General features: G+C 46.4%; 1 protein-coding gene across 4 annotated transcripts; it reads right to left on the bottom strand.

Annotated features, from left to right (window-relative positions):
- Positions 1-34,880: 34,880 nt before the first annotated feature.
- LOC127576525 (zinc finger protein 239-like) lies at positions 34,881-143,057 on the bottom strand. 4 transcript variants are annotated; one of them, XM_052027012.1, is made up of 3 exons: positions 131,822-131,935; positions 61,989-62,083; positions 34,881-37,747 (listed from the first exon to the last, which is right to left on the bottom strand). In XM_052027012.1, exon 3 carries the CDS (start codon positions 37,607-37,609, stop codon positions 36,704-36,706), a length of 906 nt encoding a protein of 301 aa, XP_051882972.1. In that variant the 5' UTR covers positions 37,610-37,747; positions 61,989-62,083; positions 131,822-131,935; the 3' UTR covers positions 34,881-36,703. The 4 variants fall into 4 exon arrangements, with proteins under 4 accessions (XP_051882972.1, XP_051882973.1, XP_051882971.1 ...); XM_052027011.1 differs by lacking the exons at positions 34,881-37,747; positions 61,989-62,083 and adding exons at positions 112,226-116,062; positions 142,843-143,057 and having other exon boundaries at positions 131,822-132,061; XM_052027010.1 differs by lacking the exons at positions 34,881-37,747; positions 61,989-62,083 and adding exons at positions 112,242-116,062; positions 142,844-143,017 and having other exon boundaries at positions 131,822-132,073.
- Positions 143,058-144,179: the final 1,122 nt, after the last annotated feature.

Raw genomic sequence — 144,179 nt, 5'->3', positions numbered from 1 at the left:
ATGAAGGGTTTAGAGGAATATGGGCCAAGTGCAGGCAAATGGGACTAGCTTGGTGGGCACCATGGATGAGTTGGGCTGAAGGGCCTGTTTCCCTATGTTACTTTATGCCATCCTGTGGGTGAATTTTTTTCCCCTTCAGATCCCCTCTAACTCTCTTTCTGCTCACATCAACCTTTGCCCTCCGGTTTTAGACATGTCTCTCTCTCGCGTAAAAGTTTCTTGCGATCGACCCTATTTGCGCCTCTCATTATTTTGTACACCTCTATCAGGTTCCCACCCAGCCTCCTCTGCTCCAAGGAAAACAAACTCTGCCTATCCGGTCTCTCCTCATAACTGAAATGTTCCATCCTGGTGAATCTCCTTTGCACTCTTTCCAGTGCAATTACATCCTTCCTATAGTGTGCCAACTGCATATAATATTTCTGTTTCTCAACATCATTGTGATAATCCACATGGTGTACATAAATGTGTACTTTGGTGAGTAAAGTGGGTGATATATTTATTTATCTGTTTTCATTTAACAATATTATTGGTTTAATTTAGATAAACAGTTAAATTATCTTAACCTAGTATTTCAAACTGAAGTGATAAACAAGTGGTAAACATGTTGCCTCAAAGTCTCCCAGGTAACCAGTTGGAACTGGTTAATTGAACCAGTGACAATAAGGTACCGATCTCTGGGAATATAAATTTGATGGCTCTCAGCTAAAAGCTCAGCATCCTGTTGGCGCAATGTACACTTTGGTAAGTAAGGGTTTGATTTTATTTTCATGTTAAATAATGATTGGTTTAATTGACATGCAAGTTCTCTTAACATTGTGATTATAAGTTACACTGAAAAGGCACGTGGAAAATGAGTGAACATTTAGCTGTATCCTCCCAGGTAATTGGGTGATGAGTCAGAACAGGTTTATTGAACCTGGGTGGCAGAAGGGTGCTAAAGCCTGGAAATGTAAACCTGAGGGCTTCTCACTGAAAGCCTGGGCATGTTTTTCGCAGAGTCCTGTGAGCTGCATGTCTGTAGAGTCTGGACTTTGGTGAGATATGGGTGACAGTGATACATTGATTAGTTGAAAGAAATATTCCTGGCAGGGTAAGTGATGAGCTGCGCTTTTAGTATTTGAGAGCTGGTGGAAACTATTGGGATCCATGACAACCACCTCTACAGTATGTCTGGGTTTTGGGGAATTTCAGCTCAGAGTTGATGAGCTTGGAGTTAAAGATTCAGACATAGAGGTGCATTAGGGAGGGGAAAGGTTATCCAGCCAATCTATTCTGGGATGCAGTCATACCTGCTGGTTTAAGTATGACTGAGTGAGCAGGTATGAGGATTCAGAAAGTAGTGGTAAGGTAGTTTGCACTCGTCCAACAGGAACAAAGTTCTTGTAGCCCGAGTGGTTAAGAGAAAAGACTGCAGGGTGGATGAGCAAATAGACTACAGCCCTGTGGTATTAAAAGGCCTGGGCAGAAAAGGGAATGTTGTGGTAATAGTGGACAGTGTAGGCAGGGAATAGATACTGTTCGGTTCAGCACAGTGGTGCAGCTGAGAACTGCAGCCTCGCAGATCCATTTGTTGTCCCGTAATTCAATTCTCACTGCTGTCCGATGTAAAGTTACACAGTGCCACAAGATTGATTCGATAAAACACGTTTATTTGCAGTGCACCGCTAAGGAGAAGGCTCTTCAGCACTCATCAAGAGTCGCCTCCCGAGTTCTCTCGATACAAAGGGGTAGACAGAGATTTATACAGGTATTGTCATGCACACTTAATGCATACGGCACCGCGAGTTTCGGTCAACCCGAGACAGACATCGCACCTATTGTTTATTATAATTGAGTTATAATCAAGAAATTCAAAGGCAGGTATCACCGCTCATCGTCTTAGACCAAGCTTCCACCTCGATGTTTATTGCGCCCAGTATCGCTACAGTCTAGCAGATTGGGACAGATCAATACCCGGAACAAAATATTTAACACTCTATCTAGTGAGTCAGCGGCTTGCTTGCTCTTGCTGGAGAGGTATTTTTTCTATCAGCTATAGGTATGATCACAATTCTTAACCCCTTTCTTCCTCATTCCCTCCTCTTTATCATTACATGATAAACTAGAGCAGCGCAAAGAAAGAGGCCGAGAGCTTATTAATAAGGACCTTGCAACAAGCATTTAGACAGGCCAGCACCACACAGCATACTATTATAATAAGGATTAGTCCCACCACTCCATGCAGCAGGTATGATGCCCACGATCCTCCTAGTAGCCACCCCAACCAAACTGTCCCTCCTGAAAATCCCTGCCTAAAACTATCTACTTGCCTCTGAATGTCCTGAATGGCATGGGAGATGTTGTAGGACTCGTCTCTCACATTAGTGACACATTTGTCCCCTACTATGGCACATACTCCTCCTTGCTGAGCCAACTGGTAGTCCGCAGCATACTGGGTCTGCTGGGCATAAGGTCGAAGCTCCACCAGTTCCCGGTTCACTGCCTTCAGGCCCTCCATAGTACTGTTTCCCAGTGTGGCCAGTCCACAAATAAGGTAGTTCCGGTTTTTCGCGGCTATAGTTCCTGCCAAACCCCCCAGAGAGAGAGTATTCGGGAATCCATAGCCTAATGACAATAAGGGAGACCCCAATGACATAGGATCCCTCCAATCCTCACAGAACTCCTTACTAACTGACCACACCACAAGTCTTCGTCGGACATGAGCCTTCTGGGGGCAGGGGACTGTGACCGGCCCAATCGTTCCCATTGCAAACCAGGCTGGCAGAGTGGGGGTGGTGGTGGTGTAAGTGCCATTAAAGGGAACATATACCCTTCCTGCACATGATATCGTGTGCTGTACGATCGCTATCCCACAACCCCATCCTCTGCCGGTGAAGCAGCGAGAGAAGGACTGGTGGTGGGTTGTACTACTAGGACCTGTTACTGTTCTTTGCAAGCATTTACCTGGTAGCACCCTCCCATAAGTTCCCGTCTGCTTTGTTTTTGAGTATTCATACTTTAAGAGGGTCCTGGGGCTCCAGCTTGGTGTGGCTACAAAAAGACCTTCCACTGACTCTGCCAAGGGGTAGCAAACAGTGCGATTCCCATGTAGCTGCATATGTACTTTGTAAAACAAATTATCCTCTCACGCCCACACAAGAGTACTGGTAATGGTAAGGAGTCCGAATTTAAGAAATACCATCTTTCTTCTGGCGGCCATCGTTTACAGTCGCTCAGATGAATCCAGCGTTCCTGGCCCTTTACTTTCGCGGCTGTTGGAGTTTGGAGTAGTATCTGGAAGGGGCCCTTCCACCGAGGTCCCAGTTTAGGGTGCTCCCAATCTCGTATCAGTACCGAGTCTCCAATTTCCAGGTCAGGCAGTTCCATGTTCTGTCCTTCTAGTGGTTTAAAGGCGCTCTCCACCTGTTGTGAATGAAGAAACTTTAAAGAGGATGTAAGTTGTCTGAAATACCTTTGTAGTTCATCCCCCATCATATTAAGGTCAACCTGGGTGGGGGGCCAGGTGTCGGCATCCCATGGGGTTCTTCCCGAACGTCCATAGACGATTTCAGCAGCCGATACCCTGGTGGCCGAGTGGGGGGTAATTCTCATGTGGTATAATGCCAAAGGGAGAACCTTCAGCCAGTTTAGACCTGTCCCTGATACTAATTTGGTTAGTTTATTCTTAAGGGTGTCGTTAGCTCGTTCTACTACACCCGCTGCCTGAGGGTGGTAGGTGCAGTGGAACTGCTGTTCAATATGCAGTGCCTCGCACAATTCCTTATTTATTTTCCCTATGAAGTGGGGGCCATTGTCTGAACTTATCTGTCGGGGTACCCCAAACCTTGGTATAACCTCTGTAAGCAATAACTTCACCACCGTTGAGGCCTTATTGTTGGTGGTTGGAAAAGCTTCAATCCATCTACTAAATACATCAACAATAACGAGACAGTACTTGTAACAATGTACACGCGGTAATTCAATAAAGTCGAGTTGTATACATTCAAAAGGACCACCTGGCAAGGGGGTTTTGTCTGGGGTGCACCTCACCCCTTTCCCAGCATTGGTTTGTTGGCATATCAAACACAATCGTACTTTGCCTTGTGCTGCTTCCTCCAATCTGGGGTGCCACCAGGTACGCAGTAAAATGTTACTCATTCCCTCCTTGCCAAGGTTGGTGTCAGAGTGTAGGCAGTCAATAAGCATTGGTAACAAAGAATCAGGTATACATACTTGACCGACTGGAGTGATCCAGAGGTCGTGTGGCGCAGAGTGCGTACACCCGTGCGCCTTCACATTTATTTTTCGGAGTCAGGGGCATCCCCCTGTAAGTGCTGCATAGTGACCTTGTCTGAGGTGCCCTGCGTTGTTATCTTTGGCTTGCAAAGAACTGCCTGTTTTTCCGCAGTCGAAACAATTTTAGACCCATGGTGTGCTGCCAATTTAGCCTCTGCGTCTGCCCTGTTATTGCCCTGTGTTACTGGGGAGGCATCTGAAAGGTGAGCCGTGCATTTAATGATGGCCAATTTGTTAGGGAAGAGGATGGCCTGGAGGAGGTTCTTTACGTAAGCCGCATTCTGTATGGGGCTACCTGTAGAGGTCAAAAATCCTCTGTGCGCCTAGAGTTGGCCAAAATCATGGGCAACTCCAAAAGCATAGCAGGAATCAGTGAAGATGTTAGCTACTTTGTCCTTGGCTAAAATACAAGCTCTGGTCAGGGCAAAGAGTTCTGCTTTTTGGGCAGATAGTGGGGGCTGCAAAGATGCAAACTCCACAACCTGAGAGTCGTTGACTATGGCATAGCCGCAAAGGCGGGTTCCCTGTTCGGAGACGTAGGAACTGCCGTCAACATACAGGTTTAAGTCGGCTGACTGGATGGCCTTATCCAAAAGGTCCGGACGGGGTGCAGTCAAAAAATGGGTACGCATTAAACAGTCATGTGGTGGATCTGCAAGATCCTCAGGTGGGGCCTCTAGGAAGTTGGTAGGATTAATGGTGGTGCAGTATGCAAAAGTGAGGAGTGAATTATTCAGGAGTGCTACCTCGTATCTGTTTAAGCGGGCTTGGGTAAGGTGTTGCGTCTGGTGAGAGGTTAAGAGTGCTGTTACCGTATGGTAGGAATAAATAACTACTGACTGTTGCAGGGTTATATTGGAGGCTGCTGTTACTAGGGAATAGAAGGCTGGAAGGATTTGAGAGCATAGCGGAAGCCTCCTGGCAACTGGGTCCAGCCAGGTGGAGTAGTATGCCACCGGTCTTTTCCTATCCCCATGGGTCTGAGTAAGGACAGCTGTAGCGCAGACCTCTAGGACATTCACGAAAAGCTGAAATGAGCGATCATATCGAGGGCGTCCCAGGGCCGGGGTGCTGACAAGGGCCTGCTTGAGCTTATCAAAGGCCTCCCTTTGTTCTTTCGTAAGTTCAAAAGGTCCCACGGACTGGCTTGAGGCCAAGGGTGTGAGGTGCTTAGTAAGGAGGGCTACGTTAGGTAGCCACTGCCTGCAGAAATTTACTAAACCTAAGAATGCGTGCATACTCTTCGGGGTAGCGGGCGGTGGGGTAGCAATGATGGGAGCAATACGTTCGGGAGTGAGCCACCGCTCAGTAGCACTTAAGAGGGTGCCCAGAAATTTCACCTGATGCTGGGTTCGTTTTACTTTCTGTGGAGGTATTACGTATCCCCAAGAGTGGAGCGCATTAAGTAGTCTATTCGTGTCCACAATGTTGGCGAGCTCCGAGGGGCTTGCCAATAAAAGGTCGTAGATATACTGGACAACGGTGGATTTGTCATAAAGGTGCAACCCTTGGAGTTGTTTATGCAAAACTTGGGAAAAAATAGTCGGGGAGTGTATAAAACCTTGCGGGAGGCATATCCAAGTGTATTGCTGACCTTGGAAGGTGAAAGCAAACAGGTACTGCGAGTCAGGAGATAGGGGAATTGCAAAAAATGCATGCTGCAGGTCCACAATAGTAAAAACACAGGAGTCGGCAGGGATGCTGCTGAGAATGGTGGCTGGATTCGGGACCATGGGATGTAATGGCTCCACTATCTCATTGACCTTACGCAGGTCTTGTACAAGGCACCATTCCGTCCGTCCGGGTTTGGGGACGGGTAAAATGGGGGTGTTGCAAGGTGATTGGCAAGGATCCAGGATGCTCTGTTTGCAGAATGAATCTATTAACTGGGTTATTCCGTCAACTGCCTCTCTCCGAAGGGGATACTGTGGGAGAGTTGTGCCCCACAACTCCACAAGGGATACAGTTGTGCCCCCGGTCTTACATGGATTTGGACTGGGGTCACTGGAGTGTATCCTACCTCAGACTTCGACGTGGCCCATAAGTCGGGGGTTGGCTCATCCGAAGGGAGTCAGTGGGGCTGGTAGAGGCGTAAGCGGCCCATCACCGAGAAGGGGATGAGGTAATAAGTCAGGGTCCCTTCTGGCAGAGTCTGGGGAACCCCGAAAAGGCTTTTGTCTGCCTGTACCTGAAGCCGGTGGGCTAGGAATCCCAGTTCCTTCGGTTTATGACCCTCGTTAACTGACAGGGTAATGTGAGGGGATATCAAGCCTGACTGATTCCACAATTCATTAGGCACTTGGACTAAAAGTGCTGCCCCCTCCTTACCCATTACTTCCCCTAGAATAGTGATAGTCACTGTGCTACCCAGGAGAGGAGCATACAGCCATTCTAGCTCTCTTGAGGCCCCTGTGGGGTCATAAGCTAGCCTCACATGTGGGTCAGGGGTATTCAAGGGTGGGTTAAAATCTCTGTTCGTGAAGTCCACCATCCACCACTGAGGAGGCTGGTGAATCCAGAGGGTCCTATGGGGTTTAGGGCCAGTAATGGTAATTCCTTCATCCAGGCATTGTAGTTTGAGTCAGAGGGAGCAGAGCAGGTCCCTCCCGGCTAAGTTAACCCCTAGGTTTGGAGTTACTGCAAATTGGATCAGGCATTCCGGATCTTCAAATTTCACTTGTAAGGGTTCAGTTAAGGGGTAGGATCTTTCCTGTCCCTCCAGCCCGCTAAGTGGAACTGAAGCAGTGGACAGTTTAATATCATTCTGGGCGATACAAGGAGCTTCGAGGGTCGAGGCCTGTGCTCCCGTGTCTATCATAAAGGGGATTGATTTCCCCTCAACTAAGAAATTGACGATGGGTTCATCATCTGGGTTATCGGTGAGGGCAGGGTACATGGAATGGCTACTGTCAGGCAGAAAACGGGTTGTTAGTTGAGAAAGGTTGTCGTCTACCGGGGGGTTTAGTCTGCTGATGGTAGTAGTGGGGGCAGTCCTGCTGCCAATAGTCAGGTGCCCCACAAAGGTAGCATCCTGTCGACCTGGCGCTTGCCAGTGTGGGTTGTTGGGGTGCCCTGGGTCCTAGGTAATTACGAGAGGGCCGTGTTGGCTAACACAGGGGCCCGTATGCTGGGGCTTTTAAGCCATTGGGATACAATGGATATCCTTTACCGGGCCGGTCAGCTCCTCCTGGAATGCAAAATTGCCGTTCCATTTGATAGCCCGCATTATCGGAGTAGGGAGGTCGGGACCAAGGGGGTCTCTGGACCATTTCCTGTTTTACCCTTGTGGCTTTCAAATCCCGCCCGTTACTCCAGAAGTGGACTAGGACTTGTCGTGTGTGGTCAGGCCAGTTCATGTTATTAGTGCGGATAGCTGACGCCACTCCCTCAGGGATGCATTGTAATAGGAGGGCGTTAAACTGGGGAGATTGCCTCTGTTGTAGGTGTCGACCCAGCATAGGTACCGTAAAGTGAACAGAAGCAGTCCCAAAAATCCGGGTCGTCCTCACCCTGTTTCAGTCGGCATTCTAAAACCTTAGTTATATCAATAGGCTGTTGGAGGGTTTTGCGAAGGGCAGTTCTAATGGTGGTTACCTGGTCCTGAGGTCGGACGGCTGCCTGAAAGGCTGTCCAGTCTGCATGGTTACCCAGGTGTTCTTTCCACCTTTCTGCCTCATTTGTTGTAAGGGCCATGCAACAAAGACTGAAAAGTTCCTGGGGGGGGGGGGGGGGGGGTGGCTTGGTATATCTGAATTGTTCTGATCACATAATCTATGAAATCCACCGAGTTGGTTTTAAGGTTGGGCGCCTGACTCATGATTAGGCACATCTCCTGAGGCTTCCAAGGGGTGTAGATTTGGATTGTAGGATGAGCACTCGCTTGGGTTGGATCGGGATTGGGAACACTCCTGTTGGGGAATTGTTTCTTAACCTTGGCTCCCTTAACCCAGTTCAACATGGGTGGTGGGTTGGGATCTGTAGGGTCGCCATAATCAGCGGCAGAATCGGAGTCATAATCGGTGTCCGTCTGAGAATCTATTGAAGGACTGTCCCCTACCAAAAAGTTCCGTCGCTTGTCTGTGGCCTTAGAGCCGCTTGTACGTGGGCTTTCTCTTCATCTACACTGATTCCTAGTTCAGGACGCAATAGGGCCATGGAATTGTCCTTGGGGCGGGACTTGGCTAGCAGTCGCTGGTGGTGAGGGCGGAACGGCTTGCGGACTAGTCGCATTATATGGGGGCGGCAGTGAAACGGTGGGGTAGGTAGGGGCTGTGGGTCAGACCATCCAATCCTCCTCATTTTCGTCCATATCATTACTTTGAAACAACAGGGGCACGCCAGACATGTCGGGAGGTACCTCCACTTTATCCTTATTTCTTTTACTTTTATTCCTGCATTTCTCCCTATTCTCCTCATCTACCCCTTCTATCTCCCTTCTGTTCCTTTCAGCATCGTGGTCTCCGCACTGAGACCTCAGGACTTCCCAACTCTTAAGATTTCCCTTTTCATCATACACACTAATTCCCCTTCTGCGCACATTATGCTCCCAACTATTCTGTTTAGATTTATTTGTTAGGTCTTCAGCCATTTTTCTCCAAGTAGACATTAATATTTTCCATTTTTCCCCCGTATTCCGCTCCCAAATCGCCTTTTCTGCCTTTAGGCATTTATCTACATTCCAAGTTCCCTCCAATGGCCATATCTCGCTTCCCAATTTTTTTACTGAGGCATGCTGATAATTTACAGAAGGCACTCTCATTCTTCAGATCGTCTTTACATAACTTAGATAGTGGGGTATTGGACCCAGACTTATCAAGAGTTTGTCCCATTTTGTATTCTTCCCGATGGGACGGTACGAATTGCTGCGATTACCTATAAGATCGGTCTCTTTCCTTCACCCACTTCAGGTTCCTGACCTTTCCTTGGGGGACTTCCCCTCTTAAGAACCGGTCTAAGGCAGGGTGGTAGTACCGGAGAACCAATCTCAACACTTAGAGCTCAAAAACCTTTAATTTCACAAATTTAAAACCCGAACCTGGGGACTCGAACCCCAAACCTGAACCTAACTGGGGACTCAAACCCCGAACATGAACTTAACTTAACTGGGGACTCGAACCCCTCTTACCTGTGGCACTCGGACAGGATCGCAAGGAGTCCGTCAGAGGGTTTTCGATAAGCGAAGGGATCGGTCAGGAGTCCGGCTGCCCGAGAGGGATCAAGGTGAATTTTACCTTGTGGGCTCTTCTGTCTCAGGTAGTCGTGGTCCCTGTCGATCGCTCACACCGCTTCCAAAACCTCATGTTGGACTCCTGGCTGGCTCACCAATTGTTGTCCCGTAATTCAATCCTCACTGCTGTCCGATGTAAAGTTACACAGTGCCATGAGGTCGATTCGATAAAACACGTTTATTAGCAGTGCATCGCTAAGGAGAAGGCTCTTCAGCACTCATCAAGAGTCACTTCCCGAGTTCTCTCGGTACAAAGGGGTAGACAGAGATTTATACAGGTGTTGTCACGCACATTTAATGCATACGGCGCTGCGAGTTTCGGTCAACCCAAGACAGACATCGCACCTATTGTTTATTATAATTGAGTTATAATCAAGAAATTCAAAGGCAGGTATCACCGCTCATCGTCTTAGACCAAGCTTCCACCTCGATGTTTATTGCACCCAGTATCACTACAGTCTAGCAGATTGGGACAGATCAATACCCGGAACAAAGTATTTAACACTCCATCTAGTGAGTCAGCGGTTTGCTTGCTCTTGCTGGAGAGGTATTTTTTCTATCAGCTATAGGTATGATCACAATTCTTAACCCTTTTCTTCCTCACATTGACTCAGGTTCAGTCCTAACCTCTCAGTTCCTGTCTGTGTGGAGTTTGCACATTCTCCCTGTGACTGTGTGCGTTTCCTCTGAGTGATTTGGCTTCCTTCCGTATCCCAAAAATGCTCAGGTTGGTTGAGTAATTAGGCCATTGTATATTTCCCTTGTGTGGTAGAATCTTGGGGGGCACTTGATGGGAATGTGTAGAAAGCAGAGGGTTGTGGTGGAGGGAGTGCATTCAGATTGGAGGGCTGTGACTAGCGGTGTCCCACAAGGATCGGTCTGGGACCTCTACTTTTCGTGATTTTTATTAATGACTTGGATAAGGGGGTAGAAGGGTGGGTTGGCAAATTTGCAGATGACACAAAGGTTGGTGGTGTTGTGGACAGTGTGGAGAGCTGTTGAAGATTGCAGGGGGACATTGATAGGATGCAGAGCTGGGCTGAGAAGTGGCAGATAGAGTTCAATCTAGAGAAGTGTGAGGTGGTACACTTTGGAAGGACAAACTCCAAGGTGGAGTACAAGATTAATGGCAGGATTCTGGGTAGTGTGGAGGAGCAGAGGGATCTGGGGGTTCATATCTCCAGATCCCTGAAAGTTGCCTCACAGGTGGATAGGGTAGTTAAGAAAGTTTATGGGATGCTAGCATTCATAAGTCATGGGATCAAGGTTAAGAGCTGCGAGGTAATGATACAGCTGTACAAAACTCTGGTTAGACCACACTTGGAGTACTGTGTCCAGTTCTGGTCGCCTCATTATAGGAAGGATGTTGAAGCTTTGGAAAGAGTGCAGAGGAGATTTACCAGGGTGCTGCTTGGTTCAGAGAGTATGCATTATGAGGAGAGACTAAGGGAGCTAGGACTTTACTCTTTGGAGAGAAAGAGGATGAGAGGAGACATGATAGAGGTATACAAAATATTAAGAGGAATAGATAGAGTAGACAGCCAGCGCCTCTTTCCCAGGACACCAATGCTCAATACAAGAGGGCATGGCTTTAAAGTAATGGTTGGGAAGTTCAAGGGAGATATCAGAGGGAGGTTTTTTACCCAGAGAGTGGTTGAGGCATGGAATGCGCTGCCTGGGGCAGTGGTGGAGGCAGGTACATTGGTCAAATTCAAGAGATTGTTAAATAAGCATATGGAGGAATTTAAAAGAGAGGGATATGTAGGAGGAAGGGGTTAGATAGTCTTAGGCGACGTTTAAAGGTCGGTACAACATTGTGGGCCAAAGGGCCTGTATTGTGCGGTACTTTCTATGATTCTATGAAAATAAAGTGGGATTTGTGTAAGATTGGGGTACTTGATGGTTGGGATGGATTCAGCGGGTCAAAGAGTGTGTGACTGTATGTCCGTTCTCTGCAACCATCAGCATAAATCATGAAGGCTGCAATGCCCTTCTGGGTTAGTGCTCCTTGGGCTGGAGGGAACAATGTTGGTTCCCATGTGGATCACATGACACAGGAAAACTATGATCTAATTGTCAGAAGATGAATTGCAATTCCCAAACTGGCTTGATCATCTCCCAGTCGACACCAAACTGTTTCATTTATCTTCTCCTGGTCACCACCCTATCACAGACACTCCCTTGGTTGTCCCCAACCCTACCCCTTCTCCGTCACTTAAAAGTCCCTGTTTTATAAATGTTCTCTCTACAGTTAAAAGAAGATGGAAATCTGGAGAATTTTAGGGATAGAAGAGGTTGCACAGAGAGGAGAGATTGGGCCACTGAGTGACTAAAAACCAGGGGTGAAAATTTTAAAATCAAAACATCGGTGGTCCAGGAGCCATTGCAGATTAGCAAGAGCAGGGATAATGATGGTTGGGAAGTGAGGCAGGGAACAGTGGGTGTGAGGTTATGGCAGCTGAGTTTTTGATCTTCAGTACATGGATTAGCACAGATGAGAGGCCAGCCTGGAGTGCTGTAGAACAGTTAAATCTGTGGTTGACTAAAGGGTGGCTTGCTACATCCTGAGTTTTAAAAAAAAAACAGAAGCATATGGAAAGTATAGAGCACTGAAACCAAAGGAGACCCTACAGTGTTGAGGGTGCTTTAAGAAAAACAAATCAGGAGGACAACAGAATATCACCAGTAGATAAGATTAAGGAAAATCTTATCAGTTTATTAAGGGAAAGATGGTAATCAGGGAAAGATGCTAATCAGAGCCTAAGGGAACAATCTGTGTGTGGAGCCAGAGGACCTGGGCAAGATCTTAAATGAATACTTTTCATCTCTATTCACCAAGAAAAAAGGCATTACAGCTGGAGATTTCATTTGGGGCAGTAAAATGCTGAAGATTGAAAAGGAAGAGGTATTAGCTGTCTCAGCAGGTATAGAAACCTCCAGGGCCTGATGAGATGTTTCCCTGGCTGCTAAGGGAGGCAAGGTAGGAGACTGCTAGAGCCCTGACAAAGATTTTTAAATCATCACTGGTCACAGAGGAGCTGCCAGATAACTGGAAAACAGCAAATGCTGTATCTCTATTCAAAAAGGGCAGCAGGATTAAGTTAGGTAATTATAGTCCAGTGAGTCTCACATCAGCGGTAGGAAAATGACTGGAAGAAAGTCCTCAGGGGTGGGTTTAATGTACACTTGGAAAGGTAGAGATTGATCAGGGATACTCAGCATGAATTTGCTGGTAGGAGAACCTGTCTCACTAATTGAGTTTTTAATGAGGTAACTAAATATATTGATGAGGCAGTGCAGTTGATGAACTTCAGTGAAGCCTTTGACAAGATCCCACATGGAAGACTGGCCCAGAAGGTGAGAGTCCATGGGATCCCAGGCAAGTTGGCAAATTGGATGCATAATTGGCTTGGCAATTGGAGAGAGTTGGTGATAGTAGAGGGTTGCTTTTGTGATTGTGCCAACTTAGATGTGAACGTAGGAGGTATAATTAGTAAATTGGCAGATGACACAAAAATTGACAGCGCATTTGATAGTAAGGAGGGATGGACTTGGGCTACAGAATGATATTGATCTGCTGTTAAATTAGGCAAGTTGGAAAGTTATGTGCAGATCTGGTTATCATACCATAAAAAGTATGTGAGTGCTCTGGAAAGGATGCAGAGGAGATTTAGCAGGATGTCGCATGGGATAGAAAGTTTCCGTTTGAGGAGATACTGGACTGGCCACATTTGTTTTCTTTGGAATGGCGGAGGCTGAGAGGGTACCTGATAACTGTATACAAAATTATTGGAAGCCCAGATAGGATATATATTAAGAAACCTTTCCCTCATGCACAGGTATATAAAGGACATTGGTTTAAGGTGAGGAGTAAGAGGGAATCTGAGGAAGATTTTTTCACCCAGAGGGTGTTGCGGTTTAGAACAGACTGCCTGACTGGGCCTTTGTTCTGATGAAGGATCTTCAAACTGAAGCATTAGCTCTGTTTCTCTTCCCACAGATGCAGCCTGATGTGCCAAGCATTTCCAGCATTTTCTGTGATTACCCTGACTCTTCATAGTGGCTCTTATTTACAACAATGGCTTCCTTTTGCCGGCAGGATACCTTGTTCTACATTCCCAAGTAGTTCAAATTCTGAGTCAATTGTTGCATTTTCTTGGAGTTGTTGCATGCTGGAGATCACGTCCATTGCTCTTAATGGACACACCACAGTTTGGGCAGCAGGCCTTCAGCCACAGGCAGGAGGCATTTGAGAAGGACTCTTGCAATAACTTCCACCGTGATAGATCTTCTTTTAGTTACTGCTTTCTTGAAGATCGTGGCAATGGCAGTATCTGCCACACTGTCCCGCACAACCTCCCGTGCACCAACCCCGCTCCCTGTTCTAAGACATGGGAGATGAAGCTGTGCATTTAGCTGAAGTTCCGCTCCATCATGCTTTAGAAATTCAGCAAGGCCTGTTATTTTTCAGTTGCTATATGGCCTATTCAAGGTCTTGTTAGACTCCGGTGCTAGTGGCACTGCACTAGATTACCTGCAGTTGGATGGAGTTAAGAATATATGCGTCAGGGACAGATTTCCAGTTGAGGAATTCCTCTATTGCTCCTTGCAGACACTGCTGACTGCCTTTTCATCCTGGTAAGCTTGAAAGTGGAGGGAACAGTTGGAGTTAGCCATTTACCCCTTGAGCCTACTCCGACATTCATCATGATCATGGCTGATCTACCTCCATGGCCTTTTTCTGCATTATCCTTGATTCCCTCAATATCCAGAAATCTATCAATCTCTGCTTTTAATCAACTCAATCACTGAGTCTCCACAGCCTTCCAGAGTAGAAAATTTCAAAAATTAATCTGTGTGAAGAAATTTCTTCTCATCTCAGTCCTAAATGGCCTACAACTTACCATGGAGCCATACAGCACAGAAGCAGGATCTTTGACTCCTCTGTGTCTCAGCCAACCATCAAGTACCTGTCTACACTAATCCAATTAACAGGTATTTGCTCTGTAGCCACCTTTGCCTTTACAATTCAGAAGTACTTAAATGTTGTGAGAGTCTCTGCCTCAACCTCCCTGTCAGACATTGCCTTCCAGATTTCAACCACCTTCTGAGTGGGGGAGAAAATATTCTTCCTCAAATCTCCTGTGACTATTGGTCATAGATATCTCTCTCACTATCTACCCTTGTCATAATCATAGTTTGAAATACATAAATCAGGTCCCCCCCACCACCTCAGCCGCCTCAATTCCAAGGAAAACAAATCCAGTCTCTCCTCATAGTTGAAATGTTTAATCCCAGGCAACATTCTGGTAAATCTGCAATGCACCCCTCCCAGTACAATCACATCCATCCCATAGTGTGGTGACCAGAATGGTGCATGGTACCCCAACTGTGCCCTAAGTAATATTTTCTATTGTTGAACAATAACATTTTACATTCTGGCTAAAGAAGGCAAGGATACCATATGCCTTCTTAGCTACCATATATATGTGCTGCTACTTTCAGGGATCCTTGAACATATACACCAAGGTTCTGCTGTTCTTCGGTATTTCCTAGCACACTACAGTTCATTCTGTATATCCAGGTCTTATTCTCCCAAAATGCATCAGCTCACATTTTGAGTATTAATTTCTACCTGCCATTGCAACTGCCCATTTTACTAACTCAACTGTGGTTGAAAACTCCCTTCCTCACAATCAACACCAATTTTTGTGTCAACTGCAAAGCTTTTGTTCCTCCCACACTCAAATCCAGTTTATTACTGTGTGTGTATATAACAAACAATATTGGTCCCGGCACTGATCCCTTTGGTACCCACTGGTTACCAGCTTCATAATCACATTGTTAACCCCGGCCATCGTCTTCTGCTTCCTATCACCAAGCCAATTCCAGATATAATCTGCCAAATTGCCCTGAGTTCCATGTGGGACCTTGTCAAAGGCTTTACTGAAGTCCATGAAGACTACATCTGCCACACTACCTTTATGGATGTAATTAGTTACTCCTTGAAAACATTCAGTCTATTTATTTAGACTGCATCTCCCTGACATCCTGACTAATCCATGGCTTTGCAAGGGCAGATTAATCCTGTCCCTCAAGTTTTTTGCAGTAATTTCCCCACCAATGATGTTGGACTCACTGGCCCATAATTAATTGGCTTTTCCCTGATGACTATGTTGAATAAAGGCCTCCAGTCATCTAGCGCCACTTCTGATCAAAAGAAAATTTCTGTCAGGGCCCCAGTCGTCTCCTTCCTTACATCCCAGAGCACTGTGGATTACATTTTATCAGGCTCTGGGGATATGTGTACTGTTAATTCCACTAAAAACACCTAATATCTCTTCTGGATAGTAGTTTGTTCTAGCACCCCAATGCCCCCTCCCTGAATCCTCTGACTACAGTATCCTAACCAGCTGTGAATACAGATGAAAGGTATTATTTTAAGAGCTCAATTACACCTTCCAACCCGATGCACAAATTGTCATTTGGTCCCCAGTGGGTCTTAACCTTACACTAGTTACCCTCTGCCCTTAATATACGTACATAATGTACTTCGGGATTTTCCTTAAACTTGCCCAAAGTGCTATTTCATCCTCCCTCTTCACCCTCCTAATTTCTTAGAACATAGAACAGTACAGCACAGGAACAGGACCTTTGGCCCACAATAATGTGCCAAACTAATTAAACTAGTAATTAAATGCCGAACTAAACTAATCCTGGCTACACATTGTCCATATCCCTCCATTCCCTGAACATTCATGTGCCTATCTCTTAAATGCCTCTATCAGGCACCCACCACTCTCTGGGTAAACAAAAACTTACCATGTACATCTCCTTTGAACTTACTCCCACTCACCTTAAATGCATGCCCTCTCATACTAAATATTTTGACCTGAGAAAAAGATACCCACTGTCTACTCTATCTGTGCCTTTCATAATCTTATAAACTTTTGTCAGGTTTCCCCTCATCTCCTCCACTCTGGAGAAAACAGCCTAAGTTTGGCCAACCTCTCTTTGTGGCACATACCCTCTAATCCAGGCACATACCACTCTTCTGCACCCTCTCCAAAGCCTCCACATCCTTCCTAACAATGGGGCAACCCAAATTGAAGTCCCAGTGTGGCCTAACCAGAGTCTGAAAAAGCTGCAACATAACTTCCTCACTCTCAAACTCAATGCTTTGACTAATATAGGCAAGCATACCATATATTTTCCTTTTTAAGAACAACAATCATTGGAGTGGGGGAGGATGAGGGGACATCTGATAGAGGAGCCTGAAGACCCACACTCAACGATTCAGGAACAACAACTTCCCTTCCACCATCAGATTCCTGAACCGTCCATGAAACCCATGAACACTACCTCATTTTTTCTCTTTATTTGCACAATTTATTTATTTTTGTAATTTACAGTAATTTTATATCTTTGCACTGTACTGTGGCTGCAAAACAACAAATTTCGCAACATATGAGGCAGTGATAATAAATCTGATTCTGAGGTGTACAAAAATTATAAGGGGCATAGGCAGGATGAATCGTAAGAAAGCCCTGTGCCTTATACCATAATGGAGATGTCTGAGACCAGAGAGCATAGGTTAAAGGCACAGGAGTAAAGTCACAAAGTAAGGATCTGAGGACTTTTTTTAATACTTTAAATCAAAGGTGAGTGCAATCTGGAATGCACTGCCTGTGGTGGAGGCAGTTCTTTGCAATGTTTACAAAGTACCTGGATGAGCACTTTGAATTGCCAAGGCATAGAGGGCTACAGACCAAGTGCTGGTAAATAGGACTTGTATATGATGGCCAGCATGCGCTTGTTTAATCACCTTAACTCCAGAACCATGGACCGTCCACTCTCCGTCAATGAGCTTCAGTACATAGATAATGCTTGCACAAGCACACGTTCGGAGGCCAAACTCCAATTCATCAACTTATTAACCAAAACATAAGAGGGAAAAGGCCTTTTGCTAAGTATCTGCAAATGAGAAGTCCTCTACTCACCTGCCTGTGCTGAACAAAATTGTCTTCTGACAATAAAGATCCATGAAAAAACCCTTGAAAATGTCGATCACTTTCATTTTAAGATAAAATAAGATATCTTTAGTAGTCACATGTATATTGAAATACACTGAAATGCATCTTTTTGCATAGTGTTCTGGGGGGCAGCCCGCAAGTGTCGCCACACTCCTGGTGCCAACATAGCATGCCTACAACTTCCTAACCCGTATATCTTTGGAATGTGGGAGGAAACCGGAGCACCTGGAGGAAACATACAAACTCCTTACAAACAGTGGCTGGAATTGATCCTGGGTCGCTGGCGCCGTAAAGCGTTATGCTAACTGCTATGCTACCGTGCCTGCCCTACATTACTGTGCCTGCCATGCCACCGTTTCATATATTGGCAGCCACTTCTCAGATGGTGTGAACGTTGATGATGAAATTCAGCACTGCCTGCTATGCTCCACTATAGTCTTTGAAGTATCTGTCTATTTTATCATGAAAATGAGGTAAAAGCATCTCAATGCCGAGAGAATGCAAACCTATGAGATGCCGAGAAATCCGGGTGTTCCAGTCCATGATTCACAAAAGGGTTGTCAGCAGGAGTTGCAAGTAATTAGGAAAGCTAACAGAATGTTATAATTTATTGTGAAGGGAATTGAACACGAACAGTGGAGGTAATGCTTCAGATATGTAAGACATTGGAGAGACTATATCTGGAATACTGTGCATGGTATTGGTTTCCTTATTAAGGAAGATTTCTCATGCATTGGAAGCAGTTTAGTTTACTTGACTAATCCCTGGAATAGACAGGCTGTCTGAGGAAGAGAGGTTGCACAGGTTAGACTTGTAATTGTTGCATCTTTGAAGAGTAAGACATTCAAAGGGCAAGTTTTTCACACACAGGCTGGTGGTTATATGGAAAGGGCTGCTGGAAGAAGTGGTAGAGACTGATACAATAACAATGTTTAAAAGACATTTGGACAGATACTTGGATCGGAAAGGAGTAGAGGGATACGGGCCTAACGCACGCGAATGGGATCAGTGTCGCTACTCACCACAGTCAGCATAGAGGAGCTGGGCAGAAAGGCCCATTTCTGTGCTGTAGGACTCTATGACTCTATGCGAGGGGACTTACTTGAAGCATATAAATTCCTGAGAGGACTTGTGAGGGTGGATGTGAAGAGTATGTTTCTTCTGGAAGAATCTAGAACTAGGGATCACCGTTTGAAATAAAATATCGCCAATTGAGAGCACTGGATCAAGGGTCTTTTGAATTCTCTTCTTCAAAGGGTGGTCGAAGCAGAGTCTTTGTATATTTTTAAGGCAGAGATAGGTAGATATTTAACCAGCAAGGGGGGTGAAAATTTACTGGGATAGACAGGAATATGGAGTTGAGTTTACAATCTCCTTGGCCTGAGGGGACGAGTAACTACACCTCCTAATTCACACGTTCAGTCCTCCACAGAGCCGTTTTGCAGCCACAGGCAACCATTTCGCAGAGCACCTGTGCTCTGTCCGCTACAGCCATCTTGAGCCTTTAGTTGTACGTCATTTCAACTCTCCTTCCCATCTCCACACCGACCTTTCTGTTCTCAGCCTTCTCCACTGCCACGGTGAAGCCAACACAAATGAGAAGAACAACACCTCATATTCTGCATGGGTGCCCTACAACTCAATGGCATGTGGGATGCTACTGTTACCCTTCCACACTTGGTTCCATCTGTGCATCATCGCCAACTGCCCCCCCCCCCACCCCAATTTGGTTCTACCGATCACCTACCAACCTCTGTCTCAACACTCCCCCTTCCCCTCCTGGCTCCATTCATCATTCCCCCACCTCAATCTGGTTACAACTATCACCTACCAGCCCTCTCTCACCCCTCCCTCTCACTCCTACATTCTGGCTAACTTCCTTCTGCACTCGGTCCTGATGCAGGGTCTCGACCTGAAACGTCAATCATCCCTTTGCCTCTGTGGATACTGCTCCACCCACTGAGTTCTTCCAGCAGTTTATTTTATTTTATTTTAGTCCATGTAGCCCCCTGCATTTGCTCTGATGATCAAGATCGTGGCTGGCCTTTTACCTCAACACTGCTTTCCTGCACTAACCCCGTATCTACTCTGTTTCTGAAGAATTTTTGTATGTTTCAATGAAATCACCTCTCATCATTAACTGCAGAGAACATTACAACTGGAAGTGCAGGGAGGCACTCGGGAGGTTCAAGCAGCATTCACAGTGAGAGAAACAAAGTCAATGTTTCAGACCAGTGAGCCTCCTTCAGAACTGGAAGCATCAGTGACCTGAAATGCCAACTTTGCTTATCTCTCTGCAGATGCTGCCTGACTTGCTGAGTGTCCCCAGAAACAACTTGTTTTCTTTCTTCAGATTTCCAGCACCTGTAGTTTTTTTTTATCAGGAATATCTACATCTACATTCCTTAATTTCTCCTCTTACGACAGTCCCCCTTTCTGGGAATAAAATTCAGCTTTTCATTCACCCTTTGGCTCATGTCTGATCAGTTAAAACAGTGGTCTGTCTTGGTTCCTGTTCTCCACACTTTCCTCCCCTTCTGTGCCCCATGACTGCTGTCTTGAATCCTTACAATGAAGCCACCGCCCCGCAGATTAATTCAAAACACAATGTGTTCTTCCTACTAAACCTCTGACACAATGTTAATAGGTAAAGGGGCACCAGCAACCTTCAAAACCCAAACCAAGCAATATAAGCAAAAGTCATTATGCGTTAAATCCTTTGCTCCAAGATAGTGGGACTCCCACAAAGCCTGGCAAATGCAGGGGGACTGGCTGTAGGCTACTAATTGATGGACTGAAATATCAGTGACTGAGCAGCTGCCTCTGCATGGTTTGGATGAAGTGACCTAGTCAAAGTACAATTGGGTTATGACAGTGAAAAGTCCATTTTGCTTGACATCAGTGTGACTCTGTAGTGGTTATGGGGTGAGGAGAAGGAATTTGAATTCACTCCATCCTCAAAATAGGTCCCCAACCCCAAAAGCGCAAAACTCCAGATGGAAGCTGCCATAGAGAACCCGGCTCCGGAACACATCTGTATGACCAACCAATAAAAGTTGACTCTCGTGTGAACATGACCCAACACTGGAACACTGGAAATACTTGTACAGAAGTTATTTAAGCCAGAAGTATCCTATTAAAAAGGAACGTAGTGTAAGTTTGTGTTGTAATTAAGGGAAAATCAATGTACAGGTTTTTTACAATTCAACAAGTAACCCAATTGCAAATGCTGGAAGTCTGAAATAAAAACAGGAAATAGTCAGCAGATCAAGCAGCATTTGAGAGAGAGAAATAGAGTTAATATTTCAGGTCTATGGCCTTTCATCAACAAACAGTTATGGCCTTTGATAATGATTGAAGGGCCAGGGGACAAAGACTTAAAAGACACAAGAGGGTGAAGAGAAGCTCCTTCTTTCAAAGTCGCTAGCTTCTGGAAGGGTGGTGGGAGCAGAATCAATCAATGTCTTCAGTAGGGAATTGAATCGGCTTGTGAGGGATAATGTGCAGGGTTATGAGGATAGAATGAAGGACTGAGATTGAAGGGAAAGCTTTAGTTGTACCTAGTGTTGTCTCCGTTATGCTTCTATAAAGAGATTTTCTCAGCTAAAGTGCCTTATTTGGTTTGTGGATGACATCTTATGAATGCCATAATAATTTTTTCAGGTACCCCTGATATTGTTGGAAACAGAACAGCATAAGACCTAATAAGCTTCACAAATCTTGACTTCCTTGATTATCCATACATCAACAGACAGGGTTCAAGTTACAAAGCTCCTTCCTTCCACCTGCTGTGTCAGCTCTGAGATCATTTGTTGCTCTGGTGTGTAACGGTGCTGTAGGAAGTGCAGAGAACTTTACCACAAAGAGTGGCTCTTTAAAAGTGCTCTTAGAAGTAGATCAAACTCAGGAATGGGATTTCCCTTGTGGTCAAGCAGTCAAAATAAAAGAGACTTTGTCTTGAAACCTAGTCCTAATTATAATGGAGGTGGGGGTGATCCTTACATTTGTTGGTGAGTGCAATATGCCATTTCCACAGATCTTACTCAAATGTTGATCAACTGGACTTCCCAGCATGGATCAATACTTGCCTCAAAGTGAAACAGAATATACTCTCAGTCCCACAGAGATTCAGAACTTTATTCTTAAGCACATAACCAACACAAGTAGGAGGAAGCCAGTCGGTCCCTGCAGCCAGCTCTGCCTTTCAATTAGCTTGGAACTGAACCAACATTGGCCTCAGCATCACTCCCCTGTGGTTCAAATGTCTGTCCATCTCCACCTTGAATGTATACAACGATTCCACCACTTCAGCTTTTTGTGGTACAGAATTCCAAAGATTGACAATCATCAGAGAAGAATTTCCTCATCTACATCATAAATAGGTGAGCACTTTATTCTGAAGCTTTAGTTCCAGATTATCCCCACAAGGGGAAACAGCCTCTCAGCTTTCACCCAGTCAATCCCTTTCAATAAGATCACCTCTTAATCCAACCTGCCCAAACTCTCTTCATACGTCAACCCTTTCATCCCAGGAATCAACCTTCTGTACCATTTTCAGTGGACAGGAGCCAGGACTTGGAACGTGAGGTGGAAGTTTTCAAAAGAGGTGAGTCTCTGTGCTGGGTGTTATTTTTCAGCGAGCAGGACCCTTAAAAAGGCACACTTGCATATTGTTAGTAATAATTGGCTAAATGGCTAATCAGCTAATCGACAGCAGCCAATAAAAAGAAGTTAAACAGAGCAGTCATTGTTGGAATGGTTAAGTGTTAGGGTTGGGGGACTGAGGCTTTGGAGAGAAGAGGCTGAGTAGACCACTATCATCCCCGGACCAAAGAAAAGCAAGGTAACGTGACTTAATGATTACCGACCAGTGGCTCTGACATCCACCATCATGAAGTGGTTTGAGAGGCTGGTCATGGCACGCATCAAATCTAGCCTCCCAGACAACCTTGACCCACTGCAATTCGCTTATCGCCGTAACAGGTCTCAGTCCCAGTGCTTGCTGTCCTGGGAGGACTGCGCTGGGGCGAGGCGGTCCCCCACCTCTTTGTGGGCTGTGGGTTTGTGAGGAAGGTGTGGTGAAAGATGCAAGGGTCCTTGTCACGGTTCATCCCCAGCAGCTGTGTAACAGAGGATTCTCTGATCTACGGGCTGTTCCCGGGGACACACACAGAGATGGACATCAGCTGCTGCTGGAAGGTCATCAACTCAGTGAAAGACACCCTTTGGTCTGCCTGAAACTTGTTGGTCTCCCAGCACTGTGAGATGTCCGGAGGGGAATGCTGCTGACTGGCACATTCCAGGCTGCAGGAGTACATGCTGAGGGACATACTGAAGCTGGGTGCAGCCAATGCAAGGGCTCGGTGGGAAAGGATGACAGTTTAGGGTTCTTCTGCCACAGGAGAGGGAGGTGCGGGGTCAGGCGAGGAAGCCCCTTAAAGACTGTAAATATGGGATTGGGGGATCACCCCAGGGAGCCACATGAGTGGCATCGGTGCTGTGGTTTGTGTAAAAAGTAACACTAATAATTGATCTGTACATGAATGTAAAAGTTTGCACTGTTTTATTATTGTATATAGTTTGGCTTTTATTATGAATTAAGTTTATTTCGGATAAAAAGCAGTGACAGGTCTATAGTGGATGCCATCTCTCTGGCCCTACACTCAGCTCTGGAGCATCTGGACAGTAAAGGCACATACATTAGACCATTGTTTATTGACTACAGCTCCGCCTTCAATACTATAATTCCAAGCAAACTCATCACCAAACTCCGAGACCTGGGACTCATCACCTCCCTCTGCAGTTGGATCCTTGACTTTCTGACCAACAGACCACAATCAGTGAGGATAGGCAGTAATACCTCCAGCACGATTATTCTCAACACTGGTGCCCCACAAGGCTGCGTCCTCAGCCCTCTACTCTATTCCCTCTAACCTCATGACTGCATGGCCAGATTCTGATCTAACTTCATCTACAAGTTTGTAGATGATACCACCGTAGTAGGCAGTGTCTCAAATAACGATGAGTCAGAGTACAGGAAGGAGATAGAGAGCTTAGTGATATGGTGTCATGACAACAACCTTTCCCTCAATGTCAGCAAAACAAAAGAGCTGGTCATTGACTTCAGGAACGGGGACGGTGTACATGCACCTGTCTACATCAATGGTGCTGAGGTTGAGAGGGTTGAGAGCTTCAAGTTCCTAGGAGTGAACATCACCAATAGCCTGTCCTGGTCTAACCACGGCCAAGAAAGCTCACCAGTTTCTCTACTTCCTCAGGAGGCTAAAGAAATTTGGCATGTCCCCTTTGACACTCACCAATTTTTATTGATGCACCATAGAAAACATCCTATCACAATGCACCACTGCTTGGTATGGCAACTGCTCAGCCTGGGACTGCAAGAAACTGCAGAGAGTTGTGGACACAGCCCAGTGCATCACGGAAACCAGCCTCCCCTCCATGGACTCTGTCTATACCTCTCGCTGTCTTGGAGAAGCAGCCAACATAATCAAAGCCCCCACCCACCTGGGTCATTCTCTCTTCTTTTCTCTCCCACCAGGCAGAAGATACCACCAGGCACATGCCACCAGGCTCAAGGACAGCTTCTATCCCACTGTGATAAGACTATTGAATGGTTCCCTTATATGATGAGATGGACTCTTTACCTCACAGTCTACCTTGTCATGATGTTACACCTTATTGTCTACCTGCAATGCACTTCCCTGTAGCTGTGACACTTTACTCTGTACTCTGTTATTGTTTTTACCTGCATTATCTCAATGCACTCTGTACTAACTCAATGTATCTGCACTGTGTAATGAATTGATCTGTACGAACGGTATGCAAAACAAGTTTTTCACTGTACCTCAGTACAAGTGACAATAATATACCAATACCAGTAAAAAGGTTTTAGTAAGAAGGCACAGGTAAGAACAGGTAAGGTCTTTATTTTGTTGTCTGTAAATCCTTAGTCCTTGATTCAGTATAGGCAGGATGGCAGTTAGGACAGTGGAATGCTCCTCCTGTAAGGTGTGGGATGTCAGGGAACCTCTCAGTCTCCCTGATGACTGCATCTGCAGGAAGTGCACCCAGCTGCAGCTCCTGACTGACCAGGTCAAGGAAAGGAAGTTGGAGTTGGATGTACTCAGGACCATCCGGGAAGCTGTAAACCTCATAGATGAGACTTTTACCGAGGTGGTCACACCCAGGGTACAGGCTTCAGATAGATGGGTGACCACCAGAAGAAGTAAGGGGAGTAAGCAGTCAGTGCAGGGATCCCCTGTGGCCGTGCCCCTCAGCAACAAGTATATCCCTTTGGATACTGCTGGAGTGATGACCTATCAGGGCACAGCAGCAGCAGCCAGGTCAGTGGCACTCTGGCCGGCTCTGTGGCTCAGCAGAGAAGGGTAAAGTCAGGCAGAGCAATAGCGATAGGAGACTTAATAGTAGGGGACAGACTGGAAATTTTGTGCCCACGAAAGAGACACCACAATTATGTATTGCCTCCCAGGTGCTTGGGATGAGTATGTCTCAGAGCGGCTGCAAAATATTCTCAAGGGGGAGGGTGAGCAACCAGGGTTCGTGGTGCACATTGGCACCAATGACATATGTAGAAAGGGGGAAGAGGTCCTGCGCAGTGATAATAGGGAGTTAAGAAAGAGGCTGAAGAGCAGGACCTCCAAGGTAGTAATCTCTGGATTACTCCCGGTGCCACATGCTAGTCACTGCAGGAATAGGATGAGGGAACAGATGCTGTAAATTACAACAGGATATTGATAGAATGCAGACATGGGCTGAGAAGTGGCAGATGGAGTTCAGCCTGGAAAAGTGTGAAGTGATACACTTTAGGAGATCGAATTTGAAGGCAGAATAAAAGGTAAATGGCAGGACTCTTAGCAGTGTGGAGGAACAAAGGGATCTTGGGGGCCACATCCATAGATCCCTCAAGTTTGCCGCGCATGTCGATAGGGCTGTAAGAAGGCATATGGTGCGCTGGCCTTCATTAGTCGGGGTATTGATTTCAAGAACCATGAGGTGATGTTGCAGTCCTATAGAACTCTGGTTAGACCACACTTGGAGTATTGTGTTCAGTTTTTTTTACAGCGTGGTAAACAGGCCCTTCCAGCCCAACGAGTCCACACCACCCATTTTTTTTAAACCCAAATTAACCTACCCATATGTCTTTGGTTTGTGGGAGGAAACCAGGGCACCCAGATGAAACCCACGCAGACACAGGAGAATGTACAAACTCTTTACAAATCCCGATCGCTGGCGCTGTAATAGCGTCGTGCTAACTGCTACGCTACCGTGCCGCCCAGTTCTGGTCGCCTCATTATAAGGATGTGGAAGCTTTAGAGAGGGTGCAGAGGAGATTTACCAAGATGTTGCCTGGATGGGAGAACATGTCTTATGAGGATAGGTTGAGTGAGTTAGGATTTTTCTCTTTGAAGAGAAGGAGGATGAGGGTTGACTTGATAGAGGTGTACAAGATGATGAGAGGCATAGATCAAGTGGACAGTCAGAGACTTTTTCCCAGGGAAACAATAGCAAACATGAGGGGACATATTTTTAAGGTGATTGGAGGAAGGTATAAGGGGGATGTCAGGGGTAAGATTTTTACACAGAGAGTGGTGGGTGTGTGGAAGGCACTGCCAGCAGAGGTTGTGGAGGCAGATACATTAGAGACATTTAAGAGACTCTTAGATAGACACATGAATGATAGAGAAATGGGGAGCTATGTGGGAGGGAAGGGTTAGAGAGATCTTAGAGCAGGATACAATGTCAGCACAACTGTGTGAGCCGAAGGGCCTGTATTGTGCGGTAGTGCTTTGTTCTATGAATGAGTGGTTGAGGTACTGGTGCAGGGAGCAAGGTTCCAGGTTCTTGGATCATTGGAACCTCTTCTGAGGCAGGGATGACCTGCACAAGAAGGACAGGTTGCACCTCAACTGGAGGGGAACCAATATGCTGGCTGGGAGGTTCGCTGGTGCTACTCTGGAGGGTTTAAACTAGTTTGGCAGGGGGTTGTGGACAAGACCACCTGGTCAGAAAGTGGAGGGATTGAGAGGAAGGTAGATGTCAGGGTCAGTAAAAGCAGGCAGCAGCAAAGTAATAGACACAATGGGGCAGAGGGTTTGAAGTGTGTGTATTTGAATGCTAGGAGTATGATGGGTAAGGGTGATGAACTTTGAACATGGTGTTGTGGCCATAGCAGAGATTTGGTTGAGAGAGGGGCAGGAATGGGTGTTTAATATTCCAGGGTTTCGATGTTTTAGAAAGGATAGAGGGGGAGGTAAAAGATGGGGGGGGGGGGGCGCGGGGGGGGGGGGGGGTGGGTGGTGGAGTTGCACTCCTATTCAGGGACAATATCACAGCTGCACTCAGGGGACATAATAGAGGGTAGAACTCACAAATAAGAAAGGTGCAATCACTCTGTTGGGGTTATACTACAGACTCCCCCGATAGTTACCGGAACATTGAGGATCAGATATGCAGGAAGATTAGGGAAAGATATAAAAACAACAGGGTTATTGTAGTGGGGGAGCTCAACTTCCCTAACTGGGACCTCCTTAGTGCAAGAGGTTTAGATAGGGCAGAATTTGTTGGGTGCATCCAGGAGGGTTTCTTAAATCAATATGTAGATAGTCCAATGAAAGGAGGGGCCATACTGGACCTGGTGTTGGGTAACGAGCCTGGCCAGGTAACTGACCTTACAGTGGGAGAACAGTTAGGGAACAGTGACCACAACTCCTTAACTTTTAAGATAGCTATAGATAAGAATAAGTATGGACCTTGCGGGAGAGTATTAAATTGGAGCAGGGCAAATTATGGGAGCATCAGGCAGAAATAGGGATAAATAATAGGGAACAGCTGTTTTTGGGCAAGTCCACATCTGACATGTGGAGGGTGTTTAAAGACCAACTGCACAGAGTACAGGATGGGTGTGTTCCAGTAAGAAGAAAGGACAAGGATGGGCAAGGTCAGAGAACCTTGGATGTCGAGAGAGATGGTGAATTTAGTCAAGAAGAAAAAGAAAAGCTTCCTAAACTGTAAAGTTTAGGAAACTAGGATCAAACAGGACTTGAGGATTATAAAGAATCCAGAAAGAAACTCAAGAAGGGAATTATGAAAGCCAGGAGGGGTCATGAAAAGTCCTTGGCAAGTAGGATTAAAGAGAATACCAAGGCATTCAATACAAACATCAAAAGCAAGTGGATAATTAGGGAGAGGGTAGGAACACTCAAGGTTAAAGGAGGGAATGTGCTTGGAAGCAAATGATGTAGGTGAGGTCCTTAATGAGTACTTTGCATCAGTATTTGCAAGAAGAAGGACGTGGAGGATAGGGGGAATCAGTGTGGAGTATGCTAGTACGTGAGGGCATCTTGAGATAAAGGAGGTAGTGTTGGGTCTCTTAAAAAGCATTATGGTGGATAAATCCTCAGGGCCTGATGGGATATACCTCAGGTTATTGAGAGAGGCAAGAGATGAGATTGCTGGGGCCTTGACCAATATCTTCATGTTCTCTCTAGCCACTGAGAGGTCCCAGAGGACTGGCGAGTAGCTAATGTTCCATTATTCAAGAAGGGGAACAGGGATAATCCTGGTAATTATAAACTGGCGAGTCTCATGTCAGTGGTAGGGAAGTTACTGGAGAGGTTTCTTAGGGATAGGATTTATGAGCATTTGGAAAACCATAGCCTAATTAGGGACAGTCAGCATTGTTTTGTGCAGGGCAAGTTAGCCTTACTAACTTGATTAAGTTTTTTGACAAGGGTGATTGATGAAAATAGAACTGTGGATGTTGTCTATATGGATTTTAGTGAGGCGTTTGACAAGGTCCCTCATGGGAGGCTCATCCAGAAGATTAAGGTGCATGGGATCCACGGTGAATTGGTCATTTAGATTCAGAACTGGCTTGCCTGTAGAAGACAGAGGGGACTTATTTTAGCTGGAGATCTGTGACTAGTGGTGTTCCTCAGGGATCCATACTGGGACCTCTGCTGTTTGTGATGTATATAAATGACATAGATGAAAATGTATATGGGTGGGTTAGTAAATTTGCAGATGATATGAAGATTGGTGGTGTTGTGGATAGCATAGAAGACTGGCAAAGGATAAACCGGGATATATAGGAGATCAAATGTAAAGAGACAGTACACTGTTAATGGCAAGACCCTTAACAGTGTTGATGAGCAGAGGGATCTTGGAGTCAAAGTTCGTAGCTCCCTGAAAGTGGCTACACAGGTTGATAGGGTGGTAAAGAAGGCATACAGCATGCTTGTCTTCATTGGTCGAGGCATTGAGTTCAAGAGTCAGGAAGTTATGCTGTAGCTTTATAAAACTTTAGCTGGGCCGCATCTGGGGTATTGCATTCAGTTCTGGTCACCCCATTATAGGAAGGATGTTGAGGCTCTGGAGAGGGTGCAGATTTACCAGGATGCTGCTTGGATTAGAGGGCATGTGCTATGAGGAGAGTTTGGACAAACTTGGGTTGTTCTCTCTGGAGTGGTGGAGGCTGAGGGGAGACCTGATAGAGGTTTATGAGATTATGAGAGGCATAGATAGTACACAGCCAGTATCTTTTCCCCAGAGTTGAAATGTCTAGTACCAGAGGGCATGCATTTAAAGTGATAGGGGGTAAGTTCAAAGGAGATGTGCGGGCCAAGTTTTTTACACAGAGAGTGGTGGGTGCCTGGAATACACTGCCAGTGGTGGTGGTGGAGGCAAATACGATAGAGACGTTCAAGAAGCTTTTAGATAGGCACATAAATGTGAGGGAAATGGTAGGATATGGACATTATGTAGGCAGAAGGGATTAGCTTAGTTGGGCATTTTATTACTAATGAAATTGGTTCGGCACAACATTGTGGGCTGAAGGGCCTGTCCTTGTGCTATACTGTTCTATGTTCTATACCTCTAATGCAGCATATCCTTCCTTAAATAGAACATAGAACAGTACAGTACAGAAACAGGCCTTTCAGCCCACAGTGTTGTGCGAACTAATTAAGCGAATGATACCTAATCCCTTCTGCCTGCACATGGTCCATATCCATCCATTCTCTGCATTTTCTTGTGCCTATCTAAGAGCCTCTTAAACATCTCTATCATATCTGCTTCCACCAGTACCCCTGGCAGCACCTTCCAGGCACCCACCACTCTCTGTGTAAAAACAAAACTTGCCCCACACATTTCCTTTGTACTTTCCCCCTCTCAACTTAAATGCATTTTGTCCCTGGGGAGAAGAGTGAAAGAGAGGCAAGAGTAGACAACAGACAGCTGAAAAATGATGCTGGAGAGGTAGTAATGGGGAACAAAGAAATGATGGACAAACTGAATAAGTATTTTGTGTCAGTCTTCACTGAGGAAGAAACCAGCAACATGCCAGAAATTCATGAGAGTCAGGGGGCAGAAGTGAGTGTAGTCACTATTACTAAGGAAGAAAGTGCTTGGGAAACTGAAAGGTCTGAAGGCAGATAAGTATTGGTGTTGGTATTGGTTTATTATTGTCACGTACCAAGGTACAGTGAAAAACTTGTCTTGCATACCAATCATAGAGGTCAATTCATTGCATGGTGCAGTTACATTGAATTAGTACAGAGTGCATTGATGTAGTGCAGGTAAAAACAATAAAAGTACAGAGTAAAGTGTCACAGCTACAGAGAAAGTGCAGTGCAATAAGGTACAAGGTCACAACAAGGTAGCTCGTGAGTCACCTGGACCGGATGGACGATACCCCAGGTTTCTGAAAGAGGTAGCTGAAGATAATCACTAGAGTCAAGAATGGTTCTGGAGGACTGGAAAATCGCAAATGTAACACAAAGTGAAGGAGGCAAAAGACAGGAAATTATAGGCCAGTTTCCCTGACTTCAGTGGTTGGTAAGATGTTAGAGTCCATTATGAAGAATGAGGTTTTGGGGTACTTGGAAGCTCATGATAAAATAGGCCAAAGTCAGCGTGGTTTCCTTATGGGGAGATCTTACCTGACAAATCTGTTGGAATTTTTTTGAGGAACTAACAGGCAGGATAGACAAAGGCGAGTCAGTGGATGTTGCTTACTTGGATTTTCAGAAGGCCTTTGACAAGGTGCCATACATGAGGATGCTAAACAAGATAGGAGCCCATGGTATTACAGGAAAGATACGAGCATGGATAGAAGACTGGCAGAAAGCAAAGAGTGGGGAAAAAAGGAGGCCTTCTGGTTGGCTGCTGGCGACTAGTGGTGTTCCACAGGGGTCAGTGTTGGGTCCGCTACTTTTCACTTCATATGCTTATGATCTAGATGATGGAATTGAGGGCTTTGTGGCCAAGTTTGCGGATGATACAAAGATAGGTGGAGGGGCAGGTAGTGTTGAGGAAGCAGGGAGTCTGCAGAAGAACTTGGGTAGGTTGGGAAAATAGACAAAGAAGTGGCAGATGGAATATAGTGTAGCGAAGTGTACAGTCATGCACTTTGATAGAAGCAATAAAGGCATAAACTATTTTCTAAATGGGGAGTGAATTCAGAAATCGGAGGTGCAAAGGGACTTGGGAGTTAACATTTCCCTAAATGTTAACTTGCAGGTTGAGTTGATAATAAGTAAAGTAAATGCAATGTAGGCATTCATTTCAAGAGGACAAGAGTATAAAAACAAGAATGTAATGCTGAGGCTTCATAAGGTGTTGGCCAGATCACATTTGGAGTATTGTGAGCAGCTTTGGGCCCCATATCTAAGGAAGGATGTGCTGGCATTGGAGAGGGTCCAGAGGAGGTTTACAAGAATGATCCCAGGAATGAAAGGGTTAGCATTTGAGGAGTGTTCGATGGCTTTGGGCCTGTACTCGCTGGAGTTTAGAAGGATTGTGGGGTGGGGGGTGGGTGGCGGGCAAGAATCTCATTGAAACATACCTAATATTGAAAGGCCTGAATAGTGGATGTAGAGAGTATGTTTCCAGAGTCGAGGACCAAAGGGCACAGCCTCAGAATAGAATGACGTCAATTTAGAACAGATGAGGAGGAATTTCTTTAATCAGACGGTGGTGAATCTTAGAATTCTTTGCCACAGATGGCTGTGGAGCCCAAGTCATGGGGTATATTTAAAGCGAAGGTTGATAGGTTCTTGATTAGTAAGGGTGTCAAAGGTTATGGAGAGAAGGCAGGAGAATGGGGTTGAGAGGAAAAAATAAATTAGCCATGATGGAATGACAAGGCAGATTTGATGGGCTGAATGGCCTGATTCTGCTCCTATGTCTTATAGTCTCATACTGGCTGTCTACTCTGTCTGTGCCTCTCATAATTTTCTACACCTCTATCAGGTCTCCCCTCAGTATCTGTCATGCCCTAGAAAACAACCTGAGTTTGTCCAACCTCTCCTCACAGCACATGCCGTTTAACCAAGGCGGCATCCTGGTAAACCTCTTCTGCACCCTCTCCAAAGCCCGCACATTCTTCCTGAACTGAATGCAATACTCCAGATGCAGCCTAACCAGAGTTTTATAAAGCTGTAACATAACCTCCTGACACTTGAACTCAATGCCTTAACTAATAAAGGCAAGAATGCCATACACCTACTTTACCAACTTATCAACCTGTGCAGCCTCTTTCAGTTAGCTATGGACATGGAGCTAAGATCCCTCTATCGTTTAGTGCTATTAAGGGTCCTGCCATTAACTGTGTACCTTCCCTCTACATTTGATCTCCCAAAGGGCAACACTTCACACTTGCCCAGATTAAACTCCATCTGCCATTTCTCCACCCATATCTACAACTGATCTATATCCCACAGGATCCTTTGGCAATCCTTTACACTATCCACACTGCCACCAGTCTTTATGTCATCTTCAAACTTACCAACCCACCCATCCACATTTTCATCCAAGTCATTTATATCACAAACAGGAAAGGTCCCAATTCGGGTCCCTGAGGAACACCACCAATCACAGACCTCCAGCCAGAGTAAGACTCATCCACCACTAACCTGTGTTCTATGATCAATCCAATTCTGAATCCAAACAGTCAAGTCACCATATATCTGATGCATTTTATTCTTCTGGATGAGCCTACCATGAGGGACCTTGTCAAATGCCTTACTAAAATCCATGTAGACAACATCTGCTCCTCTACCTTCATCAATTACCTTGGCCAGCTGCTTGAAAAACTCATTCAGTTAGTAAGACATGACTTGCCCCACACAAAGCCATGCTGACTATCTCTAATTAGGCCATGGTTTTCCAAATGCTCATAAATCTTATCCCTAACAAGCCCCTCCAAAAGCTTTCATACCCCTGACATGAGAATCACTGTTCTATAGTTTCCAGAATTATCCCTGTTTCCCTTCTTGAATAATGGAACAACATTAGCTACTCGCCAGTCTTCTGGGTTCTTGCCTGTGACTAGAGAGGACACGAAGATCTTGGACAAGGCCCCAGCAGTCTCATCTCTTGCTTCTCTCAACAACCTTGGGTATATCCCATCAGGCCATGAGGACTTATCCACCTTGAAGTTCTTCAAGACACCCAATACTACCTCTTTCTTTATCTCAAAGCGCCCTAGCATATCGACATGCTCCACACTGAACTCACTGTTCTCCACGTCCTTCTCCTTCGTAAATACTGACACAAAGAACTCATTTAGGACCTCACCCACATCCTCCACCTCCAAGCACATATTCCCTCCTTTATTCTTAAGTGGTCCTATTCTCTCCCTAGTAATCATCTTGCTCTTGATGTAGGTATGGAATGCCAGGATTCCCCTTAATCCTTTTTTCCCAGGGGCTTTTCATGGCGCCTCCTGGCTCTCCTAATTTTTTTCTTGAGTTCATTTCTAGCTTCTTTATATTCAAGATCCCTGTCTGTTCCTAAACCTTACCTATGCTTCCTTTTTCTTTTTGACTAAATTTACCACCTCTCTCGACATCCAAGGTTCCCTGACCCTGCATTTCCTTGTCCTTCCTTCTCACTGGAATATACCGGTCATGTACGCTGTGCAATTGGTCTTTAAACAACCTCCACGTCAAATGTAGACTTGCCTAGAAACAACTGCTCCCAATTAACTCTCCCTGGCTCCTGCCTAATACTCTCGTAATTTGCCCTCCCCAAGTTAATACTTTCTCACAAGCTCCATTCTTATTCTTATTCATTGCTATCTTAAAACAGAGTTGTGATCACTGTTTCCTAAACGTTCCCCCACTGAAATGACAGTCCAATACAAGGTTGGACCATCTACATACTGATTTAAGAAACTCCCCTGGTTGCACTTAACAAATTCTATCCCATCTAACCCTCTTGCAATATGGAGGTCCCAGTCAAAATTCAGGAAGTTGAAGTCACCCACTACGATAACCCTGTTATTTTTTGCACCTTTCCCTAATCTACCTGCATATCTGTTCCTCAATAACCTTATGGCTATTGGGGAGGGTCTGTAGTATAATCCCATCAGAGTGATTGCATCTTTCTTATTGTTGAGTTGTACCCATATAGACTCAGCAGATGAGCCCTCCATTTTGCCCCCTTTGAGTTCAGCTGTGATATTGTTCCTGATTAGTAGTGCAACTCCTCCTCCTGTTTTACCTCCCTCTCTATCTCTTCTAAAATATGGAAACTCTAGTTCTTCTAAAATATCAAACACGGAAAACAAAATTATACATAATCCTCCAGGTGCAGTCTTGCCAAATCCTGCAAAGCTGCATCAAACTTTCTCTCTTATATTCATGTTCCTTGTAAAGGCCAAAATTTCACCAGCCTCCCTAATTACTTGCTGTACCTGTATGCTAACCTTTTGTGTTTCATGTACTCAGACCCCCCCAGATTACTTCGTATTGCAACCTTTAGTTGTTTTTCTCAGTTTAAATAATTCACTTTTTCATCTAAAGTGGATAACCTCACATTGTCTCACAGTGTATTTCATCTGCCAATATTTTATCGTGTCCTCCTCACAACTTGTTGAACACTCATCTTTGCATCAGCAGCAAATTTGGCTACAGTACACCCAATCCCTTCTTCCAGGTCTCTAATACAGATTGTAAATTGTAAGACCCCAGCAACGATCCCTGTGGCACCCAACTAGTTACTGGGTACTAATCTGAAAATGACCCATTTGCCCTGACACCCCAGTTTGTTAGCTACTCTATTATTCATGCCAATGTATTGCCTCCAATCCTAGGTGCTCTGATCTTCTGCAGTATTTTATGTGGCATCTTATTGAATGGCCTCTGGAAATCCAAATACATAACGTCTATTGGTTCCCCTTTATGCACCCTGTTACATCCTCAAAGATTTCCAGCAAAGTAGTCAAATATGATTTCCCTTTCATAAAACCATGACAACTGTGCTTCTTCATCCAATAACTTGAAAACAAACTGAGGAATGAACTCTCAAATCTTTATTTGAATTAAGTTTCACATTTAAAATATTAACTCCCATACAGTCATTGATCAGCAGGGATTTTCAGAACCTCTGCTTTCCTTTCTTGAAACCTCATTTTTAATTGTGCAAAGAAGGTTTTATTTTTATAAATGATTTAAATCAAACAGGAAAATAAAATGCCACTGAGCTGCTGGTTGGCTGCTGCCTGTGTGGTCATACCTTTTTAATTTCGCTCCTATTTAAGTTAAAACTATTAATCTTCAAGAAAAAATAGCTAACTGATTTGGAGTTCAAAAATATTTTAAAACCTTGAGGTTCAGGTTCCCAGGATATTAACGAAAGTACCAAAGTAATTCCTAATGGTGAGGATATTCTGAGCAGTATGGGTGTTGCCCTGTAGGAATGATATTGAAGTTTATCAAGATACAACAATTTCAGATACCATATGAAAATACAAATTTGAATGTAATTTTTGTTAGAAATAGGATTGCAGGTCTATTTGTTTTTAAGATTTTGGAATGGGGCAGGGAGACAAAAAGACTACTCAGAAATGGGGGAAAAATACAATGAACACAATATTTTTAACTGCAGCACTGTGGCACAACTAGTAGAGCTGCTGCCTCATAGCTCCAGCAAGTCAGGTTCAATCCTGACCTCTTATATCATCTGGTTGGTGTTTGCATGTGCTTCCTGTGACAGTGTGGGTTTCCTCCAGGTGCTCCAGTTTCCGCCCACATCCCAAAGAACTGCTGGTTGGGAGGTCCCTTGGCCATTGTAAATTGCCCCGAGTGGGAGTTGATGGGAATGTGGAAAGAATCAAATGGGATTGGTATGGATGGGTGCTTGATGGTTGGTGTGGAGTTGATGGGATGAAGGACATGTTTTCCATTCTGTATTACTCTATGACTCTAAGCTTTAAATGTAAAACATAATGAAGTGAGCAGCATTACTTATCGACTGCAACAAGTCAGCAAGACTCTTTTGAGGGCACCACCCAAAACTGCCATCTGAACAACCTGGACAGGACAATGGCAAGTAAGCACATGGCAACAAAGGTTTCCCTCCAAGTACTTGCCATCCTGACACCCGTACCATTACTGGGTGAAGATATGGCAGTCCCAGGGTGGGTGTGCCTTCACCACATGGGCAAGAGGGCGGCGTACCCCTGCTTTCCAAAGCACGGCCACCAGGGATGGGCAATGCACGCTGGCCTTTCCAGTGATGCCTATATCCTGAGGATGCAAATAGTATTCAGAATGCTACGAAACCATGTCAAAGTTCCTGAATGGACCAGTTGAGAACGAATACGGCAGGTGAATCCAGTCAGGACTGCTCATGGCTGATACAGACGTGTGGGCTCAATTCTGCAAATGATGCAATTACGATGCACTTCTCATGTTTAACTGAACTGCTGAGTGTTTATGAGGTAATCTTAGTGGATATTTATATTCAAAGTAGTGGCAAGCGGTAAAACAAACAAAGGACATGCTGAGATGAGGCAGTGGTCAAATGGGATTAGGACAGATGGGCAAAAAAGGTTGGAATGGATGTAGTGGGCCAAAGGACCTGTTTCTGTGCTGTACGATTCTACAACTGAGTAAATCAGAAGGGAAAAGGGAATGATTAGACAGTAGTAATAAATTTAAACTGGTAAGGGAGGGAATGAAATATTCCAGCCAGGGAGTGGTGGTCACGGCAGGAAATAGGCTGCAGGCTGGTGGGATTTGGTCAACCAATGGCAGCATAGTTTGGGAACATGGCTGTCAACAGAAATTGGTTCTCCTATTCACCAGCCCAGAGTTTTCCACAATTCCCATTCCAGTGCTCACAAACATCTAGAGTCTCCTTCCAGTGCTCCTGTATCCTGGGACCATCCCCAATGCTCCCAGATCCAATGGTCTCCCTGCCAATGCGATCCGATCCCAGGGTCACCTTTGGTCCTCTCAGATTCCAAGACACTCTCACCACAGTGCTCCCAGATCCCAGGGCCCCTCTCCCACTCGCTCCAGACACCTGGAGTTGCCATATAACTCTGGGAAACAGGCTCAGTTCCAGTGCTCCCAGACCCAAAGATCCCCCCAGTGCGAGATGTCGAGCATCTAATCGGCTTCTCTTCAGTGTGAATGCGCTGGTGTGTCAGTAAGTGGGAGGACCGAGTAAATCCTTTGCCACACACAGAGCAGGTGAAGGGCCTCTCTCCAGTGTGAGTGCGCTGGTGTCTCAGCAGGGTGGACGACTGAGTGAATCTCTTCCCGCACACAGAGCAGGTGAACGGCCTCTCCCCTGCATGAACTCGCTGGTGCCTCAGCTGGTTGGACATCTGGGTGAATCCCTTGCCACAAACGGAGCATCGAAATGGCCTCTCCCCAGTGTGAATGTGCTGGTGCGTCAGAAGATGGGAGGACTGAGTGAATCCCTTCCCGCACACGGAGCAGGTGAATGGCCTTTCCCCGGTGTGAACAGGCCTATGTGTCAGCAGGTGAGATGACCGGGTGAATCCCTTCCCACACACAGAGCAACTAAAAAGCCTCTCGCCGGTGTGACTGCGCCGGTGGGTTTCCAGCTCTGACGGGTAGTTAAATCCCTTCCCGCAGTCCCCACATTTGTACGGCTGCTGTCCTGTGTGACTGCGCATATGTATTGCCAGGTTGGAAGATCGACTGAAGGCACAGTCACAGATTGAGCATGTATACGGCTTCTCTCCGCTGTGTGCAACAGTTTTATTGGCCATATTCCAAGGTTAATGGAAATCTGATCCTGATGAACGAGGAGACTGTCAGACCTGGCTGTGATGCACATCTGCAAATGTCTTGTAAAAAAAAACTTTCCTTTAATGGAAATCAGAATAAAAACTGCAGATGCTTGAAATCTGAAAAACAAACAAGAGTGCTGGAAAAACTCAGCAGGTCAGGCAGCAACTGTGGAGTAAGAAACAGTGTTAATGTTTCAGGTCCAAAACCCTTTTTTTCCAATTGACAAAGGAAAAGACCTGCATCTGAGCACCAAAATGGTAGAATTTCAAAGTCTGTAGTAAACAGTGAAAATAACACTAATGAAAATAATGATTATGACCATAGATTGTTGTGACAGGTGAAATGTAAGAGAAATGTATTGATTTTGACATGGAGCAGAAGGACTATTATTTAAATTATGTCACTTTAAAGGGTTTCAGGAACTGAGGTACCCGAGGCTCCAGATACACACAAGGTCACAGAACAACTTGAGAGTACCATTCAACAGACTTTGGATAATCCTGGCTTTCAGATGGAGGCATGAAACTAGAAGGTATAGAAATAAGATAACAATTTGCAGAACAGGGGATAGAAGCAAGCTGGAGAACCGTGGAAAAATATTTGCCAAATGTTAGGCAGGTGCTCCAGGCTATGAGGTGGTTTGTCTGATCCATAGGAGTTATTAAACAGGAAGGTCATTGGTAGAAGCAGAAGTGGGCAACTCCTACAAATATAGTGGAAAGCGGGGGAGGTGGTGAGGGGACAGTAGGCAGAAGGCGCAGAGTGAATGGTTAAACAGAGAAAGAACAGACAGGGTACATCAGTGGAAGGAGGGCCAGAGAGGGTATTGGGATTAGTTTATTAATGTCACTTGTACTAAGGTACAGTGAAAAACTTGTCTTGCATACCGTTCATACAGATCAATTCATTACACAGTGCACTGAGGTAGTACAGGGTAGAAACAATAACAGAGTACAGAGTAAAGTGTCAGAGCTACAGAGAAGGTGCAGTGTAGGTACACAATAAGGTGCAAGGTCATAACAAGGTGGATTGTGAGGTCAAGAGTCCATCTCATCAAATAAGGGAACCGTTCAATAGTCTTATCGCCGTGGGATAGAAGCTGTCCTTGAGCCTGGTGGTACGTAACCTCAGGCTCCTGTATCTTCTGCCTGATGGGAGAGGGGAGAAGAGTGAATGACCCAGGTGGGTGGGGTCTTTGATTATGCTGGCTGCTTCACCAAGGCATCGAGAGGTATAGATAGAGTCCATGGAGGGGAGGCTGGTTTCCGTGATGCACTGGGCTGTGTCCGCACTCTCTGCAGTTTCTTACCAAGCTGTGATGCATCCAGATAGGAATCTTTTTGTGGTGCATCGATAGAAGTTGGTGTGTCAAAGGGGACATGCCAAATTTCTTTAGCTTTGAGGCATTGGCGAGCTCTACTTCCTCAGGAGACTAAAGAAATTTGGCACGTCCCCTTTGACACTCACCAACTTTTATCGATGGGAGGTAACAGGAGAAAGATACTGGGAGAGAGGGAACAATAGGAAGAAAGCCCAGAAGAGTGTGAGAGCATCCAGGAGAAAGACAAAGGAAGAGAGATGCTGGGACAGGGGGAGTGAGAGGGAAAGCACAGGATGGCGTAAGCCAGAGTGACCAAAACAGCAAGTACAAGAGAAAACTGAAATAGAGTGACTACAAAGACATCAGAAAGCTACTGAGATCGCGAGATAGCAACTACGAGGAAGTGTGAATGGGATTGAGAGAGAGAGTGAGTACAAGAGAGATAGAGCAGGTGTGAGAAAGCAGGAGAAAGAGGAAAATTACAAGAGAGCGCCAGAGGGAGTGGCAACAAGATAGTGAGAAGAATGAGCGAGTAGGAGAGAGACATTGGGTATGACAGGATGGGAACGAGAGTGGGACAGAAAGCACGAGGGAGAAGAGGCCAGTGAGAGCGGAACAGTTGGCTGAGAGGCAGAGTGAGCATTATAGAGTGCGACCACGAGAGAGAGAGAGAGAGAGAGAGAGAGAAAGAGAAGAACTAGCTGAGTGCTCCAGACTGAGTGTGAGAAAGAGCAAAAGAGCAATTATGGGAGAGTGTGGGAATGAGGAATGTGAATGAGAGACTGTAAGCGAGAGGGAGTAGGACACATTGAGGGAAAGTGGGTGCAAGGGTGAGCATACACGGAAGTGAGGGGACTGAACAAGACAGTGTGGGAATGAGAGATTGAGTGAGAGAGTGCAAGAGACAGCAAGAAGGCAATGTTAGGCACTTGAGACAGTAATCACAAGAAAGCGAAAAACTATTGGAGTGAGAGAGAGTGGGAGCGAGAGGGAGTGGGAAGTGAGAGCACGAGAGAGAATGGGTAACGAGAGTGAGAGATCATGGGAAAGATACCTAGAGAGAGAGAATGGGTCAGAGAGAGCGAATGCAAGAGAGAGTGGGAACGGGAACGAGAGAGCGAGAGAGTGAGAAATGAGTGACCGTGGGAAACGAGTGTGAGAGATCATGGAAAAGAGAGGGAGAGAGAGAATGGGTCCAAGAGAGTGGATCCAAGAGAGCGAGTGGGAACGAAAGAGGGAGAGACAGTGGGTATGAGAGATCGAGCAGAACTGGGAACGAGAGCGAGAGAATAATTGGGAATGAGAGCGAGCGAGCGAGACAGCAATCAGTTAAGCACTCTAAACAGTGAGTATAAACTGTGAAAATTGGAGACCAACTATGAGGCAGCAGCTAAGAGAGTTTGTGAACAAAAGAGAAAGTGGGAACAAGGGAGAGAGAGAGACAGATGAAGATTGGAAATGAGTGAGAGAGAGAGAGTGAGAGAGAGAGAGACAAAGAGGGGGACCAAGAGCCAGACAGTGAGAAAGAGAGAGAGAGAAGGAACGAAAGAGAAAGAGAGTGTGAGTATGGTGGGGGAAGAAAGTGAGCGAGAATGAGAGCATGAGAGAGTGAGAGGGGGTGGGTATAAGAGGGAGTGGTAGTAGGTATGGTAGAGCAAGAGGGAGTGGGAATCGAGTGTGTGGGAAAGAGAGCGAGAGAGAGTGGGAAACGAGAGTGAGAGATAATGGGAATGAGAGAGTGAGAGAGTGGGTCAGGGAGAGGAAGCAGGTACGAGAGAGCAAGAGGATAATGGAATGACAGAGAGAGAGGGAGCAGGAATAAGAAGGCAAGACAGCAACTACTTAAAATCTCAAGACAGTGAGTGCAAAAAGTGTGAAAGTGGGAGAGCAACTATGAGAGTGCGAGAGGGAGCTGGCATAAAAGTTCAAGAGGGCTGTAGCGAGTATGACAGTGGGACTGAGAGAGAGTGGGACCACAGATTGGGACGGAGAATGGGACCGCAGAGTATGAGAGAGAGTGGGACAGAGAATGCAAAAGAGAGTGCAAAATAGAGTGGGACTAAGAGAAAATGAGAAAGGTTGAATGAGAAAGTGAGAGAGCATGAGAGTGAATGTAGGAGTGGCTCAGAGAGAATGAAGAGAGAGCAGGAGAGCGAGTGGGACTGGGAACAAGACAGCAAGTGGGAGCTGGAGAGAAAGTGCAAGGGGGAGAGAGTGTCAGAGGAAAAGGCAATGAGATTGCGAGAGGGAGCAGGAATGAGAGTGTGAGAGAGTAGTTCAGTGGGACAGAGTGTACGAGTGGCACAGAGACTCTAAAAAAAGAGAGATGGAACGAGAAAGCGAAAGACTATGAGAGAGCAAAAGTGAACACAATAGTCTAAGTGTGGCCTAACCAGAGTTATAAAGCTGTAACATAACTTCCTGGCTTTTGAACTCAATGCCTTGACTAATGAAGGCAAGCATGCCATACATCTTCTTTACCGCCCTATCAACTTGTGCGGCCACTTTTAGGGAGCCGTGTACTGGACCCCAAGATCCCTCTGTTCACCAACGCTGTTAAGGATCCTGCCACTCATTATGTACTATCAAGATGTTGGATCTTCCAAAGTGCAGCACCTCACACTTGCCCGGATAAAACTCCATCTGCCACTTCTCCGCCCATATCTGCAACTGATCTATATCCTGTTGTATTCCTTGGCAACCCTCTAAACTATCCACAACACCACCAATCTTTGTGTCGTCTGCAAACTTACTCACCCACGCTACCACATTTTCATCCAAATCATTTATATACATGACAAACAACAGACGTCTTGGTACAGATCCCTGTGGAATACCACGAGTCACAGACCTCCATTCAGAATAAAACCAATTCACCACTGTCTTCTCTGGGCAAGTCACCATGGATCCCATCATCCTAATTTTCTGGATGAGCCTACCATGCGGGACCTTGTCGAATGCCTTACCGAAATCCATATAAACAACATCCACTGTTCTACCTTCATCAATCAGATGAACGATCTTAAGAGATTGAGCAGGACTGGAAACGACAGAGTGAGTGGAGCTGGAGAGAGAGTGAGAGAAGGGAGAGGCAACAAGAGTGCAAGTGGAAGCAGTAATGTTCAAGAGAGTTCAAGAGAGTAGGACAATGGGACCGAGACCGAGTGTGACACAGTGCAAGAGAGAAAAAGAGAGAGGCAGAATGAAAAAGCGAGAGAGGGACTGGGAACAAGGGAACGAGGGAGCGAGTGCGACTGGGAACAAGACAATGTGTGGAGCTGGAGAGAGAGTGTGAGAGGGACAGGCAATGAGAGTGTGAGAGGGAGTGGGACAGGGAGTTCAAGAGTGTCTGAACTAGAGTGGGACAGAGAAAAAAAGAGAGGTGGTACAAGAAAGCAAGAGAGTATGAGGGTGAGAAAACAAGAGTGAGAGTGGAGCTGGAGAGAGTGAGAAGGGAGAGGCCACGAGAGTATAAGAGGTAGCAGGAATTAGAGTGCAAGAGAGTAGGACAGTCAGACTGAGAGAGAGTTTGACAGAGAGTGTAAAAGAGTGGGACACAGGAAAGAAAGAGAGAAGCAGAACAAAAAAGTGAGAGACTATGACTGCATGAAAGAGCAAGAGTGAAAGGCAATGAAAGAAGCAACAAGTGGTCACAAGAGAGTGAGAAGAGAGAGCGTAGGAGACCGAGTGCATCTGGGAATGTGAAAGCAAGAGGGAGCTGCAGTGAGTGTAGGAGAAAGTGGGATAGTGCGACAGGGAGAGTGGGACCACAGATTGGGACAGAGAATGGGATGCACAGGGTACAAGAAAGAGTGGGACAGAGAGAATGAGAGAGAGTGTGAGAAAGAGTACGGAAAATAGTGTGGGACAGAGACCGTGAGAGAAAGTTGTACAGAAAATGCAAGAGAGTGCAAGAGAGCGTGGAACAGAGAGAAAAAGAGAAAGGCGAAACAAGAAAGCGAAACAGTGTGATATTGTATGAGAAAGCAAGAGTGATTGAAAGAGTGACCATGATAGAAATGAGAAGAGACAGTAGGAGAGTGAGTGGGACTGGGAACAAGAGAGTGAGCGGGTCTGGAAATAAGATATCTTTATTAGTCACATGTACATCGAAGTATACAGTGAAATGCATCTTTTGGGTAGAATGCTCTGAGGGCAGCCCGCAAGTGTCACCATGCTTCCAGCGCCAACATAGCATGCCCACAACTTCCTAACCCATACGTGGAATGTGGGAGGAAACCGGAGCACCCGGAGGAAGCCCACGCAGAAACGGGGAGAACGTACAAACTCTTTAGAGACAGCAGCCGGGATTGAACCCGGGTCACTGGTGCTGTAATAGCATTATGCTAATGGCTGCACTACCGTGCCTGCCCACTTGCGAGACGTGCGGAGCTGGAGAGAGAGTTCAAGACGGAGAGGCAACGAGAGCATGAAGGAGCAGGAATGAGAGTGCGAGAGAGTAGCTCAGTGGGACTGAGAGAGTGCGACCACAGATTGGGACAGAGAGTGGGGCAAGGAGTGCGAGAGAGTGTGGGGCAGAAACCAGAGTGGTGGAACAACAGAGCAAGACATTTTGAGTGTGAGAAAGTAAGAGTGGATGGCATTTAAGGAGGGAGATGCAATGAATGTGCGAGAGTGTGCTGAAGGGTGGGACCACAGATTGGGACAGACATTTGGGCAGAGACTGCAAGAGTGAGTGGGACACAGAGAACATGAAAAAGAGTGGGAGAGAGAGAACATGAAAGAGGCAGAATGAGAAAGCAAGAGAGTGTGAGAAGGCATCAGTGAATGCCAGTGAAAGAGTGGTCACGAGGGAATGAGAAAAGTGAGAAGAAGAACGGTTGCATCTGGGAACATGCCATTGGGACTGAGAACGAGAGTGCGAGAGGGAGCTGCAACAAGTGTGGGAGAGAGTAAGATTGTGGAATTGAGCGTGAGACCACAGATTGGGACAGAGGATGGGACCACAGTATGAGAGACAGTGGGACAGAGAGAAAAAGAGAGAGGCAGAACAACAAAGCAAGAGAGTATAAGACTGCATAACAGAGCAAGAATGAATGACAATGACTGAGAGAAAGGGTGGACTTGTGAGAGTGAGATAAGAGAGCACGAGAGCAAGTGGTATCAGGAATGGGAGAGCAAGGGGGACTGGGAATGAGAGAACGTGTGGAACTGGAGAAAGAGTGCGAGAGGGAGAGACAACGAGAGCATGAGAGTGAGTAGGAATGAGAGTACGAGAGGGTAGGACACAGGGCCTAAGAGAGAGTGCGACCACAGGTTGGGAGAGAGAATGGGACCACAGAATACGAGAGAGAGTGGGACTGAGAGAAAAAGAGAGGCGGAACAAGAATGCGAGAGGGCGTGGGGCAGAGAGTGCAAGAGGGAGTGGGAAAGAAATCAAGAGCAAAGTGGAACAACAAAACAAAAGATTATGAGTGTGAGAAAGTAAGAGTGAATGGCATTTAAAGAGGGAGATGCAACGAGAGTGCGAGAGCGAGCGGCTATGAGTGTGCAGAAGAGTGGGACCACAAATTGGGAACGCAAGAGGCAGGACATGAAAACAGGAGAGTGTGCATGTCAGAAAGCAACAGTGAATGGCAATGAAAGACTAGTCACGAGAGAGTGACAACAGAGTAGCAGCGTGGGTGAATCTGGGAACTTGCGATTGGGACTGGGAATGAGAGTGCGAGATGGAGCTGCAATGAGTGTGGGAGCGTAGGACTGTGGAACCAAGAGTGAGTGTGACCACAGACTGGGACAGAGAACACAAGTGTGAGTGAGACACAGAGCACGAGGGAGAGTGGGACAGAGGGAACAACAGAGAGGCATAACAAGAAAGGAAGAGAGTGTGAGAAGGCAACAGTGAATGCCAATGAAAGAGTGGTCACAGGTGAGTGAGAAGACAGAAGGAGAAGGGTTGCACCTGGGAACGTACGATTGGGACTGAGAACGAGAGGGAGCAGCAGCTGGAATGCGGGAGGGAGTGGGACAGAGAGAGCAAGAGTGTCTGAAATTGAGTGGGACAGAGAAAAAAGAGGTAGTATGAGAAAGCAAGAGAGTTCGAGAAAGCAAGAGTGGGAGTGGAGCTGGAGAGATTGAGAAGGCAGAGGCAACGAAAGTATAAGAGGTAGCAGGAATGAGAGTGCAAGAGAGCAGGACAGTGGGACTGTGAGAGAGTTTGACAGGGAGTGTAAGAGAGTAGGACAGAGAAAAGAAAGAGAGAGGCAGAGCAAAAAAGTGAGTGAATATGACTGTATGAAAGTGCAAGAGTGAAGGGCAATGAAAGAAGCTAAGAGTGGCCACGAGAGACTGATTAAAGAGAGTAGAAGAGCGGGACTGGGCACGAGGGAGCGAGCGGAGCTGAGAGAGAGTTCAAGATGGAGAGGCAACCAGAGCATGAGAGGGGGAGCAGGAATGAGAGTGCAACAGAGTCGTTTAGTGGGAACACAGATTGGGACAAAAAATGGGACCATGGAGAACGAGAGTGAGTGGGACTGAGAGAAAATGAGAGAGGCATAATGAGAATATGAGAGAGATTGTGAGAAAGAGTGTGGGACAGAGGGTGAGAGGAAGCAAAAATCAAGGGCGAAGTGGAACAACAAAGCAAGAGATTATGTGTGAGAAAGTAAGAGGGGAGTGGGGAGTGGAAGGGGGAAGGGGGAGTGGAAGGGGGAAGGGGGAGTGGAGGGGAAGGGGAGTGGGGGAAGGGAAGGGGCAAGGGGGAGTGGAGGGGAAGGAGGGTGCATGAGAAGGGGAGTGGAGGGGGAAGGGGAGAGGCAGGAGAAGGGGGAGTGAAGAGGGAGTGGAGGGAGTGGAGGGGAGGAGGAGGGGTAAGAGGTTGGGGTGAAGAAGAGGGGGAGTCGGGGGGGTGTGGAGGCCAGAAGGGGAAGAGGGTGTGTGGGGGTAGGGGAGGGTTGTGGGAGAGAGAAGGAGAGGGAAGAGTGTGGGGGGAAGGGAGTGGGAAATGGGTGGAGGAAGAGGGTGGAGGAAGGGGGAAGTGGAAGAGTGAGGGTATGGAAATGGGGAAGAGAGTGGGTGGGGGAAGAGGAGGGGAAGTGGGTGGGTGGGGGAAGAGGGTGGGTGGGGGAAGATGAGGGGAAGTGGGTGGGTGGGGGAAGAGGGTGGGTGGGGGAAGGGGAGGAGGAAGAGGGTGGGTGGGGAGAGCAGGAAGTGGAAGAGTGAGGGTAGGGGAACGGGGAAGAGAGTGGGTGGGGAAATGGGAAAGGGGTGGGGATGGGTGGTGGATGGGGAAGAGGGTGTATGGGTAAGGGGAAAGGGAAGTGTGGGTGTGGAAAGTGGTGAAGGGGTGGCAGGGTGAAGTGGGTGGGGCAAGGGAAGAAGGAAGTGGGTGGTGGGAGGGGAGGGGAGGGGGAAGAGGTTGGGTGGTTGGAAGGAGAGGGGGGAGTGGAGGGAAGTGGGAGTGGAGGGAAGTGGGAGTGGAGGGGAAGGGGGTGGATGGGAAGAGGGTCTGGAGGAGCAAGGGGGAGTGGAGGGGAGTGGAAGGGGGACTGGTGGGCGAGTGGCGGTGGAGTGAAGTGGGAGTGGGGGAGGGGGTGGGTGGGGGAAGGCGGAGGGTTGTGGGTGGGGGAAGGAGAGGGAAATGGGTAGGTGGGGGAAGGGGAATAGGGAGGGGGAGTGGGAATGGGGAGAGGGGAGTAGGAATGGGGAGGGGGAAGAGGGTGAAGGAAGGGGGAGGTGGGTGGGTGAAGGGGACGGGGAAGACAGTGAGTGGAAGGAGAGGGGTGTGAAGGAGGAAGGGGAGTAGAGGGGAGGGGAAGGGGTAGTGGAGGGTGAGGGGGAGGACGGGGAGTGAAGGGGCAGTGGGAAAGGGCTGTGGAGAGGAAGGGGGAGTGCAGGGGGGCAGTGGAGGGATGGGGAAGGGGAGGGGAAGCGGAGGGGCAGGGTGAGGGGAGGGGCAGGTAGAGTGGAGGGAAAGAGGGTGTATGAGAAGGGGGAGTGAAGGGAACTGGAGGGGGAAGGGGGAGTGGAGGGGAGTGGATGGAAGGGGAGGGGAAGGGGGAGTGGAGGTGGAATGAAGAGCAAGTGGGGGAAGGGGCAGTGGGGAGGATGGGGAAGGGGGAGTTGAGGGAGAGTGAGGGGGAAGAGGTTGGGGGAAGGGGAGATGGAAGGGAGGGGAAGAGGGTGAGAGGAGAAAGAGGGAGTGGAGATGGAGTCGATGGGAGGGAAAGATTGGGTGGGGGAAGGGGAGGGGGAAGAAGGTGGGTGCGGGAAGGGAACAAGGGTTGGGTGTGGGTATGGGAGAAGAGGGTGGGTGGGGTGTAGGGGGAAGAGTGGATGGGGGAAGGGGGAAGGGGTGGGAGCATGGCGGGTGGGGCAAGGGGAAGAGGGTGGGTGCAGGAAGGGGGATGGTTGTGAGTGGGGGAAGGAGAGGGAAATGGGTAGGTGGGGGAAGGGAAGGGGGAAGTGGGTGTAGGAATGGGGAGGGGGAAGAGAGTTGGGGAGGGTAAGAGGGGGAAGTGGGTGGAGGAAGGGGGAATAGGATGTCTGGTGGGCAGGGATGGGTGGGGGAAGGGGAGGGGTAAGGGTGGGTAAGGGAAGGGGGCGGGGGTGGGTGGGGAAATGGGGGGAATCGGGTGTGGAGGAGGGGGAGTGGGGGTATTGGGGAGGGGGAAAGGGGAGTGGAAGGAGAGGTGGGGAATGGGGAAGGGAGGGTTGAGTGGTGGGGGAAGTAGGTGGGAAGGGCGAATGGGAAGGGGGATGGGTGCGGAGGAGGGTTGTGCAGTGGAGGGGGAGTGAGGAGTTGGGGTGGAGTAGAGGGGGAGAGGGAGTGGAGGCAGGGGAGAGAAGGGGGAGTGCGGGTAGGGGGAGCGGAGGGCAAGGAAGAGTGGATGGGGAGAGGGAGTTGGGGTAAGAGGTTGTGACGGGGAAGGGGAGATGGAAAGGAAGGGGGGAGAGGGTGGGAAGAGGAAGAGGGAGTGAAGGGGAGTGCAGTGGGAAGGGGAGGAGGGTGGGTGGGGTAAGAGGGTGGGGAAGGTGGAGGGGGAAGAGGGAAGGGGATGAGATTGGGGGAAGGGGAGCAGTAAGAGGGTAGGGGAAGGGGAGGGGAAATTGGGTGGAGGAAGGGGGAATAAGGTGGGTGATGGAAGGGGGAAGAGAGTGTGTGGGGGAGGGGGGATGGTGCATGGGTGGGGGAGGGGGGTGTGGGTGCGTGGGGGAGGGGTAAGAGGGTGGGTGAGTGGGGTAAGCACTAAGAGGATAGCTGGGAGGGGGAGGGGGAAGGAGGTGGGTAGGGGATGGGTGTGTGGGAAAAGGGGAAGGGGGCAGTCAGGGTGGGGGAAGGGGGAAGAGACCAGCGGTTAGGTGGGGGAATGGGAGGGGAAGAGGGTGGGTTGGTGGGGGGGAGGAGGAACAGTGTGGGTGGGGGGGGGGGAGGGGAATAGGGTGGGTGGGATAAGGGGGAGGGGAAGAGGGAGAGTAGGGGAAGGGGGAAGAGGGTGGGTGGGTGGAAGGGGAGGGGGAAGAGGATTGGTGAGTGGACGGGGAGAGGGGAGTGGAGGGGAGGTGGGAAAGGGGAAGTGGTGGTGTTGGAGGGCAGTGGAGGGTGAGGGGGTGGAGAGAGAAGGGGAGTGGAGGGGGAGTGGAAGGGAAGGGGCAGTTATGGGGAATGGTGAGGGGAGGCGTAGGGGGTTGGATGGGAAGGGGGAGTGGAGGGGGAATGGGGAGTGGAGTTGGAGTGAAGGGGAAGGGGGAGCTGAGTGGGAAGGGGATGGGGGAAGAGGTTGGGGAAGGAAGATGGAAGGAAGGGAAAAAGGGTGGGAAGAGGAAGAGGGAGTGGAGTGTGAGTCGAGGGGAGGGGAAGAGGGTGGGTGGAGGAATGGGAAGGGGAAGATGGGTGCGGGAAGGCGAGGGTTGTTGTTGGGGGAAGGAGAGCAAAAAGAGGGTGGTGGGGCCAGGGGGAGGGGGAAGAGAGTGGAGGAAGGGGATTGGGTGGATGGGGAAGGGAAGGAATAAGTGGGTGAGGGAAGGGGGAAGAGGGTGGGTGGTGGAAGAGGGTGGGTGTGGGAAGGGGAGGAGGAAGTGGGGGGAAGGGGAGTGGAAGAGGGTGGTTGGTAGAAGAGGAGGGGGAAGAGGGTGGAGTGGCTGACAGAGGGTGGGTGGGGAGGAGTGTGGGTGGGGGAAGGGGAAGAGGATGGGTAGGGGAGGTGGGTGGGGTAAGGGGGAGGGAGAAGAGTGAAGGTGGGGGGGAGGGGGAAGAGGATGGGTTGGGGAAGTGGGAAGGGTTGGTGGGGGAAGGGGGCAGGGATTGGGTGGGTGAAAGGGGAGGGGAAGAGGGTGGCTGGGTGGAAGGGGAAGCGGGTGGAGGGGGAAGGGTGTGGAGAGGAGGGGAAGGGGGAGTGTAGGGGGAGAGGAGTGGAAGGGAATGGAGTAGGGCAAAGAGCGAGTGGAGGGGAAGGGGAGTGGAGAGGAAAGGGGAGGTGAGGAAGGGGGCAGTGGGAGTGGAGGGGAAGGCGAAGTGGAGGGGAGGAGAAGGAAGATTGGAGGCAGAGTGGAAGTGGAGTGAAGGGGGTGTGGGGGAAAGGGGAGTGGCGGGCAAGGAGAGTGGGGGGGAAGATGAGAGGAAGAGGGGATGGAAGGGAGGGGGAAGTGGGTAAATGGGCGTGGGAATGGGGAGGGGGAAGAGGGTAGGTAGGGGAAAGGGTGGGTGGGGGAAGCAGAGGAGGAAGTGGGTGGGGGAAGGAGGGGGGAAGGGTGGGTGAGGGTAGTGGGTGGTGGAAGGGGAGTTCGAAGAGGGTGGGTGAGAGGACGGCGAAGAGGGTGGATGGGAGAGGGGGAATGAGGGTGGGCGGGGGAGGAGGGGAGAGGGTGGGTAGGGGAAGGGGGTGGGTGGGAGAATGTGAGAAAAAAGGGTGTGACAGAGGGGGGAGTGGGGGTATTGGGGAGGGGGGAAGGGAGGGTGGAGTTGAGGGGGAAGTGGGAAGGAGGATTGAGGGAGAGGGATGGGAGGGTAGGAGGATTGGGTGGTGGAGGGGGAGCGGAAGGAGGAGTGGAGGGGCAGGGGGAGTGGGAGTTGGGGAAGAGGTTGGGAGAGGGAAGGAAAGGGGAGAGGGAGTGGAGGGGGAAGAAGTTGGGTGGGGGAAATGGGGTTGTGGGAGGTGTAAGAGGGCAGGGAAGAGGGTGGGCGTGCGGGGAGGGGAAAAGGGTGGGTGGGGGAGGAGCAAGGGGGGAGAGGTCTGAAAGAGGGTGGGTGGGGGAACAGTGTGGGTGGGTGAGGGGGAAGAGGGTGGGTGTGGAAATGGGAAGAGGGTGGGTGGGGGAAGGGAAGGGGGATAGTGTGGATGGGAGAAGCGGAGCAGGAAGAGGTGGGAGGGTGAAGTGGGTGGGGCAAGGGAAGAAGGAAATTGGTGGGGAAGGGGAGGGGGAAGAGAGTGGAGGAAGGGGATTGGGTGGGTGAGGGTAGGGGAGGAGGAAGAGGATGTGTGGTGGAAGAGGAGGGAGTTGGAGGAGAGGGAGTTGGGGGAGAGGGGAAGGGAAGGCGAGAGGCAGTGGGAGTGGAGGGGGAAGGGGGAGTGGGGAGAGTGCAGATGGAGTGAAGGGGTGTGGGGGGAAGAGAGATTGGCGGGGAAGGGGATTGCAGGGAAAGAGGTTGGGAGGGAGAAGGGGAGATGGAAGGGAGGGGGAAGTGGGTGGGAGGAGGTAGAGGAAGTGGAGGGGAGTCGAGTGGGTGGAGGGGGAGTGGAAGAGATTGGGTGGGGGAAGGGGGAACGGCGAAGATGGTGGATGGGGGCAGGGGCAGGGTTGTGGGTGGCGGAAGGAGAGGGAAGAGGGTAGGTGGGTGGGGGAGGGGAAGTGGGTGGAGGAAGGGGGATTGGGTGGACAAGGTTAGTGGGAAGAGGGTGGGTGGGGGAAGGGAAGGGGGAAGTGTGGGGGAGCAGGGGGGAAGTGGATGGAGGAAGGGGGATTGACTGGATGAGGGAAGGGGAAGAAGGTGAGTGGGGAAGGAGAGGAGGAAGGGTGGGGGAAGGTGAGGGAAATTGGTGGGTGGGGCAAGGGGAGGGGAAGAGGGTGGGTGGTGGAAGGGGGAGGGGAAGGGGAGGGGAAGGGGAGTGGAGGGGAAGTGGGGGAAGGGGGACCTGAGGGGGAGTGGAGGGGGAGAGTGGGGATGAAGAGCTTGGGAGGGGGTAGTGGAGATGAAAGGGTGGTGAAGAAGGTGGGAGGGGAAGAGGGGGTTGTGGGTGATGGAAGAGGACGGGGAAGTGGAGGGGGAAGTGGGGCAGGGTGGAGGGGGAAGAGGAAGTGGGTGGAGGAAGGAGAATTGGGTGGCTGAGGGAAGGGGCCAGAGGGGGAAGGAGGAGTGGAGGGGAGGGGAAGGGGGAGTGGAGGGGGAGGGGATGGAGAGGGAGTGGAGAGGGAGTGAAGGGGAATAGGGGAAGGGTGAGTGGGGAGGGAGTGAGAGTGGAGAGGAAAGGGGAGTGGGGGGAATGGGAGGGGAAGGGCCAGTGGGAGTGTAGGGGGAATTGGGAGTGGAGGGGGTGTGGAGGAGAGGGGAAGGGGAGTAGGGGGAATAGTTTGGGAGGGAGAAGGGGAGATGGAAGGGGGAAGAGGTAGAGGGAGTGGAGGGGGAGGGGAAGGGTTTGGGTGGGGGAATGGGAAGACGATGGGTGCGGGGGGGTTGTGGGCGGGGAAGGAGAGGGAAATGTGTGGGTGGGGGAAGGGGCGGGGTAAATAAGGGTAGGAATGGGGAGGGTGAAGGTGGATGGGGGAAGGGGAGGGGGAAGAAGGTGGATGGGGGTGGAGCAAGGGAAGAAGGAAGTGGGTGGTGGAAGGGGAGGAGGAAGAGGTTGGGTGGGTGGGGGGGAGGGAGGGGGAAGGGGGAGTGGAGAGAAGAGGAAAGGGGAGTGGAGGGGGAGGTGGGCGAGAGAGGGGGAGTGGAGGGGGAGTGAAGGGGAGTAGGGGAAGGGAAGGAGCAGTGGAGGAGAAGAGGGAGAGGGAGGGGGTGAAGAGGAAGGGGAAGTGGGGTAGAAGGGGGGGAGGGGGGAGAGGAGAGAGGGGGAGTGGAGAGGGAGTCGAGAGAAAAGTGGAGGGGAAGGGTGAGGGGAGAAGGGTTAGGAGAGGGGAAGGGGGAGTAGAGGGGGAATGGGGAGTGGAGGGGAGGGGAAAGGGGAGTGGAGTGGAGTGAAGGGGGAGTGGGGGGGAAGAGGTTGGGGCGGGCAACCTCTTTGGAGGTTCTCAATGAACTCTTCAGTATTCAACAAGGAGAGGGGTCTCGATGACGCTGAGGACAGTGTTGGTAAGGTTAATGTTCTAGAGCACGTAGATATCAAGAGAGAGGATGTGTTGGAGCTGTTAGAAAATATTAGGACAGACAAGAGCCCAGGGCCTGATGGAATATTCCCTAGGTTGCTTCGCGAGGTGAGGGAGGAGATTGCTGAACTGTTGGCTAGGATCTTTGAGTCCTCGTTGTCCACGGGAGTGGTACCGGAGGATTGGAGGGTGGCAAATATTGTCCCCTTATTCAAAAAAGGTAGTAGGGATAGTCCAGGGATTTACAGACTAGTGAGCCTTACGTCCGTGGTGGGCAAGCTGTTCGAAAGGATTCTAAGAGATAGTATCTACGAGCATTTAGAGAATCATGGACTAATTAGGGACAGCCAGCATGGCTTTGTGAAGGGAAGATCTTGTCTCACAAGCCTGATAGGGTTCTTTGAGGTGGTGACCAGGAAGATTGATGAGGGTAGTGTAGTAGATGTGGTCTACATGGATTTTAGTAAGGCGTTTGACAAGGTTCCACATGGTAGGCTTCTTCAGAAGGTCAGAGGGCAAGGATCCGGGGAGTCTTGGCCATGTGGATTCAGAATTGGCTTGCCTGTAGGAAGCAGAGGGTTGTGGTGGAGGGAGTGCATTCAGATGGTAGGGCTGTGACTAGTGGTGTCCCACAGGGATCAGTTCTGGGACCTCTACTTTTCGTGATATTTATTAATGACTTGGATGATGGGGTGGAAGGGTGGGTTAGCAAGTTTGCAGACGACTCAAAGGTCGGTGGTGTTCTGGATGGTGTGGAGGGCTGTCAAAGCTTACAGAGGGATATTGATAGGATGCAGAGCTGGGCTGAGAAGTGGCAGATGGAGTTCAATCCGGAGAAGTGTGAGGTGGTACACTTTGGAAGGGTTAACTCCAAGGCAGAGTACAAGGTTAATGGCAGGATTCTGGGTAGTGTCGAGGAGCAGAGGGATCTGGGGGTTCATATCCATAGATCACTGAAAGTTGCCTCACAGGTGGATAGGGTAGTTAAGAAAGTTTATGGGATGTTTGCTTTCATAAGTTGTGGGATCGAGTTTAAGAGCCACGAGGTAATGATGCAGCTCTACAAAACTCTGGTTAGCCCACACTTGGAGTACTGTGTCTAATTCTGGTTGCCTCATTATAGGAAGGATGTGGAGACGTTGGAAAGGGTGCAGAGGAGATTTACCAGGATGCTGCCTGGATTGGAGAGTATGGATTATGAGGAGAGACTAAAGGAGCTAGAGCTTTATTCATTGGAGAGAAGGAGGATGAGTGGAGAAATGATAGATGTATACAAAATATTAAGAGGAATAGATAGAGTGGACAGCCAGCGTCTCTTTCCCAGGGCACCAATGCTCAATACAAGAGGACAGGGCTTTAAGGTAATGGGTGGGAAGTTCAAGGGAGATGTCAGAGGGAGGTTTTTCACCCAGAGAGTCGTTGTGCATGGAATGCGCTGCCTGTGGTGGTGGTGGAGGGTGATACGTTGGTCAAGTTCAAGAGATTGTTAGATAAGCATATGGAGGAATTTAAAATAGGGGGATATGTGGGATGAAGGGGTTAGATAGTCTTAGGTGTGGTTTAAAGGTCGGCACAACATGGTGGGCTGAAGGGCCTGTATTGCGCTGTATTGTTCTGTGGGTCTATGGGAAGGGGAGATGGAAGAGAGGGGGAAAAGGGTGGGAGGAGGAAGAGGGAGTGGAGTGGGAGTGGAGGGGAAGAGATTGGGTCGTGAAGGGGGACGGGGAAGAAGGTGGGTGGGGCAAGGGCAGGGGGAAGGGGGTGGGTTGGGGAAGTGGGTGGGGGAAGAGGAGGGGGAACAGGGTGGGTGGTGGAAGGGGAGAGGGAAGAGGGTGGGTGGGGGAAGGAGAAGAGTATGGGTGGGGGGACGGGGAAGATGGTGGGTGGGGGGTTGGTGGGGTAAGTGGGAGGGGGAAGAGTGAGTGTGGGGAAAGGTGAAAGAGCATGGTGGGGGAAGGGGGCAGGGTGGGTGGGGGAATAGAAGGGGGAAGAAGGTGGGTGGGGAGGGGTAGTGGGGGATGGGGGAGGGGGGGATGAGGGAGAGTGGGCCGGAAGGAGAGGCAGGGAGTGGGGGAAGGGAGGGTGCAGTTGAGGAGGAAGAGGGTGGGAAGGGGGGATTGGGGGAGGGGGAAGGGGGATGGGTGGGGAGGAAGGTTGGGTGGAGTGGAGGGGGGACGGAGTGGAGGGGGTGGGGGAAGGGGGAAGAGGTTAGGAGGGGGAAGGGGAGATGGAAGTGGGGTGTAAGAGGGTGGAAGGAGAAAGAGAGGGGGTGGAGGGGGAAGAGGTAGGGTGGGGGAAGGGTGAGGGTGACAGGGAAGTGGGTAGATGGAGGAGGGGGAAGATAGTGGGTAAGGGGAGAGGGAATGGGGTGGAAGGGCAAAGTGGGTGGGGGAAGGGAAGGAGGAAGTGGGTGAGGGAACAGGAGGGGAAGAGGGTGAGTGGGTGGGGGGAAGCGGAAGATGGTTGGTGAAGGGGTGGGGTAGAGGATGGGTGGGGAGGGGGAAGCGACTGGGTGGGGAAGTGGGTGGGTGTTGGAAGGGGAAGACGGTGGGTGGGGGGAAGAGGGGGAGAGGCTGAAAGAGGGTAGGTGGGGAGGAGTGTGAGTGGGGTTAAGGGGAGGGGAAGAGTGTGGTTGGGAGGGTGGGTGGGTGGAAGAGGAGGGGTTGGAGGGGGAAGGTGGAGTGGAGGGGAGGGGGGGGAGTGACGGGGGAATAGGGAGTATGGGAAGAGGCAGTGGAGGGGAAAGGCAATTGGGGGGATGGGGAGGTGAGGGGAAGAGGGAGGGGCAGTGGGAGTGAATGGGAGGGTGGTGATTGGGAAGGGGAGTGGAGGGGAGGGGTAGGAGGAGTGGATGGGGAGTGGAGGAGGAGTGAAGGGGAATGGGGGAGGGAGTAAGGGGAAGGGTGAGTTGGGGAGTGGGAGCTGGGGAGAGGGAGTGGGGGAGAAGGGGAGTGGGGGGAAAGGAGGAGTGGGGGGAGGGGAGTGGGGGGGGAAGAGGTTTGAAGGGGGGAGGAGAGATGGTTGGGAGGGGCAAGGGGAGATGGAAGGGAGGGGGAAGAGGGTGGGTGGAGGAATAGTGAGTGAAGGGGGTGGGGAGGGGGTCTGGGGGAGGGGTAGTGCAGGAGGGGGAGTTGGGAGGAAGGGGGAGTTGGGGGAAGAGGTTGGGACGGGGAAAGGGAAATGGAAGGGAAAAGGGTGGGAGGAGGAATAGTGAGTGGAGGGGGAATAGAGGGGGGTGGAAGTGGGAGGGGGATTGGGTGGGGGAAGGGGAAGAGGGTGGGTGGGGGAAGGGGAGGGTTGTGTGGGGGGAAGGGGAGGGGAAGAGGGGGGGAAGGGGAGGGGAAGAGGGAGGGGAAGAGGGGGGGGAAGGGGAGGGGAAGAGGGTGGGCAAGGGGAGGGCGGAGGGGGAAGTGGGTGTGGGGGTGGGGGAAGTGGGTGGAGGAAGGGGTATTGTGTGGGTGAGTGAAGCGGGAAGAGGGTACCCCACACACCCCTCCCCTACCCACCTTCCCCCTCCCTCCACCCACCCTCTTCACCGAGGGTGGGAGAAGGGGAAGAGGGTAGGTGGGGGAAGCAGGTGGGTGGGGGAAGGGAAGGGAGCAGCGGTTGGGTGGGGTAATGGGAGGGGAGGACGGTGGGTGCGTGGGTAGGGGGGAGGGAGAAGAGTGTGGGCGAGGAGAGGGGGAGTGGGAAGGGGGTGGGTGAGGGAGGGGTAAGGGGGTGGGTGAGGGAGGGGTAAGAGGGTGGGTGGGGGAAGGGGGAAGAGGGGGCTGAAAGAGGGTGGATGGGGCAAAAGGGAGGGGGAAGCGTGAGGGTAAGGGAAGGGTAAGAGGGTGGGTGCGGAGAGAGACTGGTAGTGGAGGGGGAGTGAATGTGGAGTGGGAGGAAGAGGATGGGGGAGTGTAGAGGGATGGGGGAGTGGAGGGGGGAGGGGAAGAGATTGGGTGGGGAAGGGGAGGGGCAGGAGGGTTGTGGGTGGGGGAAGGAGAGGGAAGAGGGTAATTGGAGAAGGGGAGGGGTAAGGGGAGAGGGAAGAGGGTAGGTGGGGGGAGGGGGTAGATGCGGGAAGGGGAGGGGGAAGGGGTGGGATGGGGAAGTGAGTTGGGGAAGGAGAGGAGGAAGTGAAGAGAGGAGGAGGGGGATGAGGGTGGGTGAAGGGGAGGGGAGGGTGAGAGTGGGAAGAGGGTGGGGGAGGTGAGAGGGGGAGGTGGAAGAGTGCGGGTGAGGGAGGAGGGCGGGGAGTGGATGGGAGAATGGGAGGGAGAAGGGTGAGTGGGGGAGGGGGGACATTGGGGGAGGGGGAGGTTGAAGCGGAGTGAGAGGCAGTGAGTTGGGGAAGGGAGGGTGCAGTGGAGGGGGAAGGGGTGGGAAGGGGGATTGGGGGAAGGATTGGGGAAGGGGGATGGGTGGGGAGGAGAGATGGGTGGTGGAGGGGGAGTGGGGAGAGGGAGCAAGGGGAAGGGAGAGTGGAGGGGAGGGGGAAGAGGGTGGGAAGGAGTGGAGGGGGAAAAGGTTGGGTGGGGAAGGGGAGGGGGAAGAGAGTGGGTGTGGGGGAAGGGGGGAGTCAGGAGGGTGGAGCGGAGGCAGGAGCAGAGGCGGGAGCGGGAGGGGGAGAGGGAGTGGGTAATGGAGGGGAAGGGGAGTAGGGGGGAAGGGGTCTGGTGTGAGGGGTGGTGGGGGGAAGGGGAAGGGGAAGGGGAGGGGGAGGGGGAGAAGGGGAGTGGGGCGGAAAAGGTTGTTTGGGTGGGGGAAGGGGAAGAGGGCGGGCGCAGGAAGGGGGAGGGTGTGGGTGGGGAAGGAGAGGGGAAGAGGGTGGGGAAAGGGGAGGTGGAGGGGAAGGGGAGGTGGAGGGGAAGGGGTGTGGAGGGGGACGGGGAGGGGAGGGGAAGAGAGAGTGGAGTGGGAGTGGAGGGGTAAGAAGTTGGGGAGGAAGGGGAGATGAAAGGGGGAAAGGGGGGAAGGGGTGGGAGGAGGAAGGAGTGGAGGGCTGTCGAGGGGGAGTGGACGGGGAGGGGGAAGAAGGTGGGTGGCGCAAGGGGAGGGGAAGTGGGTGGGGTAAAGGGAGAGGGTAGAGTGTGAGGGAAGGGGATGGGGAAGAGAGTGGGGGAAGGGGTGGAGGAGAGGGAGGAGTGTGGGTGGGGTCAGGGGGTTGGGTGGGGTAAGGGGAAGGGGTGGGGGGGAAGGAAGGGGATGGGGAAAGGGGAGGGGAAGGGTGTGTGGTGGAAGGGGAGGGTAAGGGGGTGGGGGAGGGGGAAGAGGGTGGGTTGGGGCAGCAGGAAGAGGGTGGGTGTGGGAAGGGGTGGGAGGTCGATGGGGGAATGGGAGAGAAAGGGTGGGGGAGAGGATGGGGGACAGCAGGGGGGAGTGGGGGAGGGTGGAGTGGAGAGGGAGGCAGGGAGTTGGGGAGGCAGGGAGTGGGGGAGAAGGGAGTGGGGAAAGGGAGGGTGGAGTGGAGGGAGGGGATTGGGGGATGGGAGGGGGAGGAGGGTTGGCTGGAGTGGAGGTGGAGAGGGGGAGTGGGGGAGGGTGTAGTCAAGAGGGGAGGAGAGTGGGAAGGAGAGATTTGGAAGGGGGAAGGGAGATGGGGTGGGGGAGGGGGACGTTGGAGTGGAGGGGGAAGGGGGAGGGGGAAGGGGGAGGGGGAAGGGGGAGGGTGAAGTGGAGGAGGGAGGAGGGTGGGAAGGGGGTTTGGGGGAGCGGGAAGGGTGTGGTGTAGGGGATGGGGCTGTGGAGGGGGAAGGGTGGGGGTAGGGAGGGAGATGGTGTGGGGGATGGGGGATTGGGAGGTGAAAAAGGGGAAGGGGAGGGTGGAGGAGTGTGGGGATAGTGGGGATGGTGGAGGGGGTAGGGGAAGAGCGAGGGTGGAGGGGCGAAGGGGAAGTGGGAAGGGGGAAGAGGGGGCAGTGGAGGGAGATAGAGAGGAGTGGGAGAATGGTTGGGTGGGGATGGAGAGAGATAATGGAGAGTGGAGGGGAGGAGACTATGGAGAGGGGTTGTCGATTGGGAGCAATGTTCCAGGGTACTGATGCTACAGATGTAATGGAGGTGGTGGTAAGAGAGGAGGGTCAGTTGCAATATTGCTCAGAGAGAACATCATTTGGCAAGGATATTCCTGGGGCTTTGTCCAGTGTGACTTTACGGGTGGAATTCAGAAATAAGAAGGGGGTGATCACTTTGATGGGATTGCACTGTAGGTCCCTCAGTAGTCAGCCAGAATTTGAGGAGCAAGTATGTCTGATGATCACAGATAGCTAGTGGAATAATAGGGTTGTCATATTAGGTGATTCTGAGTTCCCCAATATGGACTCGACTGCCCTACGGGAAGGGAGGGAGGGCAAAACTTGGCCCCCTCTTGGGAAATGAGGCTGCGCAAGTGGCTGAAGTGTCAGTTGGGTGGAGTGTGGGGGAAGCACTTTGGGACCAGTGACCATAATTCTATTAGTTTTAAAATAGTTACGGAAAGAGACAGGACTGGTCCACGAGTTAAATTCCGAAATTGGGACAAGGCTAATTTTGGTGGCATTGGACAGAAACTAACAAAGGTTGATTGGCAGAGGCTGTTGGCAGGTAAAGAGACGTCTATCAAGTGGGAGGCTTTTAAAAGTGAGTTAGGGAGAGTTCTGGCAGGATAAGGGAAACCCTGGCTGACAAGGGTTATTGAGGCTCTGCTCAGGAAAAGGGAGGCATATATCAGGTATAGGCAGCTGGGATCAAATGAATCCCTTGAGGTGTACATGGGATGTAAGAGTACACAAGAAGGAAATCAGGAGGGCAAAAAGATATCCTTGAGATATCCTTGGCAGATAAGGTAAAGGAGAATCCTAAGAGATTCTACAAGTATACCAAAAGCAAAAGGGTAACTAGGGACAGCATAGGGCCGTCTAATAATAAATGTGGTCATCCATGTGTGGAGCCACAGGAGATGGGCGAGGTTTTAAATGAATACTTCTCATCTGTATTTACTGCAGTGAAAGTCATGGGAATTCAGGGAAGAGAACAGTGATGTCCTGAAACATATTGTTATTATGAAATAGGAGGTGCTGGTGGTGTTGGGAAATTGTGTCTCACAAATTCGATTAAAAATTTTTGAAGAGGTGACCATGAGAATTAAGGAAGAGCAGGGCCATAGACATTGTCTACGTAGACTTTAACAAAGCTTGTGACAACATTCTGTATTGTAGGCTAGTCCAGAAGATTAGATCACATGGGATCCAGGATGAACTAGACAATTGGAGACAGGAAATCTGAGATAAGAGATGTGCCACAGGGATCAGTGCTGGATCCCCTGATATTGGTCATATATGTTAACGATTTGGATGAAAATGTAGGTGGCATGATTAGTAAATTTGCAGAATCTGCAAAACTGGTGACATCCAGTAAGGCTATATGAGTAGAACTTAGAAATAAAATGGGATTGTATTATAGGGCCCACAATAGTCAGTAGGAATCAGAGAAGCAAATATGTAGGAAGATTGTAGATAGCTGTAGGGATAATAGGGTTGTAATAGTGGGTGATTTTAACTTCCCTAATATTGACTGGGACTGCCATTGTGCTAAAGGATTGGATGGAGCAGAATGTGCCCATTCTGGGGGCATAATTTTAAGGTGATTGGAAGAAGGTATAAGGAGGATGTCAGAAGTAAGTTTTTTTACAGAGAGTGGTGGGTGAGTGGAACGCACTGCCAGCAGAGGTTGTGGGGGCAGATGTACAAGGGACATTTAAGAGACTCTTAGATAGGCACATGAATGATAGAGAAATGGAGGGCTATGTGGAAGGGAAGGGTTAGATAGTTATTAGAGCAGGATAAAATGTCAGCACAACATTGTGGGCCAAAGGGCCTGTACTGTGCTGTAATGTTCTCTGTTCTATGAAAGATTTCTCAAGCAGTATATAGATGGCCTTACGAGGAAGAGGACAACATTCAGCATCCTATTGGGAAATGAAGCTGGGCACGTGACTTAAGTGTCAGCGGGGGAACAGTGACCATAATTCAATTTGTTTTAAAATAGTTATGGAAGATGATAGGACTGGTCCATCATTTAAAGTCCTAAATTGGGGCAAGACTAATTTTGATGGCATTTAACAGGAACTAACAAAGGTTGATTGGGAGAGGTAAGCAGAAGGCTTTCAACAGTGAAGGCAGTGACAACAGGATCGAAATCAACTGGGAAAGTGGGCCAAGGAATGGCAAATAGAATTTAACCCAGGCAAGTGCAAAGTGATATATTTTGGGAAGTTCAACCAGCGCAGGACAAACACAGTGAATGACAGGTCCTTGGGGAGTATTGTTGCACAGAGACTTCGGGGTACAAGTACACCGTTCCCTGAAAGTGGCAACACAGGTAGACAAGGCAGTGAAGAAGGCGTATGGCACCCTTGCCTACATCAGATGTGGCACTGAGTACAATAGTTGGCACCTCATGTTATACCTGTACAAGACGTTGGTGAGACTGCACCTGGAATATTGTGTGCTGTTCTGAGCACCTAACCATAAGAAGGATGTGATTAAGCTAGAGAGGATGCAGTAAAGAATCACAAGGATGTTGCCAGGACTTGGGGGGCTTGAGTTATAAGGAGAAGCTGGATAGGCTGGGATTGCTTTCCTGATAGTGAAGCTGAGCGGTGACTTTAGAAGTTTATAAAATCATGAGGCAAAGATAAGGTGGATGGTCACAGTCTTTTTCCCAAGGAAGGGGAATCTAAAACTAAAGGGCATAGGTTTAAGGTGAGAGGGAAAAGATTTAAAGGGGACCGGAAAGGCAAGTTTTTCCACACAGAGGATGGTGGGTCTAAGGAATGAGCTGCCAGAGAAAGTGATGGAGATGGGTATAATTACAAAGTTGAAAAAACATTTGGACAGGTGCATGGGTAGGAAAGGGATATGGGCCACATGTAGGCAAATGGGACTAGCTCATGTAGACAACTTGGTCGGCATGGATGAGGAGGGTTGAAGGGCCTTTTTCTGTGCTGTATAACTCTAACGAGAGGATGTGATTGAGTTGAGGAGGCATGATGAGGGTGCATGATGAGTGTGCATGATGAGTGTGGATTTGAGGGATTGTCAAGGGAAGAGGTCCTGCAATGGTGCAAAGGTGAGAGGATGTGAAGCAGACGGGGAGGAGATAAAGATGTCGGAATGCATGGGTGGAGTTGTAGTGTGGAATGGAGGGGCTGTTGGGGGAGCGCAGTGGCAGTGCGCCAAGAGCTGATGGTGGGGGTGTGCCTGGGGTAAGGGTGATGGGTGTAGCGGGGAGAGGTGATGGGGGTAATCTGGAGGTGTGATGGGTGTGGAGGGGTCGTTGGAATGGGGAGATGGGGGTATCTGGGGGTGTGATTGGTGTGGACGGGGTCATTGGGTGGGGAGATGATGGAGGTATTTGGGGGTTGGGTGTGGAGATTACGATGGGAGTATCTGCGGGTTTGATGGGTGCGGAGGGGTCATTGGGATGGGGAGGTGAAGGGGGTATCTGGGGGTGTGATGGGTGTGGAGGGGTCGTTGGGATAGGGAGATGATGATGGGGATATCTGGGGGTGTGATAGGTGTAGAGGGGTCGTTGGGATGGGGACATGATTGTGGGGATATCTGGGGGTGTGATAGGTGTGGAGGGTCGTTGGCATGGGGAGATGACGGTGAGGGTGCACGGTCTGGGAGTGTCGGGATGTGAAGGGGACGATGCTGGGGCAGTGCACGGGTTGATGTTGGTGGGGTGGGGTGGTGGGGCCGTTGGGAAGCAACCGGGAGGAGGTGATACGGACCTCAACATAAACTCACCTCCTCTCCGCTTCGGCCGGACAATCGGAGGCAGGACATCCGCTTCACAGAGCCGCGCTCCGTGTGGCCCACGTTGGGTCCGCCTCAGTGCATCCCTACCAATCAGATCATAGCACAGGGCGGAATCATCCGTCAATCAGCGGCAGAAAGCATGAGTGAAGGAAAACTCCGGCGCCAGGTGGATTGAAGACGGAGCAGTTGCAGGGAGAGAAAGAGACGAGTGATTGGGGCACTTAGAGGAAAACAGCCCGAAGCTTGGAGGGAGGGAAGGGAAAAGTCAGAAAGAGGAGACTGTGAAGGGGACAGAAAAAAGTGAGTTGGAAAGAGAAGCCGGGTTTGGCAAGGAAAGGAATGTAGCTACAGACAGCAATAATAGAGCCACAGGAAGGCTGGAGGTAGGAGAGAAGTGGGCAGTGGGCGAGAAAGCCGAGAAAGTGACGGAGTGACGCAAAGACAAGGAAAATGAGTGCCACACACAACAGTCAGTGGTCAGTGTGGGGGACGGAAGGGGAACAGGGAGGGGAGGGGGGGAGGGAAAGTGAGACACAGAAAGGATAGAATGGGTGTATAAAAGAGCCAAAGGCAAGATCAAGAGCGGAGAGTGAACGAGACAGAAAGAGTGAAGGTGGAAAAGTATTTAGAGAAGGGGTGAAGGCAAAACAGGAAATTCAAGGAAAGAAGAATGAGAAAACGAATTGCAGGTCAACATCAATGGCTGGAAAAATGATGCTATTCCTTAATAAAGGAAATGGTAGAGCATTTATGAAAGCATAACATAATTTCAGAATCAGATTTATCATCACTGACTTATATGATGTGAACTTTGTTGTTTTGCGGGAGGAAAATTAGGCAATTAGCTTGGTACGGTGGAGAGCATTCTGACTGGTTGCATTACTGCCTGGTATGGAGGCTCCAATGCACAGGATCGAAAGAGGCTGCAGAGGGTTGTAGATCCAGCCAGCTCCGTCACGGGCACAACCCACCCCACCATCAAGGACATCTTCATGAGGCAGTGCCTCAAGGAGGCAGCATCCATCATTAAGGACACGCACCATTAAGGATATGGTCTCTTTTCATTAACACCATCAAGGTGGAGGTACAGGAGCCTGAGTACCTACACTCAACATTTTAGGAACAACTTCCTCCCCTCTGCCATCAGATTTCTGAACAGTCCATGAACACTATCTCGTTATTCCTCTTTTGCACTATTTATTTATTTTTGTAACATAGTAATTTTTATGTCTGCAGCCGCAAAACAACAAATTTCACGACATATGTCAGTGACAATAAATCTGATTCTGGTTCTATGAAAGAGTGTATATTGAGGATGCAACCAGCAGGCCAGATAGAGCAGTGGATTTGGATTACTGAGGACATCTGATAAAGTGCTATGTAAAAGGTTACTGAACAAGGTAGGTGCTCAAAGTAGGCAGTACATTGGCGTGAATAGGAGATCAGTTAAAACATAGAAAACAAGCTGACTAGCTGGAGCATATATCTCAGGCCATTGATGCTTACAATCTATATCAATTATTTTCTTGAAGGGACCAAGTGTAAAAGAATACAGAACAGTACAGCAGAGGAACAGGTCATTTGGCCCACACTTGCTCCATAGATCTCCTTTGAAATGCATGCGCTCTTGAATTAGACATTTTGACACTGGGAAAATGATGCCGGCTGTTTACTCTGTCTATGCCTCTCATAATCTTATAAACTTCTATCAGGTCTCCCCTCAGCCTCCACTGCTCCAGAGAAAACAACCCAAGTTTTTCCAACCTCTCCTTGTAGCATATGCCCTCTAACCCAGGCAGTATCCTGGTAAACCTCTTCTGCATGCTTTCCAAAGCCTCCACATCATTCCTATAATGGGGTGACCCGAATTGAAGACAATACTCCAGTTGTGGCCTAACCAGAGTTTTATAAAGCCACAACATAACTTCCTGAATCTTGAACTCAGTGCCTCAAATAATAAATGCAAGCATGCCTACGCCCTCTTTACCAACCTGTCAACCTGTGCAGCCACTTTCAGGGACCTGTGGACTTGGACCCCAAGATTCCTCTGTACATCAACACAGTTAAGGATCTTGACATTAACTGTGTACTGTCCCCTTACATTTGATCTCCCAAAGTGCAACACCTCACACTTGGCTGGATTAAACTCCATCTGCTATTTCTCCACCTATATCTGCAACTGATCTATATCCCGCTGTATTCTTTGGCCATACTCTACTCTATCCACAATGCCACCAATCTCTGTGTCGTCTGCAAACTTACTAAACCACCCATCCATGTTTTCATCCAAGTCATCTATATCAATGATTTGGTTGAGAATGTACAAGGTATGGTTAGTAATTTTGAAGATGATGCTAAAAGAGGTGGTGTTGCTGACAGTGAAAATGGTTATCAGGATTTACAGAAGGATCTTGATCAGCTGTGAAAGTGGGCCAAGGAATGGCAAATGCAATTAAATTTGGATAGGTGTGAGGTGTTGCATTTTGGGAAGACAAATCAGGTTAGGATTTTAACAGTGAATGGTGGGGCCCTGGGGAGTCTTGTAGAACAGATGGACCTAGGAGTAAAAGTACAAGGTTCCTTGAAAGTGGCGTCACAGGTAGGGTGGTGAAGAAGGCTTTTCTCAAGCTAGCCTTCATCAGTCAGAGCATTGCGTTCAGTGTTTGGGATGTTATGTTGCACTTGTATAAGACGTTGGTGAGGCCAAATTTGGTGTTCAGATTTGGTCACCCTTCTATAGGAAAATGCCATTAAGCTGGAAAGAGTCCAGAGGAGCTTTATGAGGCTGTTGCTGGGACTCAAGGGACTGAGTTAAGGAGAGAAGTTGAGTAGGTTGGGACTTCTTTCATTGGAGCATAGGAGAATGTGGGGTGATTTTGTAGAGGTGTGTAAATTATGAGGGGCATAGATAGGGTGAATGCACACAGTCTTTTTCTGAGGGTTGGGGAATCAAGAACTAGAGGGCATAGCTTTAAAGTGAGAGGGGAGAGATTTAATAGGAACCTGAGGGGCAACTTTTTCACCCAGAGAGTGGTCAGAGGAAGTGGTTGAAGCACGTACATTAACAACATTTACAAGGTACTTGGACAGGTACATGGATAGGAAACGTTTAGAGGGATATGGGACAAATGTGGGCAAATGGGACCAGCTTAGATGGGAAACCGGATTGGCATGGACCATTGGGCTGAAGGGGCTGTTTCCATGCTATATAACTATGACTCATTTATATATATATCACAAAGAACAGAGGTCCCAGTACAGATCCCTGCAGAACACACTAGTCACATACCTCCAGCCAGAATAAGTCCCATCAAGGATAAGGCCCTAGCAATCTCATCTCTTGCCTCTGTCAATAACCTGGGGTATATTCCCCTCAGGCCCTGGGGACATCCACATTAACGTTCTTCAAGAGACCTAACACCAGCTCTTTCTTCATGTCAAAATGTCTTAGCATATTAGCATCCTCCACACTGAACTCACTATCCCCCACACCCTTCTCCTTGGTAAATACCAATGCAAAGTACTCACTTGGGACCTTGCTCACATCCTGCATATCCGAACACAAGTTCCCTCCTTTATCCATCAGTAGTCCTTCCCTCTCCCTAGTTATCCTCTTGCTCTTGATGTACAGTATGTATAGAATGCCTTGGGATTCTCTTTAATCCCACTTGCCAAGGACTTTTCATGGCCCCTCCCGGCTCTCCTAATTCCCTTCCTGAGTTCCTTACTAGCTTCTTTATAATCCTCAAGGGCTGTGTTTGATTTTGGCTTCCTAAACCTTGCATATGCTTTCTTTTCCTTCTTGACTAAATTCACCACTTCTCTGGTAATCCACAGATCCCTTGCCTTGCCATCCTTGTCATTCAGAAGCTCAGAGGCCAAGGGATCCAGGGAGGCTTGGCCGTGTGGATTCAGAATTGGCTTGCCTGTAGAAAGCAGAGGGTTGTGGTGGAGGGAATTGATTCGGATTGGAGGGCTGTGACTAGTGGTGTCCCACAGGGATCAGTTCTGGGACCTCTACTTTTTGTGATACTTATTAATGACTGAGATGAGGGGTGGAAGGGTGGGTTAGCAAGTTTGCAGATGACACAAAGATCGGTGGTGTTGTGGATAGTGTGCAGGGCTGTCGAAGCTTACAAAGGGATGCTGATAGGATGCAGAGCTGGGCTGACAAGTGGCAGATGGAGTGCAATCCGGAGAAGTGTGAGGTGGTACACTTTGGAAGGACTAACTCCAAGACGGAGTACTGGGTAAATGGCAGGATTCTGGGCAGTGTGGAGGAGCAGAGGGCTCTGGGGGTTCATGTCCATGGATCACTGAAAGTTGCCTCACAGGTGGTTAGGGTAGAGAAGTCGTGGGATCGAGTTTAAGAGCCGCGAAGTAATGATGCAGCTTTACAAAACTCTGGTTAGACCACACTTAGAGTACTGTGTCCAGTTCAGGTCTCCTCATTATAGGAAGGATGTGGAGGCATTGAATTATGAGGAGAGACTAAAGGAGCTAGGGCTTTACTCATTGGAGAGAAGGAGGATGAGAGGAGACATGATAGAGGTATACAAAATATTAATAGATAGAGTAGACAGCCAGCGCCTCTTTCCCAGGGCACCAATGCTCAATAAAAGAGGGCATGGCTTTAAAGTAATGGGTGGGAAGTTCAAGGGAGATGTCAGAGGGAAGGTTTTCACCCAGAGAGTGGTTGGTGCATGGAATGCGCTACCTGGGGTGGTGGTGGAGGCTGATACGTTGGTCAAGTTCAAGAGGTTGTTAGATAAGCATATGGAGGAATTTTAAGTTGGAGGGATATGTGGGAGGAAGGGGTTAGATAGTCTTAGGTGTGGTTTGAAGGTCGGCACAACATGGTGGGCCAAAGGGCCTATATTGTGCTGTATTGTTCTATGGTTCTTCCTTCTTACTGGAACATACCTGTCCTGTACTCTGTGCAGTTGGTCTTTAAACACCTTCCACATGTCAGATGTGGACTTACCCAAAAACAGCTGTTCCCAATTAAGTCTTCCTAGTTCCTGCCTAATACTCTTGGAATTTGCCCTGCCCCAATTTAATACCGTCCCGCAAGGTCCATACTTATCTTAAAACTTAAGTTGTGATCACTGTTTCCTAAATGTTCTCCGACTGAAAGGTCAGTCACCTGGCCAGGCTCATTTCCCAATGCCAGGTCCAGTATGGCCCCTCCTCATTGAACTATCTACATACTGATTTAAGAAACCTACATTCTGCCCCAAATAATGTCTCCAAGTATTCTGATGATGAAAGAATAGACAGAGAAATACATAAGGGATGTAGGTTAAGTTATTGGGCAAAAAGATGGCATGTGAATATAATATGGGTAGATATAAGGTTGTCTCCCTTGGTTGTGAATCACAAGCCCACAGACTCTGCCCAACCTCATCCAAGCTTCTAGTAGCAGCACTTGGTCTGTAGCTCATTAGGTCATGGCTGTTCAAGTGCACATCCAAATACTGTTTAACTGTCATGAGGATTTCCTTTACCATTTTTTGGCAACGAGTTCAATTTTTTCCTCTCATACTTCTACCTCATGTCCCTCATTTACTCCTGTACTGAGAGAAATCAGACTTTCCTATTGAGGAAGTGAAGGGTTAAGAATTGCAACCATACCTATAACTGGCAAACAAAAAATATATATATATTTGCATTTATATTTCTTTCGCAAGGACTAGCAAGCTGCTGACCCACTAGTTAGGTTGGAATGTTAAGTATGTTAACTGCCTTTGTTTCGCGTAACGAACCATTCCGATATGTCAGACGGTGGCGATACTAAGTGTAATTAACATCGAGGTAAAGACTTGGTCTGAACAATGAAGGGTGATACCTGCCTTTGAAAGCCTTGACTATAACTCAATTATACTAAGACAAAAGGTGTGATAGCTTTCTCGAGATCTCTATAGCTTGACCAAAACTCGTGGCGCCGTTTGCATGGGATGTGCATGGCAATTCCTGTATAAATCTCTGTCTGCCCTTTGTTCGGGGAGAACTCGGGAAGCGACTCTTAGCGAGTGCTGAAGAGAATTCCCCTAGCAGTGCACTGCTAATAAAGGTATTTGTTCGAATCGACCTCGTGGCACTGTTATTTACAGCGGACGGATAGGGAAATTGATTTCGGGACGACAATTTGGCTAGCCAGCCAGGAGTCCAAGACGAGGTTTCGGAAGCAGCGTAAGCGACCGACAGGGATAACGGCCACCTGAGACGGACGGGCCCACAAGGTACGATTCACCTTGATCCCTCTCAGGCAGTCGGACACCTGATCGATCCCTTCGCTTACCGACAATCCTCTGACAGACTCCTCGCGAACCTGTCCGAGTGCCACAGGTAAGAAGGGGTTCGAGTCCCCAGTTAAGTTAAGTTCTGTTCGGGGTTCGAGTCCCCAGTTTTGGGTTTGGGATTCTAAGTTGTGAATTTCAAGGTTTTGAACTCTAAGTTCTGAGATCGGTTCTCCAGTACTACCACCCTGCCTTAGACCGGTTCTTAAAAGGGGAAATCCCCCAAGGAAAGGTCAGGAACCTGAAGTGGGTGAAGGAAAGAGACCGATCTTATAGGTAATCGCAGCAATTCGTACCGTCCGATCGGGTAGAATACAAAAATGGGACAAACTCTCGATAAGTCTGGGTCCAATACCCCACTATCTAAGTTATGTAAAGACGATCCGAAGAACGAGAGTAACTTCTGTAAATTATCAGCATGCCTCAATAAGAAATTGGGAAACAAAATATGGCCATTGGGGGGAACTTGGGACGTAGATAAATGCCTAAAGGCAGAAAAGGCAATTTGGGAGCGGAATACAGGGGAAAAATGGAAATTATTAATGTCTACTTGGAGAAAAACGGCCGAAGACCTAACAAATAAATCTAAGCAGGCCAGCTGGGAACATAATGCGCGCAGAAGGGGAATTAGTGTGTGTGATGAACAGGGAAATCCTAATAGTTGGGAAGTCCTGAAGTCTCAGTGCGGAGACCACGATGCTGAAAGTAGCAGAAGGGAGAGAGGAGAGGTAAATGAGGTGTATAAGGAGAAGAGCAGAAATAAAAATAAAAGTAGTAAGGATAAAGTGGAGGTACCTCCCGACATGTCTGGCGTGCCCCTGTTGTTCCAAAGTAATGATACAGACGAAGAGGAGGAGGATTGGATGGTCCGACCCACAGCCCCTACCTACCCCCTGGTTTCATTGCCGCCCCATAATGCGGCTAGCCCGCCAGCCGTCCCGCCCCTACCACCAGCGACTGCTAGCCAAGTCCCGCCCACAGGACAAGTCCATGGCCCTATTGCGTCCCGAACCAGGATGCGGCTTAGTTGAATGGAAAACCCACAGACAGGTGGCTCTAAGGCCACAGACAAACGATGGAGCTTTCTGGCAAGGGACGGTCCTTCAATAGATTCTCAGACGGACACCGACTCTGATTCTACCACTGATTATGGCGACCCTACAGATCCCAGCCTACCGACCATGTTGAATGGGGTTAAGGGAGCCAAGGTTAAGAAATAATTCCCCAGCAGGAGTGTTCCCAATCCTGATCCAGCCCAAGCCAGCGCTAATCCTACAATCCAAATTTACACCCCTTGGAAGCCTCAGGAGATGTGCTTAATCATGAATCAGGCGCCCAACCGTAAAACCAACCCGGAGGATTTCATAGATTATGTGATTGGGACAATTCAGATGTATCAGGCCGCCCCCCAAGACCTTTTCAGTCTTTGTTGCATGACCCTTATGACTAATGAAGTGGCACAGTGGAAAGAACACCTGGGGAACTATGCTGACTGGACAGCCTTTCAGGCGGCCGTCCGGCCTCAGGACCAGGTGGCCACTATTAGAACTGCCCTTCGTAAAACCCTCAAACAGCCTATTGACATAACTAAAGTTTTAGAATGCCGACCGAAACAAGGTGAGGACGGCCCAGACTTTTGTGACCATTTCTGTTCACTTTACGGTACATATGCGGGGGACGATGCCTACAACAGAGGCAATGCCTCCCCCCAGTTTAATGCCCTCTTATTACAATGAATCCCTGCGGGAGTGGCCTCATCTATCCGCACTAATGACAATGAATTGGCCTGACCACACACGACAAGCCATGAGGAGGGCGCTAGTCCATTTCTGGAGTAACGGGCGCGAGTCGAAAGCCACAAAGATAAAACAGGAAATGGTGCAGAGACCCCCTTGGCCCCAACCTTCCTACTCCGACAATACGGGCTATCAAATGGAGTGGCAATTTTGCGTTCCAGAAGGGGTTGACTGGTCCGGTAAAGGATATCCACTATACCCCAATGACTTAAGAGCCCCAGTGTACGGGCCCCCTTGTGGGCCACCACCACCACCCTCTCGTAATTACCTAGGACCCAGGGGACCCCAACAACCCGCACCGGCAAGCGCCAGGCCGACGGGATGCTACCTTTGTGGGGCACCCGACCATTGGCGGAGGGACTGCCCCCACTACCGTCATCGGCAGACCAGACCCCCGGTAGACGACAACCTTTTTCAACCAACAACCCATTTTCTGCCTGACTAGACGTGGAGAGTAGCCTCTCCATGTACCCTGCCCTCACCGATTACCTGAACGATGAACCCATCATTAATTTCTTAATTGAAGGAAAGCCGATTCCCTTTATGATAGACACGGGAGCAAATACTTCGACCCTTGAAGCCCCTTGTATTACCCAGCATGATTTTAAACTGTCCACTGCTTCAGTTCCATTGAGCGGACTGGAGGGACAGGAAAGATCCTACCCCTTAACTGAACCCTTACAAGTTAAATTTGAAGATCAGGAATGCCTGATCCAGTTTGCAGTAACCACAAGCCTGGGGGTTAACCTAGCTAGAAGGAACCTGCTCTGCTCCTTCCAACTCAAAATACAATGCCTGGATGACGGTATTACCATTACTGGTCCTAAAAACCATAGGATCCTCTGGATTCACCAGCCTCCTCAGTGGTGGATGGTGAACCTCATGAGCAACGATTTTAACCCATCCTTGGAAACCACTGACCCGCATGTGATGCTAGCTTATGACCCCACTGGGGCCTCAAGGGAACTAGAAGGGTTGTATGCTCCTCTCCTGGGTAGCATGGTGACCGTCACTATTTTAGGGGAAGTAGTGGGGAAGGAGGGGGCAGCACTTCTAGTCCAAGTGCCTAATGAATTCTGGAATCAGTCAGGCTTGATGTCCCCTCACATTACCCTGTCAGTTAACGAGGGACATAGACCAAAGGAACTGGGATTCCTAGCCACCGGCTTGAAGTACAGGCAGACAAAGGCCTTTTCGGGGTTCCTCAGGCTCTGCCAGGCGGGACTCTGGCTTATTACCTCGTCCCTTTCTCGGTGACGGGCTGTTTACACCATCACCGGCCCCATCGACTCCCTTCGGATGAACCCACCCCCGATTTATGGGCCGCATCGAAGTCCAAGGTAGGATACACCCCAGTGACCCCAGTCTAGATCCGGGTAAGACCGGGAGCACAACTGCCTTCCGTCCCACAGTATCCCCTTCGGAGAGAGGCAGTCGACGGAATAACTCAGTTAATAGATTCATTCTGCAAACAGGTCATCCTGGTTCCTTGCCAATCACCTTGTAACACCCCCATTTTACCCGTCCCCAAACCCGGACGAACAGAGTGGCGCCTTGTACAAGACCTACGTAAGGTCAATGAGATAGTGGAGCCACTACATCCCGTGGTCCCGAATCCAGCTACCATTGTCAGCAGTATCCCCGCCGACTCTTGCGTTTTTACCATTGTGGACCTGCAGCATGCATTTTTCGCAATTCCCCTCTCTCCCGACTCGCAGTACCTATTTGCTTTCACCTTCCAAGGTCAGCAATACACTTGGACGCACCTCCCGCAAGGTTTTATACACTCCCCGACTATTTTTTCCCAAGTTTTACATAATCAACTCCAAGGGTTGCACCTTTCTGATAAATCCACCATTGTCCAGTATGTAGATGACCTTTTACTAGCAAGCCCCTCGGATCTCGCCAACATTGCGGACACGAATAGACTACTTAACGCGCTCCACTCTTGGGGATACGTAATACCTCCACAGAAAGTAAAACGAACCCAGCACCAGGTAAAATTTCTGGGCACCCTCTTAAGTGCTACTGAGCGGCGGCTCACTCCCGAACGTATTCTGCCCATCGTTGCCACCCCACCGCCCACTACCCCAAAGGGTATGCGCGCCTTCTTAGGGTTAGTAAATTTCTGTAGACAGTGGCTACCTAATGTGGCGCTCCTTACTAAACACCTCACACCCTTGGCCTCAAGCCAGTCCGTGGGACCCTTTGAACTTACCAAGGAACAAAGGGAGGCCTTTGATAGCCTCAAACAGGCCCTTGCCAGCGCCCCGGCCCTGGGACGCCCTTTGTATGATCGCTCATTTCAGCTCTTCGTGAATGTCCTAGAGGACTGCGCTACAGCCATCCTTACTCAAACCCATGGGGATAGGAAAAGACCGGTGGCATACTACTCCACTCGGCTGGACCCAGTTGCAAGGGGACTTCCACCATGCTCACAAATGCTTCCAGCCATTTATTCCCTAGTGACAGCAGCCTCCAATATAACCTTGCAACAGGCAGTGATGGTTTATTCCTCCCATACCGTAACGGCACTCTTAACTTCTCACCAGACGCAACACCTTACCCAGGCCCGCTTAAACAGATACGAGGTAGCACTCCTGAATAACCCACTCCTCACTTTTGCTTACTGTACAACCATTAATCCTGCCACCTTCCTGGAGGCCCCACCTGAGGATCTTGTGGACCCACCTCATGACTGTCTAATGCGTAACCACTTTTTAACTGCACCCTGCCCGGACCTTTCAGATAAGGCCATCCAGTCAGCCGACTTAAACCTGTACGTCGACGGTAGTTCCTACATTTCTGAACAGGGCATCCGCCTTAGCGGCTATGCTGTGGTTAACGACTCCCAGAGTGTGGAATCTGCATCTCTGCAGCGCCCAGTCTCTGCCCAAAAAGCAGAACTCTTTGCCCTGACCCAAGCTTGCATTTTAGCCAAGGACAAAGTAGCTAATGTCTTCACTGACTCCCGCTATGCTTTTGGAGTTGCCCATGATTTTGGCCAACTCTGGGCACACAGGGGATTTCTGACCTCTACAGGTAGCCCCATACAGAATGCGGTTTATGTAAAGAACCTTCTCCAAGCCATCCTCCTCCCAAACAAATTGGCCATCATTAAATGCTCCGCTCACCTTTCAGATGCCTCCTCAATAACCCAGGGCAATAACAGGGCAGATATAGAAGTGAAATTGGCAGCACGCCAGGGGTCTAAAACCGTTTCCACCTTGGAAAAACAAGCAGTTGTTTGCAAGCCAAAGATAGCAACGCCGGGCACCCCAGACATGGTCACTGTGCAGCACTCACAGGGGGATGCCCCTGACTCAGAAAAACAAATGTGGAAGGCGCACGGGTGTACGCACTCTGCACTACACGGCCTCTGGGTTACTCCAGTCGGTCAAGTATGTATACCTGATTCTTTGTTACCAATACTTATTGACTGCCTACATTCTGACACCCACCTTGGCAAGGAGGTAATGAGTAACATTTTACTAGGTACCTGGTGGCACCCCAGATTGGAGGAAGCAGCACAAGGCAAAATACTGTCGTGCTTGATATGCCAACAAACCAATGCTGGGAAAGGGGTGAAGTGCACCCCAGGCAAAACCCCCTTGCCAGGTGGTCCTTTTGAATGCATACAACTCGACTTTATTGAATTACCGCGTGTACATTGTTACAAGTACTGTCTTATTATTGTTGATGTATTTAGTAGATGGATTGAAGCTTTTCCAACCACCAATAATAAGGCCTCAACAGTGATAAAGTTATTGCTCACAGAGGTTATACCAAGGTTTGGGGTACCCCAACGGATAAGTTCTGACAATGGCCCCCACTTCATAGGGAAAATAAATAAGGAATTGTGCGAGGCATTGCATATCAAACAGCAGTTCCACTGCACCTACCACCCTCAGTCAGCAGGTGTAGTAGAGAGAGCTAACAACACCCTTAAGAATAAACTAACCAAATTAGTGTCAGAGACAGGTCTAAACTGGTTGAAGGTTCTCCCCTTAGCATTATACCATATGAGAATCACCCCCCACTCAGCCACCGGGGTATCGGCTGCTGAAATCGTCTATGGGCGTCCGGGAAGAACCCCATGGGACGCTGCCACCTAACCCCCCACACAGGTTGACCTTAATATCATGGGGGATGAACTACAAAGGTATTTCAGACAACTTATGTCCTCTTTAAAGTTTCTTCATTCGCAGGTGGAGAGTGCCTTTAAACCACCTGAAGGGCAGAACACGGAATTGCCTGACCTGGAAATCGGAGACTCGGTACTGATACGGGATTGGGAGCGCCCTAAACTGGGACCTCGGTGGAAAGGCCCCTTCCAGATACTACTCCAAGCACCGACAGCTGTGAAAGTAAAAGGCCAGGAACGTTGGATTCATCTGAGCGACTGCAAACGATGGCCACCGGAGGAAATCTAATACCTTTTAAATTCGGACTCCTCACCATTACCAGTACTCTTGTGTGGGTGTTAGAGGATAATTTGTTTTACAAAATACATATGCAGCTACATGGGAATCGCACCGTTTGTTACCCCTTGGCAGAGTCAGTGGAAGGCCTTTTTATAGCCACACCAAGCTGGAGCCCCAGGGCCCTCTTAAAGTATGAATTTTCAAAAACAAAGTGTGTTGGACAGATGGGAACTTACAGGAGGGTGCTGCCGGGTAAATGCTTGCAAGGAACAGTAACAGGACCTAGTAGAACAACCCACCACCAGTCCTTCTCCCACTGTTTCACCGGCACAGGGTGGGGTTGTGGGCCAGCAATTGTACAGCATACGATAGCATGTGCCACCACTACCTGTACAGAGAGGAATTGCAGGTTTAAAGGGGGATGGTTTAGCTGTGAGTGCGCTGCCACCAGGTGTGCTACGTTACTTGCAGGAGAGCGATGGGTTTGTGGAGAAGGGAACGGGACCCACCTGAGATTGTCTAATGTCTCCTTAAAATGGCTAACCAGGGAGAATTACCTGAGGGAGCATGGGAGAAATGTTGCTGGGATCTCTTGGTATTCTCAAATGCCCAGTCTACGGCAGTCGGGTAATGTAACCTGCTACCGGGCTAAGGAAGGGTATGTGTTCCTCTTTAATGGCACTTACACCACAGCCACCCCCACTCTGCCAGCCTGGTTTGCAATGGGAACGATCGGGCCGGTCACGGTCCCCTGCCCCCAGAAGGCTCATGTTCGACGAAGACTTGTGGTGCGGTCAGTTAGTGAGGAGTTCTGTGAGGATTGGAAGGATCCTATGTCATTGGGATCTCCCTTAGCATCGTTAGGCTATGGATTCCTGAGTACTCTCTCTCTGGGGGGTTCGGCAGGAACTATAGCCGCAAAAAACCGGAACTACCTTATTTGTGGACTGGCTGCACTGGGAAACAGTACTATGGAGGGCCTGAAGGCAGTAAACCGGGAACTGGCAGAGCTTCGACTTTATGCCCAGCAGACCCGGTATGCTGTGGACTACCAGTTGGCTCAGCAAGGAGGAGTATGTGCTATAGTTGGGGACAAATGCATCACCAATGTGAGAGACGAGTCCTACAACATCTCCCATGCCATTCAGGACATTCAGACGCAAGTAGATAGCTTTAGACAGGGATTTACAGGAGGGACAAGTTGGTTGGGGTGGCTGCTAGGAGGGTTGTGGGCATCATACCTGCTATATGGAGCTGTGGGACTAATCGTGATTATAATAGTATGCTGTGTGGTGCTGGCCTGTCTAAATACTTGTTGCAAGGTCCTTATTAATAAGCTCTCGGCCCCGTTCTCAGCGCCGCTCTAGTTTATCATGAAATGATAAAAAGGAGGGAATGAGGAAGTGAGGGGTTAAGGATTGCAACCATACCTATAACTGGCAAACAAAATATATATATATATTTGCAGTTATATTTCTTTCGCAGGGACTAGCAAGCTGTTGACCCACTAGTTAGGTTGGAATGTTAAAACTGCCTTTGTTTCGGGTAACGAACCATTCCGATATGTCAGACGGTGGCGATACTGAGTGTAATTAACATCGAGGTAAAGACTTGGTCTGAACAATGAAGGGTGATACCTGCCTTTGAAAGCCTTGACTATAACTCAGTTATACTAAGACAAAAGGTGTGATAGCTGTCTCGAGATCTCTATAGCTTGACCAAAACGCGCGGCGCCATTTGCATGGGATGTGCGTGACAATTCCTGTATAAATGTCTGTCTGCCCTTTGTTCGGGGAGAACTCGGGAAGCGACTCTTAGCGAGTGCTGAAGAGAATTCTCCTAGCGGTGCACTGCTAATAAAGGTATTTGTTCGAATCGACCTCGTGGCACTGTGTTATTTACAGCGGACGGATAGGGAAATTGATTTCGGGACGACACTATTGCTTCTATCAAACTACGAGACCTGGGACTCAACACCTCCCTCTGTAACTGGATCGTTGACTTTCTGACCAACAGACAGCAATCAGTGAGGATTGACAGCAACACCTCCAGCACGATTATTCTCAACACTGGTACCCCACAAGGCTGCATCCTCAGCCCTCTACTCTACTCCCTTAATACTCATGACTGCATGGCCAGATTCTGCTCTAACTCCATCTACAATTTTGTAGATGATACCACCGTCGTAGGCCGTATCTCAAATAACAATGAGTCAGAGTGCGGGAAGGAGGTAGAGAGCTTAGTGGAATGGTGTCATGACAACAACCTTTCCCCTGATGTCAGCAAAACAAGAGAGTTGGTCATTGTCTTCAGGAAAGGGGTCGCTGTACATGCTACTGTCTACTTCAATGGTGCTGAGGATGAGAGGGTTGAGAGCTTCAAGTTCCAAGGAGTGAACATCACCAATAGCCTGTACTAGTCCAACCACATAGACGCCATGGCCAAGAAAGCTCACCACTGCCGCTACTTCCTCAGGAGGCTAAAGAAATTTGGCACGCCCCCTTTGACACTCACCAACTTTTATCAATGCAGCATAGAAAGCATCCTATTTGGATGCATCACAGCTTGGTATGGCAACTGCTATTGGTATTGGTATTGGTTTATTATTGTCACTTGTACCAAGGTACAGTGAAAAACCTGTCTTGCATACCAATCGTTCAGGTCAATTAATTACACAGTGCAGTTACATTGAGTTAGTACAGAGTGCATTGATGTACAGAGTGCATTGATGTGTTGCCCAGGACCACAAGAAACTGCAGAGATTTGTGGACACAGCCCAGCACATCACAGAAACCAGTTTCCCCTCCATGGACTCTAGTCTATACCTCTCACTGCCTTGGTGAAGCAGCCAGCATAATTAAAGACCCCACCCACCCAGGTCATTCTCGCTTCTCCCTTCTCCCACCAGGCTGAAGGACAGCTTCGATCACACTGTGATAAGTATTGATGAGGCGGACTCCTGACCTCACAATCTGCCTAACTGTGACCTTGCACCTTCTTGTCTACCTGCAATGCACTTCCCTGTAGCTGTGACACTTTACTCTGTATTCTGTTATTGTTTTTACCTTGTCCTACCTCAACACACTGTGTAATGAATCGATCTGTACGAACGGTATGCAAGACAAGTTTTTCACTGTACCTCAGTACTCGTGACAATAATAAACCAATACCAATATCTAGGACTGTCAATGAAATCTCCACAGGCTCCTCTTATCCCAAGAAAACAACAATGGGATTTCTAACTTTCCTCAAAGTTATAATTTTCTAGTGCTGGAAACAGATTCATAAATTTCTTCTGCAGTGCATACAGTGCAATCACAATTTTGCTGTAAGATGACCAGAACTGTATGCCGTACTCAAGCCAACTGGTGTTCTACACAGTTCGAGTATAAGCTTCCTGCTTTTATATTCTGTGCCTCTGCTATAAATAAAAGTCTACCTACTGCCCATTTAACCACCTATTGACATGTCCTGCCACTTTTCATTATCTGTAACCACAGATTAAAAGATTCATCTGTTCCTCCATTGATATCCTCCCATTTATTGTACATTAGGGTCAGAGTTATATAAGCACAAAAACAAGCTCTTCAGCTCAACTCATTCATTAACTCATCAACTCATTTAAGATACCTTTAGTCCAATTTCCCTGCATTTGGCCCATTTCCCTGTAAACCTTTCCTATCCATGAACCTGTCCAAATATATTTTAATTGTTGTAACTGTACTTACCACCTACACTTACCTCTGGTAGTTCATTCCATATACCCACAAACATCTGTGTAGGAAAACCTGCCCCTCAAGTCCCGTTTAAATCTTTCACCTTAAGCCTATGCCTTCTAGTTTTAGAGTCCTGATAAGGTCACCCCATCAGCTTCCTTCGCTCCCCGAAAAGCTGCCCCAGCCTATCCAGTCTCTCCTTATAACTCAAGCCAACCAGTCCCTGCAACATCCTTGTGCATCTTTTCTGCACCTTTTCTAGCTTAACCATATCCTTCCTATAGTGTGGTGACCAGAACTGCACTCAATACTCCAAGTGTGATCTCACCAACAGCTGTAACGTGATATCCCAACTCTTGTACTCACTGCCCCAACTGATGAAAGCAAGCAAACCATACACGTTCGTCACCACCCTGTTGTAACTGTGTGGCCGCCTTCAGGAAAATATGCACTTGTACCTCTAGTTCTCTCTTTTCTACAACACTCCCAGGGCCTCACCATTCAACAGGACTGTGTATGTCCTCTATGGTTTAACTTCACACTTGTCTGAGTTAAATTCCATCCTCCATTCCTTTTCCCACTTTCCTAATTGATCTACATCCTGCTGTAACTTGAGACAACCTTCTTCACTGTCCACTGCACCACCAAACTTACTGATCATATATGACAAACAACAGGCCTCCATTCTGAAAAATAACCCTCCACTACCACTCTCTGGCTCCTTCCATCAAACCAATTTTGTATCTAGTTGGCTAGTTCACTGAATCCCATGCAATCTAATGTTCTGGACCGACCTACTATGCAGGATCTTGTCAAAAGCTGTGCCAAATTCCACATTGACAATGTCTACCACCCTGCCCTCATCAATCTTCTTGGTCACCTCTCCAAAAAACTCAAATTCATAAGGCACGATTTGTTATGCATAAAGTCATGGTGCCTATCCTTAACTAGTTCTTGCCTTTCCAAATGCAGATGGATCCTGTCTCTCAGAATCTCTTTGGTAACATTCCCACCACTCATCAGCCTGTATTTCCCTGGCTTGTCCATTTCCTTGCATAATTTCACACTTATCTGAATTCAATTCCATTAGCCATTTTTCTGACCATTAATATCTCCACAGAGTCCAAAGCTTTCCTTCTCATTGTAAAGTACATGGCTAATTTTTGTATCAAGCCCCCAGCATTTAGCTCTAATTCATTAATGTATGTTACAGAAAGCAAAGGACTAACTACTGGGTCCTGATCAGAATCTTTAAGTCACAAGGATACCCTTCAATTATTACCCTTTGCTACCCAACCCAATTCAGTATCTAATTTGCCATTGTTCCTTGGATCCCATGGACTTTTTCAAACTTAACCAGCCTGCTGAGTGGATCCTTGCTAAAGTCCATGCAGACTACACCAAATACTCAGTCCTCATCAATCCTCCTTGTTATTCCCTCATTTAATTCCATCTTAAATCCACATTGACTGTCCCTGATTACTTATGGTTTTCTGAATATAAGTTTATACAACCCCTTGGAATGGATTCTAATAATTTCCCATGACTTAACTTAAACTAACTGGTCTGTAATTGGTTTCTCTCTTCTTTTGAAAACAATTTAATGCAGTAGTTGTCCAATCATCTGACAAAATAAGATATCTTTATTAGTCACATGTACATCGAAACACACAATGAAATGTACCTTTTGCGTAGATTGTTCAGTGGGCAGCGCGCAAGTGTCACCATGCTTTCGGTGCCAACATAGCATGCCCACAACTTCCTAAACCATACATCTTTGGAATGTGGGAGGAAACTGGAGCACCCAGAGGAAACCCACACTGATACGGGGAGAACAAACAAACTCCTTACAGACAGTGGCCAGAATTGAATTCAGGTGTTGTGAAATGGATTCGAGGTCTCAGAAGCAAGGACTCTAAACACAGTCTTAGAGATAAATGATTTATTTACAAAAGACAAACGTGGGGAAAGGGTAACGGGAACCACACACACACACACACACACACACACACACACACACACACACACACACACACACACACACACACACACACACACACACACACACACACACACACACACACACACACACACACACAACAAACCAGGTACAGACAATCAAGGAAAAACAATACGATACCTGCCACCCCTTGACTCAGTGCAGGCATGGCTCTATGCTACTGGAGAATACTAACTAGAATGCTCCCAATGCTTAGACAATGCATACCTCACCAATGATTTCTCCAGCGCCGTTTCACAGTGCTTGGCCTGGAGCGAAGCAGGGTGAATCCCTCGGAGACAAAGAGGCCGAGCCAAGCACATGTGGCACTCCTTATAGTGCTGGTGGGCTGGGGGGTCCAGTCCAGGAAATTTAAAAAGGCCAATGGCCAGGTGTGCGCTGATGGGTGCGGCGGGGCCAAACCTTGATTGGCAGTGGTGTGTCTTCGGACCAGGTAGGGGCAGTGTTGTCACGTGACAGCCACAACCCTCCACAATACACCAGGTAATTGGCGCTGTAATAGCATTACATTAACCGCTACACTACCATGCTTGCTACACCACTCCTATAGCCCGTGACAATTGAAAACACATCCTCAGAGCCTCAGCAATTACCTCATTTCTTTTAACAGCCTGAGATAGATTTCATTGAGGCTGGTGAATTTTGGACTTCTAAGGGTGATAAACCCCTTAGTATTTCCTCTTTTACTACAACGTATCCATTTATCCATGTGACATTTATCACATTGGCATCACCCCCATATTTGGTAAAGTCGTTAGCAAAATATGCATTAAGATGGGGGATGGGATGCAGAGTAGGACAGCAAATGAGAAGATGGAGTCAAGGTAAACTAAGCAAGTTCAGTAGGCAGAACATATAGGAGAATGATAAGGGACATGGGAGAACCGGAGCCTGACAGGTAAGACAAATGAGCTTGGAACAATGATCAACACATGGGTATATGATATTGCTGCAGTCACAGACATGTGGTTGAAAAAAAGGCAGGACTGGCAGCACCAGGGTATAAAAGTTTCAGGCATGGAAGAGAAGGGAGTAAAAGAAGAGCAGGCATTGCAGTATTGATCAGGGAGAACATCATTGCAATACTCTGATCAGACCTGCTGAACAGAACTCAGGACCAGCATGTTCCAGTAAGAAGGAAGGACAAGGATGACAAGGTAAGGGAACCTTGGATGACGAGAGAGGTCCTGAATTTAGTCAAAAAGAAAAGGGAAGCATATGTAAGTTTTAGAAGCTAAAATCAGACAAGGTCATTGAAATACAAAGGTAGCAGGAACGAGCTCAAACAGGGGATTAGGAAGCTGAAAAGGGGCCAGGAAGTGTTCTTGGCAAGTAGGACTAAAGATAATCCCAATGCATTTTGTACTTACATTAAAAACAAGAGGATAACTAGGAGAGGGTAGGACCACTCAAGGATTAAAGAGGGAATATATGCTTGGAGTCAGAGGATGTGGGCGAGGTACTAAAACAAATACTTTGTGTCGGTAATCACCAAGGAGAAGGATATGTAGGATAGTGAAAGCAGTCTGGGGTATACTAATGTGCTAGGGCATTTTGAAATCAAGAAGAAGATGGCGCTGGGTCTTTTGAAGAGCCGGGGGCCTGATGGGATATTGACAGAGACCAGCGAGGAGATTGCTGGGGTCTTGATGAAGATCTTTGTATCCTCAATGGCAACAGGTGAGTTCACGGAGGAGTGGAGAGTAACTAATGTTGTTCCTTTGTTCGAGAAGGAAAATAGGGATAATTCAGGAAATTATAGGTCAGTGAGCCTTACGTCATTGGTAGGAAAGCTATTGGAGAGGATTCTTAGGGATAGGATTTTTGAGCATTTGGTAAAACATGGGCTGATTAGGGACAGCCAACATGTCCTTGTGCGGGGCAGGTCATGTCTTACAGACTTGATTGAGTGTTTTGAGGAGGTGAGGAAGGTGATTGATGAGGGTAGGGCAATGGATATTGTCTCCATGGATTTTAGTACAGCATTTGACAAGTTCCTTCTTGGCAGGCTGATCCAGAAGATTGAGATGCATGGGATCCACGGTGACTTGGTAGTTCAGATTCAGAATTGGTTTGTCCATAGAAGACAGAGGGTAGTGGTGGAGGGGTGTTATTCTGACTGGAGGTCCATGACATGTGCTGTTCTGCAGGGATCTGTACTGGGACCTCCGATATACATATCTATGACTTGGATGAAAGTGGGTTAGCAAGTTTGCAGATGACACAAAATTTGGTGAAGTTGTAGACAGTGTAGAGGGCTGTAAATGATACAGCAGAATATAGTCCATTTATAGATATGGATGGAAAAATGGCAGATGGAGTTTAATCCCACGAAGTGTAAGATTTTGCACTTTGGGAGATCAAATGTAAGGGGAAAGTATACAGTTAATGGCAGGTCCCATAACAGCAGTCATTTACAGAAGGATTTTGGGGTCCAAGTCCATAGCTCACTGAAAGTGGCCACACAAGTAGATAGGGTGGTAAAGAAGACATTTGGCATGCTTGCCTGTAAAAGTAACTGAGAATGTAAGGGTTAATGTTGTTCAGCTTGCTATGGCTTAACCACGGCTGACTATAGTGGAGATGCATGATGTACGCAGGTGCCTTGTGTAAATCAAAGTAGCTAGGAATACTCATCTCTTTGTAAGTCTTTTTTGATAAGTGGTTATCCTTGGAGCCTGGAGCTGTCTGTGACTTCAGATTGTAAAGTGGTGGACTGCTGCCGGGTTACAAAGTGCTTAAAGATAAGGAAATAGCAGATAATGAAGGAAGAAGTAAATCAATTTAATTAAGAAAAAATAATTAAGTAACATAGCTTGGTATGTGAAACTTAGCACGTAGGCTTCTTTGTTTTAAGTATAAAAAGGGACCGTGGCTTTGTATCTTTGAGTATCAATACAGAGCTTGGGTTACACTGTTTACTCTTTCTCTGTATTCCTCACTCCCGCTAGCGATAGAAAAATAAAGTGCTTGATGTACGCTCCTTGGTTTTGTTTGTCTTTGCTCTATTACAGCGCGGAACGACTGTAACATTTGGCGTAGTCGGCAGGATCTCACTGGGATACCTGGACACCTCCGGACTGAGTAAGTGGCAGATGGCATTCAGAAGGTCAACAGGAGAAATAAGGCGCCTTCAGACCCCTTGAGTCTGACTCCTAAGTTGCCCTCCGGGAACACTGTGGTCCCTCATCTGACATAGATCTGGTTCCCCTGCCGAAATCTGAAAAAGAACCAAGTAAAGGAAAGAAGGAAGCGTACAGGTTAGTAAATGTTTGTTTAGTGATGTGTAACACTGGGGCACAGTGATACAGGGGCAGAGATCTAAATACTTAAAGTTCATATGGTATAAGTTAGTTTGGCATTAGAGTTCGTATGGAACAAAGGAGTTTAAATTAGTGTTCCTGGTGAAAATTAGTGTTCCTGTGGAATAAGTAAGTTTGTTGGTAAAGATAAGTTCATTTGGTATAAATAAGCTCGTATGGAATAAGTAATAAGTTTGTTTGAGATAAGTTAGTTTGGAAGTAAAGTAGTACTACAGAGTTCATTTGGAAACATAGTCTGGGATAAATTGTAATTTGACCTGTGGCAGTGAGGCCAGGATAAATTGTGATTTGGACAGCAGACGTTTAGCAGAATGGGACAAGCTTTAGATATAAGTAATGTGGGCCCGATGCAACAAATGTGTTATCTGCACCCAGAACATCAAAAGGAATATAGACAATGTCAGCAGCTTTATCAGCAAAATTGGGCAACACAGCCAGGTGGTACTTGGTCAGTAAAAATTTTAAAGGAAGCAGAACAATTATTATGGAAAAAGGATGTAGGAAAGAGATGGAAAGAACAAATTAAAGAATGGAAAGAACAAGGTTTAAAAGAGTGGCAGAAAACAAAAGAACGCAGTTGGAAGGATAATGCAAGTAAGAGAAGGATTGAGTTATGTACTAAAGTGGGTGCACCGAAAGACTGGGAGGTATTAAAGGCTGAGTGTGAATGGTATGACAACCAAGGAAAGAAGCGCAGAGATTACAAAGTCCAGGTGCAGCGCCAGTTGATTAATAAAGTGGCCAAAAACAATAAGACTGATAATGATCCTGGAGACCCACTGTCAGGCATGGCGACCCTATTCTTGCAGAATGACAAGGATGAGGAATTGGAAGATTCCTTGTGGGCAAGACCACCCCCGTATGCCCCTCAGGGACCCCAAGATCACCAAGCTCCAGCACTGCCAGCACAGGTGGAGCAAATGCCTCAAGCTCAGGCTCCCGTTAGGGATGAGCAAGCAATAACAACGATAGCTGAAACTGTGAAAACAGACAGCAGAGCGAAGAGGGAAAAAGGCCCGGAGGCAACAATGCACCCTGTTCGAGTACTCCCCAATTCCCGAGCGTGTGCTCACGGCCAGGCAGACACTAGGAAACCCCAAGAGATGTTACTAATAGCCCATCATGCCCCAGATAGAAACAAAGATCCAGTTGGATTTGTAAATTATATATGATCTACCCAGACCATGTACAGGGCACAACTTCAAGATCTCTTTTCCCTCTGTCATGCGATATTGAATCATGAAGAGAATATTAAGTGGAAGGCAGCAATGCTGCCTCCTGCAGGAGGGGGAAATCCTATTGATACATATGAAGATTTAAATCAGAAGAATGATAATCCGAATCAACAAGTTAATATTATGTTGACAGCTTTCTTGGAGAGTTTGATAAGACCAATTGACATGAGTAAGGTTCTGGAATGTAAACCTACTTTTAAAAAGACTGCCCAGGAATTTTGGGAACACTTTACTACAGCATATCAGACATATGCTGGAGATCAGGCATATAATAATGGACAGCCATCCACCCAATGTAGTGCCATTCTAATGCAGTGTCTCCCAGAGGAAACAGCATCATTAGTAAAAAACCAACTTAGACTGGTGCTATAATACAAGGGAACAATCCCGTAGGGCAGTACTAGCCTTTTGGCCCAGCAATGTAGAGGAAACTGGACCCTCAACCAAGCCCTGCATGAAGTATGAGTTTCCCCTACATGCACTGATGGGAGTTGATGACTGGGAAGATTGGCTGTATTCTAGCAGAGGTCCAATACAGATTCTCCTCCAAAGATCCTATCAACAAGGGAGGAGAAGGCCATGGGGGCGGGGTCAGGGACCTCAGAGTTGCCCTGATGTTCTTAAGGGACCGTCACCACCACACAGGGATGTCTGCTTTAATTGTGGTAGACAAGGACACTGGCAGCGGGATTGTCCTATTGATTGCCAGGTGAATACAGATGGCAGGTATGAGAGAATGAGGGCACCCTTCACCACCAACAACCCCTTCAGACAGTGACCTGAGGTTGCAGGAAGGGCTCTTCTGCTAATAGTGAGAGGGGAAAGTGAAGAGCCCATTGTGATGATGAAAGTGCAGGGAGTCTCTCTTCTATTTTTGATTGATACAGGGGCAACCTTATCCACCCTGAATCAGGAACTCGTAGAGGAATATGGATTCCCTGCAGCTACTCATACTGTTCGAAGGTCTGGACTGGAAGGTAGTCTCAGAGACTATCCGACTACAGCACCCTTACAAGTGACTTATGATTATGCTATTCATACATTACCCTTCACCATTACATCAGATTTGGGTTGCAATTTGGCTGGAAGGGACTTGCTCAGAGGACTTGGAGTAGAAATATTGCGTACCGATAGGGGGCTCTATGTGAGTTCACCCTCTGTGCAGCCATGAGCCTTAGTGGCAGTCAGCCCTCCCCAATGGTGGTCAGTAGACCTTCCCCTAGTGCCGCTCTTTTCTGACCTGCCTAACCCTCATGTCAACCTGTGCTATGATCCCACTGGTCACAACTGGGAGAAGGAGCACTTCTATGACCCGTATGAAGGACACATTGTTAATGTACGCATGACAGGAAAAGTTGAGGGACAGCAAGGAACAGCCCTGATTGCAGAAGTGCCAGATATGATGTGGAAGCAAACAGGGTTAATCCATCCATGTTTTACACTCACTGTTAATAAGGGATATACGGCTAAGGAACTTGGTGTCTTGACACAATGCTTGGTGAATCTTGCTGATCCTAATTTGACAACTAAGCAGGAATTCCCTCAAGGCGTGTTGACGTACTGGGCGACAGCTCAAGAAGTCCTGGGCATATTGAAACATCACCGGTCACAGGACAGGACAGAAATTCCCAATGAGGTCTGGTCTGCGTCTCCGTACGAGGTAGGAAAAACAATCTGTGTGCCGGTACACATATCGGTGAAACCCAACGTCCAACGTCTATACCACAGTACCCTTTAAAGCCGGAAGCACGTGAAGACATTAGGGAGCTGGTGGACTCATTGGTATGTCAAGGCATCCTAGTACCTTGTCATTCCCCCTGCAACACACCAATTTTCCCGGTTCCGAAACCTGGACGCTCTGAGTGGCCCCTAGTACAGGATTTACATGCTATCAATGACATTGTGATGCCGATGCATCCTATTGTGCCGAATCCAGCTACTATACTGAGTCTCATTCCTGCGGCATCCACGGTGTTTACGGTAATCGATTTACAGCATGCCTTCTTTGCAGTTCCTTTGCACCCAGACAGCCAGTACCTTTTTGCTTTCACTTATGAGGGACAGCAGTATACATGGACGTGACTGCTGCAAGGCTTTAGTCATTCATCTACATTATTCTTGCGGACTCTTCGGGAACAGCTAGCATCATTAACTCTTCCTGGCGACTCCACCGTCATCCAATATATAGATGACCTGTTGCTGGCTAGCCCAGATAGAGACAAATGACAAAGATACTGAGTTGCTTGTGAAGGCACTGCATGGATGGGGATATGTCATTCCCTGACGGAAGGTAACGCAGGGTAAAGAAGAGGTAAACTTCTTAGGAATCATGATAAGAGCCACAGAAAGAAAACTCAACCCGGCTCGTACTACTCCCATTACTAATTACCCTGCCCTCAAACACTGAAACAAATGCGGGCCTTTTTGGGATTGGTTAACTTCTGTCGACAATGGATTCCTGACGCAGTGACATTAACTAAGGAGCTTTCACCACTGGCCTCCGTTAATGCGCCACAATGCTTTACTCTTTCTACTCAACAGCTTACAGTGTTTAAAGAGTTAAAAGGAGCCTTGCGCCCTGCTCCTGTGCTTGGATGACCTCTCTATGACTGCCCATTCCAACTCTACGTTACAGTTACACAAGGGTGCACCACAGCTGTACTTACCCAACACCATGGCGATATCCGGAGACCTGTTGCCTATTTTTCTGTTAAACTAGATCCTGTGGCACAGGGAATGCCACCGTGTACACAAATTTTGCTGGCTTTACGTGACATTGTTTCTGCAGCCGCTAATACTACCCTACACCAGCCAGTTCAGGTTTACATGCAGCATTCAGTCACTGCCCTATTGACATCAGAGCAGACCCGCCACATGACTCAAGCACGACTGGGTAGATATGAGGTCTCCCTGTTGGCCAATCTATACCTGAACTTCCACAATTGTACAACTGTTAATCCAGCCTCTTTTCTGACGCAGGCACCTTCAGAGATTTCGGAGCCTGATCATGACTGCCTGCAGAGAAATCATTTCCTAACCGGCTCATGAGGACCTAAAAGGCGGCGCGATTAATGGAGCAAAAACCTGGTCTGTGGATGGCTCAGCCTTTGTAGATGACCAAGGCCAGCGACGATCTGGTTATTCTATTGTACTGGGTACCGATACAGTGATAGAGGCTGCAGCCTTCCATCATCCTCTCTCCGCACAACAAGCTGAACTTTTTGCTTTGATGCTTGCCTGCATTAAAGGAAAGAATATTTCCCTTAACATTTACACAGACTCACGATACGTGTTTGGAGTTGCCCATGATTTTGGTGTGTTGTGGCAACATCGTGGATTCCTGACTTCCTTAGGAGCCCCTATTAAAAATGCTTTGTTAGTATCCAACCTTTTGGCTTCCTTGTCCAAACCTTCCCACCTGGCGATAATTAAGTGCAATGCGCATTTCCCTGGGAAATGCCTATGCGGATGCTACTGCAAAAGCCACTGCTATCCATGCACACACTAAACTCCAAGACCCCGTTTCCCTGGGAAATGCCAACGCGGATGCAATCGTGAAGGCTGTTGCTATCCAGGGACCCCTTACCGTCTATTCAGATGGAGACAAACAACATTTGAACAGAACGGCCCTGCCTGACATGGGAAGTGTAGTGAAACTTCAGGGGGACACCCCTGAAAATAAATTTGAATTGTGGAAACAGCAGGGGTGCACCAGAGATCCTGGCACACGGTTATGGACCACCACTGCTGGACAAGTTTGTGTACCAGATGCATTTTTACCTATGTTACTTAACTATTTCATACAATGACACATCTGGGCAAGGAGGGAATGGTAGGAGTGGCACTACAAACGTGGCGGCATCCCAATCTGAGGAAGGAGGCATAGAGAAAGGCACAAGAATGTAATATTTGCCAGAAAAATAATTCTGGTAAAGCAGTTAAGTGTCATCCGGGTAGGACAAGAATGCCTATGGGCCCGGTTGAGTCCATACAGATTGACTTTATAGAATTGCCTAGAGTGCATAATTACAAGTACTGTCTTGTTATCATTGACCTTTTTAGTAGATTGATAGAGGCAATACCAACAGCAAACGCCACAGCAGAAGCGACGATAGGAATTATCCTGCAGGAAATAATACCTCGGTTTGGGCTCCCAGCCATTATTAATTCAGACAATGGGCCATGTTTTACTGCCAAAGTAAATGAGGAATTATATCAGCATCTTAGAATAAAACAACAATTCCACTGTGCTCATCACCCATAGGCAGCTGGAATTGTGGAAAGAGCAAATGGTACATTGAAAAATAAATTGGCCAAATTAACTGAGGAGACAGGGGTGAATTGGTTGAAGGTACTCCCCCGGCCCTCTTTGAAATGAGGACTACCCCACACATTAGCACAGGATTAACCCCAGTGGAAATATTATTTGGAAGACCGCTGCACACACCTTGGGCAGCAGACAAAAATATAGAAGTGTGTCTTGATCTCCATGCCCTTTGTGAAGGAATGATTAATTACGTACAAAGGTTAACTGATGTTCTTAAGACTACATTGTCAGGTACGTAACGTTCAGAGGGAAAAGGAGGACAACATAGAAGGACCCTTACCGAGAATCCAGCCCGGAGATCACATCTTGATAGGAATTGGGAGCAGAAAAAGTTTGCAAAAAGTTGGAAAGGTCCTTTTCAAGTACTACTCACTACACCCACGGCAGTAAAGGTTGAAGGTCAACCTCTGTGGATACATCATTCCGACTGCAAAAAGATTGGTCTTGGAAAAGGACAACATGAGGGGAGGAGAAATGGACAATTAATGTATCTATAAGTATTCTGGAACTTGTCTTGAGCAGTCTCATAATAATTAGGGCCACCCCTGATAACATCTTTTTGTCCCTCTGTCACACTTATGTCACAGGTAGAATTAGAAGCCTGTTGGATCTGTGCCGAAATTCCGCAACATAGTCACACCATGTTCCCGATGTCAGTAATCCCCCACAACGAGAGCAAAGAACTCTCCATTCGAACATTCTCAAATAAAACTCAACGGCACAACCCAATACTCTGTGCCTTTGAAACGAGGAAATCAGACAATATTAGCGATTGTGGCTGTAAGTGGTTTGACGGCTGGTATATCAGGCCTCCATTAACCAAAACTGGGCCTGGCCCATGGCCATATTTGCAGGTGCCTAAAGATGACAAAGTGGTAAAGGCCACATGTTATTGTAATTTCAAGGGAGACAGGGATGCAGTTTTCCTGGGGAACAGTACATGTACCACTATGAAGGTTGGGGAACCAGGTTCTCATCTTCTATGAGCACCACCTCCCCCACCAGTAAATGGTACCCAGTGGATATGTGGGGATCGGGCATATATGTGGCACCCAGCGGAAACTGATGATAGGTGGAGTACACAGGATTTAGAAAAATCCTATAAAAAGTGGGTTGGTTGTCATTATCTGGGGTATAATATACCCCATTTGAGGGCTATGACCCAGCTGCAGAATCCCTCCCATTGGAGCAGGCAGCGGAGAGGAATAACAGAAGCTGAGCGATTTTGGATGATCGCTTTTCCTTCCTGTGGGACAGCCAGGAACTTGAGGGAATAATAAACTTAGCTGCAGCACTTGAGAAATTGGCTAACAATACTGCCAAAGCCCTGACACAAACATAGGGCCAAGTAACAGAGATATCCACCGAAATGATGGCAATCCGACAAACAGTCCTGCAGAATCATATGGCCCTTGACTTCATTATAGCAGAAAAAGGAGGAACATGTGCCATTATAGGGAGCAAATGCTGTACCTATATTCCAGACGAGTCCGCTAATATAACATCCCTCTCTGAGCACATTGCCAAGGAAGTTAACAACATTAGAAAAGTAGGGCAGGACTTACATGGTTTCACCAAACTGTCTGGATGGCGACCATTCATAGGCCTGTTTGGTGGCATATGGGGTGTGATATTGCATTATGGCCTAATAGTAATACTTATTATTGTTATAATCATTATAGCACACAGTCTTTTTCCACTAATAGCGCAATGTTGTGCTTGGTCTCTTGCTTTGTAAAATTATCTATTATCATGAAACGATAAGAGGAGGGAATGTAAAAGTAGCTGAGAATGTAAGGGTTAATGTTGTTCAGCTTGCTATGGCTTAACCACGGCTGACTATAGTGGAGATGCATGATGTACGCAGGTGCCTTGTGTAAATCAAAGTAGTTAGGAATACTTGTCTCTTTGTCAGTCTTTTTTGATAAGCAGTTATCCTTGGAGCCTGGAGCTGTCTGTGACTTCAGATTGTAACGTGGTGGACTGCTGCCAGCTTACAAAGTGCTTAAAGATAAGGAAATAGCAGATAATGAAGGAAGAAGTAAATCAATTTAATTAAGAAAAAAGCAATTAAGTAACATAGCTTGGTATGTGAAACTTAGCACGTTGGCTTCTTTGTTTTAAGTATAAAAAGGGACTGTGGCTTTGTATCTTTGAGTGAGTATCAATACAGAACTCGGGTTACACTGTTTACTCTTTCTCTGTATTCCTCACTCCCGCTAGTGAAAGAAAAATAAAGTGCTTGATGTACGCTCCTTGGTTTTGTTTGTCTTTGCTCTATTACAGTGCAGAACGACTGTAACATGCCTTCATTGGTCAGTGCATTGAGTAGAAGAAGAAAGTCAGGTTGCAGCTACATAAAACTTGGGTTCAGCCATACTTGGAGTATTGTGTGTAATTCTGGTTGCCCCATTGCAGGAAGAATGTGGAAAGGGTGTAGAAGAGGTTTACCATGATGCTGCCTGGATGAGGGGCGTATTAGCTATGAGGTTAGACAGACTTGGATTGTTTTCTCTGGAGATTTGAAAGCTGAGGGGAAACCTCACAGAAGTTTATCAAATTATGAGAGGCAGTAGACAATAGACAATGGAAGTAGATAAAATGCCTTGGGATTCTCTTTAATCTTACTTGCCAAGAGTATTTCCTGGCCTCTTTTCGCCTTCCTAATCCCCTGCTTCAGCTCTTTCCTGCTATCTTTATATTGCAATGACCTTGTCTGATTTTAGCTTCCAAAACTTACAGTCAGAATCTTTTTCCCAAGGTAGAATTGTCAAATACTAGAGGACATGCACCTAAGGTGAGAGTAGGAAAGTTTAAAGAAGATGTGTGGCGCAAGTTATTTTATATAGAGAGTGGTAGATGCCTGGAATGGGCTGCTAGGAGTAGTTGTGGAAGCAGATATGATGGTGGCATTTAAGAGACTGTTAGACACATGAATAAGCAGGATATGGAGGGATATGGAACACATATAGACAGAAGAGATTTTGTTTAATTTGGCATCATGTTCAACACAGACATTGTGAGCCAAGGGCCTGTTCCTGTGCTGTACTGTTCTATGTTGTATGTTCTTTTTACTCAAGGATGATGTTTAGATATGAGCAGAGAAATGGCAGATGGAGTTTAATTCGGGCAACTGTGAAGTATTGCGCTTTAGCAGGGCAAACGTAAAGGGAAAGGATACAGTAAGTGGCAGGACCCTAAAGGGCACTAATATACAGAGGGATCTTGGGGTGTAAGTCCACAGCTCCCTGAAAATGGCAAAACAAGTAGATAGGGTGGTAAAGAAGGCAAATGGCATACTTGCCTTCATCAGTCAGGAAGGCATGTTGCAGCAGTATAAAACTTTGGTTAGGCCACACTTAGAGTTCAGTTCTGGTTACCCCATTACAAGAAAGATGTGGAGACTTTGGAGAGGGTGAAGAAGTAGTTCAGCAGGATGCTGCCTGGATTAAAGAGTATTAGCAAAAAGGAGAGGTGGGACAAACTTGGATTGTTTTCTCTGGAGCATTGGAGGATGAGGCGAGATGTCATAGAAGTTTATAAAATTATGAGAGGCATAGATGTGGAAGACAGTCATCGTCTTTTTTCCACGGTAGAAATGTCAAATACTAGACGGCATGGCTCTAAGGTGAGAGGGAGAAACTTTAAAGGAGATGTGTGGGGCAAGTTTTTTACACAGAGAGTGGTGGGTTCCTGGAACATACTGCCGAGGTGATGGTGGAAGCAGATGCAACAGTGGTGTTTAAGAAGCATTGAGACAGGCACATGAACATGCGGGGAATGAGGGAAATGGATCATGTGCAGGCAGATGGGGATTAGTTTTATTTGGCATCATGGTTGGTACAGACATCTTGGGCTGAAGGTCCTGTTCCTGTGCCATACTGTTTTATGTTTTATGTTCTAGGTTCTATGACGTCCTGGAAATGAGTCCATGGGGGTAGAACTTCAAAATAATAAGGCAAAAACTTTGCTGGGGTAAAACTACATGCTCCCCAAGAGTCAGCTGGAGTTAGAGGATCAGATATGTAGACAAATCTCAGAAAGGTGTAAGAGCAATATGGTTATAGCAATTGGGGATTTTAACTTCCCAATATTGATTGTTCTTGCTTTGGTGCGGGGAGATTAGATGGGGTGGAAACTGTAAAGTGCATCCAGGAGAGATTTTTGAGCTGTTGTGCAGATAGTCCCAGAAAAGACAGGGCTATACTGGACTTAGGGGAAATGAGGTTCGGCAAGTGGTGGAAGCTTTGGTGGGGGGAGCATTTTGCGGCTGGTGATTCTGCAAGTTTCAAGGTAATTAGGTCAAGACATAAAGATGGTCTAGAAGTTGAGAGAAGGCTGACCTCAATTACATAAGACAGGACCTGCCGAAAGTAGATTGGGAGCAGTTGCTTGCCTTCAACCAGCAGCAATCTTTTAAAAGTAAGATAGTGAGAGTTCAGAGCCAACACCTGTCCCTAAGTATGAAAGGTAAGGATGACAAGATTAGGAACCTTGGATGACATGGGACTTTGTGAGTTTTAATAAGAAAAAGGAAGTGTTTTGGCAGGAATACATGATCAAAAACGGGAGAGACCCATGAGGATTATAGACAGTGTAGGAAAGTACTTGAAGAAATTGGGAAGGCAAAGAGAGGCCAGGAAATATCACTGGCAGACAAGATTAAGGAGAATCCCAGGGCATTTTATATGTATACTACAAGCAAGAGGGTAACCAGAGTAAGAGAAGGTCTCCTTAGGGACCAAAGGGGCAATCTGTGCATGGTGCCAGGGATTGGGCGAGGTCTTAAATGAATAATTCTCATTAATTAAGTAGAATGACAGGGTGGATGGGGAGTTCATAGAGTGAGACAGTGATATTCTAGACCATGTGAGCATTAAGAAGGATTAGATGTCTTGAAGCACACAAAGGTAGTTCAGCTCCCAAGCAAAGGGGGAGATTGCTGGGGCCCTGATGGAGATTTTTTACATCTTCCTTTGGTGAGGTACCAGATTACCGGAGGAAAGTACATGTGGTTCCTTTATTCAAGAAGGGGAGCAGGAAAAAGCCAGCTAACTACTGACTAGTGAGTCTTACATCAGTGGTAGGGAAATTATTGGAAAAAAATTCTAAGGAATGTAGAAGATAACTGGGAATGCAAGGGTTGGGAAATGCAAGGGTTAACAACTGGGAATGTAAGGGTTAATGGTGTGCAGCTATTCTTTCCATGGTGTGATATTGCCTCAACCATGGGGTGACTATAGGTATGGCTGTAAAATGTCCAGGTGTGGGTGAGAAAGAAAGAAGTTTTTTAGACATATCTTGTTTTGCTAAAAGCTTCCTGTAAGCAACTGCCTTAGTAAGTGCAACTTCCCACGAAGGTTTCCCATGAAGAAGGTATAAAAGTAGGGACACTGAGATTCAAAGGTAGGAACGTGTTTTTTTTTAAGAAATAGTTGTATGGTATAAGAATAAGTAGTTAAAGTTCATATGGTATAAGTTCGTTCGGAATTAAAGTCCATTTGGAATTAGAGTTCATATGGAATAAATAAGTTCGTTTGGTATAATTAAGGTCGTATGGAATAAATTCGGATGGTAAAAATAAGTTCGTTTGGGATAAGGTCATTTGGAAATAAAGTAGTACTACAGAGTTCGTTTGGAAACAGAGTTCGTTTGAAAATAGTGTTTGTCTGAAAACATAGTCTGGGATAAATTGTAATTCGACCTGAGGCAGTGAGGCCAGGATAAACTGTGATTCGGACATCAGACGTATAACAGAATGGGACAGAACCTAGATGAGAGTGATGGGGGCGCCCTGGTGCACCAAATGTGTTATTTGTACCCAGAACATTGAACAGAGTATCGACAATTGTCAGCAGCTTTAACTAAAAAATTAGGTAGTGAAGAGTGGCCGATCGGTGGTCAGTAAAAGCTTTAGAGAAAGCACAGCAATCATTATGGGAAAGGAATGTAGGGGAAAAGTGGATAAAATGACTTAAGAAATGAAAGAACAAGGTTTAAAAGGGTGGCAGAAGAAAAAAGAGAGGAGTTGGAGGGATAATGCATGTCGAAGAGAGATTGAGTTATGTACTGAGGAGGGTGCACCCAAAGACTGAGAGGTGTTCAAGGCTGAGTGTGAATGATATGACAACCAACAAAAGAAGCGCAGAGATAACGAAGCCCAGGCGCAGCGCTAACTGATTAATAAAATGGCCAAAATTAATAACACTGACAATGACCCCAGGGATCCACTGTCAGGCATGGCAACCCTATTTCTGCAGAATAATGAGGATGAGGAATTGGAAGATTCCTTGTGGGTGAGACCACCCTCGTATGCCCCCGAGGGACCTCAAGTTCATCAAGCTCCAGCACTGCCGGCACTGGCACAAGCACCCCGTGGTGCGGAGCAAATACCCCAAGCCCAGCCTCCCATCAGAGATGAGCAAGTAGTAAGAGGGGTATCTGTACGTGTGAAAACAGAATCCTGAGCAAAGAGGGAGAAAGAACCTGATGCTAGAATGTACCCTGTTTGAGTACTCCCCAATCCCCGAGAGGGTGCTCAGGGCCAAGAAGACACTATGCAGATTTATACACCGTGGAAACTCCAAGAGATGTTACTAATAGTCCATCAAGCCCCAGATAGAAACAAAGATCCAGTTGGATTCGTAAATTATATACAATCTACTCAGACCATATACGGGGCACAACCCCAAGATCTCTTTTCCCTCTGTCATGCCATATTGAATTATGAAGAGAATATTAAGTGAAAGTCAGCAATGCTGCCTCCTGGAAGAGTGGGAGGTTCTATTGCTACATATAAAGATTTAAATCAGCAAAATAATGATCTGAATCAACAAGTTAATATTATGTTGACAGCCTTCTCGGAGAGCTTGAAAAGACCCATTGACACGAGTAAGGTTCTGGAATGTAAACCTACTTCTAAAGAGACAGCCCAAGAATTTTGGGAACATTTTACCACAGCATATCAGACATATGCTGGAGATCAGGCATGTAATAATGGACAGCCATCCGCCCAATTTAATGCCATTCTGATGCAGTGTCTCCCAGAGAAAACAGCATCATTAGTAAAGACCAACTTGGACTGGTGCAATAATACAAGAGAACAATCCTGCAGGGCAGTATTGGCTTTTTGGCCCAACAATGTAGAGGAAATTAGACCAAGCCCCGTGTGAAGTATGAGTTTCCCCTATGTGCACCAATGGGAGAAGATAACTGGGATGACTGGCCGTATCCTAGCAGTGGTGGTCCTCCAGGAGGACCAACACAGATTCTCCTCCAAAGATCCTATCAACCAGGGAGGAGAAGGCCGTGGGGGCGGGGTGAGGGACCTCAGGGTCGCCTGAATGTTTTTAACGGACTGCCACCACCATGCATGGAGGTCTGCATTAAGTGTGGTCGAGACAGACACTGGCGACGGGACTGTCCTACTAATTGCCAGGAGAATACAGACGGCAGGTATGAGAAAAACCCTTCACCACCCGACAGTGACCTGAAGTCGCAGGAAGGGCTCTGCCACTTATAGTAAAAGGGGGAAGTGAAGAGCCCATTGTGATGATGATGGTGCAGGGTGTCTCTCTTCCATTTTTGATTGATACAGGGGCAACCTTATCCACCCTGTATCAGGGACTCGTGGAGGAATATGGATTCCCTGTACCTACTTGTACTGTTCGTATGTCTGGACTGGAAGGTAATCTCAGAGACTATCCAACCACAGCACCCTTACAAGTGACTTATGATTACGCTACCCATATGTTATCTTTCACCATTACATCAAAGCTGGTTTGCAATTTGGCTGGAAGGGACTTGCTCAGAGGATTTGGAGTGGAAATATTGTGTACCAATAGGGGGCTCTATGTGAGTTCACCCTCTGTGCAGCCATGAGCCTTAGTGGCAGTCAGCCCTCCCCAATGGTGGTTAGTAGATCTTCTCCCGGCGCCACTCTTTTCTGACCTGCCTAACCCTCATGTCACCCTGTGTTATGATCCCACTGGTCACAATTGGGAGAAGGAGGAATGCAAGGAATGCATTCCTTGCAGCAAGGACAGCAAGGAATGGCCCTAATTGCAGAAATACCTGTGAGTTGTGGAGGCAAACAGGACTGATTCACCCACATGTTACACTCACTGTTAGTAAGGGACACACGGCTAAGGAACTCGGTGTCCTGACACAATGCTTGGTGAATCTTGCTGATCCTAATTTCACTACTAAACAGGAGTTCCCTCAAGGTGTGTTGACGTATTGGGCGACAGCTCAGGAAGTTTTCGGTATATTTAAATATTATCAGCCACAGGACAAGACAGAAATTCTCGATGACGTCTGGCCTGCATCTCTGTATGAGGTAGGAAAAACCACGTGTGTGCTGGTACACATATCGGTAAAACCCAACGTCCAGCTACCGTCCATACACAGTACCCTTTGAAGCCGGAAGCACGTGAAGGCATGAGGGAGCTGGTGGACTCGTTGGTACGTCAAGGCATCCTAGTACCCTGTCATTCCTCCTGCAAAACACCAATTTTCCTGGTCCTGAAACCTGGACGCTCTGAGTAGCCTAGTACAGGATTTGCGTGCTATCAATCATATTGTGATGCCGATGCATCCTATTGTGCCAAATCAAGCCACTATACTGAGTGTTATTCCTGCAGCATCTACGGTGTTTACAATAATCAATTCACAGAATGCCTTCTTTGAAGTTCCTCTGCACCCGGACAGCCAGTACGTTTTTGCTCTCACTTATGAGGGACAGCAGAATACATGGACGCGACTGCCACAAGGCTTTATTCATTCACCTACATTATTCTTGCAGAATCTTCAGGAACAGCTGACATCATTAACTCTTCCTGGTGGCTCCACCATCATCCAATGGAGGCCAGATCAGTGGGGGTATTCAAGGAGGAGATAGACAGATATCTAAATAGTCAGGGTATCAAGGGATATGGGGATAAGGCTGGCAAATGGGATTAGAATAGTTTTTTTTTCTTCTTTTTTTCCCACCCCATTTCTTTTTCCCTTTTCCTTGGAGCAGACTCGATGGGCCGAATGGCCTGCTTCTGTTCCCTTATCTTGTGATCTTGTGATCTTGTGAATATGTAGACGACCTATTGCTGGCCAGCCTGGACAAAGAAACAAATGACAAGGATACTAAGTCACTTGTGAAGGCAATGCACGGATGGGGATATGTCATTCCCCGACAGAGGGGTAACGCAGGGTAAAGAAGAGGTAAAATTCTTAGGAATCATGTTAAGAGCCACAGAAAGAAAACTCACCTCAGTTCATACTACTCCCATTACTAATTACCCTGCCCTCAAACACTGAAAAAAATGCGGGCCTTTGTGGGATTGGCGAATTTTTGTCGACAATGGATTCCTAATGTAGCAACATTGACCAAGGAGCTTTCCTCTTTGGCCTCCGTTAATGTGCCACAGTGCTTTACTCTTTCTACTCACAATGTTTGAAGAGTTAAAAGGAGCCTTGCGCCCTGCTCCTGCACTTGGACGACCTCTCTATGACCGCCCATTCCAACTCTATGTTACAATTACACAAGGGTGTGCCACAGCTGTACTTACCTAATATCATAGCGATATCCGGAGACCTGTTGCCTATTTTTCTGTTAAACTAGATCCTGTGGCACAGGGGATGCCACCGTGTACACAAATTTTGCCGGCTTTACATGACATTGTTTCTGCAGCCGCTAATACTACCCTACACCAGCCAGTTCAGGTTTACACGCAGCATTCAGTTGCTGCCCTATTGACATCAGAGCAGACCCGCCACATGACTCAAGCACGACTGGGTAGATATGAGGTCTCCCTGTTGGCCAATCCATACCTGACCTTCCACAATTGTACAACTGTTAATCCAGCCTCTTTTCTGATGCAACCACCTTCTGAGATTTGAGCCGGATCATGACTGTTTTCGGAGAAATCATTTTCTAACTTGGGCTCGTGAGGATTTAAAGGACTTTCCGATTAATGGAGCCACAACCTGGTTTGTGGATGGCTCAGCCTTTGTAGGTGACCAAGGTCAGCGATGATCTGGTTATTCAATCGTACAGGGTACTGATACAGTGATAGAGGCTGCAGCCTTTCATCATCCTCTCTCCGCACAACAAGCTGAACTTTTTGCTTTGACGTGTGCTTGCATCAGAGGAAAGAATATTTCCCTTAACATTTACACGGACTCATGGTATGCGTTTGTGGTTGCCCATGATTTTGGTGCATTGTGGCAGCATCGGGGATTTTTGACCTCCTCAGGCACTCCTATTAAGAATGCTCTGTTTGTTTCTAACCTCCTAGCGTCTCTGTCCCCACCCTCCCACCTAGCAATAATTAAGTGTGATGCACACACTAAACTCCAAGACCCCGTTTCCCTGGGAAATGCCAACGCAGATGCAATCGCAAAGGCTGTTGCTATCCAGGGACCCCTTACCGTCTATTCAGATGGAGACAAACAACATTTGAACAGAACGGCCCTGCCTGACATGGGAAGTGTAGTGAAACTTCAGGGGGATGCCCCTGAAAATAAATTTGAATTGTGGAAACAGCAGGGGTGCACCAGAGATCCTGGCACATGGTTATAGACCACCACTGCTGGACAAGTTTGTGTACCAGATGCATTTTTACCTATGTTACTTAACTATTTCATACAATGACACATCTGGGCAAGGAGGGAATGGTAGGAGTGGCACTACAAACGTGGTGGCATCCCAATCTGAGGAAGGAGGCATAGAGAAAGGCACAAGAATGTAATATTTGCCAGAAAAATAATTCTGGTAAAGCAGTTAAGTGTCGTCCGGGTAGGACAAGAATGCCTACGGGCCCGGTTGAGTCCATACAGATTGACTTTATAGAATTGCCTAGAGTGCATAATTACAAGTACTGTCTTGTCATCATTGATCTTTTTAGTAGATGGATAGAGGCAATACCAACAGTAAACGCCACAGCAGAAGCAACGGTAGGAATTATACTGCGGGAAATAATACCTCGGTTTGGGCTCCCAACCATTATTAGTTCAGACAATGCTAAGGTAGACGAGGAGTTATGCCAACATTTCAGAATAAAGCAACAATTTCACTGTACCCATCAGGCAGCTGGAATTGTGGAGAGAGTAAATGGTACATTGAAGAATAAGTTGGCCAAATTAACTGAGGCGACAGGACTGAATTGGTTGAAGGTACTCCCTTTCACCCTCAGCAGAAGTATTGTTTAGAAAACTGCTGCACACACCTTGGGCTGCAGATAAAAACATAGAAGTGTGTCTTGACCTCCATGCCCTTAGTGAGAGAAAGATTAATTATGTATAGAAATTAACTGATGTTCTTGAGACTCTACATTTGCAGGTTCGTAACACTCAGAGAAAAGAGGAGGACAACACAGAAGGATTGAGAATCCAGCCTGGAGATTAGGTCCTGATAAGAAACTGGGAGCGGAAGAAGTTGGCACCAAGGTGGAAAGGCCCTTTCAAGTACTACTCACTACACCCACGGCGGTAAAGGTTGAAGGGCAACCTCTGTGGATACATCAATCCGACTGCAAAAAGATTGGTCTTGGAAGAGGACAACATGAGGGGGGGAAAAATGGACAATTAATGCATCTATAAGTATTCTGGAACTTGTTTTGGGCAGTCTCGTAATAATTACAGCTACCCCTGATAACGCCTTTTTGTCTCTCTGTCACACTTATGCCAATCAGGTGGGATTAGAGCCCTGTCGGGTCTGTGCCAAAATCCCGCAACATAGCAACACCTTGTTCCCGATGTCAGTAATCCCCCTTAACGAGAGTGAAGAACTCTCTATTCGAACATTCTTGAATGAAACTCAGCAGCACGACCCAATACTTTGCGGCTTGGAGACAAGGAAATCAGATAATATTAGCGATTGTGTCTGTAAGTGCTTTGATGGCTGGTATATCAGGCCTCCATTAATCAAAACTGAGCCTGGCCCATGGCCATATTTACGGGTGCCTAAAGATGATAAAGTGGTAAAAGCCACATGTTATTTTAATTTCAAAGGAGACATTGATTCAGTTTTCCTGGGGTATAGTAGATGTACCATTATGAAGGTTGGGGTACCAGGGTCTCATCTTCTACGAGTATCCCCTCCCCCACCAGTAAATGGTACCCATTGGATATGCAGGGATCGGGCATATATGTGGCTCCCAGGGGAAACTAGTGGTAGGTGGAGTACACAGGATTTGGAAAAACACTGTAAAAAGTGGGTTGGTTGTTGTTATATGGGGTATATAATACCCCATTTGAGGGCTATGACCCAGCTGCAGAATCCCTCCCATTGGAGCAGGCAGCTGAGAGGAATAACTGAAGCTGAGTGATTTTGGATGATCGCTTTTCCTTCCTGTGGGACAGCCAGAAACTTGATGGAAATAATAAACCTAGCTTCGGAGGCTTTGTGGGTTTCACTTCAGAAGACAGTGGGACTTCGGAGCAGATAAGTTCTTTCTTTTATTTTTAATAGGGTTTTTATTATAAGGGTTAGATTTTATGAGGTTCTTTTTTAAGTTGTTTTATAAGTTTTTAATCGGGAATAGTGAGGGCTGGATTGCGCAGGCGCGTGACGTCGGCAGGTAAGGTGCAGGCAGTTTAAAAAGCAAACCGCCATATCCAGTGGGCAGCGTCGGAGCGGGCAGCTGAGTGAGAGGGAGCAAAGTTGTCAGGCTTTGGCTCAAGTGGCTGCTGTGTATAGGGGCAAGGCAGGTAAGTAGCTGGTAGGTAGGTAAAGGTTAGGTTTACCAGTTATCTGTCATAAATTTTTAAGTAGAAAAACTAGGGGGAAACAAAAATTAGTTCTGATGGAGGACATGGTGGTATGCTGCAGCTGCTGGATGTGGGAGCTCATGGACCTTGTTGCGGTCCACGATGGCCACATCTGCAGTAAGTGCTTGAGGCTGGAGGAACTTTGGCTCACAATCGATGAGCTGGAGTTGCAGCTTCAAACACTGCGCAGCATCAGGGAGGGGCAGAGTTTTGTAGATACTGTTCAGAAGGAGACAGTCACCCCACTTAGAGCAGGTACTACTGGAGTCCAGGAATTAGATAGAATAGTGACTGTCAGGGGAGGGAAAAGGAAAAAGAAAACAAACAGGCAGACAGAGCAGAGGACCCCGGAGGCTGTTCCCCTCAGTAACAGGTTTTCCTCTTTGGAGGCTGTTGAGGGAGATGACCTGCCGGGGCCTAGCAGCAGTAGCCAGGTTTATGGCACTGGGACTGGTCCTTCTGTTCAGAAGGGAAGGGGGGAGAAGACGAAGGCAGTAGTTAGGGAAACAGATAGGAGGTTCTGTGGCAGTGAGCATGAATCACGGATGGTATGTTGCCTCCCAGGTGCCAGTGTTCGGGATGTCACTGATCGGGTCCACAGGATTCTAGAGCGGGAGGGAGAACAGCCAGAAGTCATGGTTCATGTTGGTACCAACGACATAGGTGGGAAGAGGGATGAGGTCCTGAAAAGTGAGTTTAGCGAGCTAGGCAGAAGGCTGAAGAACAGGACCTCCAGGGTAGCGATCTCGGGATTGCTGCCAGTGCCACGCGATAGTGAAGGGAGGAATAGGAGGAGATGGCAAATACATGTGTGGCTGAGAAGTTGGTGCAGGAGGGAGGGTTTTAGATTTTTGGATCATTGGGATCTCTTCTGGGGAAGGTGGGACCTGTACAGAGACGATGGGTTACACCCGAACCTGATGGGGGCCAATATCCTTGCGGCCAAGTTTGCTATGGTGGTTCAGGAGGGTTTAAACTAGATTGCGAGGGGGAAGGGAACCGGAGGAGTAGGTCAGAGGAAGAAGGGGATGGGGTAAAGTCAGATCTGATAGGTAGAGAGGCTTTGAGGAAGGAGAAGCAGAGTACAGGCTATAAAAGTAGTAAGGTGGATGGGCTAAAGTGCATTTACTTAAATGCAAGAAGCATCATGAATAAGGGAGATGAATTGAGAGCTTGGATTAGTACATGGGACTATGATATTGTGGCTATTTACAGAGACATGGCTGACATCAGGGCAGGAATGGATATTGAATATTCCTGGTTTTCAGTGTTTTAAAAGGGATAGGGAGGGGGGGAGAAGAGGAGGAGGAGTGGCGATACTGGTCAGGGACACTGTTACAGCTGCAGAAAGGGTAGATAATGTAGAAGGATCATCTCTAAGGTCAATATGGGTGGAAGTTAGGAACAAGAAAGGGGCAGTTACCCTCCTGGGAGTATTCTATAGGCCCGCCGGTAGCAGTAGGGATACTAAGGAGCAGGTTGTGAGGCAGTTTTCGGAGAGATGCAAAAATAACAGGGTTATTATAATGGGAGACTTCAACTTTCCAAATATTGATTGGCACCTACTTAGTGCCAAGGGTTTAGACGAGGCTCAGTTTGTTAGGTGTGTCCAGGACGGATTCCTGACACAGTATGTTGACAGGCCGACTAGAGGGAATGCCATATTAGATCTAGTTTTAGGTAATAAACTGGGACAGGTGACAGATCTATCGGTGGATGAGCATTTGGGGAGAGTGACCATTGCTCCATAACCTTTAGAATTGTCATGGACAGGGATAGGAGCAAAGAGAACGGGAAGATATTTAATTGGGGAAAGGCGAATTATGAGGCTATAAGGCGAGAACTTGGGAGTGTAAATTGGGGTGACATTTTTGAAGGGAAATGTACTATGGAGATGTGGTCGATGTTCAGGGATCTTTTGCAGGATGTTAGGGATAAATTTGTCCCGGTGAGGCAGAGAAGGAATGGTAGGGTGAAGGAACCGTGGGTGACGAGAGAGGTGGAACAACTAGTTAGGAAGAAGAAGGCAGCATACATAAGGTGTAAGCAGCAAGGATCGGACAGGGCTCGTGAGGAATATAGAGTAGCAAGGAAGGAACTTAAGGGCTGAGGAAAGCGAGAAGGGGACATGAAAAGGCTTTAGCGAGTAGGGTTAAGGAGAATTGCAAGGCTTTTTTCTCATACGTGAAGAGCAAAAGAATGGCTAGTGTAAAGGTAGGTCCAATTAAAGACAAAGGTGGGAGGATGTGCCTGGAAGCTGTGGAAGTGGGTGAGGTTCTCAATGAATACTTCTCTTCAGCATTCACCAAGGAGAGGGGACTTGATGATGCTGAGGACAGTGTTGATGAGGGTAATGTTCTAGAGTATGTAGATATTAAGAGAGAGGATGTGTTGGATTTGTTAGAAATTATTAGGACAGATAAGTCCCCAGGGCCTGACGGAATATTCCTCAGGCTGTTTCGTGAGGTGAGGGAGGACACTGCTGAACCGTTGGTTAGGATCTTTGAGTCCTCGTTGTCCACAGGGATGGTACCGGAGGATTGGAGCGTGGCGAATGTTGTCCCCTTATTCAAGAAAGGTAGTAGGGATAGTCCAGGGAATTACAGACCGGTGAGCCTTACGTCTGTGGTGGGTAAGCTGCTAGAAAGAATTCTAAGAGATTGGATCTATGAGCATTTAGAGAATCATGGACTGATGAGGGACAGCCGGCATGGCTTTGTGAAGGGAAGATCTTGCCTCACAAGCCTGATAGGGTACTTTGAGGAGGTGACCAGGAAGATTGATGAGGGTAGTGCAGTGGATGTGGTCTACATGGATTTTAGTAAGGCGTTTGACAAGGTTCTGCATGGTAGGCTTCTTCAGAAGGTCAGAGGCCAAGGGATCCAGGGGGGCATGGCCATGTGGATTCAGGATTGGCTTGTCTGTAGAAAGCAGAGGGTTGTGGTGGAGGGAGTGCATTCGGATTGGAGGGCTGTGACTAGTGGTATCCCGCAGGTATCGGTTTTGGGACCTCTACTTTTTGTGACATTTATTAACGACTTAGATGAGGGGGGTGGAAGGCTGGGTTAGCAAGTTTGCAGACGACACAAAGATTGGTGGTCTTGTGGATAGTGTGGAGGGCTGTCGAAGCTTGCAGAGGGATATTGATAGGATGCAGAGCTGGGCTGACAAGTGACAGATGGTGTTCAATCCAGAGATGTGTGAGGTACCACACTTTGGAAGGACAAACTCCAAGTTGGAGTACAAGGTAAATGGCAGGATTCTGGGCAGTGTGGAGGAGCAGAGTGATCTGGGGTTTCATATCCACAGATCACTGAAAGTCGCCTCACAGGTCGATAGGGTAGTTAAGAAAGCTTATGGGATGTTAGCTTTCATAAGTCGGGGGATCGAGTTTAAGAGTCGCGAAGTGATGATGCAGCTTTACAAAACTCTGGTTAGGCCACACTTAGAGTACTGTGTCCAGTTCTGGTCACCTCATTATAGGAAGGATGTGGAGGCATTGGAAAGGGTGCAGAGGAGATTTACCAGGATGCTGCCTGGATTAGAGAGTATGAATTATGAGGAGAGACTGAAGGAGCTAGGGCTATTCTCATTGGAGAGAAGGATGAGGGGAGACATGATAGAGGTATACAAGATATTGTGAGCAATAGATAGAGTGGACAGCCAACACCTCTTTCCCAGAGCACCAATGCTCAAAACAAGAGGACATGGCTTTAAGGTAATGGGTGGGAAGTTCAAGGGAGATGTCAGAGGGAGGTTTTTCACCCAGAGAGTAGTTGGTGCATGGAATGCGCTGCCTGGGGTGGTGGTGGAGGCTGATACATTGGACAAGTTCAAGAGATTGGTAGATAAGCATACGGAGGAATTTAAGATGGAGGGATATGTGGGAGGAAGGGGTTAGATAGTCTTAGGTGTGGTTTGAAGGTCGGCACAACATGGTGGGCTGAAGGGCCTGTATTGTGCTGTATTGTTCTATGATTCTATGGTTCTAGCTGCAGCACTTGAGAAATTGGCTAACAATACTGCCAAACCCCTGACACAAAAACAGGCCCAAGTAACACCCACCAAAATGATGGCGATCTGGCAAACAGTCCTGCAGAATCGCATGGCCCTTGACTTTATTCTGGCAGAAAAAGGAGGAACATGTACCATCATAGGGAGCGAATGCTGTACCTATATTCCAGACGAGTCCGCCAATAGTACGTCCCTCTCTGACGACATTGCTAAGGAAATTAACAACATTAGAAAAGTAGGACAGGACTTACATGGATTTACGAAAAAGTCTAAATGGCAATGGTAATGGCCACTAGTAGGCCTGTTTGGCAGCATGTGGGGTGTGATATTGCATTATGGTCCAATAGTAATACTTATTGTTATAATCATTGTAGTACACTATCTTTTTCCAGTAATAGCACAATGCTGTCCTCGGTCTCTTACTTTGTAAAATTGTCTATTACCATGGAATGATAAAAGGAGGGAATGTAAAATATAACTGGGCTTGCAAGGGTTAATGACTGGGAATGTAAGGGTTAATGGTGTGCAGCTAATCTTCCCATGGTGTGCTATTGCCTCAACCATGGGGTGACTATAGTTATGGCTGTAAAATGCCCAGGTGTGGGTGAGAAAGAAAGAAGTTTTTTAGACATACCTTGTTTTGCTAAAAGCTTGCTGTAAGCAACTGCCTTAGTAAGTGCAACTTCCCACGAAGGTTTCCCATGAAGTGGGTATAAAAGTAGGGACACTGACTGGTAGATCTCCGAATGGGGATCAGTACAGAGCTCGGGTTACACTGTTTACTCTTTCTCTGTATCCCTCACTCCTGCTAGTGTTAAACTAATAAAATATTAATTGTATGTTCTTTGGTTCTGCTGTCGTCTGATTTATTACAGTGCGGGTCGACTTTCACAGGAACAGCATTTATTTATGCTTGGAGAGCCAGGGATTGATCAGGAACAGTCATTATGGCTTTGTTCATAAGAAATCCTGTCACACTAATTTGATTTAATTTTTTTGAAGAGGTAACTAATTATATTGATAAGGGCAGTGTGGTAGATGATGTTTACATGGACTTTAGTAAGGCCTTTGACAAGGTCTCACGTGGTAGGTTGGTTTAAAAAGTTAGAACCCATAGGATCCAAGGCCAGCTGGCAATTGGATCCAAAAATGGTTTGGTAATTAATAGGTGCCAGAGGGTAGTGGTGTCAAGTTGCCTTTCTGATTGGAAGTCTATGAACAAAGGATCAGTGTTGGGATGCTTGACACTTGTGATATAAATATAATGACTTGGATGTGAATGTAGGAGGTGTTATTAGTGAGTTTGCAGATGGCATGGAAATTTACCTTGTTGTAGATAGTGATCGTCTTGGGCTATATAGCATGATACTGATCAGCTGGAAAGCTGGGTGGAGCAATGGCAGATATAATTGATCCTGAGGAGTGCATAAGGATGTATTTTTTTTGGAGGTCAAATAAGGGCAGGACATGTAGAGTTAATGGTAAGGCCATTGGGGTACAAGTCCATAGATCATTGAAAGTTGCAGCATAGGTAGACAGGTTGGTGAAGAAAGCATTATTGTCATCATCAGCTGTGATATAGTATATTAGAGCAGGGACATAATGTTACATCTTTCTAAAGCGTTGGCTAGACCACACCTGGAGTATTGTGTGCAGTTCTAGTAACCACATTATAGAAGGGACATGATTGCACTGGAGAGGATGCACATGAGATTCACCAGCATTTTGCATGGATTGGAGCATTTCAGTTAACAGGAGTGATTGGATAGACTGGGTTTATTTTCCCTGGAGTAGAGGAGGCCAAGGGCTGACTTGACAGAGCTACACAAAATGATGAAGGGGACATACAGGGTAGAGAGGAAGAATTTTTCTTCCATGGCAGAAGTGTCTAAAACAAGAAGGCATAAGTATAAGAGGTAGATAGTTTAGTGGGAGAGTGGTTAGAATCTGGAACATGCTTTCTGAAGAGATGGTGGAGGCAGATACTCTTACAACATTTCAGGAGCATCCAGAGAAGCATTTGGAACAGCAAGGCTCAGAAGGCTACAGACTTAATGCGGATAAATTGAACTAGTATAGTTTTAAGTATAATAGTCAGCATGGACATGGTGGGTCAAAAGGCCTGTATCTGTGCTGTCTGACTCTCATGCCATAAGTTTATGGACATGTCCTCCTCGACACATGGCCTACCATTTTGGTTCCTCTTGCCTACTCATTCCCCAGTCATCCTCTTGCTCCTTACGTATTTAAAAAGCATCTTCTCAGTTCTTTGACTTTATTGGCCAATATCTCTTCATGCTCTCTTTCTGCTTTCCTATTTTCCCTTTAAATTTCTCTTCTGTATTTTCCGTGTTCTTTCAGGATTTTTGCTCTCAGCATCCAATATATCACCTGTTTTTGTTTGCCTTTTCCAACCCTCTGCATTTTGCCATCCAGGGGCTCTAGTTTTGATAGTCCTATTCTTTTCTGAGGGAGAATTCTACCCTGGACCCCCTGAGCCTACTTTATTGTCTCCCATTGCTCAGAGACTGATTTACTTTAAATAGTTGTTCCCAATCCACTTTTGCTAAATCACCTCTCAGTCCAATAAAATTGGCCTTCAGTTTCGAATCTTTATTGCTTGTTTATCTTTGCCTTTTTCCATTACTATGCTGTCCAAAGATAATGATAAATGCCACAAAAATACTCTCTCATTGATATTCCTTCCAGCCTCTATAAAACTAAATCCAAAATTGCCCAACCTTTTTGTTAGGCTTTTTACATACTGGCTATAAATGTTCTCCTGAATATATTTTAGAAATTCTCTGCTCTCCATGATTATATCCAAATAAATATAATTGAAATGTGTTATTACTATCCCAATGTTTTTGAATTTGTCAGAAATTTGCTTACAGATTTGCTGTTTTATCTTCTTCAGAGTGTTTGGAGGTCTGTAACATATTCCCGACGATGTGACTGAGCCTTTTTTTGTTCCTTAGTTCAAACCAAATTACTTCATTTGATAATCCTAACACATCTTTTCTCACAGCTGTCTTTGTGTTTTTACCCAGTTTTGCTAGCCATCCTCATTTCCTTTTATATCCCGCAATCTTGATTGAAAATCTTACCAGGGATGTTTTTTCTTCCTGCCCTTCTTTAAACCCTTAATAATTATACCAGTGGCTCATCTGTCCTATGTGTTATGCCTGTTGTATTTTGTGCATAGCATTAAGCCTAGCCTTTGCCTTTCTTATCCACTTTCTGCCCTTCAAACTCTCTCCCTAATATTCCAGACCTACTTATCTCTTAAATTCTTCCCAGCAGCACAAACAAGCATATCCATAAGGATATTGGTTATTGTTTTGTTTAGCCTGTCCAGATCCTATCTTCCCCAGAACTTGTCCTCATGTCTCAGGGATCTTGAGAATCTTAGCTAGTGTGCAACTACTATAATTTGGTGTTCGAGGTAAGTCTTAATCCCATTGTATATCTAAAAAAACAACAAAAGTTAGCCTGCAGGTTCACCAAGTGATTATGAAAGCACAGTAGATGTTAACCTTTATTGCAAGGGCGGGGGGTGGGGGGGGGGGGTGGTGCAGTTCATGGCAAAGTATGGAGTTCTTGATACAACTGCAGAGATCACATCTGAAGTGTCATGTATAGTTCTGACTTTATTTGAGAAAGTATGGATATGCTTTCAAGTGCAGGTCTACTGGACTGATTCCTGTGACAAGGTTTGGTGGTTGGGGTGGGGGGAAAGAAGAGAGGGGTTGTCTTATGAGGAAAGTTTTTTTTTATTTTACTCTTTTTGTGGGATATGGTATTGACATTTATTGCCCATCTCTTATTGACCTTGAGGGGGGAAAAGGTGAGCCACTTGAACCATTACTGTTCATTAGGTCTCTTATCCAGGTTATTGTGTATGATGTTCCAAAATTTATGCCATGTGATAAGGAAAAAAATGATGTACTTTCATGTGGGATGGTGTTCGACTTGGATGAGAACCTCAAGATGGTGGTACTGCTGTGTACCTGCTTCCCTTGTCCATGGTAATAGGTGTCACACGTTTGGAAGATAGTGCCTATATTGCTTATAATCAGAAATGTCCAACTGGAAGGCATTTACAGATGGATGCGATCAAGTTGTTTTCCCTACTGGGGGTACCTAGAACAAGGGAGCATTGTTTCTGGATAAGGAGTTGCCCATTTGAGAGATGAGAAATGACTTGAGAGAAATGTGAACCTTTAGAATTCTCTATCCCAGACAGCTCTGGAGGCAGAGTCATTAGTTACATTTAAGACTGTGATACTGCAGATAGTTAAAGGGGTAGTGAAAAAAGGCATGTGTTGAGAAGGGGAGCCAGATAAGTTGAGGGAGCAAGAAGTAGAGACTTGCACTCAATGAGTCAGAAAAATGACCTCGGATGCATTCCAGAAAGTATGTGGATCAGGTTTTCACCTCCTACTGTTCCTGCTTTTCTGTTGCTATTTACCAATTCTTTAAGCATAATATTGGCCGATCATTAGATCTTTTACGTCAAGTTTAGCAATTTTGTTATACATCCACCTTTCCCAATTTTCCTTATGTCTAAAATGGTGTTTGGTCAAGGATATTCAGCTTCCAATTATGCCCAGCTTGCAGGTGTCTGTTATGCTTATGGTATTGTGTTCTGAGCTTAATCTGTGCTCCAACTTGCTTGGTATTTTTTGACCAGATATACCTGCATTTGTGCAGACAGCCATGATTTGTGCAACAGTTCTCAACTTTCCTTACATACCCTGGATACCACATGAAAATGATGCCAAGATGCATCAGCAATAATCTGTAATATCAGAGAAAGCTCTAAGGGCCAGACGGCCTACTTCTGTTCCTAATTGTGTTCTTAACTGACTTATGTTCCTCCTCCTCTTGGACTGCTGCCTGCTCCATGGCGCCTTGGCCTGTATTGTGGCAGCACATCTCACAGCCTTTCTCTTCATGCTCATGATACCAAATTCTCCATGTCTTCAACAGGACTAGATCCTGCAGGACTTCCTCCCCTGAATAGTCTGGAATCTTTACACCCAACTGTTTGTCAGAACACACATTCCTCTATCTGCACTGCTCTAATTATTTATTCATGTTTTGTTCAATGAAGTACCTGCAATTGTAAATCACTCTCTTCCACCAATCAGCTTGGATAAAAAGATAGGTGGAGGGGCAGGTAGTGTTGAGGAAGTAGGGAGTCTGCAGAAGGACTTGGACAGGCTAGGAGAATGGGAAAAGAAGTGGCAGATGGAATACAGCATAGGGAAATGTATGGTTGTACACTTTGGTAGAAGGAATAAAGGCATGACTATTTTCTAAATGGGGAGTGAATTCAGAAATCGGAGGTGCGAAGGGACTTGGGAGTCCTAGTGCAGAATTTCCAAAAGGTTAACTTGCAAGGTTGTGTTGGTAGTAAGGAAGGCAAATGCAATGTTATCATTCGAGAGGACAAGAACATAAAAGCAACGATGTAATGCTGAGGCTTTATAAGGCATTGGTCAGACCATATTTGTGAGCAGCTTTGGGCCCCATATCTAAGGATGGATGTGCTGGCGTTGGAGAGGGTCTAGAGGTTTACATGAATGATAGTGGGAATGAAAGGGTTAACTTATGAGAAGCATTTGATAGCTCTGGGCCTGTACTCACTGGAGTTTAGAAGGATGAGGGGGGGATCTCATTGAAACCTACCTAATATTGAAAGGGCTGTAAAGAGTGGACAAGGAAAGGATGTTTCCACTAGTGGGAGAATCTAAGACCAGAGGGCATAGAAGGGTGTCCCTTTAGAACAGAGATGAGGAGGAATTTCTTTAGCCAGAGGGTGGTGAATATGTGGAATTCGTTGCAACAGACGACTGTGGAGGTCAAGTCATTGGGTATATTTAAAGTGGAGGTTGACAGGTTCTTGATTTGTAAGGGCGTCAAAGGTTATGGGGAGAGAGCAGAATGGTGTTCAGAGGAATAAATAAATCAGCCATGATTGAATGGCGGAGCAGACTTAATGGGCCAAATGGCCTAATTCTGCTCCTATGTCTTATGGTCTAAAATGTTCCAATAAGGAAATGGTACTGAAGGTTTTTTCTGCAACCATAAAAAAGAAAATCAAGCATGTGTTCCCTCCCCGTAAACAGTTGTGGATTGTTTGCTATCTTTTTCCAAATAGTTCTACCAGCTCTTTCTTCTCTCCCATCCTCATAGCGCCATGCAATGCCTCAATTCTCCCTGCCAATCTCATATCATGTCCTCCAACATGTCAGGTGAGCTGAGTAATGCAAATCATAAAAAAAAATTAACACCAAAGTTAAATCAACTTGGTTTATTGAATAGACAAAGTACAAGCATTCTATATGCCTATATGCTTACAAACAGGATATCCATTGGAGCATGTGAACTTCCATCTCAAGCGAGCTGTCAGCACTGAATACAAAACTACTGAAAACAGTTCATATTTACAAATAGTTTCTATGCAATATCAGGTGGCATGGTCTGAACATGTCAATCCCAAGATTATTCTCATGTGATGCTTTCATATGCTACTGCACCAGCTGGCAATGAGGTACAGCATATACTACATCATCACTAGAAAGTAATAGATTTCATGTCTTACCAGTAGACAATAAGAAACTTGCACAATAATAAACATTCACACTTTTTCCAGGATATTAGTAACACAAACCAGACATACTGCTTCCATACTAGGCTGTTATTGTTAACGTAGATCCCCCTTTAACGGCATTAAACTGATAGCTCCTGCTCGAGCTTTCACCTAATCTACGTTGTGTTATCCTGCGCCATAAATACATTCATAACATGGATGTTAGTACTTATATCTGTACTGGCCAGCTTTCACATGAGATGTTCAAAGCCTTCTGCCAAGTAATGGCCCATGTTAGTTTCTGCACTGCCTCCTTTACAGTAGTAACTATCCCACAACACCCCTTACCCCTGACAAGCTGCGTGTATTATGCACTGCACTGCAGCCTCTGTCCCTCCCTTTGTCTGTTGCTGTTACCTCCATTTTACTTCAGAGAGATCAAGGACCAGACAAGTTCTCAAAAGAAAACTGGTAGATTTGCTCTTTTCCCAGTACATGAATGTCCAGCCCATTTAGTGATTTGTGCTATCAGCCAAAACTATCCCCAAATGCCAGAATGAAGACAGATTAGTCCAACAGTAAAATCCAGCTCCTGGAGTTGAGTTTCAGGTGGTGCAGACCCACACCACAGCAACCATTGCCTCAAGCCATCGTATGTTTTCACCTCCTCTTTCATTTAGGTGGTTTGTTCAGTATGTCAGTTACTCCATGTGAAATAATCCCACCCCCCTACTGAAACATTTTTAATCCTGCAAATCCATGTCCTAGTTGCCATTGAAAGTAGCAGTCAATTTAGATCCTCTATTCCTTCCTAACTGGTAAAGAGCAATAAAGTCACATTGGAAACACCATACTCTCAAGCTGGCTTCCTTATTTCCTCATAGCTCAGCCATCTGACACTATGGCAGCACTGAACCCTTGCCCAAGTTTCAACTGGTCACAGCACTTAATGTGTGGTATGACCAGAGCACTCACTTGTCTTGTTTGAGCTCTGGAGATCAACATCTTACAGGCATCTGTTCTACATTTGTTGGACACATTGAGTTTAATTTTTGGCCTTTCATCTTTAGCACCATTTTCTGCATTCCTCCAGACTATGTACATTCCTGGGTTACTTGTCTTCATCAAATTCCATACTCTATCTACCTACACGTTCATCCATGTTCCATCACCTACACCTACAGCCACTTCTCAGCTGGCATCTTGGATTTCACTGAACCGTGCAGGTCATCATCATCTGCAATTCCAACATGTTGCACTGACATTTTGAATCCAAGTCATTGATGGAAATTAGCAACAGCAATGGCCCCAATTTGAAGCCCCTGAAGAATCCATTCAGAACTTCTCACAGTGTGACAACTCCTCCAATGAATACCAATGTCAGTCAGGTTCTTATCCACCCTTGGAATTCCCACAGTTTTGTTCTTTACATGATGCCTTTCATGTGTTACTTTGTCAAAAACCTGAAAGTCGAGGTACACTGCATTTTACAGTTATCAGAATCACTTCCTTGAAGAAATTAGCATCAGGAACTTCCAGCAATTTGTATTTCTATTGTGCCAGCAATGGAGAAAAATCATCCCACAGTGCCTCACAGAGGTACATGCAAGAACAAAAATGGGATCAACTTCTTCTGATCTCACGTTAACTGCTGTTCACTGGGTATTTTCATTTTTATGCACAAAGTAGGCTGAACTAGTCTAAGCTGATGAGATTCCTCACCATTTAATAACATTTGCCCATTTTTTCCATTTTTCCTTCTATTCCCATTTCCTTGTGTGGATTCAGTCTCAAATGTAACATATTCTCATTGTGCTGAGTGAAAAGCTATCCTCCTAAATATTCCTCCGATCTATTATGAACTTCCATTGGCTTCCCAAACCAAAACATTTCAAGTCCTCAGTGCTAACACTCCACCCGACGCTACACTTCTGGTTCCACTTTCCTACAGATGCGCCATTCCCGACTCTGCCCTCTTGTGGTTCCCACCTTCCTTTGCTCCATGACTGGGGGCCTGCTCTTTAGGCATATGGGTCCTATGTTTGGGAATTCTCTCCCAGACAAAACCCTCCTCAAAACACACGTCTCTATTCAGGCCTTCTAATCTGTCTCTCCTAATTATTCAGTACTTGTTAACTATAAGGACCTTGGGATCTTTGATTAAACATCAGAGGCACTGCAGAAATACAACTTGTTGGATCTGAACAAAAGAGTTGCATTCATATGGCGACTCTCAGCACCTCTGGGTTCTTAGACAATCTTGACTTCATGCTGATCATTAACGAATTTATACCTGGAACTGAAGGAAGACCAATGGTTCTGTGTTTGGCTGTGCCTGATTGGTCGCTGTACACTGGTGTGTCAGTAAATCAGCCCACTGAGTGAAGTCCTTCCCACATGTGGAGCAGATAAAAGGCCTCTCCCCACTGTGAAGTCGCTGATGCCTTAGAAGATGGGAGGACTGAGTAAATTCTTTCCCACATATGGAACAGCTGAATGGTCTCTCCCCAGTGTGAACTCGCTGGTGAGTAAGCAAGTGGGACAACTGCCTGAACCTCTTCCCACAGAGGGTGCAACCACATGGCCTTTCATCAGTATGAATACGTTGATGTTTCATAAGTTCTTCAGAGCCCTTAAAAGTCTTTCCACACTCAGAGCATTTAAAGGGCCGGTCATCAGTGTGAACTCGTCTGTGCGTCACCAGGTGCGAGGACCGAGTGAATCCTTTCCCACACACAGAGCAGGTGAAAGGCCTCTCCCCAGTGTGAATGCGCTGGTGGGTCAGAAGGTGCGAGGACCGAGTGAATCCCTTCCCACACATGGAGCAGGTGAATGGCCTCTCCCCAGTGTGAATGCGCTGGTGGGTAAGTAAACTGGATGCTTGAGTAAATTCCTTTCCACACAGGGAGCAATTGAATGGTCTCTCCCCGGTGTGAGTGCGCTGGTGTATCTGCAGGTTGGATGAACCAGTGAATCCTTTTCCACATACCGAGCAGGTGAAAGGTCTCTCCCCAGAGTGAATGCGCTGGTGCGTCAGAAGGTTGGATGTCTGAGTGAACCTCTTTCCACACACTGAGCAACTGAAGGGCCTTTCGCCTGTGTGACTGCGCCAGTGAGTCTCCAGCTTTGATGGATAACTGAACCCCTTCCCACAGACACCACATTTATAGGGTTGCTCTCCTGTATCATTGCACTTGTGCATCATCAAGCTGTCTGACCCACTGAAGGTCCGGTCACATATAGAGCAGGTGTATGGTTTTTCATGGCTGTGAATGTTGCAGTGATTTCTCAGGCTATGCAACTGGTTAAAACTCTTTCCACAGTCAGAACACTGGAACACTCTTCCTCTTGTGTGTGTGTCTCGGTGCTTTTCCATCCATACTAATGTTTTAAATCGTTTCCCACATACAGAGCAGACAAACATTTCTCCTTCCATGTTCAATGGACGATGATATTCTGGTCCTGAAGAATCAAGCGACTCTGATGGATCTTGATGTGATGATTCATTGGAGTCTCCTGTCTGGAAATCCTCTTCTTCTAATGCCCTATAAAAAGATTTTCCAAATCATGACAGTAAGTATAGGATAAAAATTCAAAACATTCTTTCTACTTTTGGCCTGAGCCCTAATTCACCCTCCCCAAATCTACATGGAAATTCTTGTTCATTGCTGAGTTACTAATCATTTTTCTCTGAGTTTTGTCCCTTCCTTGAATTGCTAATTTTAGCTGGGTTCCATTCCACTCTGGTTTCCTTCTCACAGGAAATGGCAGAACTGCTCAATATTTTGTCCTCTGCTGAGAAGATTGATTCTATCAGGAAGTACCATGTTGCTGTGATATAAAGCTGTGGCTGGACCCCATCTGGAGTAATGCATTCTGTACTGTGTAATGCAATTCAGGCAGAATATTCTGGCTTTGGTTCATATACACCAGAATGATCCTGGGATTAAAAGGGTTAAATTGAAGAGAAGCTAGTTACAAGTGAAAACGACCAAGGGTATGACTGAGACAACTGTTTTGCATGGTCTTCACCAATATCTTGCCAACATCACAGTAAGGGACAGGTTAGTAATAATGAATACTTAAAAATTAAAAAGTACTTAAGCTTCCCATTTCTCAAAGTTGTAATTTCATCGCTTGGGTTGCATTCCAGCTGACTGAAAAAATTACAGGTGGAAGTTCTCTAAGCAATCTTACAGGGTTGTTGACAGAGGCCTGAAGGTCACATTCCAGTCTAAGAAAGGCAGAAAAGAGAAAAAGCTGGAAAATATAGGACAGTCCGCCTAACGTGCGAGGTGGAGAAACACTTCAGACAATCAAAATTAAATAATGGGAACAAAATTAATTCTCACTTGGAAAAGTGCTGGCTAATGAATTCATGTTGTTAAAGGTAAATTAAGGTCCACAATCTTAACTGAGTTCTTTGTTGAAGTAATGGAGAGGGTTGATGAGGGTAGTATTGTCAAAGTTAGAAGCTGCAGCTTTAAAGTGAAATCAGGAAAGGGATCAAAAGCTGTACCAGTAAAGGGTTGTTTTCAAATTGGATTGCATTTCCAGCCATGTTTACCATCAGTCAGTATTAGAATCACTACTCTTTCTAATAACCTAGACATGCGCAGAGAGTATAATTTCAAAGCCTATGATGATATCAAATTTAGAAATACAAGAAACAATGTGGAGGATGGAATACTTTGAAGATGTGGTGAACAGGCAACATGATCAGACACGGAAAATCAGAATCAGGTTTATTATCACTGACATGTGTCGTGAAATTGTCGTTTTGTGGCAGCAGTACAGTGCAAGGCATAAAGACATAAAAATTACGAAGTTACAAAAATAAATAAATAGTGCAAAAGAGAAATAATCAGGTAGTGTTCATGGGTTCATGGACCACTCAGCAATTTGATGGCGGAGGGGAAGGAGCTGTTCCTGAAATGTTGAGTGTGGGTCTTCAGGCTCCTGTATCTCCTCCCTGATGGTACTAACTTGAAGAAGGCATGTCCTGGGTGATGAGGGTCCTCATTGAGGGACGCTGCCTTTTTGAGGCACTGCCTCTTCAAGATGTCCTCGATGGCAGGGAGGGTTGTGCTCGTGATGGAGCTGGCTGAGTCTACAACCCTCTGCAAGAGAAACAAAGGACTGCAGATGCTGGAATCTAGATGAAAAAACAACAAGATGCTGGAGGAATTCAGCAGGCCAGGCAGCATCCATGTAGAAACGCAGATGATCAACATTTTGGGTCAGGACTCTTCTTTAGGACTGAGGATAGGAAAAGGGGAAAAACAGAGCAGTGATAGGTGGACAAAAGAGGGGAGACAGGATGGGCAGAAGGTGGTGATAGGTAGATGCAGGGCAGGAGGGGAAAGCAGAATCACCAGGTGATGGGTCAAAGGTATGAAGGCAGATGCTCCATGGGGAAGGGGAAAAAAAAGTGAGGTGAAAAAGAGATAGCTAGGAAAGGGAAGAGAAGAAGAGGCATGGGAGGGTGGGGGGGCAGGGTTTGGTTCACTTTAAGTGGGAGAATTTGATGTGCATGCTGTTAGGCTGTAAAGGTCCAAAGATGGAAAATGGGGTGCTGTTCCTCCAGTTTCCATTTGGACTTCTCCTGGCAGTGGAGGAGGCTGAGGACTGACATATCAGTAATGGAGTGGGAGCGGGAGTTGAAGTGACTGGCAATAGGGAGATGCAGAACGCGGTTATGGAAGGAGCATGGGCGCTCTGTGAAACGATCACCTAGTCTGCGTTTGGCCTCCACATTAGCGAGACCAAACGCAGACCAGGTGACCATTTCGTAGAGCATCTGCACTCCGCCTGTAACCGCGATCTGTGTCTCCCCATTGCCAGTTACTTCAACTCCCCCTCACACTCCATCACTGATGTGTCAGTCCTCGGACTCCTCCACTGCCAGGAAAAGTCCAAACACAAACCCTCATTTTCTGTCTTGGGACCTTACAGCCCAATGGCATGAACATCAAATTCTCCCACTTTAAGCAAACAAACAGTCCCACACCATGCCTCTTCTTTTCTTCCCTTTCCTAGCCTCTCTTTCTTCTCCTCACCTATTTTTTTCCCCTCCACCCCTCCCCCCATTGGGCGCCTGCCTCTATATCTTTCACCCATCCCCTGGTGAATCTGCTCTCCCCTCCTCCCCTGCATCTGTCTATCACTATCTCTTACCTGCAGCTACCTATCACCACCTTGTGCCCACCCCACCTCCCCCATTTTGTCCACCTATCAATGCTCTGTTTTCTCCCCCCCCCCCCCCCCGATATATTGGGCTTCCCCTTTTCCTATCATCAGTCCTGAAGAAGGGTCCTGACTTGAAACATTGACCGTCTGTTTTTCTCCATGGATGCTGCCTGGCCTGCTGAGTTCCTAAAACCCTCTGCAGCCTCTTTCGATCCTGCACACTGGAGCCTCCATGCCAGGTGGTGATGCAGTCAGAATGCTCTCCACCGTACATCTGTATAAATTTGCAAGCCTTTGGTGACATACCAAATCTCCTCAAACTCCTAATGAAGTAGAGCCGCTGGCGTGCCTTCTTCACAATTGCATCAATGGCCCAAGATAGATCCTCTGAGGTGTTGACACCCAGGAACTTGAAGCTGCTCACCCTTTCCACTGCTGGCCCCTCAGTGAAGACTGGTGCGTGTTCTCCCGACTTCCCCTTCCTGAAGTCCACAATCAATTCCTTGCTCTTGCTGACATTGAGTGCGAGGTCGTTGTTGCGACAGAACTCAACCAGCCAATCTATTTCACTCCTGTACGCATCCTCGTTGCCATCTGAGATGCAGCCAACAACTGTGGTGTCATTGGCGAATTTATAGATTGCGTTTAAGCTGTGCTTAGCTACACAGTCATGAGTGAAGAGGGAGTAGAGTAATCAACATTAATGCAGAGAAGCATGAACCAATTTATTTAAGGGAAGAAATCTAAATTATTACAATTTAAAGAGGGGTGTGGGAACAGAGGCTTAGGCATGCATGTGCAGAAATCTTTGCATGTGAAAGCTGTTACAGAAATGTATTAGAACCATCAAAATACAGCACAGAAACAGGCCCTTTGACCCACCGAATCTATGATAACCATCAAATGCCTATTTACAGAAATCCCACATTAATATTCTATTTTGTTCTCCCCACATTTTCATCAACTCCCTCCAGATTCTACTACTCACCTACACACTAGGGGCAATTTACAGTGGCACATTAACACATCAACCTGCACATCTTTAGGACATGGGAGAAAATCAGAACATCTACGGGAAACCCTCGTGGTCCCAGGGAGAATGTGAAAACCCATATTCAGCAGTCAAGGTCAGGATTGAACCTGGCACTGTGGGGCAGTGGGTCCACTACGGGATCCTGTACATTATAACATAGAACATTACACCACAGAACAGGCCTTTCGGCCCACAATGTTGTGCCAACATTTTATCCCGCTCTAAGATCTATCTAACCCCTCTCTCCCACATACCCCTCCATTTTTCTGTCATTCATGTGCCTATCTAAGAGTCTCCTGAACGTCCCTAATGTATCTGTCTCCACCATCTCTGCCGGCAGTGCATCCCATGCGCCCACCACTCTCTGGAGGAAGGTATAGGAGGGATATCAGAGGTAAGTTTTTTTTTTACAATCACTTTAAATTATGCTCCCTTGTGTTAGCCATTTTCGCCCTGGGAAAAAGTCTGACTGCCCACTCGATCTATGCCTCTTATCATCTTGCACACCTCTATCAAGTCACTTCTCATCCTCCTTCGCTCCAAAGAGAAAAGCCCTAGCTCAATCAACCTATCCTCATAAGAAGTGCTCTCCAATCCAGGCAGCATCCTGGTAAATCTCCTCTGCACCCTCTCTAAGCTTCCACGTCCTTCCTATAATGAGGCGACAGGAACTGAACACAATACTCCAAGTGTGGTCTAACCAGATTTCTATAGAGCTGCAACATTACCTCTTGTCCCTTGAACTCAATACCCTGACTAATGAAGGCCAACACACCATACGCCTTCTTAACAACCCTATCAACCTGCGCAGCAACCTTGAGGGATCTATGGATGTGGCCCCCAAGATCTCTCTGTTCCTCCACACTGCTAAGAGTGCAAAAAAATAAGAGTTATGATAAACCATAATAAATCACGGATTGAGATCAAGCTGGAATACTTTATCGATGTATAATTTTAGGAAGGGATGCAAGGCTTTGGAGACGGTGCAGAGGAATATAGTTAAAACTGCAAGAAAGACGAAGACCCTCAGTACTGTGGGAGGGGTAAAAACACAGCTGTCGTTGTTCTCCTTCCAGAGGAAATTATGGGGAGATTTAACATGTGATCAGTCAGAATGAAGGTTTGATAGAGTAAACAAGGAAAGATTGTTTCCACTGGCTACCAGCCTATAAATAAGATTAAAGTAAATCTACAGAAGAACCAGCGAGAACAGAAGAATACCTTTGTTTTAAGCAGATGGAATAAGCTGGAGTACATTCAATAACATGCTTCAAAGAAATTGGACAAGTACTTTATGAGTAAAGGCGAGCAGGGCTTATTGAACAGCCAGTGCAAAATATTGTATCTGACTCATGGAGCAAATCAGGTACTATGCACTGAGAACATACGAAATGGCAGGAGTAAGCCATTTGCTCCCTTGTGTGTGCCATGCAATACAATCATGGCTGATCTTTGAGCTCACTCCCACAGTACTGCATTAACTCTGTATCTCTTGATTCCCTTGATATCTAAAGACCTATCAATCTCTGTCTTGAAAATGCTTAGTGACTGAGCCTGTAAAGCCCTATTGGGTGGAGAACTCCAAAATCTCTGGGTGAAGAAATTTCTTCTCACCTCAGTCTCTCAGTCATGAATGGTCAACACAGTGTAGCAGTTAGTGTAACGCTATTACATTGCCAGTGACCCGGGTTCAATTCCGGCCGCTGTCTGTAAGGAGCTTGTACGCTCTCCCTGTGTCTGCATGGGTTTCCTCCGGGTGCTCCGGTTTCCTCCCATCTTCCAAAGTCGTAATGGTTAGGAAGTTGTGGGCATGCTATGTTGGCGCCGGAAGCATGGCAACACTTGCAGGCTGCCTCCTGAACAATCTATGCAAAAGATGCATTTCACTGTGTGTTTCAATGTACATGTGACTAATAAAGATACCTTATCTCATTAAGACTGTGATCAGAGCATTGTCTGTGTGGAGTTTGCACATTCTCCCTGTGACTATGTGGATTGCTCTGGTTTCCTCCCACATCCCAAAGCTGTGCAGATTAGTAGCTATATTGGCCATGGTAAATTGCCCTGGTGTGTAGGTGAGTGGTAGAATCTGGAGGGAATTGATGAGAACGTGGGGAGAATAAACAACTAGAATTAATGTAGGATTAGTGTAACCCGGTGGTTGATAGCAGACGTGGACGATGGCGAAAGGGCCCGTTTCTGTGCTGTATCTATGACCTGTCAGATATCCTAACCAAGGGAAACATAGTCCTAACGTCTAGCCTGCCGAGCCCCATTAACAATTTCATGTGTTTTCATAAGACAATGACAAATCATTACATTATCCATGCTCTGCCTCCATATTGAATGGATCACCCTCTGCCCATTTCCAATAGTACCACTGTGATGCCACCGTGAAACCCCTTCCCTTTGAGCACTTTGAAGGAATTGTTCCCTCTACAATACTCTAATCCATTCTTCCATCCTCCTCACTCAATACCCAGGCTTGTGCTTGTGCATCTTCCACATAACTGAAGGAGATACGACATCTGTTTCTTTACCTCTTTCCTTTCCATCATCCAGTGACTTTACACATTCTGTGTAAAGTATTAATTTACTGGTACGACTTCCAATTTGCTATAATGCATGCAAATGCTCACGATGTGATCCCTTCTGCATTGGGTTACCAAATACTCTGCAGAACTCTCCGTTATGTTCGATAGGGTGACCCTGAACTTACACTTGCCTTTTACTTCAACTCTCCATCACATTCCCACTCTGACACCCCTATTGTTTTAAGCCTTTAAAGAAGCTCAAAATAGTATGTTCCAACTTGTAATCAACCTTCAGAAACTCCACAGTGTATTCAACAATCTTAGATAATCAGCCATTCCAGCCTTCTACTTTACATTACCAGGATTTTAACAATCTTTATCCTCTCTGGCATTTCAAGTTTCATTTGTCTCCTACTTACACTTCATTACTTTATTGTCTCTTTTCATCTGGTGTCATCCAAAGCCTCCTGGCCACCACCCAGCCAGATTTTCCCTCATGTCTTCCAGCCAACATCTTTTTTGTTTCCTGTTTCTAACCTAATGGATCATTACCTGAAAGTTCAACTCAGATTTTCTTTCCACAAGTACTGCCTAACCTGTGTTAGCATTTCCTGCTTTTATTTCAGTTGGGGAAGTATGCAGAAACAATTTCCAAAGGAAACATTAGAAATCAATTGGAAAAATGAGTTGATAAAGGACAGCCAGCATAATTAGAAGAAAGAAAATTACTTTACTTCAATTAGTTGAACACTATACTTGACTGAATTTTTGACGAGGTAATATATTAGACTGATGAAGAGGCTACACTGGAGGGCAAGCGCATAGACTTCCTGAAATGTGTTATCAAAGACAATAAATATCTTCATCAAAAACCAACACGGAAGGATAGCAAAATTGAAGCCAAAGGAATTAAAGAGTTAGAAGCAGCATTGATGAAAAATTGGCTCAAAACAACAAATATTGGTAAATTGTTGTTTCCCAGACTAGCTTTGATTAAGCAGTGGTAGTTCCAATTGGTTGTGTTGATATATGCAAATAACTTAGACATGGGTGTACGGGTAAAATTTCAAATTGACAAAGCTTACAAGTCTGGTCAACAATGAGATAGCAGGAAACTCCAAGAATGGTTTGCTGAAATGGGCAGAAAAGTGGCAGATAAATTTCATAAAGAGGGATATACTTTGGCCAAAAGAATAAAGAGATACAACAGGGAATAAATCATACATTTCAATAGGGGGCGCTCTCAGGCCTTCTCTTTCTGCACATGTGCATGTATCCTTAAAAGTGGTGGACAGGTCAAAAGGGTGGCCAGTAAGTTTGTGAGATTCCAGGATTCACAAATAGAGCACAGGGTATAAAATGCCGAACCCGTATAAAGCATTGGTTCAAACACAACTGAGCATTATACCCAAAATCTGGTTGCCACACTTAAGGACGTGAAGGTTCTACCGAGGATGCTGAAAAACAAAATCATTGCAGGCATGAGGAATCCCAGTTAGAATGGAGAAATTGGGCTTACTCTCCTAGGAACAAAGATAGTTGAGGGGAGATTTGATGATGACATACGAGATCATGACTGATGTACACTGGTTAAAGTAGAGAGATGCTATTCCCATAAGCAGGTAGTTTAAGGACCAAGGGACCCAGATTTGAAATTCTTCGCAAAAGAAACAAGGGAAATGTAGGGAAAAACTGTTTGTCTCAGAATAAGGACCTGGAATTCAATAAGGGTGATAGAATGCAGCATTTTAACATAGAACAGAGAACAGTACAGCAAAGGGCAGCAACATACTGTTGGTGCAACATACAGAAAGCCGGAAGGGTTCAGCGAGATCCTTAGCTCCACATCTGCAATAAACGTCTGGAACTTGACGAAATTTCAATGCGAGGTGTTAAACTAGAGTCCGGGTTGCAGATTTTAATGATGTATGGGGGAGGGAGAAAGTTATCTGGTCAATCCCCACCTCATCCCATCTGCCTCTCATTTTTTCTCTCTCTCTCTGTCCGCCTCTTATCTGTCATTCACCTGCCACTGTCTCCCAAATCCACCCGCAAGAAAAAAAGCAGTCGCAATGCAAATTTACAAACCGAAATGTCGGCAATTCCTTTCCTCCCACAGATGCTGCTCGACCCGCTGAATTCCTCCAGCAGATTGTTTGTTGCTGTTAGTTAAGGAAACAGTTATTTTCCTTTGCAGCCGAGATCACACAAAGTTAGTGTTGTCTATGTGACACCTGGGCTAAGGATATATCCCGAGGGTAAGAGCAACAGAGAGAGGAGAAGGATCCAGGTATCACGGACCATGAAACACTAGAAGTTTCTGTGAGAACTAGGGATTAAGTTAACAAGCAGAACCAAAAAGAGAAATAATTTCTAGGTTATTACCTCAATTGTGTACAAAATAAGAGAGCAGTAATTGGACAGTTCGGAAATCATAATTCAGAGTCAATTCAATTTTATGAGAAGTTTACTGTTTGGCAAATTCATTAAAGTTCTTCAAGATAAAACTGGCAGTGGATTGACTGAGGCAGATGTTCCACTTAAAAGTCAGCAGACCGCTTAACATTGGAACCAGGCAACGACCACTTCTAACATGAGGAAGTCTAAGACCCTCTCTTTGATAGTCAATATCATTACTATTGCAGTGTCCTGACAATCAACATTATGACAGTCACCACTCATCAGAAACTCAATTGGACCAGTACAATAAAGATGTGGCTACAAGAACGGGTCAGAGGCTAGGTACCCTACAGGTGTGCCATTCACCTCCAAAGACTTCCCACCATCTACAAAACACAAATAAAGAGCACAGTGGAATAATCTCCACTTGCATGGGTGAGTGCAAGCTAACAACACAAGGCTTGACATGATCCATGACAAAACAGCCCACTGATTGGCACCCCATCCATTAATATTGCACGTACAAAATGCACTGTAGTTACTTGCCAAGGCTACTTTGATGGTACCTCTCATGGAGTCACAGAGTAATACAGCATGGAAATAGGCCCTTTGGCCTGACCCATCAATGCCGACCAAGGTGCTTACGGAAGCTAGTCCCATTTGCACGCATTTATCCTGTATCTCCCTAAACCTTTCCTATCCATATATATATCCAAATGTCTTTTAAATGTCATTATTTATGTCTCTCAGCTTTGCAAACTCTACCACGAGGAATAAGGGCAGAAGGCACATGGAAACGCCACTGCCCACAAGTTACACCCTACCCACAGTACTGCATCATCCCAACTTGGAAATATATTGCCATTCCTTCAGTGCTGCTGGGTCGAATTCCTGGTAATCTCTGGCCAACAACATTGTTGCGGTAACTTCACCAGAATGACCATAATGCTTCAAGAAATTAGTGTGCCATTACCTTCTTTATGTCGCCATTACTTCTTTATGAATGGGCAGGTGGCTGGGCCAGCAACACTCGCATCCCAAAAATAAATAAATAAAACTGGGCCAAGACTCCTGAGCGCAGGCAAGGCTGAGGACAACTATGCTGGTGGAATCTTAATGGAGTCCAATGGGGACAGGGTAGGCTTGTTTTGATACAAAATTAGTGATGTGTTTGATCACTAAGGGAAAAGCTTTAGATTGCAAGAAGAAATATGGTAAATGAAATCCAACCAGGTGAATGCATTTAGGAAGTTTCAAAAAGGCAAGGGAAATGCAAAGTAAATAGGAGGACACAGAGGCATGGAGGAAGAGAAAGATGTTGGAATACCTGCAAATCCTCCAATAGATAGTAAGATAGGTGTAAAAATGGAATTAGGAGAGACACAGAATTACAAGAGTGTGTTAATTAGTCTGGGACTGTATACAGCACAAAGTTACAGCCAGCTTGAGTACTCCATAATGTTCTGTTAACATTACAGTACAGAGAGGGTGCAGAGGTATTCACGAGGATGTTGCTAGGACTTGATAATTTCAGCTATGAGGAAATATTTGAAAGGTTAGGGTTGTTTTAGTGTATATAAAATTATGAAGGGCTATACAGAGTAAGTAGGCAAATGCAAGGGAGCACAGATTTAAAGTAATTGGTGGAAGAATTAGAGGGGAGACGAGGAAAAATGTTTTCACCACGAGAGTTGTTGGGGGTCTGTAACTCACTGCTTGAAAGGGTGGTAAAGGCAGAAACAATCATCATGTTTAAATGTTAGGATGTGTATACAAGAAAACGTGGCTTGCAGTGCTACGGACCTGGTACTGGAAGACAGGATTAGTTTGGGAAGATTTTTTCCCCCAGTGGACACAATTAGCCAAACCTTCTGCATGGTAAATTTTAGACTCACGGAATCATACAGGCCCTGCAGCTCCCCGAGTCCGTGTCAAGCACCAAGTACTATCTACGCTTATCGTATTTGATTTTATTAATTTTCACATTCCCGTCAATACCCACCCCCACTACCCGCACCCCACCCCCAGAACCTACCATTTACACTAGGTTCAATTAACCCACCCCTCCATGCAGCTTTGGCATATGGGAGGAAAATATAGCATCTGGATGAAACCCATATGTTCACAAGGTGCACATGTGTTTTGCAGTCTAAAATGTATGTGTTTTTATTTTTTTCATATTTTGTAAGTGTTTTTGAATGTTTATCAATGTCAGAAGTATTTGCAAACATTCAATCTCAGTGATAGCTTGGACAGCTAGGATGGCTGGTGATTGGTTTGACTGGCTGTCAAAGCTGTTCTGGAAGCACTCATAGTTACTCTGGCCCGTCAATCAACTGACAGCCAGTCTTCCAAAGGAAGACAATGATCAAAAGCAGTCAAAGAAACAATAAGCTCCAATAACACTGAGGGCACTCTGCTGAAACCACAGGTTACAAGGACCTTGAGGGTAACAATCTCTATATCTTTGTTCAAGATGCATTCAATGGCAAAGATGGAGAGAGATAAGAAGAATTGGCACATGGTTAAAGGGCTGTTGAGGGAGAGAAGCATTCCTTTTCATGATAAAGTGGTGCCAGGGACCTGAAGGAGCAATACCAATACGGGATGAACCCAGATAAATGGAAAGAGCAAATAAGGACACAGAATTCCTTACTCCTTCTTCATAATCTTTGCGAAGAAATGCAAGCAGCTCAAATGTAAAAAGGAAATGGATGCAAAAAAAAATCACAGGAAAGAACAAGAGGGCAAATAGCATTCTAGAACAAGAATTTAAAAGGATGGTTAACCACAAGGTGAAAAGAAATCCTATTATAAAACAGTTAAAGTATTGGTATTGGTTTATTATTGTCACTTGTACTGAGGTACAGTGCAAATCTTGTCTTGCAAGCCAATCATACAGGTCAATTCATTACACAGGTGCAGTTACATTGAGTTAGTACAGAGTACATTGAGGTAGTACAAGTAAAAACAATAGCAGAGTAAAGTGTCACAGCCACAGAGAAAGTGCAGTGCAATAAGGTGCAAGGTCACAACAAGGTAGATCATGAGGTCATAGTCCATCTCATTGTACAGGGAACCGTTCAATGGTCTTATCACAGTGGGGTAGAAGCTGTCCTTAAAGTCTGGTGGTATGTGCTCTCAGGCTCCTGTACCTTCTATCTGATGGAAGAGGAGAGAAGAGAGAATGTCCTGGGTGGGTGGCGTCTTTGATTATGCTGGCTGCTTCAGCAAGACTACGAGAGGTAAAGACAGAGTTCAAGGAGGGGAGGCTGGTGTCCATGATGCGCTGGGCTGTGTCCACAACTCTCTGCGGTTTCTTGCGGTCCTGGGCAGAGCAGTTGCCGTACCAAGCTGTGATACATCCAGTTGGATGCTTTCTATAGTGCATCGGTAGAAGTTGGTGAGAGTCAAAGGGGACAAACCAAATTTCTTTAGCCTCCTGAGGAAGTAGAGGGCACTGGTGAGCTTTCTTGGCTGTGGCATCTATGTGATTTGACCAGGACAGTCTGTCGTGATGTTCACTCCCAGGAACTTGAAACTCTCAACCCTCTCGACCTCAGCACCATTGATGTAGACAGGTGCAGGTACACCACCCTCTTTCCTGAAGTTAATGACCAGCTCTTTTGTTTGTTGACATTGAGGGAAAGGTTGTTATCATGACACCATTCCACTAAGCTCTTTATCTCCTTCCTGTACTCCGACTCATCGCTGTTTGAGATATGGCCTACAACGATGGTATCATCTGCAAACTTGTAGATGGAGTTAGAGCAGAATCTGGCCACACAGTCATGAGTGTATAGGGAGTAGAGTAGAGGGCTGAGGACACAGCCCTGTGGGGCACCAGTGTTGAGAATAATCGTACCGGAGGTATTGCTGCCTATCCTCACTGATTGTGGTCTGTTTGTACAGCAATGCACAATGTACATAGTAAAAACAGGAACGGGGGCACTCTTGCATTGGAGAGCCAGACATAGAGGGGACTATTGAGATTTGGCTGCAGGAAAGTCAGGACAGGGAATTCAACATTACAGGGTACAACACATTTGGGAGAACAGAGGAGAGAAAAAAGGAGAAGTGGAATTGCAGTGCACTTTGGCAGTCGAAGAAAACAAAGGGATACAGCTGTAAGGAAGCAAAATAGAATCCTTATTTACTGAGATCGAATAAGGACTAATCTCACTAGTAGGTGTTATCTACAGAGGAAGAAGAATACACATAGATTGGGGAAATAAGTAAAAAACAAAATTAACAAAAGGGGGAATTTCAACTACCCAGTATTAATTGAAGGGAATGATGGAATAGAGTTCCTACAATTAATTTAGCAGTCCTGTCCAATTCAATATGTAGAAACTCCAAAAATGCATTCCTGGATCTAGCAATGGGATATGAACAAGGGCAAATAAAAATAGAAGTAGGGGATAGTTTCAAAACTGATAAACGCTTTATGATGATTATAGTGGGAATTATTAATGTACGAAGAGATTTAGGCATTCCTGCACATCAGTCACTGAAAACAAACAAGCAAGAGGGCAACCAGTGTATTCATAGTAGAGTATTTGACTATATGAATAAAGATGTCTTGCTGCAATATCCAAGGGTTCAATATAGGTTTATTTGCTCCTTTTCAATTCTGTCCCTCCAGAAATAATTACTTGTACTTGATTTACTTTGTTAATGGTCTGCTAACCTGTGCCATGACTTTTAGAGACTGGAGTATTTGTTCATCCCTTTGTTCATCTACTGAATTTGACTCCTGTCTTCCTAGTATCAGTGGCCTCCTTGTTCTTCCTACCAAACTGTATTACCTCACATTTACTTCTGTTGAACTTCATTTTCCTTCTTTTCCCATTCTCCATGCTCATTCATATAGTTTTGGAATTTGTTGCAGTCCTCCTCAGAATTGACTATCACCCCAATTTGGTCGTGACCAGAAACTTAGAAATGGTGTTTTTAATTCCAAAGTCATTCTAAATTGTGAAAATGAGTGGTCTCAGCACAGATCCTGGTGAAACACCATTTCTAACCCACCTCCATAATAAAAAACCTGTCCTTTAGTCTTGCTCTGTTTTCTTGAAGTCAGCTAGCAATTGATTTTCCTATTTGTCCTGTGACTCTGTGTTTTCTGATTTTATATATTGGTCTATTATGGGATAGCTTTTCAAAGACATTCTGATCATTTAGATTTAACATTTACTGATTTACTGCATTAACATTATCAATTGCCCCGGGTGTATAGATGAGCAGTAGAATCTGGAGACATTGATGGAAAAATGGGGAGAATAAATTGGTTTAGGATAGGATTAGTGTAAAAATGAGTGTTTGATGTTCAGCATGGACATAGTGAGTCAAAAGGCCTATTTCCACGCTACAATTCAATGAACCAGTTTCCTCCGCATCCCAAGGATGTGTAGTAGGTCGATTAATTAGCTGCTGTAAATTGCTCTTAGTGTAAGTGGGTGCTAGGAGAATCCAGGTGGGATTGATGATCATGTGAAAGAGGGCTTAGAGAAATAAGAGGGGGAAAGAGACTGATGGGATTCTCTAAGAGCCAGCATAGACTTAATAGACTATATGGCCTCCTATGTCATGACAAAATATGAAATAAAATATTAAACAGTCTGGTGAACATTCTCTTTTCTCCTTCCCTCCATCACATTGGGCAGAAGATACAAAAGCCTGAAAGCATGAGGCTCAAGGAGAGCTTCTATCCCACTGTTATGAGACTATTGAACAGTCCCCTAGTACAAATAAGATGGACTCTTGACTTCACAATCTACCTCATTATGACCTTGCAATTTGTCTGTACTGTAGCACTTTATTCTGCAATCTGTTAGTGCTTTCTCTTATATTACCTCAATACATTGATGTAATGAAATGATCCGTATGGACTGCATGCAACACAAGTTTTTCACTGTACCTTGTTACACATGACAATAATAAACCAATTTATCAACTTTTGTTGCACTCCTCTCCACAAGTATATCCTTCCTTGAGCAAGACTACAATTGTACACAATACTCCACCATGGCTCTCAATAATTGCACAATACCGCTTTATTCATATACTCAAATCCTCTTTCTGTTAAGGTCAATACATAATTTGCCTTGACGCACCTACACCTTTGCTTTGAGTGACTGATGAACAAGAAATCCCTAAATCTCTTTGTACATCTACAATTCCCAAACAAATACCATTTAAAAACTACTCTGCCTTTTTGTTTTTCCCCAACCGAAGTGGATAACTTCACATTTATCTACATTATACTACATTTACCAAATTTTTTCCCAATTCATAATCCGTCTAAATTGTCTTAAAACATCTCTGCAACCTCGTCACAATTCACAATCCCACCCAGTTTAGTGTTGTCGGCAAACTTTGAAATATTACATTTTGTTCCCTCAGCTCAATCACTGATATATCATGAATAGCTGAGGGCCCAAGCACTATCCCCTGCAACAGCACTTTAGTTACTGCCTGTCATCCCAAAAGACCCATTTATTCCTATACTCTATTTTCGGTCTTTCGACCCAAGTTTCAGTCCATGCCAATACATTAACTCCAATACCACACTTTTTAATTTTACACCTTCATCTTTTATGTACTCACTTAACACAGGGAATTGTTGGAGTAATGCAAACACTTTAAGGGGAAACAGGAACAAAGAGTGATGCTAATACATATTGATAATGAAAGATGGAAATTATATTCAAGACTGATGTGAACAGAATTTTTGGAAACAAAAAACTATTAAAAGTAATAGATGAATCATTAGAGGAGTCTGGAACTAGTACCTAAAAGGCAGCAGACCTCATCACACCTATATAGTTGAATGTGTACAAGAAGAGCCATGGCCTACAGGTCTACAGACCAGGTTCTGGAGTTGGGATTACATTGGTAACTCCTTTTCATTAGCACAGACATAATGACCTGCCTTCTTCTGTGTTCTAAATTTTCTATGATTTTAAAGCATTTATTTTCAGAGGACAAACCCCACTGAATTCTGCCCTGCTCAAGGGCTTTGCCCCTCTGTGGACTCTGACCAGTCCTGCAGAACCCGAAAACAAGACTTGCAGCATTCCACATTCTGTTTCCCCAAACAGCCACTAGCATTCGAAGTGCTGATAAAACTAACAGCAGCTGCTTACCTGATCTGTGGCTGTGATGGTTGTCTTTCATCTTCCTTTGTCCTATTCTGCCTCTCCTTATCTTCTTTGATGTCCGCAGGCTCTGACTCGGGCTCTGCTGGCGCTGACTCTTCGGAACCCACAGCCTTCTTTGGATCCTCTTCGCTCTCTCCAGTGTTCACACTAACAGGTTCTGGTGGCCTTTCAGGATCCATTGTCTTGTTCTGCCTCCCTTGGAGTTCACAGGCTGAAACTCTGCCTCTATCCAAGGCCCATAGGAAGAAAGAGGGAACAATCACATTAGCTGCATTTTTAAACTCCTCTTTGCACCCTGCAGCGGAGTGTTAATAGTTGCTATTGTGAGAAAGAGCAGCAGCCACCTCCTCCCCTCCCCCAACCCCATCACCCCTCCAGGCACTCCATGACTGCCATTCACAGGCTCCTCTCCTATTTCACATTCAGGGAAATTAGCAAAGATGTTGTAAAAAGGGCTTTCCTGTCTGGAATGTCTGATTTATATGAGTATCTGTCTCACATGGTAAAGCAGTTCGTGGTGTTGGCTTCACTTTTGCTCAGACATTGTTGCAGGAAAAGACATTCGAGAGCCTTTGATCATACACACATCATAAACCCATGGAACCTCACCAACAGGTCATGGCATAGTTTAAGGGTCTGCACTTAATCAAGGACCAGATCTTGTTCCTGGCCTATATCAGGGCCAACACACATGTATCAGTATAGTACAATATAGACAGGTACAGAAAATATTACAAAGTCAGTGTTGCATTATATCCAGCGCAACTGTCGTAATTTGCTTTTGTACAGAGACACAAGACACTGCAGACCCTGTCAACAACATGGCTATTCATTTGCAAACTTTTACCATTCCCTTATGCAGGAAGTATGGGACCAAGTATTAAAACTTTTTGGAATCCTGCTAATAATAGCCTTACAGTCATAAAAACACCTGTCAACTATTACTCATCGATTTCCAAAAACTGTATCCTGAATAACTCTCCACCCATCAAGCTTGTTGATCTTGTTACATAGTTATGCTTCCACTTGTGCTTCTCATAAGTTTGCTTATAGTTTGGTTCTTCGATCCCTCCAGACTGTTCAGAAGTCTATAGTATACTGCCAGTAATATGGTTGCCCATTTTCTGTTCTCCAATCCAGCCCATACAGCCTTATTTGATGATCCTTATAAAATATAATTCCATCTCACAGCTAAGTCTTTTCCCACAGTTGGGGAGCCCAAACTAGAGAGCATATGTTTTAAGTGGGGGGAGGGGAGGATTTAAAAAGGAACCTGAGGGGCAACCTTTTCACACAGAGGGTGGTGAGTATATGGAACGACTTGTCCAAGGAATTGGTAGAGGTCCAGAACAATTATGACACTCAAGAAGGTACATGGACAGGGGTACATGAATAGGAAAGATTTAGAGGGATATGGGCCAAATGCTGGCAAACGGGACTAGCTCTGTTAGGCAAATTAGTCAACATGGGATGAGTTGGGCTGAAGGACCTGCTTCCATGCTGTATAGCTCTTTGACTCTAATATCATTTCTTCAACCAACACTGCCACCACCACCTCCTTGTTTCTATCCCCCTCTATCTTGTCTGAAAATCCTGCAACCAGGGATTTTAAAATATTAAAATAATGCCACGATTCCATCATCACCCTCAATTCCTCTGCCTTTTTCACTTTACTGCTTGCAAACTCCTTTGTCTACTATGCCTTTTAATTTCCTGGAATCATAAAGTGTGGAAACTGGCCACGTGGCCAACTGAGTTTCCACAGAATGCCAAGCATCCATTTAACACTAATCCCATTTTATTCTCCCACATTCCCATCTCCAATATACCAGTGCAATTTAAAGTGGCCCATTAACCTCCCACCGTCTTTGGGATGTTGGAGGAAACCAGAGTACCCTGAGGAAACTCATACAGTCAGAGCGAGAACGTGAAAATTTCACACTGACAGCAGTGAAGGTCAGGACTGAGTCAGATCGCTGGAGCTGTGAGGCAGCAACTCGACTAGCTACATTAATGTGCTGCCCACTTCTGTCATTAACTTTATTGCTTTCCATTTCAACTTTTTTCCCCACCCAAATCTTTGCTCAGCATCCCCATCAAGCAAGTTTAAACCTCCTCAAAACATTATCAACCTTGCTTAGAAGGATCTTGGTTCCAGCTGTTTTGAAGTGCAATGCATCTGGCATGCACAATTCCCATCTTCCTCAGAACAGGTCCCAATGGGCAGAAATCGAAAGCTTTCCATCCTGGTCCCATCTCTCCAGTCTCCCATTCATCTACACGTCAGTAAAACTCGGTTAATCTGACACACTTGGGACTTTGGAGGTGCTGGATTGGAAGATTTTCTGGACTATTGGATGTTAATTCCCAATTAACACTCCAACATCCTTAATTCAGAGCTGGGCCCTGCAGCGTAAGGTGAGGAACAGGAATCATCACCTGCTGAACCAGATGCCAAATCATCAGGATTTTAGAACAATCGTAAAGTGGATTATCAGAATTTTACTGTATCTTTCTTTACTCTCTGGCAAATATCGAAGAGAATAATCTACAGATAGCTGTCACTTGAGGTTCTGCTTCTTAATCTGTTTCCTAAAATCTGTCTGCAGAACCCAACTTTTTTTCTACCTATATGGTTGGTACCAATCTAGACTGTGGTTGTTTACTCTCCCCATCCAGAAGGTTTTGCACCTCCTCTGTGATATCCTTGACCATGGAGGCAGCATACCATCGTAGAATCATGTATGCACCACAACAACATCTGTCTGTTCCCTTTACTTTTCAGCACAAGGACTTGAACCCAATCTCTGTTCAATACAAGCCTGAAGTCACCCCAAAGGCAGGACATAGAATAAATAGGAACCTGTTCATGTTCATACACTAATACCTGAAGCACAAAATGGTATATTACTAATAAATCACATGGAATATTTGGCTTTATAAATAGAGACACGAACTATAAACAAGCAACCTGAGCATCATCTTTATAAGTCATGCTATAACTGGAGTATTGTGTCCAAGCCTGGATACAATTCTGAAAAGAGGTCAGTATCTCTGGCATGGAGATTTACTAGGATACCAAGGATGAGAAAGCAGTTATCTGCAAATTAATAAACCTAAAGAAGCGGGGGGAAAGTTGAAAGAACACATCTGAGGCAAAAACGCAAGATAAAGTGCAATGCATTGGAAGAGAAAGTTAGTGTTAGCAGTGGTGGAACGAGATTCAATTCTTTCTAGAGGGGAGTTGAAGGGCTATTGGGAAAGGCACACAAGTAATACTAATGGGATAGTTCTTTCAAAACAATAGCACAGATACAATGGGAAAAAAGGCTACCCACCAAGCTATGATACATGGACCCAGACCCAAAATGACTCAGTACCTTAGGACAATAAAAAACACTTGTCCCTGGACCCATGATGATATAAGAATGCCATCTGCACTCTTCACAGCCTTTTTCTAAATTGTGTTCTGCAGCATTTATTTTCTATTTGATAGCTGTTTCTTTATCTCTTAACGAAAGAGAGGAATAAAACTTCCTTATACCCTATGCAGTAAATCCCATTTCCCTTCCTAATTGCTGTACATGCATGGTAACTGCCATTGTTTCCCACATTTCAATGTTTCCCAGATCTTCCAAATATTAGTATTCAACAGTATCACACTATTTACCAAGGTAACCCTGGAATCTGGAAGACCACCCTTCAAGTCTGTGTGATAACAGGTTAATTCCCAAGAAAAGCTGCAGCCATTCAGTTCTTGAACCAACCTGCACAACCCCAATCACTATCTCAGTATAGCAACATTATACAATGGGCCTTTTTTGTTCTAATTGTGTTCTTTCTTGTAAAAATTGTGTATAATTTATGTTTATTTTATGTTTTCTCTTGTGAATGCTCCTTATCTGATGCTATATACCTGTGATGTTGCTGCATGTAAGTTTTTCATTGCACCTGTACATACACTTGTGCATATAACAATAACTCCACCGTGACTTTGAGAAGATCAAGAAAACAAATAAAATTTGCAGACACAAGAGAGACTGCAGATGCTGGAGCAACACACAAAATGCTGGAGGAACTCAGCAGGTCAGGCAGCATCCATGGAGGGAAATGGACAGTTGATGTTTCAGGTCGAGACCCTCCAGCATTTCATATGTTGCTTGAAATAGAATTTGCAATCATGTCATCAATGCAAAAACACTTAGTGTAGCCTTATGGTCAGCAAACAAAATATGTTCAAATGTAAGATATAGGAGCAGATTAGGCCATTTGGCCCATCGAGTCTGCTCCACCATTTGATTATGGTTGATTTATTTTTCCCTCTCAACTCCATTCTCCTGCCTTCTCCCTGTAACCTTTGACACCCTTACTAATCAAGAACTTATCAACCCCCATTTTAAATATACCCAATGACTTGGCCTCCACAGCAGTCTGTGGCAATGAATTCTAGATTCACCATCCTCTGGCTAAAGAAAATTCCTCCTCATCTCTGTTCTGAAGGGACATCCTTCTATTCTGAGGCTGTGCCTTCTGGTCCTAGACTCTCCCACTACTGGAAACATTCTCTCCACATCCACTTCAATCCAGACATTTCAATATTCGGTAGGTTTCAATGAGATCCCCCTCATCCTTCTAAACTCCATCGACTACAGGCCCAGAGCCAGCAAACGCTCCTCATATGCTATAAACCTTTCATTCCCGGGATCATTCTCATAAACCTCCTCTGGACCCTCTCTGAAAAAGGAAGGTACATCCTTCCTTAGATTTGGGGCCCAAACCTGCTCACAATACTTCAAATATTGTCCGACCAATGTTAGAAGAGTTTCACAGAGGAGTAAAATAATATGGTATGGAATGACTGCAGGACGGAAGCACTTCAATTCACAAGTCACCTTGGCAGTTACCTATCAAGTAATATTAAACATCTAACTCCAAGCTCTCTGGAAAGGCAGTGGACCAACAGCAAATGACTATCACCCACATCAGTGGAACCAATTACATTCCACCAGGCATAATCCAAATAGTAATGAAGAAACAAAAAAATGCAGATACTGGAAATCTGATGAATTAGGACAGGGGGAGTGAGAAATACCCTTATGCCCCCACTAAATCCTGACCTGCAGGATATTTCCAGCCTTTCAGAACACTTATTAGGCAAAAAGAAGACATGAGGCTGCTTTGGCAAATAATGTGAAGGTAAACCCAAAGGGGATTCTACAGGTATATTAAGAGCAAAAGGATAGTAAGAGACAGAATTGGTCCCCTAGAAGATCAGAGTGGTCGTATATGTGTGGAGCCTCAGGAGATGGGGGAGGTCTTAAACAGTTTTTTTTGCATCAGTATTTACTCAGGAAACTGGCATTGTGGATATGGAAGGAAAGGAAACAAGCACTAGTGTCATGGAACATATAGAGTTAAAAAGGAGGAGGTACTTGATGCTTTACAGCAATAAAGGCAGATAAATCTCCAGGGCCTGACAAGATATTTCCCCAGACCTTGAGAGAGACTAGTGTAGAAATTGCAGGGGCCCTGGCAGATATATTTAAAATGTCCTTAGCCACGGGTGCAGTGCCAGAGGACTGGAGGATAGATCATTTTGTTCCATTGTTTAAGAAAGGCTCAAAGAGTAAACCGGGTAATTACAGGCCAGTGAGCCTGACGTCAGTAGTGGGTAAATTATTGGAAGGTGTTGTGAGAGATAGGACATATAAGTATTTGGACAGCCAAGGGTTGATTAAGTATAGTCAGCATGGCTTTAATGCGTGGTAGGATCGTGTTTAACGAATCTTGTGGAGTTTTTTGAGGAGGTCACTAAGAAAGTAGATGAAGGTAAGGCTGTGGATGTTGTCTACATGGACTTTAGTAAGGCCTTTGACAAGGTCCCACATGGGAGATTAGTTCAGAAGGTTCAGTTCAATGGGTATCCATGGGAAAGGTTGTAAACTGGATTCAAAATTGGCTGAGTGGGAGAAGACAGAGAGTGTTGTGGATGGTTGTTTCTCAGATTGGAGGCCTGTGACTAGTGGTGTGCCTCAGGGATCTGTGTTGGGGCCATTGTTGTTTGTTGCATATATCAATGATCTAGACGATAATGTGGTAAATTGGATCAGTAGTTTGCGGATGACACTAAGATTGGAGGTGTAGTGGACAGTGAGGAAGGCTTTCAAAGCTTGCAGAGGGATCTGGACCAAATGGGAAAAATGGTCTAGAAAATGGCAGATGGAATTTAATACAGACAAGTGTGAGGTGTTGCATTTGGAAGGACAAATCAAGGGAGGACATACACAGTAAATGGTAGGGCACTGAGGAGTGTGGAGGAAACAAAGGGATCTGGGAGTTCAGATACATAATTCCTTGAAAGTAGAGTCACAGGGTAGACAGGGTTGTAAAAAAAAGGCTTTTGGCATCCTGGCATTTATGAAATCAAAGTACTGAGTATAGGAGTTGGAATGTTTTGGTGAGGTTGTATAAGTCATTGGTGAGACCAAATTTAGAACATTGTGTGCAGTTCTGGTCACCGAACTACAGGAAGGATGTCAGTAAGATTGAAAGAGTGCAGAGGAGATTTACAAGAAGTTGCCGGGTCTTCAGGAGTTGAGTTATAAGGAAAGATTGAGCATGTTAGGACTTTATTCCTTGGAGCAGAGAAGAATGAGGGGAGATATGATAGAGGTTTTATAAAATGATGAGGGGCATAGACAGGGTTAATGCAAGTAGGCTCTTTCCCACCTAGATTAGGAGAGATAAGTACGAGAGGACATGGCTTTAGGGTGAAAGGGGAAAGGTTTAGGGGGAACATTAGGGGGAACATTAGGGGGAACTTCTTCACTCAAAGAGTGGTGGGAGTGTGGAATGGGCTGCCATCTGATGTGGTAAATGCAGGCTCGCTCTTAACTTTTAAGAGTAAAATTGGATAGAGTACATGGACGAGAGAGGTCTGGAGGGGTATGGGCTGGGGGCAGGTAAATAGGAGTAGCCGAATAATGTTTCGGCACAGATTAGAGAGGCCAAATGGCCTGTTTTCTGTGCTGTAGTTTTTCTATGTTCTAAGAAAAAATTGTGATGAAAGGTCACCTGACCTGAAAAGTCAACTCTGTTTCTCTCACCACAGATGCTGCCTGATAGCGTGGAGTACCTTCAGTATTTCCCATTTTTATCGTGACACAAAACCGTCACAGAGTTCCCATTAATTCTAATGGCCCCTCCCAACTTTCTTTGTAATTAAAATTTGTTTTTAATTCCAACTTTTCCAAGTTCTGATAACAGTGGGCCCACCGGGGTACAGTGAGCAGCAGGAAGTTTTACTCCCAATATCAGGGGCCTCTCTGTTACTGATGCTTCGAGTGGAACTGATCCTCTGTCCTCAATGTGCTGTGGGCACTGTAAACAAGTTTTTCCTGATAGGAGCCATACAGCACAGAAACAGACCCTACCCGACCACCAAGACCACATCAACCACCGACAGTATTACGACTAATCCCATTTTATTTCTCCATTTAAAATATTTAGTTATCAGTCACATGGTACAATCAAAACACACAGCAAATGCATCTTTTTGCGTTACTGAGAATGTGCTGGGGGCAGCCCACAAGTGTTGCCCCTCTTCCGGCGCCAACATAGCATGCCCGCAACTCCTAACCTGTACGTCTTTGGAGATGTGGGAGGGAACCCGCACAGACTCACAGGGAGAATCTACAAACTCCTTACAGACAGCCGATTAACTCTATCCAGACTCTACCCTCACTTACATGTCCATGTCTTTGTGATGTGGGTGGAAACTGGAGCATCCAGAGGAAACCTACACAGTCACAGAAAGAACATGTAAACTGCAGAGAGACAGGAGTTGGCACTGGAGGACAGGATTAAATCCAGGTTGCATCCCTGATCCTCTTTGCTGCTGATCCCTTCCCCTTTGGCCCTTGAGATGCCCAAGTGCCAAGCACAAAAACTCCAACAATCCAGCACCCCTGGGACCTTCCTGGAGCTGGACTTGCAGATTTTCCAGACTATTTAATATTCTTTCCTATTAATATAACACACTGTAAATTCAGATTTTTTAATATATTACACACAGTAGTGTAATAAATTTTCCCGATGAACCCAATAGGGGAGCATGGGGAAAAAGGACTTCAGCAAGTTTAAAGGGTCCCACAAGAACCAGATACCGAACCATTAATATTTCAATTGGATACCACATTAATGGAGTTTGTATGCGGAATATTCCTTGTTTCAGTCCCAATCAAAATGTATCAAGTGCGGCTTCCTGCTTTTGAACAGAGCCGAGGTTTCTCACATTTTCTGCCGCTTTCCATCCTGCTCTCACTTTCACCTTGTCCACCTCCAACTGTTCCATTCCCTTTCCTGACATCTGCATCTTCCCACTTTTCCAGAGACACAAAAAACTCCTTCAAGGTGAGCAGAGTTTTATTTGCACCATTTCCAATTTAGTGTGTTGCATTTGCTGCTCACAATGTCGTCCCCTCTCCATTGGGAGGCCAAGCAGAGATTTACAAAATACCCCTGTTCAATTCCACCAGAATGATGCTGATCTTCTAGTTACCCGTCAGTTTTACTTCTCCATCCCACTCAAATTCAGACCTCTTATTTTAATGAAACACAAGGCTAAGTCTGAGGAACAGCATCTCATTATCTAACAGCTATATTGGAGTATTCAGGACTCAGCAATGATTAATTTCAGAAAATAAGCCTTGTATCTTATATTTTTGACATTTAATTTTTTCCCTCTCGTGCTCTTGTAATTTCTGATGTTTCTCAACCCTTCCTATTTATTTTTAATATATTGTCCTATTTATCCGAATATATTTTGTTGTTCATGAGCCTTACTGCCATCTTTCAGCCTCAGCCAGCAGCCACGTGTCATTCATCTTGATTTGTCTCTACCTCTATTACAGACCTTCCCACTTTCTCAGCAGAATTAAATGCATTTCATTTCTAACTCTTATGATTAGATGAAAACTATGAACCCAAAACATTAACACTGTCTTTCTTCCTCTCTCTGGAGATGCTGCCTGATCTACTGAGCATTTTCTGTTAGTATTTCAGAGTTTCCAGCATCTGTAGTATTTTGCTATTGCAAAGGTTCTCCTGAATGTTTCTCCATGATAGTCATAGAGAGTCAAAGAGCAATACAATATGGACACAGGCCCTTCAGCCCAACGAGTCCATGTTAACCACAGTGCCCACCCATCTTGTTCCAATTTCCTGCATTTGGCCAATATCTCTCTCCTCCATGTACCTATCCAAGTGCTTCTTAAATGATACTATTGAAACCTGCCTCAACCACTTCCTCTGGCAGCTTGTTCCAAATACTCATCACTCTCTGCATGAAAAAGTTGCCCCTCTCGTCCCTTTTAACTCTTTCCCTCTCACCCTAAATCTCTGCCCTCTTGTTTTGGACTCCGTAACCCTGGGGAAAGACTGCTACCATCCACCTGATCTGTGCCCTCATGGATTTATTAACCTCTCGAAGATCACCCCTCATTCTCCTACACACCAAGGGATAAAGACCTAGGCCTGGCCAACCTCTCCCTGTAACTCAGGCCCTGGCAACATCCTCATAAATCTTTTCAGCACCCTTTCCAGCTTAACCGATATCTTTCCGATAGCAGAGGGCGACCAAAACTATACACAGTACTGCCAAGTGCGGCCTCATCAACACCTTATACAACTGGCAACATAATGTCCCAACTCCTGTACTCAGTGCCCTGACTGAAGGCCAGAATGCTAATTGCCTTTTTCACCACCGTGTCTACCTGTGACACCACTTTCAATGTTTTCAATGAGAGAGAAGTATTGGAAATAATAATAGCAGACTTATCAATCACTTGAAGATGTGTTAGCATTGATTAAGAACTGCCAGCATAGCTTTTGTAAAGACAAATTGTATTCAATTAACATGATAGTCTTTTTGATGAAGAAACAGAAGGTTTAGGAGGAAATTGCATTTGATGTGACCCACATGTTGTTCAATAAAGCTTTCCACCAAGATTGAAAGTCATGATATAAAAGAGTAATAGAGTAAAATTGGCTAAGTGACAAGGCATTGTGGCTGTAAAATGTTCTTTTTGGACTGGGCGCAAGCAGAACTCCTCAGTATGGGTACCAGGGTCACTATTTTTCCCTTACAGATATCAATGACTTGGACTTGGCTATAGGGGGCATGATTTCAAAATCTGTAATGAACCAAGAGGAGGATTTCAAGGATACTTCAAGGAGATATAGATAGGCTGGTGGAATGGGCAAGAGATGAGAGGTTAAATTTAATCCTGGTAAATGTTAAGTGTTACATTTTGTTAGAAAGAACAAGAAAAGGCAATATAAACTGAAGAGTTTGACTCTAAATGGGATACAACAACCAAGAGATTAGGCTTTATGTGCCGAGATCATTGAATATCGCAGGGCAGGTTGAGAAGCTGGTTTAAAAAAGAGCATACACAATATAGATGCCTTATATATAGAGTTGGGCATACAAGGAATCATGATAAACCTCACGTCACAGGTGATAAATATTTGAAAGATCCTCGACTGAGGGTTTTATGGGGAAGTCCACAGAAGAGGAGCTTGAGCCAGCAGAAATCAGCCAATGATCACACTGAATGGCGGGGCAGGCTTGAGAGACCGATTAGCCCACTCCTGTGATCTTGTGGAAGTCCTTGAGTTGCCCAAGCGCCCAGTCAACATCAGAAAGTCAAGAGTGGTGGGAGGCGTCGTGACGTCACCCGAAGCCCCGCCTCTCATTGTGACCGGAGTAAGATGGCGATGCGCATGCCCCGTCCTGCGCGCCGCCCGTCCTGCTCAAAGATGGCGACTAAGCTGCCCCCATCCCCCCCGTAACCAGGGCCCGTCCGGACCTCGATCCCACACTCCCGCCCCCTCACTTGCAGCCGGATAGCGAATCCAGAACCTCGCAGTCTGCACGGATGAGTGCGGACACGCCCATAAACCCCCTATCTCCTGGGTTTGTGGGGGACGGTGTTGTTCCTCACCAGTACTTTCTTTGTCCGCCGGTGTCCAGCGCCGACTTTCGACAACCGGCCGCTCCTCGCGTCCAGCGCACAAGCCCCGCCCTGCGATCACCCCCGCACCGGGTCTTCGCCGCTCTGGGCCACCGACCGGAAACGGAGGGAGCCCACTCCGCCAGCAAACCGTCAACCGTCTCGGGGCCCGCGCGCCGCCTCCTGCTGTCACTCAAGCGTAAACCAATGGGGAGCAGGCATGGCATCAGCCGACCCAGCGGTCCCGGCCCGTTGCACCAATCGGGTGCGAGGGCGGGTGCGGGTTGCCAGCTGCAAGGCTGCTGGCTCGGGTCATTCGGGCGGGTTGCGTCATGGTGCGTGGGGGGGTTGAGTGCGTCCTGAAGTCGGGGGGGTAGAGCGGGCTGCAGAGGAGAGGTGTTCTTCAGTTATTGCTGTGCAAAAAAAATTGCTCCTGCACGCAAACGTGAGGGAAAGTAATCTTTGAGTAGCGGGAAGCATTCAAGGAGATTCAAGAGATTAGGATAAACATGCTTCCACAAAGAAAATTACCAAAACTTAGAGCCTCTTGGATGGCCGGGTGCACAGAGGACAGGGCCAAACGAGAATGGGAAACATACGTCTGCTAACAAGAATTTCGTGCAACAGAGAGCCTGGAAAAGTATGGAAAAATGAAATTAAAAGGGAAATTAGAAAAGCCAAGCATGTGAAAATTATGAAAAGTTATAACTAAAGAAAAGGTAGGCTAAATCTCTGGCGTCAGAGAATCTGAGTAAAGTTATTAATGGATGTTTTTCTGACTACCTTCACAAAAGAATTTGCCCCGAGTTTCCCGCGAGCAAGGGATTTCATTGCACCCTGGTGGAAATGACAAACTAATCTGAATCTGATGTTGCTATAGTGAACAAGCGAAATGGAGGGTGAGATTAAAAAAGGTAATAAATGAAGCATTTCACAATGCTCAGCGGGATTTACCCCAATTAGAAAAAGAGAATCAATGAGAAAGGCGAACAATATGTGGTTAACAAAGGTCAATAAAATATTTAATCTAAAACTAGAGCATACGAAGTAGCAAAAATGGAAGACTGGGAACTTTTCAGGAACCAGCAGCAAGAGATAAAAAGAAAGGAGAGGAGAAAATAGGTTCCTAGGTTAATTGGCAAATAATGTCAAAACCAACTGAGAACTTCCATGGACATATAAAATGATATATATGTAAAATCATGAGGGGCATAGATAGAGTGAATACGCACAGTATTTTCCCCAGGGTTGGGGAATCAAGAGCTGGATGGCATGGGTTTAAGGTGAGAGGGGAGAGTTTTAATAGGAACCTGAGGATAGTCTGTATG

Source organism: Pristis pectinata, chromosome 12 (genome assembly GCF_009764475.1).
Source record: "Pristis pectinata isolate sPriPec2 chromosome 12, sPriPec2.1.pri, whole genome shotgun sequence".
NCBI classification, from domain to species: domain Eukaryota; kingdom Metazoa; phylum Chordata; class Chondrichthyes; order Rhinopristiformes; family Pristidae; genus Pristis; species Pristis pectinata.
This window is presented reverse-complemented; position numbering and strand designations above follow the sequence as displayed.

Coding starts and splice junctions, on each gene's coding strand:
- LOC127576525 (XM_052027011.1), bottom strand. CDS start 132,015: ATGGATCCTGAAAGGCCACCAGAACCTGTTAGTGTGAACACTGGAGAG. Junction 116,063..131,821: donor CCATCACAGCCACAGATCAG/GTAAGCAGCTGC, acceptor ATCTTTTTATAG/GGCATTAGAAGAAGAGGATT.